The sequence below is a fragment of the Callospermophilus lateralis genome, chromosome 15 (assembly GCF_048772815.1).
Source record: "Callospermophilus lateralis isolate mCalLat2 chromosome 15, mCalLat2.hap1, whole genome shotgun sequence".
Lineage (NCBI taxonomy): Eukaryota > Metazoa > Chordata > Mammalia > Rodentia > Sciuridae > Callospermophilus > Callospermophilus lateralis.
In genome coordinates, this window is record NC_135319.1 from 18,117,619 (window position 1) to 18,261,797 (window position 144,179).

The 144,179-nt window shown below is 38.5% G+C and overlaps 1 protein-coding gene, 3 long non-coding RNA genes and 1 pseudogene across 8 annotated transcripts; 4 read left to right on the forward strand and 1 right to left on the reverse strand.

Moving 5' to 3' along the window:
• Positions 1-5,098: 5,098 nt before the first annotated feature.
• Positions 5,099-26,941, forward strand: LOC143381212 (uncharacterized). 2 transcript variants are annotated; one of them, XR_013088791.1, is made up of 5 exons: positions 5,099-5,291; positions 6,431-6,467; positions 7,202-7,343; positions 23,771-23,831; positions 26,394-26,941. It is a non-coding gene; the product is annotated as an uncharacterized LOC143381212 (long non-coding RNA). The 2 variants fall into 2 exon arrangements; XR_013088792.1 differs by having other exon boundaries at positions 7,279-7,343.
• A 6,269-nt stretch (positions 26,942-33,210) lies between these two features.
• LOC143380937 (uncharacterized) lies at positions 33,211-96,512 on the forward strand. 2 transcript variants are annotated; one of them, XR_013088761.1, is made up of 4 exons: positions 33,211-33,413; positions 34,685-34,731; positions 86,762-86,855; positions 96,193-96,512. It is a non-coding gene; the product is annotated as an uncharacterized LOC143380937 (long non-coding RNA). The 2 variants fall into 2 exon arrangements; XR_013088762.1 differs by lacking the exons at positions 86,762-86,855; positions 96,193-96,512 and adding an exon at positions 35,384-35,560.
• LOC143381449 (FAS-associated factor 2-like) lies at positions 59,906-61,322 on the forward strand (annotated as a pseudogene).
• A 10,479-nt stretch (positions 96,513-106,991) lies between the features above and the next one.
• On the reverse strand, positions 106,992-133,237 carry Znf239 (zinc finger protein 239). 3 transcript variants are annotated; one of them, XM_076834084.1, is made up of 3 exons: positions 133,154-133,237; positions 132,267-132,308; positions 106,992-110,654 (listed from the first exon to the last, which is right to left on the reverse strand). In XM_076834084.1, exon 3 carries the CDS (start codon positions 110,363-110,365, stop codon positions 109,187-109,189), a length of 1,179 nt encoding a protein of 392 aa, XP_076690199.1. In that variant the 5' UTR covers positions 110,366-110,654; positions 132,267-132,308; positions 133,154-133,237; the 3' UTR covers positions 106,992-109,186. The 3 variants fall into 3 exon arrangements, with proteins under 3 accessions (XP_076690199.1, XP_076690200.1, XP_076690201.1); XM_076834085.1 differs by having other exon boundaries at positions 133,133-133,237; XM_076834086.1 differs by lacking the exon at positions 133,154-133,237 and adding an exon at positions 132,446-132,516.
• LOC143380938 (uncharacterized) lies at positions 110,981-122,970 on the forward strand. Its single transcript, XR_013088763.1, has 2 exons — positions 110,981-111,067; positions 122,803-122,970. It is a non-coding gene; the product is annotated as an uncharacterized LOC143380938 (long non-coding RNA).
• Positions 133,238-144,179: the final 10,942 nt, after the last annotated feature.

Below are 144,179 nucleotides of genomic sequence, written 5' to 3' on the forward strand. Positions count from 1 at the left end.
GAAGGCTAATTTCAGAGCACTTTTCAGTTCTTTCAGAGCACTTTACTATGTTTTAAATCTTAGGAATTATGACACCCCCTTGAACTTGCTTCTCACTTGCCTGAATCGGTTTCTTGTCCAATAAAAAACGCTGCTATGGCAGGACCTGGTGGATCACACCTGTAATCCCAGCTACTTAAGAGGTTGAGGCCGAAAGATTGCAAATTTGAAGCCAGTATCAGCAAATTATGAGACAGTACCTCAGAATTCAAAGGTCTGGGGATGTTGCTGAGTGATAGAGTGCCTCTTGGTTCAATCCCCCGTACCATACATACAAAGATGCAGCTGTGCTAGCTGTGGTGGTGCATTCTTGGAATCTTAGCTACTGAAGAGGCTGAGGCAAGAGGATTGAAAATTCAAGACCAGCTTCAGCAATTTGGCAAGACCTAGTCTGAAAATAAAAAATAAAAAGGGCTGGGATGTTGCTTAGTGTTAGAGCTGACTGTCTAGCATGTACACGATTCCCAATTCAATCTCCAGCACTGATAGTGGGCAGTGTTGGTAGAATAGCTGTTCTTATTTTATTTTTTGTTGGGGATATGAGGATACAAATCCCTAGGCCTTCCATATGCTGAGCAAGCAATCTCCTAGTGACCTATGCCCCAGCCCCACAGAGTGACAGCCTTTGTCCATTTCCCCAGCAGGAAGGACTAGCAAATGAAGCTCTGGCTTGGATGTTAGTGAGCTAAATTCTAGCTCGATTTCCATTGGGTTATCAGTTTAAATAGGAAAAAAAAAAAAAAAAAATCCAGGTGGCATGCCTTTAATCCCATTGACTCGAGGCTGAGGCAGGAGGATTGTAAATTCAAGGCCAGACTCAGCAATTTAGACCCTCACTCAAAATAAAAAATAAAATGGGCTGGGAATGTAGCTCAGTGGTAAAGTGTCTATGGGTTCAATATCCAGTACAAAAAAAAAAAAAAAAGTCATCAGTTTTTAAATTTTTTTAATATTTATATTTTAGTTGAACACAATACCTTTATTTTGTTTATTTGTTTTTATGTGGTGCTGAGGATCAAACCCAGGGCCTCACACATGCCAGGCGAGCGCTCTACTGCTTTTTTATTTAGAAGCCATAAACATTTAGAGTCAAAACATAACTGATATAAGATCTGCTGTTGTAATTTGTATAAAAGTCTGAGATAAGGCAGACATACAAAGCTACAACCCCAGGCCAAATTTTTTTTTTTTTTTTTTTAGTTTTTTAATTTGATCATAAATTTTTCTCACCGTATACGTAGATGCCTTCACCTCTGTGGCGTGTCAAGAGAGTCAGAAAACTTCATTTGGATGAGAATTTGTTGGGTCAATTTGCAGCTTCTTTTTTTTTTCTCTGCCCGAATCTCATAACTTCCTTTTTTTTGTTTTGTTTTGTTTTTGTTTCTTCCAGTGCTAGGATTTGAACAAGGGGCACTTTACCACTGAGCTACATCCCCAGCCCCTTTTAAATTTTGAGACAGGATCTTGCTCTATTTCCGAGGCTTGCCTTGAATTTAAAATCATTCTGCTTCAGCCTCCCAAATAGCTGGGATTACAGGCACGCACCACCAGGCCCTACTAGTTATTTCCATTTAAAAACCAAACTATGGCCTGGCGTAATGGTAAACACCTGTAATCCCTGTGATTTAGGAGGTTGAGGCAAGAAGATCAAAGGTTTAATCCTTGGCACTACATACATGCATGCACACACACACACACACACACACACTGGCATTTTTAAAAAATATTTTTTTAGTTGTAGGTGGATGTAATATCTTTATTTCATTTTTATGTGGTGCTGAGGTTTGAACCCAGTGCCTCACATGTGCTAGGCGATCACTCTACCACTGAGCCACAACCCAGCCTCCACAATGGCATATTTTAAACACACAGAAAATACAGATATCATAATAAATTTAAGAGATTGACATTTTGCTCCATCTCGTATTTTTTGGACAAAAGATTACAAATAGGGACTGAGCTTGTAACTGAGGTAGAGCACTTGACTACATGCTTGAGGCCCTGATACAAATCCCCATCACTGCAAACAAACACTAAAAACAAAGATTACAGATAAACCAGTGCTCTACATTGATTTACAACTCTCTTAAATACATTACTGAAGGCCAGGGGTGTAGCTCAGTGGTACAGTACTTGCCAATCATTCACAAAGCCCTGGTTTGATCCCCCATATTGCAAAAATCAGAAAAACCCATCACTGAAGCCAGGCATGGCCAGGTATGGCATTACAGGCCTATAATCACAGCTACTTGGGAGACTGAGACAGGAAGATGACAGGTTTGAGGCCAGCCTGGGCAATTTAACCATACTTTGTCTCAAAAAAAGGGGGTTGAGGACATAACTTTCCTAATGTTCAAACTTTCCTAATGTTCAAGAGTCCTTGGGTTCAATTTCTGGTAATAGAAAATAAATCACAAACAAAACCCATTACAGTAGGAGCCTGGTAGTGGTGGTGGTGGGGTGTCAGATGAAGAGTGAGTATGCATGAGGTCTTTGACTTGAATCTCTAGCACCACAAAGGCATTACTGTAAATACAATTTCCAAAAAGAATTTATTTTCAGACAGGGTCTCAGTAACTATTACACAGTCTGGCCTCAAACTTGTGATCCTCCTGCCTTAGCTTCAAGAGTAGCTGGGATTATTAGGCATTTGCCATTGTATCTGGCTCTAAATAAAATTTCTCAGTGATGAAATATTCAAAATTTCAGAAAGAGTGTGAAGATAATGTCCAGTTAGTGGGGGGAGTATAGAAATTTTAGCATCTGGGAAGTAAGAGAATTTGTTCTCTGTTTACATAAATTTCTTTAAAGAATACTGCTTCCTAGCTGGGCGCAATGGCATACTATAATCCCAGCCACTCAGGAGGCTGAGGTAGGATGATCACAAGTTTGAGGCCAGTCTCAACAATTTAGCCAGACCCTGTCTCAAAAAAAAAGGACTGGGGATACAGGGATATAGTTCAGTGGTAAAGCATCCCTAGGTTCAATCCCCAATACCCAAAACAAAAAACAACTACAAACAAAACAAAACAAAACAAAACAAAAACCCCTGTTTCCTGTAATGTAGTTTTTGTATGGGGGTGTGCAATGCCCTGACCCAGTTTTTAGACCCTGGCTAGAGGCCAGCTAGTTCTTCCTCTTGTGCTGCTGATTAAGTCCACACCCTCAACCATCTCCCTTATCAGGGCTTCTACACTATGGGGCATTATTCACGCACTATAATCATCCAGGGCCATATACCAGACATCAGGTACAGCCCTGTGCCTCAAAGCCCCCTGATGCTACTCAAATTGCCAATCCTCAAGATGTGTGCTCTAACCTTTTCCTTCCTGCAGAAACCACAACCCCTGAATGACCCTGTATGAAATACTGTGCTCTGCGCCAGGAACTGAGCACTGTAGCCTGTCCTTATCCATGGTTTTGCTTTCTGGGTTTCAGTTACCAGTGGCCAATTATGATCCTAAAATATTAAATGAAAAATTCCAGAAAGACTTACAAATTTTAAAATGTGCCGTCTTCTGAGTAGTCTAATGAAATCTGGAACAATCTAGCTCTTTCCTTCCTTAAATCATCTAGTGTATCATCCAGTGTATCTCTTTATATGATAATCCTCCCTCCTCTGATGGCAAATACACAATATAATAAAATATTTGAGAGGGAGACCACATTCATATAATTTATTATATTGTTATGATTTATTATTATTGTCAATCTCTTACTGTGCCTAATTTATAATTAAACTTATTATAGGTATACGTGTAAAAACAGTATATATATATATATATATATATATATATATATATATATCTATATATCTGAGATTTTTCAGAATCCACTGGAGATCTTGGAACATATCTCCTGCAGATAAGGGAAACTCCTATACCAAAATTATAAAATTCTTTCTGGTCTGTATCAGCATTGAGCCTTACCATAGCTCATTCAAGGTGATGTTTGAAACAATTCCTCCCCTCTGCAGCTTCTATTTCATAACCACTGTGGCTGGATGAGTAGGAGGGAGCCTAGCCCTGAGGTCTCTGATGAGCCCCGCATTCCCAATGGAGCACCAGTCATTAGCAGGGTTGGAAGAAAGGAGGGTGGCTGGTGAATAGTTCCTGAGCCTAACTCAACCTAGGAAACAGTGCCAGAGGATAGAAGATGAATCCAAGCCATATAGATTCCAGGCCTTCCTCTGAGAGCTGACTATGTGTTAAGTACTTTGTTACCTAGGCTTTTGTCAGAAAGATATATCTATATCTATATATCTATATCTCCACTTGGCATTTATTAAGCAGAAATTAAGTCCTGCTAACATTTTTGTTTTGGCTACTATATTTATGAAAAAAGTGAATTGTAAATTTTATTCTGGAAAAATGGAACAACCTTGAGATCTTTATAATATTTCCATAATAATTGGTTGATTTTGAAGTTTTCTGACAGTTTGTAACAAAAATGGAAAAAAGGTGGTACATAAACTAAAAGATCAGTTGAATAAAGAGGGTTGACTTGTGGGTGACAATGAGAGAGGGTAAAAAAGAAAGAAGGCATAGGGTTGAATGACGTCTCCTGTGGACAAAGAATAAACCAAAGCTTTCCTCAAAAAACATAACTTGCACCCAGCGCAGTGACGCAGGCTTGTAATCCAGTGATTTGTGTGGCAAGAGGCCAATTTCAAGGCCAGTCTCAAACTTAATGAGACTCTGACTTAAAAAAAAAAAAAAAAGGGCTGGGTCTGTAGCTTGGTGGTAGAGGGACCCTTTGTTCAATGTTCAATTCCCTGTGTGTGTGTGTGTGTGTGTGTGTGTGTGTGTATACAAAACAAAACAAAAAACAAGCAAACAAAAAAACAACTCCAAAAAACAAATAAACATAACTTGCACCCCTGAAATCGGGAGCCACTAACTTGCCTGCACTCCTTCTCTTCTCAGGGCATCCCCAGAAGCAGATCTCAGGTTTGGCACCTTGACCCGGCAAGTGTGGCTGCGCTAAACTACAAGCCCAGAATTCCCTTCCCCGGAGTTTCCGGCTGGGGAGGGGGCTGTCCGAGATTCTGGCCTGAGATTTGAAGGGCGGGACTCGCCTTTCCTTCTCCGTGAACTAACTGCAGCGGCTTTCATGTTCACAACTGCGCCTTCTGCTTTTGGCTTTTCCCTTCATTACGACTCCAAGGCCAGGTGTGAGTGTCGTCTCGTGAAGAAGGCCCCGCCTTTTACAGGATGCCCACATTGTCAAGGTCAGAGGCAACGACAACCCTGGTGAGTTCCAGCTTCTTCCTGCTGTCCCCCACTTCCCTTCCTAATGGTCCCTCAGTTGCCCAACGTCAAATCTCTGTAACAAATCATTGTACACCTTCCCTGATGGATCTTTGCACTCTTTGGACCCTAACAGATATGCAGGATGTCACTACTGATGTTAAGTAATTAAGTGTGTGTGCTTGTGTGTGTATAATATTTATCTATATTATATATATCTATATCATACTTCAACAACTATGGGTTTAATGACATGAGTGAGGGTTTTTTTTGTACTGGGGATTGAACTCGGGTCCTTAACCACTGAGCCACATCCCCAGCCCTTTTTAAAATTTTTTTTTTGTTTAATGTTTAAATTTATTTATTCTAATTTGTTATTCATGACAGCAGGATGCATTTCAATTCATAGTAGACATATGCAGCACAATTTTTCATGTCTCTGGTTGTACACTAAGTAGAGTCACACCATCATCTTTCCTACCCCAATGCAGCACTCTATTTTCTTGCTAGCCCTTTATTTTTCTCCAGTTAAGACAAATTACATGTGTCTTAATATTTCCTTTTGTGCTTGGATTAGGGAGCTGGGAAACAAAGTACAGATCTTATAGGGTAAAGGAGGGTTGCTTCATTGTGCTCTCTCATAAACTGTACTAATGTTGTGGGGGGCATTATTTTATATAACTTTAGCTAAAGGAAAAAGAGAGAGAAATAGAGGTTTTCCATTAAAAGTAAATTTGGGCTAATATTGTGAAGTTTGCAGAGCATTCTATACATATTCTTTACATTGAAAAAGGTTAAAATAATTTCCTCAGTGAACATATTAAATATCAGAGAATGATATCAAAGAACAAAATAAAAAAAAGTCTGCATATGATCCCTCAAAATATCTCATAATATTTGCAGAATTTCTGCAGACTACCAGCAAGAATTAATCCCCCATTCTTTACTAAGGTACATTCAACCTACAGTCTCTGTATTGACTAATAGCAGAAACAAAAGCAAACTTTCAATACAATAATTACATGAATTCTACACTGTTTAAATAGCATATTTTATATAAAAGTGAAAATTTGAATCACATTTTTCAGAAGCCTGATATTGACTTAATTCCTCTAACATTGTTCTTGTTTCAAATGTATTAGGTGAACAAAGAATATGGACAAAGAATAAAATATTGGGGTAAGTCTCCAGCAACTATCATATATTCCTCTGTATTTAAAAAATGTAGCCCATAATTGTTTTAAAATAATACAGTTGAGAATTAATATAAATAGACTTTTTCCTGAATTCTCTCATTTGGGTTTCCTGAGTTTCAGTGTCTTTAATTGTAAAATGATAGTACAAGTTCATATTCACAGAATGGTTTTGAAGATTTAGTATAATAATATTAAAAAGAAAATATAAAGAAGTAAATAGATATCAATATAGTATCTAACCAATGAATACATTATTAATATGTTTTTCTTCCAAGTATTCTATTTTTTGTATTTTTACTTCTATATACACATTAATTCCAAAAGTAAGCTCTGAATAATTTTTCCTGGAGCAGAATACCCTAGAACTGTCATTCAATAATCTTTAAACCAATATTTTTACATTTCTTGGAAAATTTAGCAAATAAAGCATTTTAAAGGCTTCATTATAAATGAGCTTATACATCACACATTTATATATACAATACATGTATATTAATCTGTCTATATGTTTATATATAAAGAGGAATAAAATACAGATTGTGGAATAATTTTAGTATAAAATATTAAAAAACTTTATTTAACATTCTCCTTTCATTCTTCATTTATATTCTTCCAAAATGCCACTATGATATTGTAAACATGAAATATAGACTTCTTGTTTCTCAAGTCTTGTGCCATGTTGTTACCAATATCCACTTGAATCTTGTTTTACTATAGAGATCCAACAGTACCCAGAAGCTTCTCCTATTGGAGAACCATACAGATATCCCACAAAAGATGTTTTTCTTTAAAAGGCTGTCCATGATGGAATGCTGACTTGGTGGGACCTTACATGACATTCAGGGTCTTCTCTTGTATGGTAAGGCCTCCTCCTGAGAATTTTCAACTTATTTGCATATAAGATTGGTTGATTCCGGGCTATTGAATTCTGCTTCAAAGGGAAGCGTTTCAGAGCTCGTTGTCCATAGAAGCTGGCTCCATTCCTCTGAGCTCTAGGTGAGGCAGAACATCACAGCGGAAGGGCGTGGCAGAGGGAAACAGAGACCCCTTTTTTAAAATTTTTGAGACAGGTCTTGCTAAGTTGCTTAGGCCCTCACTAAGTTGCTAAGGCTGGCTTTGAACTTTGGGTCCAACTGTCTCTTGGGATTACAGGTATGTGCCACCACACCTGGCTTATGACTGAGTTCTTGAGGCCATGCTGTTGAACACCCTGGGAAAGATAAATTTACCGATTAGATATGTGGTTAATCCTTGCTGCCTTTCCGGTGATGAGGGAGAGAAAATCTAGACCTTTTACAATAGTCTAGTATTCATTTTCCTGATTGATGTAACATGGTATTGTAAGTATATAATATGTAACTACAGACATTAAAAAGTTCTAGAAGGCTGCACCTAAAAATGTTAACAGTCTACCCTTCCCCTGTTCAGAATATTAGACAACTGACTTCTGTTATTCCAGCTCTTCTTCCTTCACTTTTCCCTTCAAATTCAGGGGCATCATTGCAGCAAACTCATTTGTAGGACATCTGGGTGCCTTCTTGAAATAGATTGTCTTTCTTGGCTCTTATAAGTCTCAGTGGCTCCTTCCCAATGTCAGTTCCCCTCATCATTGGCAGAATCTGAGAAGCAGTGTACTTCTTAAAGAAGCAGTTTTCATGCTTTTCTGTACAACTGTTTTAGAGATAATGGGGAAAAATGATACTAAGGACTATGAGTCATTGACTTTATTATGATTCATCAATTTATCTATACTTCCATGTAGAAAGAACACTATTAGAAAATAACTGGTGTAGAAAACTAAAATCACAAATGTAAAAAAGAAAGGGCCAGGGATATAGCTTAGTGGTAGAGCACCTGTGCAAGGCCCTAGCACTTCAAAAATACATAAATAAGGGCTGAGGTTGTAGTTCAGTGGTAGAGCACTAGCATGTGTGAGGAACTGGGTTCAATCCTCAGCACTAAACATAAATAAATAAAATAAAAGTCCATTGACAATTAGAAAAACTGTTTTAAAATACATAAATAAATATCTGTTACTTGTTCCTGGAACATATGTATTTTTGCACTTGGGAATAGACTGGTTAATGTTCTAGACATTTTTGCAAACCAAATAATGAAACTCACTTTATACCCCTGCTCCACCCTTCTTTCCCTAGAAAGGAGGCAAAGGTCCTCTTAGGTGGTTACACAATATCTAGGTTTAGACAGTCTAATTTCCTTCCCCTGTCCCTCAGAACTAGGCACGGTACCTTTTCTTAAAAGATTTCACGCTGCAAGAAGGTGAACAGCTATGTGCACTTAAAGTATTTCAGGTTTGTTTAATTATATCTGTAGGAATCTAAAGCAATTTGAGAATTGTCTATGGAAAATGTAGATTCTGTTTCTGCTTCCAGAGCATGACTATTTCTACTCACATGCCTGGCAGCCATCTTCCCAGTGCTGTGTGGGACAAGATTTTTTTTTTTTTTTTTTGGTACTGGGGATTGAACCCAGGGGTGCTTTATCACTGAGCTACACCTCCAGTCCTTATTTTTCATTTTTTGTTTTGGGACAGTCTCATGAAGTTCTTTTTTTTTTTTTTTTTTTAAAGAAAGAGTGAGAGAGAGTGAGAATGAGGGAGAGAGAGAGAGAATTTTAATATTTATTTTTTAGTATTTGGCGGACACAACATCTTTGTCTGTATGTGGTGCTGAGGATCGAACCCGGGCCGCATGCATGCCAGGCGAGCGCGCTACTGCTTGAGCCACATCCCCAGCCCCCTCATGAAGTTCTTGAGTATCTTGCTGATTTGGATCTTGGATTGCCAAGGCTGGCCTTCAACTTCTGACCTTCCTGCTTCAGCCTCCTGAATCACTGGGATTATAGGCCTGTATCACCACACCTCATTGGGACAAGATACTTACGTGATCACTAGTTCTTACAGTAAACCTGAGAGATGGGTAGTTTAATCTCAGTTTCACAGGTGAGGGAATTATCTAATGTTATCTAGATAGGAATGGCAGATCTGAATTCCAGCTCTTCTTCTGAAATTTAGGTAAGACTATCAAACCCTCAAGTCTGTGTTCCTCTGTTACTCAGTTCAAAGAACAGAAAAGCATGTGGAGTTGTGTTTCTCATCTCCTAGTAATTAACCCACATAAGACATTTTATATTTGCCAACAAAGATGGAAGTACAGCAAAGAAATGAAAAAATGGTAACAGTTGGAGTGAAATATAAAGGAGTATTAGGAAAAAAAAACCTGTTGGGGACTTGATGCTTCCACTGTTCAAGAACCCCTTATATCTACAGGCTGAGGGATCTGCTGAAGAAAGCTTATCAACTCAAATGAGGAAAATGTTTGGAACAGAAAGGCTGATAGTGTCCTAGGGGAAGAGGTGCTGGCAAAAAGTTTACATTAAAGTATCTCCAAGATTCTTGGAGATATTTCATGACATAAAAAATGCAAAGGGCGGGCTGGGGATGTGGCTCAAGTGGTAGCGTGCTCGCCTGGCATGTGTGCGGCCCGGGGTTCGATCCTCAGCACCACATACAAACAAAGATGTTGTGTTTGCCAAAAACTAAAATAAATAAATAAATAAATATTTAAAAATTCTCTCTCTCTTTAAGAAAAAAAAAAAATGCAAAGGGCTCATGCCTGTAATCCCAGTGATTTTGGAGGCTGAGATAAGAGGATTGCAAATTTGAGGGCAGCCTCAGTAACTTTTGTTTTAGTTTTGTTTTGTACAGGGGAATTGAACCTAGGGGTACTTAACCACTGAGCCATACCCTCAGTCCTTTTTTATATTTTATTTTGAGACAGTGTCTTGCTAAATTGATCAGGGCCTTGATAAATTGCTGAGGCTGGCTTTGAACTCCCTATCCTCCTGCCTCAGCCTCCTGAGCTGCTGGGATTACAGGTGTGTACCACTACACCTGGCTAGCCTCAGTAATTTAGTGAGGTCCTAAGCAATTTAATGAGACCCTGTCTCAAAATTTAAAAATAAAGTATTGGGGATTTGGCTCAGTGGTAAAGTGCCCCTGAGTACAATCCCCAGTACCCCCTCTCTACCATCACCAAGAAAAGGTAAAGGATAAAAATGTTGGAAGTTAATCCAAATTCATAAAGGAGTATAAGTATAGATAAGAATGTTCACTATGTATTATAAATTATATGGTGAAAAGAAGAGGCAAATTTAAACTTTGGTGTATATATATATAAGATATATAACATATCTTATATTATTAATATATTATAATATATAGTTATTATTAATATATTATAATAATGTTATTATTAATATATTAAGATACACAGTACTACAGAAATATTAGTTTACTAATTTTTTCATTTCCTTATACATTTATAACTGACATGGAGGTTTTTATGTTTCAGCAAGTTTTTTTGTGTGTATGCTATCCTGTTGATTTTTTTTTTTTTTTTTTTTAATTTAGGATTTAACCCATGGGCAATTTTTTTCTCTTTTTTTTTTTTTTTTGGTAGATGGACACAAAACCTTTATTATTTATTTATATGTGGTGCTGAATATTGAGACCAGTGCCTCACATGTACTAGGCAAGTGCTCTACAACTAAGCTATAACCCCAGCCCATCATGGACATTTTTACCTACTAAGCTACAACATCCCCATCCCAAGACCTTTTTTTTTTTTTTTTTTTTTTTTTAAAGTTTTGAGACAGGGTTTTACTAAGTTGTTTAGGGCCTTGCTAAGTTGCTGAGGCTGGGTTTGAATTTGTGATCCTCCCGCCTTAGCCTCCTGAGTTGCTGTGTGCCACTGTGCTTGGATGGGTTTTGCGTATGGAACCCAGGACCTCACAAATGCTAGGCAAGTGCTCTATCATAGAGCTACACCCTCAGGCTCTTGGCAAAAATTTTTGAAGGTTACAGAACAATCATAATTTTTCCTATTAATCAACAAGATCACTTTGTATGGTTTCAGTTTACAAGTTTATTTTTACAGTCTTTTGCTAATATGCAAAGCAAGGACATAAACAAACATACACAGGACAAAGAATCAGTTTGCCTTCAGAGAAAAATCATTAGAATTGAACCCAGGCATCCTGGTTTTCTTCTCTTACTTTTTTTTGTGATACCAGGGATTTAAATCAGCAGAATTCTAGAGCTGAGCTACATATCCCTGGCACTCTCGCCAAGTTGATGAGGCTGGCCTTGAACTTGTTATTCTCCTGTTTCAGCTTGAGTCACAGGAATTATAGGCATGTGTATCTAGTTCTATTCTGGTTCTGTGCAGTCATTTACTTCTTGGATTATTGTGGAAAAGTCATTTTAACTTCCATGGCTGAATTTCCTCAAAAGTGAAATAAGAGGTCTTTCTCTTCTGTCCTGGCTAGTCTGACTTCTGCCTTTGTCCTCTAAGATAGGACAAAATCACCTGATTCAATCTACAATATATTAAATATATAAATAAGTCTACTAAAATCTGTAAAAGCACTGAAAAACAATTTGGTATTTCCTGTAAATGTGATCTCTAAACTCATCATTTCCTATGGCGATGTTAGCTGAGTGTCATAAAGTTGGTTTTAGTTTCTCTTGACCACACCTGCCAGCAGCCCCATTTCCCTGACCTAGCTGCTGTCACTTTGGCTCTTTGTGGTGCCAAAATGTACTCTGGGCAACTGTGCCCCTTACAAGTATCTTTATGATTATAAAAAACTGAGCAAGCCAGGTGTGGTGGCGCATGCCTATAATCCCAGCAGCTCCAGAAGCTGAGGCAGGAGGATCATGAATTCAAATTCAGCCTCAACAAAAGTGAGGCTAACAACTCAGTGAGACCCTTTCTCTAAATAAAATACAAAATAGGGCTGAAGATGTGACTCAGTGGTCAGGTGCCCCTGAATTCAATCCCTGGTAACCCTCCCCAAAAAAAACCCAAAATTGAGTGATGTAGAAAGGTTAGTTTTTGCTCTATGTTTTAAGTATATTTATAAGGTCTGAAAATTTTCTCCAAGGACTAATAAATGAAATTAATTAATTATTTTAAAGCAGTTTATTTTAAAAAGTGGTTTATGCTGGGTGCAGTGGTACATATCTATAATCCCAGCAATTTGGGATGCTGAGACAGAAAGATTACAAGTTTGAGGCCAGCCTCAGCAAATTATCAAAGCCCTCAGCAAGTTAATGAGACCCTGTCTCAAAATGAAATTAAATAAAAAAGTAAATAGACTGGGGATGTAGTTCAATGGTGAAGTGCCCCTGGGTTAAATCCCCAGTATCAAAACAATAACAACAACAACAACAAAACCTCCCCCTGGATTTATTTATTAATTCAACATTACTTGAACATCCTGTTAGTTAGGGGACCAAGCTAGCCTCTCTGGATGTAGCAGTAACTAAATTAAATTTGGTCCTTCCCCTTGATTACTGGTGAGCAACAAATTTACCTTTGTTAAATAAAACTGGAAATTTTCATTTAAAGTACATGTAAACCCCTATAGAAGAAAGCATTTCCCCCCGTTACTGGGAACGATCTTAGTGCCTTGCATCAGCGCTCTTAGTACTGAGCTACTATCCCCACCCACCTAGGAAAACATTTCTCTTTTTTTGGTACTGGGGATTGAACCCAGAGGTGCTTTACCACTGAGCTACATCCCCAGCCTTTTAAAATTTTTCTATTTTTATTTATTTTATACTGGGGATTGAACCCAGTGGTGCTTTTACCACTGAGCAACATCCCCAGCACTTTTTATATTTAATATTGAGACAGAATCTTGCTAAGTTGTTTAGGACCTCGCTAAATTTCTAAGGCTGGCTTTGAACTGTGGATCTTCCTGCTTTAACTTCTTGAAGCAGGCGTGCGCCACTCTGCTTGGCTCTATCCTTTTTATTTTTTGAGACGGGGTCTTGCTAAGTAAGCAGAGCCTCACTTATTTGCTGAGGCTGGCCTTGAACTTTCCTCAGCCTGCTGAATTGCTGGGGTTACAGGCGTGTACCACTTTGCTCGCCTTGAAAAAACATTTTTATTAGTGGGCAAATACTGAGAACTTATTGAGCATTTAATGGTATGGAAAATACAGAGAATCAAATTATTCTGCACTTACATTGAGAGGACTTCCCATCAAGCTGAGGGATAAGTCAGATAGTATGCCTTTTAAGTAAAAGAAAAAAAGTTTTAGGAGCCACATATAAGAAATGTTAAAAAAAAAAAAAAGTTCTGTTACATCAGAAGGTAATGAAATGTACAAAGTAATAGAAAAATAATACAACTCCAATCTTTGTCTAAGATAAATGTATATTGAGCACCTGTTGCCCACACTATACTAAGAGTTGTAAGAAAAAACCAACCACACTTAAGCCATCAAGGGAAGAAAAGTCAGAGCTGACCTTCTTGATGCCTGGTAGCTCGCCTTCACCCTTTTGTCCTTGAAACCTGTTCACAAATGAGATATCCTTATAACAAGCTGCTTTTAATTCTTAAGATGTTAGATCAGTGACCTCAATGTGAAATCATTATTTTTGGGTAAAATTTCATGATTGACTAATGGAATTAGAGTAAGTTCTTGAAATTAGATAGATAACATATTAGAAGGCCACATTTCCTTCTGTATATACAAGTAAAACTCCCTAAAGCAATAGGAAGCTTATTATGAAATAATTAGAATGATAAGCAAGACTTATCAGATAAAGGAATTCTAACTCTCCAGAATAAGTTAAGAAAGTCAATGGCTTAGAGCAGAGAGGAAGTCTGGGGCATCCTTTGTACAGTGGCATGTGGAGGATAGAGGGATTTCCAACCTTTTTTCCTTTAAGTCTGAAGTTGCTCTATGTGATACAGGGGGCTTTTAGTCACACAGGCCTGGTGAGCACTTGAAACATGGCTAGTGCCACTGAGTAACTTCGTAGTTACTTTTAAATTTTTCTAGCATTATTATTGGTGCTGGGGATTGAACCCAGGGCCTTGTGTATACTAAGCATGTGCTCTGGCATTGAATTACACCCCCAGGCATGCATATGTGTGTGTATACACACATATACAAACATATGTATGTATACACACACATATACGCCTGGGGATATGGATATACACACACACACACACACACACACACACTTTTATTTGGTACTAGGGATTGAACTCAGGGGCAATTTGTCACTGAGCTATATCCCCAGCCCTTTTGAATTTTTATCTTGAGACAGGTTCTTGCTATGTTGTCCAGGTTGATCTTGAACTTGTGATCCTCCTGTGTCAGTCTCCTGAGTACTTGGTATTTCAGTAGTTGGTATTCTACTGCACCTAGCAAAGTTTACTATTTTAACCATTTTTTTTTTTTTTTTTTTAATTTATTTATTTTTTAGTTTTCGGTGGACACAACATCTTTGTTTGTATGTGGTGCTGAGGATCGAACCCGGGCCTCGCGCATGCCAGTCGAGCGTGCTACCGCTTGAGCCACATCCCCAGCCCCTATTTTAACCATTTTTAATTATACAGTTCAGGCCAGCCTGGAGGCATACATCTGTAATCCCAGTGCCTGCAGCAAGAGGATTGCAAGTTCAAAGCCAGTGTCAACAATTTAGCGATTTAGCAAGGCCCTAAAGCAACTTAGACGCTAGACGCTATCTTTAAATAAAATATAAAAAAGGCCTGGTGAATGGGCAGTTGCCCTGGGTTCAATCCCCAGTCAAAAAAAAAAAAAAAAAAAAAAAAAGTGTACATATCAGGGGTGTAAACTACACACTGTCTTGAACTTTATGTTGTTGTGTAACCAATCACCAGAATGCTTTTTATCTTGTAAAACTGAAACTCCTCACATATTTAACAATGCCATATTTTCTCATCCCCCAACTTCTGGCAACCATTTTATTTTGTCCCTATGAATTTGATTATTCTAGGTACCTCATAGAAGTGGAATCATATAGTATTATTTCTTTTGTGATTGCCTTAGTTCATTTAACATCATACATAGAATTCATGCATGGTGTAACCTGTCAAAATTTCCTTCCTTTTTAAAGTAATATTCTATTTTGTGTATATATCACTTTGGACTTCCATCTTTTGACTATTATGAATAATGCTATTATAAACATAGGCTTATGGGAGAGGAGGGGAGGAATAGGGGGGATAGGAAGGGCAGCAGAATAAAATAGACATTATGATTGATGTATGTATATTCCATGTATGTATTATATGTCAAAATACATTCTGCTGTCATTTATGACTAAGAAAAATAAAAATAAATCATATGGTTAAAAAAAAAAAAACATAGGTTTGCAAATATCTGTTTGAGTCCCCTACTGGATGAATAGTCAGTACTACTATTGCTGGATTATATGTAATTCTATTTTTAAATTTACTTTTTGCAGTGGTAGGGAACTGAATCCAGGATCTTACCCATGCTAGGTAAGCGCTGTACCACTGAGCTACATTCCCAAACTTTTTTTTTTTTTTTTTTTTTTTTGTACTGGGGATTGAACTCAGGGGTACTCAAACATGGCACAAAATCCCTAGTCCTATTTTGTATTTTATTTAGACAGGGTCTCACTGAGTTGCTTAGTGCTTCAAAATAGCCGAGGCTGTTTTGAACTCGGGATCCTCCTGTTTCAGCCTCCCAAGCCGCTGGGATTACAAGTGTGCGCCACTGCGCCTGGCCCAAACTTTTTTTTTTTTTAATCTTTTTTTTAGTTGTAGATGAACACACAATATCTTTATTTATTTATTTAATATTTTAGTTTTAGGTGGACACAATATCTTTATTTATTTTTTAATTTTTATGTGGTGCTGAGGATCGAACCCAGTGGCTCACACATGCGAAGCAGGAGCTTTACCACTGAGCTACATCCCCAGCCCTGGCCCAAATTTTTAAATTTCACTTTGTGAAGGTGTCATCATTAAGTTGCACAGGCTAGCCTCAAACATGCGTCTTCTTCCCTCAGGAGAAGCTGAGAGTACAGGCATGTATTGCCACATCTGGTTTAATTTTAAATTTTTTTTTTTTTTTTTTTTTTTTTGTGGTACTGAGGATCAAACCTAGGGTCTCATGCATACTAGGCATTGATGTACCACTGAACTACACACTCAACTCTACTTTTTACTTTTTGAGGATCCATCATAAGTGTTTTCCATAGTGTCTGCATCATTTTACATATTAAAATACTGAAATTAATTTCACCTGTTAATTTTATAAATGTGGCTAACGAGAAATTTAAAATTATATATATGAAGCTCACATCTTTCTGTTGAACAGCAGTGTTAGATATCCTCTACCCCCCCACAATGTAATGAAAACTACCAAATTCCAGAAGACAAAAACTCCTCTCCCAAATCATACTTGCTACATGTTAAATAAACTCTCTACTTTTCTGATTGAACACAGGGATGCTTAACCACTGAGCTACATCCTCAGCCCCCGCAACTTAAAAAAAATTTTTTTGTAGTTGTAGATGGACAGCAAGTGTTTGTTTTTGTATGAGGTGTTAAGGATTGAACCAAGTGCCTCACACTTGGTAGGCAAGCACTCTGCCACTGAACTACAACCCCAGTTCCCCCAGCCCTTTTTATTTTTTGATTTTGAGACAGGTTCTTGCTGAGTTGCATAGGTCCTCGTTAAATTGATGAGGCCATCTTTGAACTCGCAGTTCTCTTGCCTCAGCTTCCCAAGCTGTTGGGATTAAGGCATGCACCACTGAGCCTGGATTCCCAGTCCTTTTTATTTATTTTGAGACAGGTCTTGCTAAGTTGCCGAAACTGGCCTTGAACTGTGATCCCTGCCTCAGTCCTGTGATTATAGTCTTATGCCACCACGTCTGGCATATCCATCTTTTATTATAGGAAGAAACGTCTGTCTACTGTTACTGCAAAAGGCTGGACTATCCCATAGTGACTGATGTTAATACTTGTGTATCTTATTTTCTATGTTTTGTTGGTATGTCAGAGCCCAATGCCTTCCCTTGCTGTGTTAATTCTCATGTTCCTGAATAGATGTATTTACAAGATTGAGAGAGATCTTTCTACCTAGGTACAGTGGTACAAGACTGTAATCCTAGCAATTCAGGAGGCTGAGGAGGAGGATCACAAGTTCAAGGCCGGCCTGGGCAATGTAGTGAATCCCTGTCTCAAAATAAATAAAAAATAATCCACAAAACAAAAAAGAAAAAAAAAAAGTGACCTTCCTTCCTCTTTGATAATGCTGCCTTGCCACAACTTCTCCTATCCATTGGCATTTTTAATCCACTTACAGCTTGAGTGATTTCTACACTTTGAGTAACTGATGGCTGCATGTCTATTTGAGAGGGTATGGGGAGACTCAGGAGGGATTTCTGAAATGTCAGAGAAGAGTCAGAACCTGGAGATTGGGACTGGAGACCTGTTGTGACTATTTCTGTGATTCACACCAGGGTCATTCATGATGAAATAACCACCACCACTACCCTAGTGAAAAGTAAAAATAAGGCTCCTCCTTGGAGACTAACTTTTGCAAAAGAGTTTTTTCTTTTTTATTACTATTTTTAACAGTGTTGCACTTGACTACATTTAGATGGAAAGGATGTTGGCGTAGGTGTGTTGCTGGAGATCATACTGTGACCTTACACATGCTAGGTAGGCAACTCCACCACTTAGCTACACCCCATCCCCTCAAGTATGATAAATCATGGTCTCTGATACTGTGTGCATTCACTTAACTCCTCAGCAAGGGCTGGGGAACTGTTTGCCTTGTTTAGAGCAAACACACCATGTCTGAAGGTAGCCGAGACTTTAAACACATACAAATGGACGCTTTTCTCCAGGAGCAAAGGTACATCTACTGCCCCTGCATTTGTCCCTGAGAACCAGGCCAGAAGCCAGTCTTGCCTCCCATGGGAACCAGGTGTCACTTTTAGTAACCTAAGGGTACACAGCGAAGACCCAAATGTCTGTCTTCCCAAGACCTATGTTTCTCACTCCTCAACTCAAGTCATGCCCATCCCGTCTCCGGACTTCTCCGTTTCCTTTCTTCCTTCCTAGGAAAGGACGTTCATTTCCTTCTCTCATGAGGGTTTCAAATCAGGAGTCCTTCGGATGGACTCCCATTCACTTCCACAGCGGTGCTCAGCCCGTAGTAAAGGTCTCAGGGGCGCTCTGCAGAGCCAGGTTCTCCTACCCGCGCCTGCGCAGCCACTACCTTCTCTCGGGCCCGCCCGCTTCGAATGCGCTCTAGCCACGTAACAATGGCGCCACCGCAGCCCCACCTCCGGGCGTTGGCCGCTGAGGCCCCGCCTCGCCGTTGTCCTTATGGCTTGAAGGCCAGACTTGGCCGCCTCCTTGAAAAAGGGGGAGATCATGAGGGGGCCAGCTCGCGGTCACGCCTGCAGTAGACAGTTGGATCGGGACGTGGGTCCACCGACTGCTCTTCCAGGTGTTGGGGATGTGGCACTCCGGCAACGCCGGAAGTGGTAAGGTTTCTGGAAGCTTCCCGTCTGGTTCCGCCCCTCAGAAGCCCCGCCTCGCGCGCTGCTGGGGGTTTCCACGGTGATGGTAAACAAGCCTCGACTTCTTAGTCTCTGTCTGCCAAGTCCTTGGAGTTCCGCATTCTAGAAGCTCCAAGGAATCACCTAGGGAACTGGTTTGAGAGCCGACTTGTGGAGACTTAGTGCCCCAGGTGAAGGACATCCAGCGGGAGGTCCGAAGTCCAGGGCCGCACACCTGTGTTCTCCTGGGATTGGACCCAGTTGGAGTGGGACTGCCTGCTGGGATTTGAGGTTAGGGCTGGTCTTGGCAGTAGGATTCCAGAGGATCTTTGGCTTAGTTAGAGCGCCTTCCCCTTAATCCTGCACACACCAGAAAGGACCGGTTCTGAAGAATCTTTTCTCAGAGCCCGCATGTTGCATTCAGGACTGACTGGTGGGCCTGAAGGGATTTGGAGGCACTAGAGAGCTGCTCTCATGTCAGGGTGCCCTTCACGGGTATTGAGTTGTGATGATGAAGGTTTTTTATTTCATCTTATTTTTTAGATAGTGGCGATTGAAATAGGTCACTTAGCCACTGAGCCACATCCCCAGACCTTTTTTGTATTTTATTAGAGACGGAGTCTCGCAGAGTTGCATAGAGCCTCGCTAAATTGTTGAGAGTGGCTTTGAACTTGCGATCCTCTTGCCACAGCCTCTGGAGCCACTGGGATTAGCCACCGTGCCTGGCGTTTAAAGAAAATTTTTGAGGCAATACATTCATATATTGAAAGGTCAGAACTTGCACAAGACTATTTCTCAAAACTTCTTCCCACTTCTTGCTCCATTAGTAAATAGTTTTTCTCCAAAAACTTTATTTCTTTTATAGCATTATCTTTCCCCTGTACTTTTCCTTCATCAGCTTTAGTAAATTAGTGTACAGTATTTTGATTTGAAATATTTCCTCGTGGATTTCCTTTGCCTTCTGGTCTGGAAGCTGGGTGTGTATAGTGCAGTCATCTATTTGCCACCTCCCCTTCCACCCCGAATTATTTTTTTTCCCCCTAGTCATATCTTTAAATGCATTTTGCACTGATTTCTTTTGAAAATTCATTTGGAAAGAACTCGAATTGAGCAGTTTGTGGGTAAGTTCAGGGCTTTGTCTTAGGCTTCAAATATTTTCTTTATGATTCAGACTTTTTTCTCATCCTTAAACTAAGAAATATGCTCTTGTGGACTGTTGGTAGGAATATAAAATGGTACCGCTACTGTGGAAAACTGTATGGCTCTTGCTCAAAAAATAAAAATGTAATTACCATATAATCTAGTAATTCCACTTTTGGGCATATATTCAAGAAAAATGAAAGCATGGATTCAGATTTTTGTTTTTTGTGGGGAGAGGTGCTGGGGATTGAACCCAGGGCCTGTGCATTCAAGGCAAGCACTCTACCAACTGAGCTATATCCCCAGCCCCAAGGATTCAGATTTGTACCAACCCACATTCACAGCAGCATTATTCAAATAGTCAAAAACTGGAAGTAGGATTGGGAGTGTAGCTGAGTAGGAATAACTTGCCTAGCATGCAAGATGCCCTGGGTTTGGTTCCCAGCCTGGCAAAAATAAATGGGAGGAAAAAAGTGGAAGTAACCCAAGTGCCCATTTATAAATGAATAGATAAACAAAATGTGGCATATAATGGAGACCTTGAAAAGAAAGGCAGTTCTATTACCTGCTACAACATGGATGAATTTTGGGGACATTGAAAGAAACCAGTAATGAAATTTGTGGGTTTTTTTTTTGGTGGTGCTGGGGAGGGATGGAACCCAAAGCCTCAGGCATGCTAGGCAAGCACTCTGCTGCTGAGCAACATTCTGAGCCCTCTTGCTGGAATTTTGATAGGAAATATTTTAAACCTGTGTCATTTTGGAGAGAATTGCCAATCTTTACAATGTTGAGTTTTTCACATACTATTACGTAGTGTACTCTTCATTTGCTTAAGATTTTCTTGAGTTTTTCCATAGGCATTTTCAATTATATTTGAAAATATACTTGATTTTTGTGTTGTTTATATATTCTATGTGCTAGTAAAAATATTAGATCTAGGAAGGCTTATTTTTCATATTTCTTGGGATTTGTTTTTATGGAGAATATATGCCATCTCTAAATAGGACACATTTTACTTTTGTTCCATTCTGCCTTTATTTCCTTTTCTTGACTTTTTTTAAATGATTTTATTTATTTATTTTCTAAATGATTTTATTATTTATTTATTTTTTAAACAGTACTCAGGATTGAACTTAAGGGAATTTTACCACTGCGTTACATCCTCAGCCCATTTTTTTCTTTCTTTCTTTCTTTTTTTTTTTCCTGGACTGGAAATTGAACTTTGGGTATCTTTTCCACTGAACTACACCCCCCCCAGTTTTTATTTTTTGTATTGAGACATGGTCTCTTTTAAGTTGCTTAGGGCCTCACTAAATTGTTGAGACTGGCCTTGAATTTGTGATCCTCATGCCACAGCCTCACCAGTTGATGGAATAATGGTTTGTACCTGGCTTTTGCCTATTTTACATACCATGTTGAATAAGAGTGATGAGCCAGCTATGGTGACCCATCCCTGTAATTCCATTGACTCAGAAGGATTGCAAGGGCTGGGGATATAGCAATAAATAAATATTAAAAAATGAGTGGTGACTGTAATTCCAGAAGCCTGGGAGGCTGAGGCAGGAGGATCACAAGTTCAAAGCAACTTAGCAAGACTCTGTCTCTTAATAAAATATAAAAAGGGCTGGGGGGGTATGGATTAGTGGTTAAGTGTTCCTGTGTTCAACCCCTGGTCCCCCAGTGCAAAAAAAAAAAGTGACATCTTTTGACATCTTTTCCTTGTTCCCAAACTTGGGAAAAATCTGCAATTTTTACAATTAAGTGTGATGCTAGCTGTAGTTTTTATAGATACTCTTTATCAAGTTGAAGTGATTCCCCTTATTTCTAATTTGCTGAGAGTTTTTATCATAAATGGATGGTGTTGGATTTTGTCAAATGCCTTTTCTACATCAATTCAAACATTATGCTTCTTTGTCAAATTGAGATACTTTCAGCTGTTTTTTTAATGCTTTTCGCCTCAAACTGTTTTTCCTTTCTTTGGTACTCAGAACATGATTGTTAGATCTTTTGTGATAGTCCTGCAGGTTTCTGAGTTTCAGTTCATTTTTTTCTCTCTGTTCAGATTGAGTAGTTTCTATTCTGTGTTCATGTTCACTGTGGGCTGGGTATTGTAGTTCAGTGGTTGAACACTTAGCTAGTGTGCATCAGGCCCTGGGTTCAATTCCCATTATCTCTCCCCACTGCCAAAAAAAATTCATGTTCACTGATTTTCCCACCTATTTGACGCCATTCTGCTTTTGAGCCCATCCAATGAGTAATTTTTATTTTGGTAATTATATTTCTCCTTCTAGCGTTTCTTCTTGGATCATTCAGTTGTCGTCTGTTTCTTTGCTGAGTCATTCTGTTTTTTTTTTTTTTTTCCAGTCTGTTCAAGCACGAGTTTTGATTGCTCAATGAAGCATTTTTGGATGGATGCTTAAAAATCCTTGTGAGATATGCCAAAATCTTGATGTTGATTTTATATTTCGTTCAGGTGGAAATTTTTCCTCTTTCTTGGTAATGATGCTTAAAAAAAAAAAAAAAGATCCTGGACAGTTTGAGCATTATGAGACTTTGGCTTTTATTTATATCTCCTGTTTTTAGTAGGTTTTCTCTGATACAGCATGCATGGGGAGGGGAGCTGACACCTCATTACTGTCCTTTAGGTTTTTCCTCTTTTGACAATCTGAGATGGGAGTAAGAGGCATGTCTTGTATTAGTGAGAAGGGAAGCTCCCACTTCAGGCTTTCACTAGACCTTCAATAATAGCACCTTGACTGAGAGGGTGAGGTTTGACTTGTTTTGCAGGCCTAGTGAGGGTGGAAGTCTGGGTTCACCTTAGATCTTTTGCTGACATGAGTATACTAGTAGCATCATGTCTGGTCCCCCTGCCCACCCTATGGAGTTTGGCTGAAGCAGGTTTTTTATTTCTAGGAGTTTTCTATCTTGTAAGGCTGCTTTCTCCTGGTTCTTTGGCTAGAAAGAGAAGGGGTTCTTTTAGGCTTCTAAAATCTATAAACTGGGCTGGCAGTATAGCTCAGCAGTGCCATGCTTGCTTGCCTGGCATGTTCAAGGCCTTGGGTTCCATCTGTAGCACCACAAAAAAAAATAAACATAAATTTGCTGCCATTGATATTTTTAGATTGCTGACTTATCTAATGTCTGGCCTAGAATATATGAGGCAAAAAGAAAACTTGGGTGCTGGGTTGCACCATGCCATTATTTGGTCCCAAGATTCTTTGTTTGTCTGCATTTTCTTTCAGCATTTCAGTTGGTAGGGCTTTTTTTTGTTTTGTTTTGTTTTCTTTTTTTGTTGTTGTTGTTGTTGTTGTTTGTTTGATTTGTGTGTGCAGGATGCTGATGATCAAACCCAGCGCCTTGTTTGCTAAACACATGAAACACATGCTCTGCAGGGCACTGTGGTATGTGCCTTTAATCCCAGCAACTCTGTAGGCTAAGGCAGGAGGATTGCAAGTTCAAGACCAGTCTGAGCAACTTAGCTGGACCCTGTGGACCCTGTCTCAAATAAAAAATAGAAAGTGTTGAGGATATGGCTCAGTGATTAAGCACCCTTTGGGTACAATCCCTAGTACCAAAACAAACAAAGAAAAAAAAAAAACCACGAAACAAAACAACTACACATTCTCTACCACTGAGCTGGCTGTGCTATGTTTATTTGCTATAATGTTGAGAGTATTTAGCTGCTCTGGGTGGGAGGAGTATAAAGTAGTATCTGCTGTGTCTTCCTGAATGGGATGTCTTACTTTCAGTTTTTAAACTTCAGCCCGGAGGAATGGAGTTGGCTATCTATGGACTGATACCTCTGAAACTGTAAGTCCCCCAAATAAACTTTTCCTCCTTAAAATTGTTCTTGTCACTTTTTTTGGGGTGCAGCAACACTAAAAAAAGCTAACTAAAACATCTATTATCTTTTTACATGCATTGTTTCCAACAAATTTGTCATCCATAGCTTTGTTTTTTGTACCGGAGATTGACTCAGAGGCACTCAACCTCTGAGCCACATCCCCAGCCCTATTTTATATTTTATTTAGAGACAGGGTCTCACTGAGTTGCTTATTAGCACCTCACCATTGATGAGACTGGCTTTGAACTCACGATCCTTCTGTCTCAGCCTCCTGAGTAGCTGGGATTACTGGCATGCACTGATGCACCCGGCCATCTATATCTGTGTATTATGTAACTTTTTTTTTTTTTTTTTTGGTTCTGGGGATTGAACTTGAGGCCTCCCTGCTAAGTATTTGTTCTGCTGCTGAGCTACACTTCCAGCTGCATTTAAGTTTTTATTTATTTATTTATTTATTTTTAGTTGTTGTTGTCGATACCTTTATTTTATTTATTTATTTTTATGTGGTGCTGAGGATGGAACCCAAGGCCTGGCACCTGCTAGGCAAGTGCTTTACCACTGAGCCACAACCACAGCCCCTTAAGCCCCTTAAACAATTAAATTGTTTTGAGCAATTTAATTATGGTGTTTCTTGGTGTTGTTACTTAATTTTTCTTTTGTTTAGGTTTCATTTGAGCTTTGGTTTTTGTGTTTGTTTTAGTGTGGAAAGTTATAGGCTCTTATTTCTTCGAATATATATTTTTTGCTGCTCCCTCCTAAATAGCTCCCTCCAGTCATTTATATTTTAGGCTGTTTGAAGTCATCACAAAGCTCACTAATGCTCTCAGTTTTCTGGATTTTTTTTTGGAAAAATGAACTTGACTGCTTTCAAGTTAGTGATCTTTTCTTCCGGAATGTCTAATCTGCTTTTCATCACATCCAATCTTTTTGTTTGTTTGTTTTGGGTACCAGGGATTGAATCCAGGGGCACTTAACTATTGAACCACATCCCCAGCCCTTTTTTTGAATTTTATTTAGAAACAGGGTCTCATTAAGTTGCTGATTCTGGCTTTAAATTCCTGCCTCAGCTTCTCGAGCTGCTTGGAATATAGGTGTCTGAAAGCTCACCTGGCTCAACATTCAATGTATTTTTCTTTTAAAAAAATGATTTTTTACTTGTAGTTGGACATAATATCTATTTATTTATTTATATGTGGTGCGGAGGATCAAACCCAGGGCCTCGCACATGCTAGATGAGTACTTTACCACTGAGCCACAACCCCAGCCCCTCAATATATTTTTCATCTCAGCCATTTTCATTATTTCCAGAATTTTGATTTGGCCTTTTTAAATTTTTTGTGCCTACATTTAACTTTTCTGTGTACTTTTTAAGTATTTTTATGGTACTGGGGATTGAATCCAGGAGTGTTTAACTACTCAACCACATCTCCAGCCCTTTTTATGTCTTATTTTGAGACGGGGGTTGGCTAAATTGCTGAGGCTAGTCTTGAATTTGTAATCCTCCTGCCTCAGCCTACCAAGTTGCTGGGATCAGAGGCCTGTGCAACTGTGCCCAGTTTCTTCTGTGTACTCCTAGCATCATTGTCAGTGCTGAGTGGTTTTGCTAATTATCCTTATTACAGGTCATGTTTTCTTGCCTGTTTGCTTACGTGATGATCTTTCACTGAAAGTTATGCATTGTGAATTTTACTTCTTGGATGCTGGATATTTTTATATTCTTATAAATTATTATAAATCTTCCTGAACTTTTTTTTTGGTGGTGCTGGGGATTGAACCCATGGCCTTGTGCATGCAAGGCAAGCACTGTACCAACAGTGCTACGTCTCCAGCCCTTCTTGAGCTTTTAGTTGTTTGAAAATACTATGATTATTTCTGTTCTTCATCTTCTGTTTAGGGTTTGTTTGTTCTGTTTAGGTGGAGAACATTGCTTCATTTAAGTACTAATTATTCCTCACTACTCGGGTAAGGCCTTCCTGAGTATACTACCCAATGGCCCATGACTTATGGTATTTTTCCACTTGGCCTGATAGATTCTTCAGTCTGATGCTCTCCTTACTTTGGCTGCCTTGGCTTGGTAAACCCTGTGTGATCACTGTCACTGTTCTTCTGATCTTTTGGATGGTTCTTTTACCATATATAGTTAATTTCCTTAACTCATGTACTAATTAATAAATACTCTACTGGGAGATGGTAGATGCCAGGCCTTGGATTCAAGAATGTTCAAGGAGGACACTGCAGATATCTAGGGTCTTCTTTCTCTGCTGCTCTCTCTCTGGTTCTGTGAATATAGCTGCCTTGGTCTTCCCAGACTCTCAAATAAATCTGTTTCTTCAATTCAGGGAATTCTTCAGGCTGTGCCTCAGTGTGGTCTAAAACTTCTCAAGTCAGTAAGCAGGGGCACTTATAGGGCTCATCTCATTTCTTTCCTATCTCAAAAGGATTACTCTCTTTTGTTGTCTGGTGTTTGGGGTCTTGGAAACCATTCTTTTCTTGCATTTTTATCAATTCACTTTTTTAAATTATTTCAGGTGGTAAGATTAATCTGGTTCCTGATCCTCAATCCATTTTGCTCAGAAGCGGAAAATTGAAGAAATGAGGTGTACATTTCATCTTTGGTTGAACTCTAAATGGAAGAGTATATGAAATGGCCCTGGTGAGAAAAAAACAAAACAAAAAAGAAAAAACATGGGACACAGGTATATTGACATTCAAGTCACAGAGAACTGAAGTAAATTGGATGTTAACGTATAGCGATGCATGTAGCATTAGTCCATACAGCCCCTGTCTTAAAGCTACTTTTATAGGAAAACTCCACTTATTTCAGTCAAACCACTTAACAATAAAGAACTGATACTAGTAGAACTGTGAGCTTGTGAAGTCTATAATTTTAAAAAATTCTTTTCTGGTATTATGTATGCCTCAAAATATTCCATTTATACTACAGTAGGGTACCTCAGCAACTACATATGTATATTGAAGCAGTATTGTTATGTGAAATATACATTATTACACTGAACACATTTGAAAAGTGTGCTATTTTTGAAAAAATTCAATTAAAGATTTGATCCATAACTTTTAAAAATTGGCTTTTTTCATTTATAATTATTTAAGATTTTATTTATTATTTTTTTTTTTTTGCCATTCTGGGAATCTGCTGGGAGCCATCAGCCAAGTAGGTATGACAAATTCCTTGCCAGCTTACTCCCATGCTGTCTAGTGGAAGGACTTCTGAAAGGTGACCTTGCTCAAGGACCAGGGCAGGATCCGTGTTTAGGGTGTTCCCCCTTTAGAATAGGGCAGTTTAGCATAATAGGAGATTAGGGTGTTCCCCCTTTAGAATAGGGCAGTTTAGCATAATAGGAGATTAGGGTGTTCCCCCTTTAGAATAGGGCGTATCCTGCTGCTGAGTTCCTCTTGAGTACTTAGGGTCAGACAGTATATTTTGGGAGACAGAAGCCCAAGCGGTGTGGATTTGGGCAGAGAACGTGGATTCCCCCAGAGCGTGTTTGTAGACGGCCGGTGTGAGTTCGGGAATAAAGAATTGCTGTTTGAATCTACAAGCTGTGTGGAGACTCGTGATTTGTGCCCAGCCAGAGACTGCGGCAGGAATCAAACCTAAGCCTTATGTCAACCGCGCGACCAGCACACTGGCTTCATACAAGAGGTTTGTAGCATAGAAGTTAACTAGTGAGATCAAAATAAACCCACAAGACTCAATTATCTTTTTCTTTGACCAGGTCTGAGACGGCCCTCCCTCTGTCTCCTGCCTCGAATCACCCGGTGGGGCAGTAAGGCTTACTCAGGACTAGCAGGAGAGAGAGGCAGGGCACGCCAGGGAGTGGCCTTTTATTGGGGAACAAGAAATTCAGGGGAAAATTCCATCCAATGAAGGTCGAGGGGGGCAGCATTCCAAGGTCAGGGTCAGTGATTCCAGGTCAGGGTCATACCCTCACACGGACAGGCTCTCGCACCTGGAGAGGGTGGGGATTAGCTCGGACACAGTTTGGCCAGAACACCTCACACCCAATCAGGGAGGTGCCCAATCACATTCGAGAATGGCTTCCCACACTTAGGCACTTTAGGCAAGGACTGTGCCATTGAGATATGCCCAGTCTCTTGGATCCTTATTGAGAGCTAGCCATGTAGGCATAGAATGCTGGTGTGACTGACAGTAGTCAGTGAGCTTCCAGGCATCTGGAAGGCATGCAGGTGTTCATCATAATGTACACTGTACAATGTAGGCAAGTGAGCTATCTTTATCATTTAGGCAAAGTATGAGCCTCTGTTTACCATTAAGTTCTCAAAGACCAGCCAGGAGCCATCCTTGTAAGCAGGCCTTTCTAAGAGCAGTCTTAAGCTTTCTATTTTAAACTCTTTTAGGAACACAACATAAATGGCATAAACACACCAATTAATGGCAGAAATTGTCAAAATGGATTAAAAAAACCCAAGAAACCCATGACCCAACTTTGTTGTGTACTTAGGGTATATAATTTATAGATGTGCCTTGCAGTTCATTTAGGAAGGATTTCTGTGACAAAAGGCATGGTCAAGAAAGGGGGTAGGAAGCAAGAAAGTCATTATATGTATGACTATAGAGAGAGTTTAAAGATGAGGCGATGGGGATGAGGATATAGCTCAGTTGGTAGAGTGCTTGCCTCATGCTCAAGGCCCTGGGTTCAATCCCCAGCACTGAAAAGGAAAAAAAAAAAAAAAGATGAAAAAGAAATAACATGTAAACAATAAGCAGAAGAAATTTGATATGGCTCTAATAATATTAAACAGAGTAGACATTAGAACAATGAAAATTACCGGGAATAAAGAAGGACAGTATATAATGAAAAAAACACAAAAGGATTGAGTAGCCAGCCACAACCATTTTGAAGAAGACGAATAGTTGGAGGAATCACCAATTTTAAGAAATGAAGTTAGAGTAATCAAGGTAGCATAATATTGGTGAGGAGATAGACCAGTGGGGCAGAATAGAGTTCAGAAATTGACACTTTTTTTTTTTTGTAGTGTGTAGTGCTGGGAATGGAATTTAAGACCTCATGCTTGCCAAGCAGGTGCTGTACCACTGAGCTACATACCCAGACATTATTATTTTATTTTAAGTCCATATCTCCCTAAGTTGCTGAGGCTGGCCTTGAACTTGTGATCTTCTTGCTGTAGCCTTGCAAGTAGCTGGGGTTACAGGATTGTGCCACATGCTGGCTGGTCAATGTGTTTATTTATTTCTGTGCTGGGGATTGAATTCACGGTGCAGTCTCTGAACTGCATCCTAAACTCTTTTTTTTTTTTTTTTTAATATTTTTTTAGTTGTAATTGGACAAAATACCTTTATTTTATTTATTTATTTTTACATGGTGCTGAGGATTGAACCCAGCACCTCCAATGAGCTAGGCGAGCACTCAACCACTGAGCCATAACCCCAGCCCCATCCTAAACTCTTTGTATTTAAAAAAAATTTTTTTTAAAGAGACAGAATTTTTTAATATTTATTTTTTAGTTTTCGGCGGACACAACATCTTTGTTTCTATGTGGTGCTGAGGATCAAACCCGGGCCGCACGCATGCCAGGCGAGCGCGCTACTGCTTGAGCCACATCCCCAGCCCCCTATTTTAAATTTTTTTTAATATTTATTTTTTAGTTGTAGTTGAACCCGATACCTTTATTTATTTATTTTTTTATGTGGTGCTGAGGATTGAACCCAGGGCCTCACATATGCTAGGTGAGCCCTCTACCCTGAGCCACAACCCCAGCCCCTTATTTTCTATTTTGATAAAGGGTCTCACCTGGTTTCCTAGACTGACCTTGAACTTGCATCCTCCTGCCTCAATTTCCTGAGTTGTTGAGAATGCAAATGTGGGTGCCAATTGATTTTTGACAAAGAAGGTAGCAATTCAACTGAAAAGAAGAGTCTTCTAACAAATGATATTGTAACTGGATATTCATATGCAAATACAATGAACTTTAGTTGAAAACTCATATTTGTACATTAACTCAGCATGGGTCACATATCCAAAATATATTTTAAAAAATCATAAAATGTTTTATTAGTTAAACCCTTTAGGATTATGTTGAAGTGATAGTAACTGAAATATATCCTAAAAGTACCTCCCTTATGGTGTATGCAATATTAGTACTATCATCACTACTATTATCATCAGGACCTGGGTTTTGTCCCTATTACTACAAACAACAACAACAAAAACCTAAACCAGGAAAACAGTATCACTTACTCTGAGACATCCTTTTTGTAGCAATCACTTTCCTCATTCATTTATTAGTTTCCTTTCACTTAGTCCCTCTGACAGCAGATGGCAATGTTAGTATTGTCCCCCCTCAGCTATTTCTTCTGTTTCTCCATATATATATTTTGATACTAGGGATTTAACCCAAGGATGTTTTGCCACTGAGCTACATCCCCAGTCCTATTTCTGCTTTTTATAATTTTGAGACAGGGTGTCACTAAGTTGATGAGGGTCTTGCTAAATTGCTGAGGCTGGCCTTGAACTTGTAATCTTCTTGCCTCAACCTCCAGAGTGGCTGGAATTACAGGTATGCAGTTACCGCACCCAGCCCACTTACATTCATTTTGAAATTTGTGTCTTGTGGTATCCCTTTTCTTTCTTTCCAGCAGTGTCATCTTTGTTGGCCAATATTTCCTTTTAATTATTTTATTTTTGTCTAATGCGTTCATGTACTAGAGTATGACTTTGTATTTGACATTTGACAGCTTTGAAGCCCCACCTCTTCCCCTCTCCTTTGCTCTCCACATTGACAGCCTATAGGAAAGCCCAGACACTCCCAGGTTTGGATTTGAAGGGAAGTTAGAGCCACACAAGCCAGCGTGTGCATTGGAGCCCTCATTTTTGCCATACCCATTAACCACAGTAACACCTTGAAGTGAGTCATTTTTCCTGTTATCACTTTATTCTGGAGCCTATTTGGGAGCCATCCTGTTCTCCCAAAAAAATCTCATCATGCAAGTAGTAAACCTTTGTTTACTACTTAAGAAATCCAAATTGCCAAGGCTAGCTTTGGCAGTTTAGGCATGTGAGGATACTGGAGATTTAACCCAGGGATCCTTTACTACTGAGCCACATCCCCAGCCCTACCCTTTTTATTTTTATTTTGAGATAGGTTTTTTTGAAATTTTTTGTTTTGAGATAGCCTAAATTACTGAGGTTGGTCTTTAACTTGTTATCCTCCTGACTTAGCCTCCCAGGTGGCTGGGATTACAGGTGAGCATCACCATGCCTGGCTGGGACTATCATCAGTTTTTAATTTTTTGGAGTGTGTGTGTGTGTGTGTGTGAAGATTCCAGGGATTGAACTCAGGGGCACTTAACCACTGAATTACATCCCCAACCCTTTCTAATTTAAATTTTTGAACAGGGACTTGCTAAATGCTGAGGCTGGCTTTGAACTTGGGATCTTTTTTTTTTTAGCCCAGGTATAGGGTTGACAGGCTGAGGAGTCCAGCCTAGTTAGCCCACATAGCACAGCTCCAGGCCAGGTCTTTATTGAGAGTGGCAGGGTCTTCAACACTCACCCTCACAACACTTAAGGGAACAAGAAATATGGTTTTCTCAAAAACAACACATTTGATGACACAAGAACTCATGAGTAGATAGTATCTGCCCAGTACCCCAGGCAAGTCTAGGGTCACCATGACCCCAAAGATGATGCCCCAGGCTGGGTACCCTGCTACCTCTTCCTATTGGTCGCTCTATTCCATGGTTTGGCTACCCACCCAGGGTTGAGTATGGAGGGCTGCACCAGCTCCAAGGGAAGCCTGAGATGACTGCTGGCTCTCCCATCTCCACAGGTTCTCTTTGCTGGGTGTAGCTTCAGCCAGGCCAGGAGCAGACTGGCTCAGCATGGTTTATTCAGTTCATTTGCAGCTCAGAACAGAAATGAAGCACCTGCTCTCCATGAAGAGCAGGACTGTGCTCAGCCAGTTGAAATTAGGTGGTTCCTGCTAAGGTTGGTCTTGAACTTGTTATCCTCCTGACTTAGCCTCCGAGGTGGCTGGGATTACAGGTGAACCTCTGTACTCGCTCCACCACCAACTTGACGGGGACAAGGACTCCCCAGCCAGCCTGAAAGCACTCTCCAGCATTTCCAGTGCGCCCACACTCTTTTTTTTTTTTTAATTTTTTCTTTTTTTTTTTTTTAAGAGAGAGAGAATTTTAATATTTATTTTTCAGTTTTTCGGCGGACACAACATTTGTTTGTATGTGGTGCTGAGGATCGAACCTGGGCCACACACATGCCAGGTATTTTTTCATAGTATTGGAAAATTTACTAATACAAGATCTATTTTATATATTCAGTGTAGTTGGGCTGGGGATGTGGCTCAAGCGGTAGCGCGCTCGCCTGGCATGCGTGCCGCCCTGATTCGGTATATATATATATATATATATATATATATATATATATATATATATATATATATATTTTTTTTTTTTTTAAATTAATTTTTATTGTTGGAAATATATTGTTTTTTGAAAACATGCCATAGTAATTATGTCGTCGGTCCCCCTTCCCCCCCCCCTCCCCCGCCAGCCCGCACCTCCCCTTCACCCTCTGCCGCCCCCCTAGTACTGGAGATTGAACCCTGGAACTCACTACTACTAAGCTATATTCCCAGGCCTTTTATTTATCTATTTTTATTTATTTATTTTGAGACAAGATCTTCCTAAATTTCTCAGTCTGGTCTTGAATTGCGATCCTCTTTATGCTCTAAATCGCATTTTTTGTAAAAGTTGTTAGGTGAGGTTGGGTGTCACAGTCATTCTACTTACTTTGGTGGTGCTGAAGAGCTCACTAAGGGCCTCCTACTTTTTTTTTTTTTTTTTTTTTTTTAAGTGATGCTGGGGATTAGAACTCAAGCCTTGTGCATGCCAGGAAAGTACGCTACCAACCGTGCTGTATCCCAAGCCCATAGGCGTCTCATGCTGGGCAAGTGCTCTATCACTAAGCTATAATCTCAGCCATTTTCTTTTTAGTTTGCGTGCATTTTTACTGATCTCCCAGGTTTTGTGTATTAAAAATAATTTTGAGGCATTTTACTGTCTTCGTTACTACTAACTACAAAACCACCGGCACCACGCTGCTCTGCTTTCCTGAAAGCAACATTGCTGTTATGGACAGTTTTTCTCCGCGAGGCTTGCGCCGCTGCCGTCCTTTCCGGTGGAGCCAGGTAAACACGGAACTAGCCGAAAACGCCAGGCGCAAAGCCTCCTGGCCCGGCGGACACAGCTCCTCCCTCGGCCGGATGGAGGCGCGGCTATTGCCGCGGAGCCCGACGGGAAACAGCTCCTCCAGATCCCGGGCGCGTACTGCGCGGGAACCAGAGACAGGCACTCATGCGCATGCGCGGCTCAGACCCGGGACACGCATGAGTATCGTGGTCAGGGTGCGACCTGGATCAAAGGCCAGCCGAGCTCGTACAAAGCTCTTGGACGGGTGCGGTGGGTGGCTCCAACTTGGCCCTCTGTCGTGTAGGAGATGGCGGGCAGGCGGAAGGATGACTGTCTGGTGAGCGGTAGTGGCCGCTTTTGCCTCCTGTGCGGAGGATATGCGCGCCCTAGTGGGCATTGCCGGGAACCCTCGCGCTCAAACGACCGGTTGGGTACAACCTGCTAGGTGCAGCACTTGTGGTTTGAACTGCCCAGTCAGCTCAAGATTCAGGTTCCCAAGGTGTAGGTTCCAACTAAAATTATTTTGTCCCCTAGCCCCACATCCTGGTTCTTAGGAACCAAGCAGCTCTCGTTAAGTGAGGAGGAAGCCACCTGTGGAATGGACCATCTGAGTGGAGCAGAAAACCCTGCTGGGAAAGAGCAGATTCTAGGTTTGCATGTCTAGAAACAGGCCACCCAAACTAAGACAATGGGAGGTTTGTGCCAAGTTTCAGAAGAAAGAGGTGAGCTAGGGCTCAGGCTGAAGGCAGTTCTGTCCAGGAATGTCACTTCAATTAAGGATGTGAGAGAACCTGGTGTGTGTGGGGGGAATACCACCTACCATTAAGAAAAACTTAATTCCGCTCCCACTTCCCACCCAACAACCTTTGATTCCTTTCAAGTTTGTCTGCTTTTTACAGATCCTCAAGGGGCTCTCATACTATGACTCTTACCCCTGGTGGCCTTGAGAGATATGGGTGTTTCCTCCATTCTGTCATATAGACAGGGAAGAGCTTCCTGGATTACTGCTTTCTGCCCAATATGAAAGATGAAAGCCACTGAGCTTCAGAGGGTGAAGATCCAGGTTATCACATTCATTAGTGCCTAAGCCATTAGTCAGAATTTCTGACATAGTTAAGTCAAAATCAGTTTCAAGCTGGATGTGGTGGTGCAAGCCTGTAATCCTAAGGCTGGAGGATTTCAATTTAGTAAGGGCCTAAGCAATTCAGTGAGACCCTGTCTCTAAATAAAAATACAACAACAACAACAACAAAAAAGGCTGGAAGGGTGGCTCAGTGGATAATTACCCCTTGTACTTATCCACAGATTGTACAGCAGATAGGTGAAAGTTATATTTTCTGTCAAATGTCTCTTTATTTCTCTTTATGTTTTAAACTGTATAACTTTTGGATCTGCTTAAGGGGGAAAGCAATGACCTCATGGCGAATATCATGAACCTAGTATTGAACCTGGTACCCCCCTCCCCCCCAAAAAAATCAGTTTCAGTTTAAAGACAAAGTATTGTCAAGGTAATTAAGGGCCAAAGGACATTCTCCCACAGGAAGACATTTTATTATCTTGAGCTTTTAAGCAAATCAAACCTTTTGTGATCCATTCTTTCTTCTCCAGCTCACCCTGCCTGTTTCCTGGAGCAGCAGAAAACGAGCAGGTCTGAGGTAAATAGTTTATTTCTTATTTCCTACTTTGTTTATGAGGTCTTAAGTAAGAATGCAAATGTAGAAATAGATGAAAATCAGCTTCAGGGAAAGTAGACAAGATCAATAGTAAGCTGGGTGTGGTGGTGCACACCTGTAACACCAGCAGATCCGGAGTCTGAAACAGAAGGATTTTAAGTTCAAGGCCAGCCTCAGCACCTTAGGGAGGACCTGAACAACTTAGGGAGACCCTGTCCCAAAATAAAAAGGCCTAGGGATGTAGCTTAGTGGTAAATTGCCCCTGAGTTAAATCCCCAGTATAAAAAAAAGGGGTGGTGGTGGCTGGGGTTGTGGCACATGCAAGGCCCTGGGTTCAATCCTCAGCACCATATATATATAAATAAAATAAAGGTGTTGTGTCCAACTACAATTAAAAAATAAATATTAAAAAAAGATCAACATCAATATCAGGACAAAATGTTGCATAGAAATAGGTTCCATGATCTTAAGGCAAATTGATCTGTCTTTCTGAAGTTCGCAGCAATAGTGCAGATATTCTCTGTTATGTGATTTGCATTGGCCATTAAAATAAATTATCAGGAATTTCTCATGGGACCTTAAGAGTTCTTGGGATTGAAGTACAATCAATGTTCTTTTCCTGGTCTTCCTCTAGGTCACTTACGTAATTATTCAGTGATGACTGGAAATCAGTGCAGCATGCTGCCTATAATTGCTACAAAGGAGAACTCTAAGGACTGAAACACCTTGATCCTGTAGACCTCTCTCTGATGGTCTGGTTCTATCCGGGCATAGAACCTGGGTTATTTGCAATAAAGAATGGATTATATCACCTTTAGGTAAAGTTCTTAAATATCATGTGCAGATTGTACAGCAAATAGGTGAAAGTTATATTTTCTGTCAAATTTCTCTTTATTTCTCTTTATGTTTTAAACTGTATAACTTTTGGATCTGTCTTAAGGGGGACATCAGTGATCTTATCATGGCAAATATCAGGAATACTTTAGACCTTACTTTAGTTGAGCATTCTGTCCAGTTGACACTCCTGTTTTATTTATTTACTGTGGTACTAAGGATTGGATCCAGGGGCACTCTACCACTCAGCCACTTCTCCAGCCCTTTTTTAGTTGCTTTTCTTATGTTTTAAATTTTGAGACAGGGTCTTATTAAATTGCCCTGGCTGGCCTCAAACTTGGGATTCTCCTCCCTCAGCCTCCTGAATTGCTGGAATTACAGATGTATGCCACCACACCTGGCTAATTGACATTCATGTGCAGTCTCCCCTGGAATGTCTTCTTGTTTGGTTTCTTTTTTCTGTGGTTTCTTTTTTTGTGTGTCTTCTCCATGGAGTATTCATTCTCTTACTGCTGTCAAGGTGTCCATTTATTTGGAATTGGGGAGTGAACCCAGGAATGCTTAATCACTGAGCCACATCTCCAGCTCTTTATTATGAGACAGGATCTTGCTAAGTTGCTAAGGCTGGCCTTGAACTTGTGATCCTCCTGTCTCAGCCTCATGAAACATTGGGATTCCAGGCATGTGCCCAGTGAAGGTGTCCATTCTTCTTGTTATGTTATTGTCTTCACTTCTTCTTGGTCTTGATAATTGATCTCTTCTATCTGGAAAGTTTGACTCTGGCTCTGTAGTCTGACCTCTGCCCTACTTTAGATCTTAATGGCCAGTTCTCTGCTGGGCATCTCTATATAATCCGGAGGCCTCTCAAACTCCACAGATCCAAAGAGAAGGTTATTATTTACAGATTCCAGACTTCTTTATTTCCAGTAGAATGTTATCCCCAGCCAGCCTGTCATCTAAACAACAAACCCAACATTAATCCTCACCTATGTCCTTTACCTGCCTATCCTTACTTGCTTATTCTTTACCACTCATTTTTTGCCACCTATGCTTATAGTCAGTGATCAAGTTTTGTGGCTTTAAGTTGTTTGCCTGCCTGCATTTCTTCCTTGTATTTGGAATTGAACCCAGGAGAGATCCACTCCTCTGCATCCCTAGTCCTTTCTATTTTTTATTTTGAAACGAGGTCTTATTACTAAGAGGGCCAGTCTTGCCTTGAACTTGCAATCCTCTGGACTTGGCCTCCTAAGTAGCCTGGATTCCAGGTGTGAGCTACCATGCCTTGTCCATATTTCTTTTCTTTTCAAGTAAAGATAAAAGTGCACAAGTCTGGGCTGGGATTGTGGCTCAGTGGTAGAGTGCTCGCCTAGCATGTGCGAGGCCATGGGTTCGATCCTCAGCACCACATAAAAGTAAATAAATAAAATATTGTGTCCAACTACAATTAAAAAATAAAAGTACACAAGTCTTAACTGTAGCTTGATGAATTTTCAGATGCTACACACTTGGATAGTTATTACTCAGATGAAGATGGTGAAGGTTAGGAACATTTTTCACACCACCAAAGGTTTCCTTGTGTCCTCTTTTTAAATTTTTAAAAATTTTTTGTGATGTTGGGGATTGAACCCCAGGGCCTTTTGCATGAGAGGCAATCACTCTACCAACTGAGCTATATCCCCAGCCTTAAATTTTTTATTATTTTATATTTTGGTACTGGGAATTGAACCCAGGGATGCTTTACCAATGAGCTACATCCCCAGTCTTGTTTCTTTTTTCTTTTGAGAAAGGGTCTCACTAAGTTGCTGAGCATGGCCTCAAAGTTGCAATCTTACCTCACCCTCCCAAGTCACTGAGATTACATGTATGTGTCACCACTCCTGGCCCTTGTGTTCCTTTTAAGAACATATTTGCCCACTCTTGTCCAAGGGTAACCAATGTTTGACTGGTATCTATTTAAACCTCAAATAAACAGAATCATGCAGTACATGTTCTTTTGTGTCTATCTGACTGTTTTGAGGTGGAGGTTGCTGGAAATTGAACCAGGGATGTTCTTCTATCACTGAGCTACATTTCCAGCCCTTTTAATTTTTTTTTAATTTTTTTTTTGAGACAGGGTCTCTAAGTTGCTAAGGCCTCCAATTTGCAATTCTCCTGCCTTAGCCTCCTGAGTTTCTGGGAATAAAGCATGCACCACTATGCCTACCTATGTCTGACTTATTTTTTTTATTTTACTTTTCTTAAATTTTTAAGTTTTATTTTTATTGACAGAAAATAATTATATGGGGCTGGAGATGTGGCTCAAGCAGTAGCACGCTCACCTGGCATGTGTGTGGCCTGGGTTCGATCCTCAGCACCACATATAAACAAAGATGTTGTGTCCGCCGAAAACTAAAAAATAAAATTAAAAAAAAAACCTGTCTCAGAAAGTAATTATATGCATTTATGGGGTACAAAATAATATTTCAATACACATACACATTTTGGAATGAACAAATCAGAGCAAATCCATCACCTAACATACTTCTTTGTGGTAAGAACATTTAAAATTCACTCTTTCAGTAATTTTAAATATACATTATTTTAGCTGGGCGAGGTGGTGCACATGGTAATCCCATCAGGTCAAGAGGCTGAGTCAAGAGGATTGCAAGTTCAAAGCCAGCCTCAACAAAAGTGAGGTGCTAAGCAACTCAGTGAGATCCTGTCTCTGAATACAGAATAGGGCTGGGATGTGGCTCAATGGTCGAATGCCCCTGAGTTCAATCCTGCACCCCCACCCCCAAAAAAATATATATATACACACACACACACATTAACTATAGACATCTTGCTGTATACTTGCTATTTTTATTTTTTTATGTAAAATTTTATGTAAATTTATGTAAAAATATGATAGCAGGATGCATTACAATTCTTATTATATATGTAGAGCACAATTTTTCACACCTCTGGTTGTATACATAGTATATTCACACCAATTCATGTCTTCATACATGTACTTTGGTTAGTAATGATCATCACATTCCACCGTCATTAATTACCCCATGCCCCTTCCCTTTCCCTCCAACCCCTCTGCCCTATTTAGAGTTTGTATGTTCCCTCTCATGCTTCCACTCCCTATCCCACTTGAATCTGGCTCCTTATATGTTAAAAAAAAAAAATCAGCATTTTTTTGGGGGGGCTAAAGTCATTATACAGCAATGAATATTATGATAGTTGATTATTTTATTTATTTATTTTTTGGTACCAGGGATTGAACCCAGAGGCACCTACCACTGAGTCACATCATAAGCCCCTTTTTTTGAGAGAGAGAGAATTTTAATATTTATTTTTTAGTTTTTGGCGGACACAACATCTTTGTTTGTATGTGGTGCTGAGGATCGAACCCGGGCTGCACACATGCCAGGGGAGTGCGCTACCGCTTGAGCCATATCCCAGCCCCCATAAGCCCTTTTTTATTTTTAATTTTGAGGCTGGGTCTCACTAAGTTGTCAAGGCTGGCTTTGAACTTGTGATCCTTCTGCCTTAGCCTCTCAATTTGCTGGAATTAAAGGTGTACACCACTGAAATGCATGAATTATTATTTATTTTTATTTTTAAAAATTTTGTTCTTTTTAGTTATACATGACAGTAGGTTGCATTTTGACATACATACAGGGAGTATGACTTTCCATTTTTATGGATGTATATAATGTGGAGTTATACTGGTTGTGTATTCATATACAAGCATAGGAAAGTTATATCCAATTTATTCTACTGTCTTTCCCATTCCCATCCCTCCTCGCTTCCCCCCACTCTGCCCTGTCCAATCTGGTAATTCCCCATTGTGAAGTCAGCATCTGCATATCAGAGAGAACATTTGGCCTTTGGTTTTTGGGGATTGGCTTATTTCACTTAGCATGATATTCTCTAGTTCCATCCATTTACCGGCAAATGCCATAATTTTATTCTTCCTTATAGCTGAGTAATATTCCATTGTGTATATGTACCACATTTTCTTTATCCATTTATCTGTTGAAGGACACCTAGGTTAGTTCCATAGCTGAGCTATTGTGAATTGAGCTAAAAAGCATGAATTATAAAGCATATTACCTACATTTAATGACTGAGAAAAAATTTAATTTCAATAATACAGGGAAGTTTCATTTTACGGAGATTTGAAGGTGTTGTACTACAAAACTAATAATTTGTTAGCACATACACACTCCATTAGAAATTCTGTAAGAAGAATTTTCTTCTGAAAGTTGTTCCATAATATGTAGAAGCTTTTCTCTTAAACTCAGCCTTCTTTTTCACAGCTGCTTCTAATTCTGCTTTCCTTTTAGAAGTATCTTTTTGTTTCAAGGCACTTGTCTCTTTCATACCTGCAGCATTTTGGGAGGCATGGGGTAGCCCAGGTCTTCTGGCAAGCAGAGCGTATCTACCCTTTCAGCCTGGCCTGACTTCTTTAAATCAACCGTTGTATCTGTGAGATCACCTATATTGTTGCATATAGCAGTAATTTACTTTTTTCCACTATGTGAATATGCCACAGTTTATCCATTCTATTGTGCATATTAGGGTTGTTACTCATTATGGCTTTTGTGCATGTCTTTTGGTATGCATATGCATTTGATTCTGAGTGATACACATTTATTAGTGAAATTGATAGGTCAGTGCCTTTATAGATTTTTGTCAAGAGGTTTTACAGGATAGTTGTACCACTTAACATTCCATCAGCTGGGCTGGGGTTTTAGCTCAGCGGTAGAGTGCTCACCTCGCACCTGTGAGACCCTGGGTTTGGACCTCAGCACTACATTAAAAAAAAAAAAAAAAAAAAAAAAAAAAAAAAAAATATATATATATATATATATATATATATATATATATATATATATATATATAAATTAAAGGTATTATGTCCAACTACAACTAAAAAATAAATATTTAAAAAAATTTCATCAGCTGTGTCACCATAGCCTCATCAGCACCTTACATTATTAGCAATGTTTTATTTGGTTTTTCCTTCTTAGTATTAAGTGGGCAAGTGTAGTGGTATTTCATTGTTTTGATTTGTTTTTTTAAATGGGTGCTGGGAGTTGAACTCAAGGGCTCTCAACTACTGAGTCACATCCCCAGCCCTATTTTGTATTTTATTTAGAGACAGGGTCTCACTGAGTTGCTTAGTGCCTCACCATTGCTGAGGCTGGCCTTGAACTGGTGATTCTCCTATCTCAACCTCCTCAGCTGCTGGGATTACAGGTATGCACACCATGCCCGGCTAGTGCCTCACTTTTGCTGAGGCTGGCTTTGAACCCATAATCCTCCTGTCTCAGCCTCCCGAGCCACTGGGATTACAGGTGTGTACCACTGTGTCTGATTCATTGTGGTTTTAATTTGTATTTTTCTACTGACTGATGATATTAAGCATCTTTTCATGTTTTTTGATGACTTATATATATATAATACACACACACATATATATGCATATACATATATTTAAGTGCATGTTTCTGTCTTGTCCATTAAAAAACAATAGACGAGGGGCTGGGGCTGTAGTTCAGTGGTAGACACTTGCCTCGAAGGTGTGAGGGACTGAGTTCGATCCTCTGCACCGCAGAAAAATAAATGAAAAAAAAAATAAAGATATTGAAAAAAACACAATAGGGGAAACTAGGTGTGTAGTTCAGTGGTAGAGAAGGTGTTTAGCACATGTGAGGCTCTGAGTTCAATCCTCCGGAACAAAAAATAGTTTGTTTCTGCTGTATTAATTTGTAGAAATTATTTGTTCTTTTTTTTCTCCCCCCCCCTTTTTTTTTTTGGTACCAGAAATTAAAACTCAGGGGAACTTGACCACTGAGCCTCATCCCCAGCCCATTTTATATTTTATTTAGAGACAGGGTCTTACTGAGTTGCTTAGCGCCTTGCTTTTGCTGAGGCTGGCTTTGAACTCTCCATCCTCCTGCTTCAGGCTCCCCTGCTGCTGGGATTACAGGCTTGTGCAACTGTGCCCGGCTCATGTTTTTTTCAGGTTTTATATCAATTTTATGATGGCCTCCAAACACATATTAAGTATTTCCTCTTTGTTCTTTGGAAGTATTTATATAAGAAGGTGTTATTGCTTATAAAAGCTCTGATTTGTAGAAGTTAGTAATATTTTCTCCAAGAGCAGAGCTAATATAATGATTACTAGTGGAAGTTTGTTGTCAGACAACCCACAAATTTCTGCAGGAAAATGCTGAAGAGGGAAATGCTCCTTAGTGGGAAACAATTTCTTGCTATAGATGTATAGTTACAACAAAATGCAGAGTGCTCACATGATCTGCAATACACCATGCAATGTCAAGAACTCTTGAAATAAGAGAGACTCACCAGAAAGGAAAGAGCCAGTAATATCCTGATAAATTAACAAAATAAAGGAGGTTGGGGTAGGGAAGGATGGAATGAAGTGGATGGATTAAAATTTTCTAATGTCAACTAGGGGTAGAACTCAGGGGTAGAGAGTATGCTTAGCATTCACAAAGCCCTGGTTTTAAATCTCCAGCACCAAAATAAATGAATAAATACATTTTTTAAAAGTCAAATTTGGAGACCAAGGGTGGTTTTGCATGCTTATAATTCCAGCTGCTCAAGAAGCTGAGGCAAGAGAATTGCAAGTTCAAGGCCAGCCTCAGTAAGTTAGTGAGGCCCTAAGTAACTTAGCAAAATCTTGTCTCAAATTTAAAAAATAATAATAATAATAAAAATAAAAAGGGCTGGGGATATGGCTCAGTGGTTGAGCACCCTAGGTTTAATCCCTACAACCAAAAAATGGAAAGAAAACCAAAAACAATTATGGTAAGTGACAATATATATATTTTTTCAAGGACAACTATCAAGTGGAGAGTTCATGTCACTCTCACATTCAGGTAATAAATGATAATGAGATCAGCAATTCAATGGGCACCTCCTATTTAGCAGAGTACTTTTCATAGGTAAATTTTAAATATCATCTCATAATTAGAACAAACCTATAACAGATATTATTTTCCTCATTTAACAATTAAGGAAATTGAGGCAGAAGGCTAAGGATGTAGTTCATTTGGCAGAATGCTGGCCTAGCATGTTCAAGGTCCAGTTGTAGTTGGACACAATATCTTTATTTTATTTATTTTTATGTGGCACTGAGGGTCGAACCCAGAGCCTCGCACATGCTAGGCGAGCGCTCTACTGCTGAGCCACAACCCCAGCCCCTTAATATTTTTTTTTTTAGTTGTAGATGGACACAATATCTTTATTTATTTATTTTTATGTGGTGCTGAGGATCAAAACCAGTGCCTCAAGCATGCAAAGCACATACTCTACCATTAAGCTACAACCCCAGCCCGCACCAAACAGTTTTGTCTGGCCACATTTCCAGTGCTCGGTAATCCTTGTGGTTTATCAGAAATCTGCATCATTTCTTCTGAAGCAAACTTAGACTTGTAATTCTAGTGTTTATTTCATTTCTTTGTTGACTATTATTCGCAACTATGATTTCAACAGTGGGCTTTATGCCCTAAGGAGGTGATCTGAAAGCATGGATTCTAGACCTGTAACATCTTGGGCATCACCTGGGTGCTTATTAGAAATGCAGATTTAGGATGGGCATGGTGATGCACATCTGTAATCCTAGTGGCTTGGGAGGCTGAGGCAGGAAGATCACCAAGTTAAAAGCCAGCCTCAGCAACTTAACAAGGCTCTAAGGAATTTAATGAGACCATTTCTTCAAATAAAATCATAAAAAGGGCTAGGGATGTGGCTCAGTGGTAAAGTGCCCTGGTTCAATGCCCACTATCACACACACACACACACAAAAAAAAAAAAAAAAAAAGAGAAAGAAAGATAGAAAAGAAATACAGATTTAGTTATTCTGTAGGCATTCCTGCTTGTATTTAGGGTTTATTTTTTTTGAGATTAATTTGATATTACTATATTTTTCTTCTGTATTGTCTGTTTTCTAGATTGAGGTCCAGGGAATTATGCCACATAAGTCAGCTCTGATCTTCTGACTTATGTGGCATAATTGCTGGAAAACAGATGAGCCTATGTATTTACATATTATTTAAGACTGATGGCACATTATAATTGAGTACTTGTAGCAGGGACCCAATGGCTTTCAAAGTGTAAAATAATACCATCTAGCTTTTTTTTTTTTTTTTGTAGTTGTAAATGGACATAATGCCTTTATTTACTTTTATATGGTACTAAGGATCAAACCCAGTGCTTCACACATGCTAGGCAAGTGCTCTGCCACTGAACGATAGCCTTAGCCCAATACCATCTGGCTCTTTAATGAAAATTTTCCAAACCCTGCTCTTAGATCATTGATTTTCCAACTTCATTGTTTATTATAGTCACTTGGAGGGCTTGTTAAAACAGCATTTGCTGGACCTTCCTCCAAAAGTGTCTGTTTTATATATATTAGTTAATTAATGCTATGTAAGAAGTTATCTAAAAAATTAGTAGCTTAAGATAACAACAAACATTTGTTATCTTGTATAATTTTTTGAGGGGGGGGGTCAGATATTTGCAAGAGGCTTAGCCAGTGTGGCTCTGACTTGGGATGTCATGGGCTACAGCTATTTGTAGTCTTCATGGGGCTGGAGGAATAGCTTTTGTGATGGCTCACTTACAGGCTAACCATGTTAGTGCTAACATCTGGCAGGAGGCCTCATTTCTTGGCCATGTGGACCTTTCTATACTACTGCTTGAATAGCCTCATGACATGGCAGCTGGCTTTCTCCAGAGAAAGCGATCCAGAAAGGAGCAAGGTTGAAGGAGCAATTGTCTTTTTTGAGTGGGCTTCAGAAGTCACCCTGTTGATTTGGGAGACTGAAGTGGGAGAATTTAAGTTCAAGGCCAGCCTGAGCAACTTAGTGAGACTCTGTCTCAAAAAATATAAAAGGTGAGGGATAACTCAGTTGTAGAGTGCCACTGGGTTTAATCCCTTGTACAGGAAAAGAAAAAAATGACACTATTATCATTTTCACATCTTTTTGGTTACTAAGGTCCAGCTTCATTTAATACAAAAGGAGATTGTATAAAGGAAGGAACAACAGGTGATGAAAGTCATTGGGGTCTTGAGAGCTGACTACTACAGAAGATCTGGGATGAGGCCTGGGAGTTTACATTTCTAACAGGTTTACAGGTGATATTGCTGTTGTTGATCTGGGAATATACTTTGAAAACACTACTATGTGAGTGCCCAAGGAAAGCTTTTGAAATATGGAAAGGAATTATGCATTTTGTATTTGTAGAAAAAAGAGATTGCATAGACATATATGTATAAATAGCTATACTACATGGTGCATGCCTGAAATCTTGGCAACTCAGGAGGTAGGAGGATTGCAAGTCAAGCAATCTAGTGAGATCCTGTCTCAAAATCAAAAATAAAAAGGGCTGGGGATGTAGTTTAGTGGTAAAGTGCCCCTGGTTTAAATCCTCAGTACCAAAAAAAAAAAAAAAATAGATGAATAAATAAATAGCTATGCTAGTTGAAAGCTCAACTTTTTCTTTTTTGAGATCATGTCTTGCTGTGTTGCCTAAACTGTCCTTGAACCCAGAATTCTCCCACCCCAGCCTCCCCAGTGGCTGGGATTATAGGTACAGTATATAGGTGCACACCGTTGTACCTGGCTTGAGTGCTCAGACTTTAATTAAAGGGTAGATGGTCAAATATTTTGGAACCTCCATGTGGTAGGAATATGTTTCCAATTATAATCTTGTTTCTGATTATATGGGGCTTTAACTTAATAGTTTTTTTTTTTTTGTACTGGTGATCAAACCCAGGGGTGCTTAACCACTGAGCCACATCCCCAGCCTCTTTTTTATGTTTTATTTAGAGATAGGGTCTTGCTGAGTTGCGTAGGGCCTCGTGAAGTTGCTGAGCTGACTTTGAACTCACAATCCTCCTGCCTCACCCTCCCGAGCTGCTGGGATTACAGGCGTGTGCTACCACACCTGGCTAACTTTATATATTTCAGCCCTTATGCCTGATTGCCTTTGCTTATGTAGTTGACTCATATCTATGAAGAAAATATGATTTATGTGTCAAGACTTAAAAATTCACTCCTCAATGAAGTTTAGCTTTAACTTTTCTCTTTGTGACTGTTTATCTCTCAGAAACTTACAATATTGCTACTGTAATACTTAGTATAGGTATTTATGTTATAATTTGTTTTATTTTTCGACTTTATAGTTGAAGATTTACAGTGAAAACTTTATGGTGGATGTGAAAACTTTACAGTGAATGTGACAAGGTGTTAGATCCCAAGCATTTCATGTTGTGCAGTTCTGGCTACTGTAGAAAGAACATCTGTGTTCTTTCTACAGTAGCTTTCTAGGTTCTAGGGGTCAGGGTCATTTAGGGATGGGGCTGTGGGCTTCTCCCAGGAGGAGTGGCAGCACCTGGGCCCTCTCAGACGACCTTGTACAGGGATGTGATGCTGGAGAACTACAGCCACCCTGTCTCAGTGGGTAAGGAATGTGTAACTTGTACCTCCAAATGGAATTTATTTCTTTTTTACCTGCCAATTACATGTTTTTTAAAAATTTTTATTTATTTTTTTTAGTCATACATGATAGCAGAATGTATTTTGACATATACATACATGAAATGTACATACATCAATCATAGTCTATTCTATTCTGCTGCCCTTCCTATCTTCCCTGCTCCTCCCCTCCTCTCCCATCCTTTCTCTCTATCCATTCTAATGTGACACACTTTTTAAAAATTTTTCTCATTACAATATCATATATATATTCTGTATAACAATGAGGTTCTCCTTCCATCTTCTGTGTAACTCCCCTTCTCCCTCTTTTTCTCTCCCACCTCTCTTCCCTATGTAGTGGTAGTCTTCTTCTCATGCTCTTCCTCCCTATCCCATTTTGAGTCACCCCCCTTATATCAGAGAAGACATTTGGCATTTGTTTTTTAGGGACTGGCTAACTTCACTTAGCATAATCTGCTCTAATGCCATCCATTTGCCTGCAAATGCCATGATTTTATTATTTTTTAGTGCTGAGTAATATTCCATTGTGTATAAATGCCACATTTTTTTAATCCATTCATCTATTGAAGGGCATCTAGGTTGGTTCCACATTTTAGCTATTTTGAATTATGCTGCTATAAACATTGATGTGGCTGTGTCCCTGTAGTATGCTCTTCTTAGGTCTTTTGGGTATAGTCCGAGAAGGGGAATAGCTGGGTCAAATGGTGGTTCCATTCCCAGCTTTCCAAGAAATCTCCATACTGCTTTCCAAATTGGCTGCACCAATTTGCAGTCCCACCAGCAATGTATGAGTGTACCTTCCCCCTCCCCCCCGCCATGGTGAGCATTTTTTCATGTATTTGTTGATTGATTGTATATCCTCTTCTGAGAAGTTTCTGTTCAAGTTCTTGGCCCATTTGTTGATTGGGTTATTTGCTTTTTTTGTTGTTTAACTTTTTGAGTTCTAATCTAGAGATTTTGTTGTTTAACTTTTTGAGTTCTAATCTAGAGATTAGAGCTCTGTCTGATGTTTGAGGGGTAAAAATTTGTTCCCAGGATGTAGGCTCCCTATTCACCTCACATATTATTTCTCTTGCTGAGAAAAAACTTTTTAGTTTGAATTCGTCCCATTTGTTGATTCTTGGTTTTAACTCTTGTGCTATAGGTGTCTTATTAAGAAATTTGGGGCCTGCCCCCACGTGATGAAAATTAGGGCCAACTTTATCTTCTATTAGATGCAGAGTCTCTGGTCTGATTCCTAGCTCCTTGATCCATTTTGAGTTGACTTTTGTGCATGGCGAGAGAAAGGGATTCAATTTCATTTTGTTGCATATGGATTTCCAGTTCTCCCAGTACCATTTGTTGAAGATGCTATCCTTTCTGCATGGTTTTAGCACCTTTGTCTAATATAAGGTAATTGTAATTTTGTGAATTTGTCTCTGTGTCCTCTATTTTGTACCATTGGTCTACCAGCCTGTTTTGGTGCCAGTACCATGCTGTTTTTGTTACTATTGCTCTGTAGTATAGTTTAAAATCTGGAATTGCGATACCACCAGTTTCACTCTTCCTGCTTAGAATTACTTTAGCTATTCTGGGTCTCTTGTTTTTCCAAATGAATTTCATGATTGCTTTCTCTATTTCTGCAAGGAATGTCATTGGGATTTTGATGGGAATTGCATTGAATCTGTAAAGTGCTTTTGGTAGTATGGCCATCTTAATAATATTAATTCTACCAATCCATGAGCAAGGTAAATCCTTCCATCTTCTAAGGTCTTCTTCTATTTCTTTCTTCAGGGTTCTGTAGTTTTCATTGTATAGCTCTTTCACCTCTTTTGTTAAGTTGATTCCCAGATATTTTAATTTTTTTTGAGGATATTGTGAATGGAGTAGTTGTCCTCATTTCCATTTCAGAGAATTTGTCACTGATATACAGGAATGCCTTTGATTTATTGGTATTGATTTTATATCCTGACACTTTGCTGAATTCATTTACTAGTTCTAGAAGTTTCTTGGTTGAATTTTTTGGGTCTGCTAGGTATAGGATCATGTCATTGGCAAATAGTGGTAATTTAAGTTCTTCTTTTCCTATATTTATGCCTTTAATTTCTTTCGTCTAATTGCTCTGGCTAGTGTTTCAAGAACTATGTTGAATAGAAGTGGTGAGAGAGGGCATCCCTGTCTTGTTCCAGATTTTAAAGGGAATGCCTTCAATTTTTCTCCATTTAGAATGATGCTGGCCTGAGGCTTAGCGTATATAGCTTTTACCATTTTGAGGTAATTTCCTGATATCCCTAATTTTTCTAATTTTTCCAGAGTTTTGAACATAAAGGGATGCTGTATTTTGTTGAATGCTTTTTCAGCATCTATCGAGATGATCATATGGTTCTTTTCTTTAAGTCTATTGATGTGGTGAATTACATTTATTGATTTCCATATATTGAACCAGCCTTGCATCCCAGGGATGAATCCTACTTGATCGTGGTGCACGATCTTTTTGATATGTTTTTGTATCCAATTTGCCAGAATTTTATTGAGGATTTTTGCATCTAAATTCATTAGGGATATTGGTCTGTAGTTTTCTTTCTTTGAGGTGTCTTTATCTGGTTTGGGAATCAGGGTAATATTGGCCTCATAGAATGAATTTGGAAGTTCTCCCTCTTTTTCTATCTCCTGAAATAGATTGTAGAGTATTGGTATTCGTTCTTCTTTAAAGTTCTTGTAAAACTCTGCTGTATATCTGCCCGGTCCTGGGCTTTTCTTGGTTGGTAGTCTTTTTTTTTTTTTTTAATTTTTTTTTATTGGTTGTTCAAAACATTACAAAGCTCTTGACATATCATATTTCATACATTAGATTCAAGTGGGTTATGAACTCCCATTTTTACCCCAAATACAGATTGCAGAATCACATCGGTTACACATCCACAATTTTACATAATGCCCTATTAGTAACTGTTGTATTCTGCTACCTTTCCTATCCTCTACTATCCCCCCTCCCTTCCCCTCCCATCATCTCTCTCTACCCCATCTACTGTAATTCATTTCTCTCCTTGTTTATTTTCCCATTTCCTTCACAACCTCTTATATGTAATTTTGTATAGCAATGAGGGTCTCCCTCCATTTCCATGCAGTTTCCCTTTTCTCTCCCTTTCCCTCCCACCTCATGTCTCTGTTTAATGTTAATCTTTTCTTCCTGCTCTTCCTCCCTGCTCTGTTTTTAGTTGCTCTCATTATATCAAAGAAGACATTTGGTATTTGTTTTTTAAGGATTGGCTAGCTTCACTAAGCATAATCTGCTCTAGTGCCATCCATTTCCCTGCAAATTCCATGATTTTGTCATTTCTTAGTGCTGCATAATACTCCATGGTGTATAAATGCCACATTTTTTTTATCCATTCATCTATTGAAGGGCATCTGGGTTGGTTCCACAGTCTAGCTATTGTGAATTGTGCTGCTATGAACATCAATGTGGCAGTATCCCTGTAGTATGCTCTTTTAAGGTCTTCAGGGAATAGTCCGAGAAGGGCAATAGCTGGGTCAAATGGTGGTTCCATTCCCAGCTTTCCCAGGAATCTCCATACTGCTTTCCAAATTGGCCGCACCAATTTGCAGTCCCACCAGCAATGTACAAGAGTACCCTTTTCCCCACATCCTCACCAGCACTTGTTGTTGTTTGACTTCCTAATGGCTGCCAATCTTACTGGAGTGAGATGGTATCTTAGGGTGGTTTTGATTTGCATTTCTCTGACTGCTAGAGGTGGTGAACATTTTTTCATGTACTTGTTGATTGATTGTATGTCCTCCTCTGAGAAGTGTCTGTTCAGGTCCTTGGCCCATTTGTTGATTGGGTTATTTGTTATCTTATTGTCTATTTTTTTGAGTTCTTTGTATACTCTGGATATTAGGGCTCTATCTGAAGTGTGAGGAGGAAAAATTTGTTCCCATGATGTTGGTTGGTAGTCTTTTGATGGCTTCTTCTGTTTCCTCACATGATATTGGTCTGTTTAGGTTGTTTATATCATCCTGACTCAATCTGGGTAGCTCATATGTCTTAAGGAATTTATCGATGCCTTCACTATCTTCTATTTTATTAGAGTATAGGGTTTCAAAATAATTTCTAATTATCTTTTGTATTTCTGAATTATCTGTTGTGATGTTGCCTTTTTCATCCCGTAAGCTAGTAATTTGGTTTCTCTCTCTTCTTCTCTTTGTTAGTGTGGCTAGTGTGGTCTATCAATCTTATTTATTTTTTCAAAGAACCAACTTTTAGTTTTGTCAATTTTTTCGATTGTTTCTTTTGTTTCAATTCCAATGATTTCAGCTCTGATTTTAATTATTTCTTGCCTTCTACTGTATTTGCTGCTGATTTGTTCTTCTTTTTCTAAGGCTTCGAGGTGTAGTGTGAGGTCATTTATTTGTTGGCTTTTCCTTCTTTTAAGGAATGAACTCCATGAAATGAATTTTCCTCTTAGTACTGCTTTCATAGTGTCCCAGAGATTTCGATATGTTGCCAATTACACGTTTTTTCTAAACAATATGAAGGCATGGGATATAGGTATCAAAGTTGACTGATCCCTTTGGGACACCATAAAGAATATCTGTGTTCTGTTCTCTCTTACATGTTTAAGAGGTCCTATTTTTTTTTTTTTTTTTGGCAGGGCGCGGTACTGTGGATTGAACTCAGGGGCACTCAACCACTCACTGAGCCATATTACCAGCCCTATTTTGTATTTTATTTAGAGACAGGGTCTTTCTGAGTTGCTTAGCGCCTCACTTTTGTTGAGGCTGGCTTTGAACTCATGATCCTGAGCCACTAGAATTATAGGCATGTACCACCATGCCCAGCCCAGTGGACTTATTTTTGTGCAGGCACACTTTTTATTTTAAGGTCCCAAACCTCACATTATCTGGAGTATGACTTGTGTTACTGCCATTTATAGGGTATTGTGTTACCAAACCAGAGGTTATTTCAAATTGGAGCAAGGAGAGGAGCCATGGATGTTAGAGAATGAATCCCCAAACCAGAGTCACCTGGGCGAGTTAGTGAATATATAGGAAACAATAAATATTGAGTAACTGGATCCAGGAATGCATTTACATTACCTTGAAAATTTTCAAGAATATTTTTTTAGAGTTACTAGAATTTTGGAAATGATAGGGTAATTTGCATGAATGCCTCAGATGTATATACATCACACTGGCAGATAACAACTAAATGGGCTTTGTTTTCTTCCAAAAATTCAATCCTTACATATCTGCCTACTCTTTCTGTGTCAATTTCTGCTCTTGTCTTTTCATCATATATTAGTTACTTATTCAGTAAATTGTATTTATATGCTGGAGGTAACAGTATAATGACTCTAGTGGTTAAAAAGAATGAGATGTGGTGCACTGTTTAAGAAAGTGTGATCAGGCAATGGCTTCTTTGAAGTCAGTATAATAGTGAACGCAAATTTGAATGAAGTAAGGCAGTGGATTCTGAACATTCTGACTAGATGATATGCTTTGTGCTATGAACCTTGAGGCCAGAGTGGTGACTATATAGGACAGCAGAGAGATACTCTATATAGGAATCTGAGGGTAACAGGGATCACATCAGAGATGTTGTCAGAGAGAGATATAGGACCAGACTGTGTTGGGCTTTATTGGTCATTGTAAGCTCATTTTATTCTAGTTCAGACAGAGCCATTGGTAGGTGTGTTCATACCTTTTCTTGGCTGTGACCAATGCCTGATGTTCTTAGAGAAGTAAAAGTTTATTTTGGCTCACATTTTCAGAGGGTTCAATTTATGCTTAGCCAACTCCATTTCTCTGGGCTTTAGGTGAGACAGAACATCATGGTGCAAGTGTGTGGCAGAGGAAAGTTGCTAAACTTATGGCAGCCAGAAAGCATAGAGACAGAGACAAGAAGGGGCCAGGGACTGATATAGTCTCTAGGGGCACATCCCAATGACCTAATTTCTCCAGCAATGCCTCACCTGCCTACACTTGCCACCCAGTAGTCCATTCAAATGATCATCAGAGTGAATCTACTGATGAGGTGAATCCACAGCCCTTATGATCTACTCATTTCACTTCCGGACATTGTTTCATTTTCTAACAAATGAATTTATTTTGGGGAGCATCCCAGATCCAAACCATAACCATAAATTTTGAGCAAAGGAGCACATACTCTCCATGTATATATATCTCTGGCAGCTGTATGGTGGAATGCTGACTGAGGGGTGGGGAAGAGGCTTGGTAAAATCAGGGAGGGCAGGCATTTGGCAATAGTCAGTGCAAAGGATAGCAGTAAGTTATACTACTTTAGAAATCCTGAAAGTCAAGTGACATGGTTGGGCTAGGAATATATTTGGAAGTCAGAGCCAAAACAGAATTTTCTGTTAGACTGGATTGAGTACAAGGAAAGAATAATAAGCACAATCTCAAAGATTTTTATATTGGGTTGAGGTTTATCAAAGGTTTTTATCTTGTAGTTTAGTACAGAGCACTTGCCTAGAATGTACAGGGACCTCGGTTCCATCCCCAGCAACACACACACATATACCCACACCCACATACACATATACAGATTTTAAGAAAAAGGAAACTAATTGACATGTTTTATTGTTTACTGTACATTCAAAGGGACTTAAACCCTCTTGTTAAAATACAGATGTTATTAGTTTGGATTTTTAAAAATCTACTTCTGTGGTGTTTGAGAATCACACAAAATATGGATAGGAAATTTAGGAATATGAAAGAATATGAATATGAAATATGAATATGAAATGATACTAATAGAATACTAAACAAAACAGGGAATTAACTTTTGATATAGTATATTATAAGGGTTCCATTGACCCATATTTAGGTGTTTTTTAAATATTTTTTTTAGTTGTCAATGGACCTTTACTTAATTAATTCATTTGTATGCGGTGCTGAGAACTGAACTTGGTGCTTCATACATGCTAGGCAAGAACTTTACCACTGAACTACAACCCCAGTCCCAAGATGTTTTCTTTTTCTTTAGTACTAGGGATTGAATCCAGGGCACATGCATGAAAACATTCTATCAGTGAGTTACATCCCCAGCACTTTTTTCAGATTTTATTTTGAGACAGGATCTCACTAAATTGCCCAGGCTGGCCTTGAATTTGTAATCCTCCTGCCTAAGCTCCCAAATAGCTGGGATTACAGGCATGTTCTCCCATGCCCAGCCCAGTTTTACCTCTTGAATTTGTGTTCAGTGCATTTCTCACTATTTGTAAGCATTGATATTTCATGCCTTTTGTAATTTTTCTTAATTTTTTTGGTGGTACTAGGGAAATGAACCCAGGACCTTATACATGCTAGGCAAACTCTCTACCACTGAGCTACATCCACAGCCCTCATCATTTTTTGTAATTATAAATTATCAAAAATTTAATTTGAATGACAGAGAATATTTACTTACATTTATTAATTGAATAAAAGTCTGTTTATAATTAACCATATGGGTGAATTGGTTCCATTTATAAATCTAAGAAACATTATAGAGGCTATAATGATCTGTTTTTTCCTAAGTTTGAAAGGTTTTGCTGTTTTATCACTGTAGAGTTATTTTAACATTATTCATCAGTTATGTCCCACTATGGTAAAATGAAATGGACCAAAACAGTATGAACATGAAAGATTAATGAAATTGCTTAGAATGATAATGAAATAGAGAAATAAATTACTGCTATTATATTATTCTTCAGCTTTCTTATTGGATTACCTGAAATATTGCTTTTTTTTTTTTTTTTTTTTTTAGTACAAGGGATTGAACCCAGGGGTGCTTAACTACTAAGCCACATCCCCAGCCCTTTTGTATTTTATTTAGAGACAGAGTCTCACTAAGTTGCTTAGGGCCTTGCTAAGTTGCTGAGGTTGGCTTTGAACTTGCAATCCTCCTACCTCAGCCTCCCTAGCTGCTGGTATTATAGGTGCACGCCACTGCTCCTGGTTTATTGCATCCATTTTGATGAAGATATGAAAGAAATATGGAGATACTTAATTTGTAGTTTCTTTGTGTTTTTTTTTCTTTTTTTTTTTTTTGTACTAGGTATTTAACCTGGGTCCTCTGCATATTAAGCAGTGCTGTACTGTACCAGTGAGCTACATCCCTAGCTGGTTTTTTTTTTTTTTTTTTTTAGATTTCATTTGGCATAGGTGAGATTTGAGAATTTGAATTTTCTTTTTTACTTTAGTTACGCAGGGTAGAAAATAGACAGGAGGAATACTTTTTTCATAATTATTAGATAAATTAGAAGAGGCATGTAAAGAGACAGGTAACAACCTGAGTGTGTTGTTACTTTGGACATTAGTACTCCTTATGAATTCCAGCCAGAATATAATTATAGTGCAGGAAATAGTATTTTCCTTTGAACATGTGGAAACTGGTAATTTCTGAAATTTATTTGCTAGTGGTATGTAGAATAGAAAAGAGAAGGATGAGATTGGACATATGCACATATGTAAAGCTCTTGGCTTCAGATAAAGACTATCCTTATCTTATTGTTCTATATTATTAGCAATATTTTACAATATTTGATTGTATTGAATGTAGGAAACCTTTCCATGTGGAGGAGGCCTTCATTATTTATAATAGAGTGTGCTTATGAGAGAAGCCCTGTGGATATAATGAACATGTAAAAGCCCTGATAGACAAACATACATTGCCCACTGAAGAACTCAAACAAGGGAGAATCTCTGTGAATTTGATTGTGGGAGGAGGTGTGTTGGGAAGAGTTTAACCCCAAGTAAACACTGTAGAGTTACCATAGGAAAGAAATACTATGAATTTAATAATGGTGAATAGTATCAGGAAGAAGAATAGTATCAGGAAGAAGACACTGCTCATTCATACTCAGCAAATTTATAAGGGAGAGAAAGCTTTGACTATAATGGAGACGGGGAAGCAAGAAGCTAAATTACACTTGGCATCAAGAAACACATATAGAAAAAAGGCCTGTAGAATCAATCAGCATTCTAGTGCATTTTGCAGTAATCCAAAACTTACTATATATATCAGAAAACAGATACTGGGAGTAAACTCATTTATGAATGTAGCGAATGAAGAAAAATCTTCATCCATAAATCCTCTTTCATCCTACATCAGATGATACACAGAGGGGAGAAACCCTATGAATGCAGTGAATGTGGGAAAACTTGGATATAGGTCAGGACTTGCAGTATATCAGAGAACACACACAGGAGAGAAGCCCTATGAGTGTAAATAATGTCAGAAGCTGGGTGCAGTGGTGCATGCCTGTAATCCTGGTGGCTTGGGAGGCTGAGGCAGGAGGATCACATGCAGTGTTTCTCCCCTGGGTGAGTTCAATGATGTTGTCTGAGTTTTGACTTCACAGAGAAGTATTTTCCACATTCATTACTTTCATAGGGTTTCTCTCCTGTGTAAGTCCTCTGTTGACTGAGGAAGTTTGGCTTCTGGGAGAAGGTTTTTCCACATTCCTTATGCTCATGGGGTTTCTCCCCAGTGTGCATTCTCTGATGTACTGTGAGAGTTGCCCTGTCGCTGAAGGCTTTCTGACATTCTGTTTTTGGTTTTTTGTGGGGTGGTACCAGGGATTGAACTCAGGGGCACTCAATAACTGAGCCATGTCCCCAGCCCTTTTGTATTTTATTTAGAGACAGAGTCTCACTGAGTTGCTTAGCGCCTTGCTATTTGTTGCTGAAGCTGGCTTTGAACTTGTGTAGTGAATGTGAGAAAACATTCTACTACAAGTCATCCCTTATAATATATCAGAGAATTCATACAGGGGAGAAACCCTATGAATGTAGTGAAAGTGAGAAAACTTTCTTCTATAAGTATCCCTCATGGTATGTCAGAGAACATACTGGAGGAAAACCCTATGAATGTAATGAATGTGGGAAAACCTACTAGAAGTTAACTCTCACAACACATCTGAGAACACAGACTTGGAAGCAACCTTCTGACTATAATGAAATCTTTCACCAGTATCCTAACTTCATTAAACAAAGAAACAAGAAGCCCTGTGAACATCCTGAAGGCTCAGAAGTCTTTCTCTTCTTCTTGGACTCATTGCATAGCAGAAAAATTCAGAGGGGGAGTCCAGCAATCAATAAATATGAGAAATCTTCTGCCTAAAAGTGACATTGAAGAACAATTAATATTTGCAAACTTTATTAATGTTTTGAAGATGTAGGGCAGCAACTAAAGTTTATACTGAATGGAACTGTATCTGTATGATATTTGTGGATTTAAAATTTTATTATTAAATATCGATGTACTGTGAAATAGATTTTTTTTTTTGATAGTGGTCCTGGGGATTGAATACAGGGCCTCAAATATGCTTGGCAAGTGCTTTACCACTGAGCTACATCCTCAGCCCTGAAATAGAAATTTTTAAAAAGGCATCAATGAGTTTAATAATCTCTAATATCGAAAAGTATGAAGAAGCCTTTTCTTTTGCAAGTATGCTGTGAAAGATTTATACTTCTAAAATCATCCTTAAAAATTTGTGTTAGGTTTACCAACTAGAACCCAACTTTATAATAGGAAATAACATATTTGTTTAATAACTTTGATATATTTCATAATCTTTAATATGAATATGAAATGTATAAGTTGTCCCATATTTATTATCTGTGTAATGTTTTATATTAGTCAGAATTTTTATTGGGATAATTGTAGATTATAAGATACAGTTGTAAGAAATAATACACAGAGATTCTTTGTACTCTTTAGTCAGTTTTCCCCAGTGGCAAAATCTTGCAAAACTGTAGTACATATTAGTCAGGATTGATGATACAATTCACTAGTAATATTCATATTTCCCCATTTTTGTATGCATTTATGTAGCAGATGAACATTAAGTCCTACATAATTTTATCATTATTGAAGGTTAATATATCTCCCACCACAGTCAAGAATCAGAACAGTTCCATCATCACAATGATTCTCCCTTTTTCATCCTCCTCAAACCTTTCTAATGTCTGGCATCTAGCAATGTATTCTCCATTTTTCAAATTTTATCACTTAAAAATGTTATAATAATGAAATCATAAACTTTTCAAACTCTTTTCTCCCCAGTCGGCATAATTATTTGGAGTTTTATTCATTCACGTTTTTTATTTATCAATAATTTATTTTTATTATTGCTGAATATTATTTCATGATATAGATGTACCACAGTTTTGTTTTACCTGTTGAAGTGATCTGGGCTGATTCTGGTGTTAGGCTGATTCTGGTTTATGAATAAAACTGTTAGGAACATTTGTGTATAGATACTTGGGAGAAAACAAGTTTTCATTTCTCTTGAGAGAAATATCTAAGAGGGCAACTGGCATGGTGGTGTGGTATTTGCATGTTAAAGAAACTGCCAGACTTGCTGAGCATGGTGGCATATACGTGTAATCCCAGCAACTCAAGAGACTGAGGCAGGAGTATTGCAAGTTTAACGCCAGTCTTAGCAACTAAGTGCAGTCCAAAGCAACTTAGTGAGACCCTGTCTCAAAATAATTGGTTCAATTTCCAGTACCAATCTCCCCTACCAAAAAAAAAAAAAAAAAACCTGCCAGGCCTTTCCAGAATGGCCACACCATTTTACTTTCCCCACCAATAATGTATGAATGACCAAGTTCTCAACATTCTCACCATTTGGTTTGCCATTTATTTTTTTTTCCATTTTGATAGGTGAATAGCGATATATCATTGTCATTTTAATTTGAACTTCTTTCCTGATGATTAATGTTAATGTCTTAACATGTTATTTGCCATCTCTATTTTCTTTTTCTTTTTTTTTCTGGTACCAGAGGAACTCAGGGGCACTCAACACTGAATCACATCCCCAGCCCTATTTTGTAATTTATTTAGAGACGGTCTCACTGAGTTGCTTAGCACTTCACTGTTGCTGAGGCTGGCTTTAAACTCACAATCCTCCTGCCTCAGCCTCCTTGAGCCACTGGGATAACAAGCATGTGCCATAGCACCTGGCAGGCATCTCTATTTTCATAGGTGAAATGTCCTTTTCTTCCTTTTGCCCATTTTAAAATTAGATTGTTTTTCACTGTTGAGTTTTTTTAGTGGTGCTGGGGATTGAACTGAGTGCCTTGTGCATGTGAGGCAAGCACTTTACCAACTGGGTTATATCCCCAACCCCAATTCTTTTTATACATATGGATACTAGTCCTTTGTCAGATATGTGGTTTACAAATACAGTTTTCCAGCTTTTCTTTTCATTCTCTGAATTGTCTTTTGTGGAGTGAAAAGTTTTTCTTTCATTTTTACAAAATCCATTTTGTTAATTTTCTTTTTCTTTTGTATATTGTGCTTTTGGTGTTTTTTTTTTTAAGTCCACAATACACTGTTTAAGTGTGTGTGTGTGTGTGTGTGTGTATGTGTGTGTGTGAGAGAGAGAGAGTGATGGTACGGAGATTGAATCCATGGGTACTGTACCAGTGAGCTATATCCCTTAATTCTGTCACCATCAAATTGTGACAATACATGTTTGTTTTTTAATTTTGAGACAGGGTTTTGCTTAATTGCAGAAGCTGACCTTGAATTTGCAGTCCTCCTGCTTCAGCTTCCAGAGTAGCTGAGATTACAGTATATACTCTACTTTGCCTGGATGTTTTAAGTTAATTTTTATATAAAGCATGGGATTTAGGTCAAAGTCCAATCCTGTACTATTTGTTAAAAATGCTGTCCTCACTCTATTAAATTTTGTACTTTTGTTTAAAAGAATCAAATTTATATGTGACTTTCTTTATTCTCTGTTCAACTCATCTTTTTCTTATTTTTCTAATACTACAATGTCCCAAGCTGTGTGTGTGTGTGTGTGTATGTGTATGTATGTGTATATATATATATATATATATATATATATATATGTGTGTGTGTGTGTGTGTATGTTTTTTTTAAAGAGAGAATTTTTTAATATTTATTTTTTCGATGGACATAAAATATTTTATTTGTATGTGGTGCTGAGGATCGAACACAGTGCCCCGCACGTGCCAGGTGAGCACATTACTGCTTGAGCTACATCCCCAGCCCCTATGTATATATATCTTTAATATCAGGTAGAATGATTTTTCTCACTTTATTCTTTGCCAGGGTTATTTTAGGTATTCTAGTTAGGGTGTTTGCTTTTTCCCTGTAATTTATAGAATATGTTTGCCTCAGTGGATTTTGATAGGAATTATATAAAGCCTATAGATATATATAGTTGATATATTGAGTATGTTGAGTCTTCCAAACAATGAACATGATGCATTGTTCCATTTATTAAATCTTTGATATCTTCAGCATTTGCCCTTTTGAGCATATATATCCTGTACATATTTCATTAAGTATGTACCTAAGAATCTGATTTTCTTTGGAGTGGTTATAAATCGTATGTGTTTTTAAAGTTTTGTCTCTCCATGTTTATTGTTAGTTTATAGAAATTTGATTTCTCCTACCTGTGAGTTTTCTGAACTCACCAGTGGTGGGAGTGATGTTGTGGTAGATTCTTGGGAATTTTGTAGGTAGCCCTATGGTCATCTGCAAACAGGGATAATTTTCTTCCTTTCTTTATACTTTACACCTTTTTTTCTTCCTCCCTGTGCTGACTAGAACTGAGACCTTGCTGAATGAATGATGAGAATTCAGTTCAACACTGTATAAATGAGTTATATATCATGACCAAGGGAGACTTAACTCCTCTTTGTAAAGATGGTTAAACATTTGAAAAGCAATAATTTTAGGGTACATTATAAACAGGAAAGTAGAGAAAAATCATGATCATATCAAATGCAGAAAAAAACATTTGATAAAAAGTCAACTTCTGGAGGAGCGTAGAGGCGGCGGCAAAATGGCGGCGCCTGAGGAACGGGATCTAACCCAGGAGCAGACAGAGAAGCTGCTGCAGTTTCAGGGTTTCGCTAAGTTGCCTGGGCTAGCCTCAAACCTTCGGTCCTCCTGCCTCAGCCTCCTGAGTACCTGGATTACAGGCATGTGTCACCTGGCTCAGCTGAAAAGGAAAGATCATTGAAGACCGTGTCCTTCTACCTTTCCAACAAAGGATCTGACTGGCATAGAATCCATGGGTCAATGTCGCCATACTTTGGAACAGCATAACTGGAGCACAGAGGCTGCTGCGCAAGACAGGCTGAACGAGCAAGAGGGTGTACCGAGTGTCTTCAACCCACCTCCATCCCGACCCCTACAGGTTAATACTGCTGACCACAACCAAGGGGGCTGCTTGATGATGCTTCCATGCCGGTTTACCTGTCATACGATACTTGATATATTTAGGTTTGCTCTTGGTTTCATACGGCCTGACCCTCGCAGCCGGGTCACTGACCCCGTTGGGGACCTTGTTTCATTTATGCGCTCTTTTGAAGAGAAATATGGGAGGGCACACCCTGTCTTCTACCAGGGAACGTACAGCCAGGCACTTGATGATGCCAAGCGGGAGCCTCGCTTTCTTTCGGTTTATCTTCATGGAGGTGACCACCAGGACTCCGATGAGTTCTGTCGCAATGCTCTCTGTGCACCCGAAGTTATTTCACTAATAAATACGAGAATGCTCTTCTGGGCATGTTCTACAAGCAAGCCTGAGGGACGCAGAGAGAAGACCTCTCCGTTCCTGGCCATGATCACGTTGAAGGATCCGAGAGCGACTGTGGTGGACGGTTAGAGGGCCTCGTTCAACCCGATGACCCCATTCACCAGCTGACATTTATCAGGGACGCAAACCAGACCTGCCTGTGTCAGAACGCTCAGAAAGCGAGGAAAGGAACCAGACCCAGGTGCTGCGACCACAGCAGGATGAGGCCTACCTGGCCTCTCTCAGGGCTGACCAGGAGAAAGAAAGGAAGACAAGGGAGGAACGGGAGCGGAAGCGGCGGAAGGAGGAGGAGGTGCAACAGCAGAAGCTGGCAGAAGAGAGAAGGCGACAGGACTTACAGGAGGAAAAGGAAAGGAAGTTGGAGTGCCTGCCTCCTGAGCCTCCCCCAGATGACCCTGACAGTGTCAAGATAATTTTCAAATTACCCAATGATTCTCGAGTAGAGAGACGATTCCACTTTTCACAGTCTCTAACAGTAATCCACGACTTCTTATTCTCCTTGAAGGAAAGCCCTGAAAAGTTTCAGATTGAAGCCAATTTTCCCAGGCGGGTACTGCCCCGTGTTCCTTCAGAGGAATGGCCCACCCCTCCTACACTGCAGGAGGCGGGACTCAGCCATACAGAAGTTCTCTTTGTTCAGGACCTAACAGATGAATGACACTTTTTCTTCCTCTCCCCCTCCTACCCTAATCCCTAAAAGAAATGGAGAAAACAAAAAAAAAGAGAGAGAAATTCATATTATTATTATTATAATACAATATTTTTTTTAAAAGACTGCTGCATCCTAAGGAAGGATCAGAAACCATGCTGCCTGCAAGAGTCACAACCTGTGTGTGTGCACGAGGTCAGCAGTGAACGTACCCACTTGGCAAACTCACCCTTCCCCATGGCCTCCATACCATGCATCTTCCAAGTGAATGGAGACTCTTCACCTCCAACCCGTCCATTGTCCCAACTGGGGAAGGGGACATTCCCACTAGTTTCCATTCATTCTTGCTTTTATGGAAAATAAAAGTGAAAAACCTCTATCAACCAGCTATACCAGCAACATCTCCTGAGGACTTGCTTCTTCCACCTCTGGAGAAGAGAGGGAAGAGAAAGCACAGAACAGAGATGTTCCTTGAACTGCCAGTTTATATATAACTTTGTTTCTCTTGCTTTGTAATGACCAAAGGATTGAGGCTGACATAGGTGTATTTCTTTTCCTTAACATTGTTTGATAAAGAACCAATTCTTAAACATGAGTTTATGCCCTGGGCTCCTTTAGCCCATAATAGTGTAATAAAGGTGCCCCAGGCTCGTTTGTGCTTAAAAAAAAAGAAAAAAGTCAACTTCTGGGAAACTTTGTTTCTAATCTTAGGGGAAAAACACTTAGTCTTTAATCATTTAAATGTGATGATTATATTTATATGTTGTCTTTATCAGACTGAGGTAATTTTCTTCTGTGTCAGGCAACTCCATGACCACCCCCAAGTTTGGAGACTTGCTTGATAGACTTAGACCACTCACCATAGTCATACTCATGTCTAAGGTTTATTACAGTGCAATGACACAAAGCAAAATCAGAAAAAGACAATAAGCACATGGGGCAAAGATTAGAGGAAAATGGACAAGATTTCATGAATACTCACCGTGTGACATAGCACAGAATACTCTTAATTCTGTCACCATCAAATTGTGACAATACATGTAAAGTATTGTCTATCAGGAAAACTTGTTAGATTCTGTGTTTAAGATGTTCTGACAAGCATGTACTGAAATTCCAGATTCCCTGTAGGAAGTGGGTCATCAGCCTACATCATTATTTTCAAAACAGTTCAGGCACATCGAACTATTCTTAGTGAATTGTGGGACCTCATCCCAAATCTAAGTTCCTAGGGACCAGCCAGAGGCCAACCACACAAACAGGCTTTTCTAAGGATGTCAGTCTCAGGCTTGGTACATTAACTCTTTTGTATACTGTTTCTAACTAACTGGATGTTTGGGTGTTGAATTTTTGTCACATACTTTTTTTATTTTTATTTTTTTCTTTCCTTTTTTTTTTAAGAGAGAGTGAGAGAGAGAGAGAGAATTTTTAATATTTAATTTTCAGTTTTCGGCGGACACAACATCTTTGTTTGTATGTGGTGTTGAGGATCGAACCTGGGCCGCAACATGCCAGGCGAGCGCGCTACCGCTTGAGCCACATCCCCAGCCCCTGTCACATACTTTTTATGCATCTGATATGATCCTATGATTTTTCTCCATCTTCCTGTTTACATGATAGATTACATTTTTGGTTTTTCAAATGTAAAACCATTCTTACCATTAGGAATAAATCCCTCTTGGTCATGATGTATAACTCTTATATTGTTGAATTTAATCAGTGAATATTTGTTACAGCCTTTTCTGTATAAATTCTTTTTTTTGTGGGGGGGGGGTGCAGGGGGAGGGTACCAAAAATACTGAACTCAGGGGCACTCAGCCACTGAACCACTTTCCCAGTCCTGTTTTGTATTTTATTTAGAGACAGGGTCTCACCGAGTTGCTTAGCGCCTCACCATAGCTGAGGCTGGCTTTGAACTTGTGATCCTCTTGTCTCAGCCTCCAAAGCCTCTAGGATTACAGGCTTGACCAATGCACCTGGTGTGTATAAATTCTATTTATTTATTTATTTATTTTGGCAGTGCTGGAAGTTGAACCCAGGGTTTCATGCATCCTAGACAAGTGTTCTGCCACTTAGCTAAGTTCCAAAACTCTTTTTAGATTTTAAGATAGGGTCTCACTAAGTAGCCCAGACTTTAGTCCAAGGCTAAGTAGATGAGATTCTTTGCCTCAACCTTGTAAGTAACCAGGATTATCCTCATGTGCTACTATGCCTGGCTTAGATTTTTCTCCAAAGTTTTTGAGAATTATTGATCTGTAGCTTTCTTCTTTGGTGCACTTTGATTTGGTATTAGGTTATAACTAGTGTCATAAAATGAGCTGTAAAATGTCCTTCCTCTTCTGTTTCCTGGAAAAGAATGTCTAATTGGTGTTAATTCTTTTTTAAATATTTGGTAGATTCCTCAGTGAATCTAGGTCTGGAGATTTTTGGAAGCTTTTTAAATTTTTTATTGTTCTACATGCTTTTAAAAAATTACTTTTTAAATGGTACACTATAATTTTACATCTACTAGGATTCATTGTGATAGACTCATACATACACATACCATAATTTTGTCTGTTTCACTTCCTGTACCTCCCTTCTCCCTTCCTTCCTCCTTTCCCTGGTCTTTTATTACTCTCCTGGGTCTCTTCTATTTCCATGAAGCCCTTTTCTTTTTTTTTTTTTAACTTTTACATATGTGAGAAAATATACAACCTTTGACTTTCTGAATTTGACTTATTGTACTTAGCATGATGTTCTCTAGTTCCATCTGTTTTCCTGACAATGACATAATTTTGTTCTTTATGGATGAATAGAACTCCATTCTGTATACTTGCCACATTTTCTTTATCCATTTATCTGTCAGCAGGTTCCATAACTTGGCTATTGTATATCATAAATTCAGGGCCATGTGTGTCCTAGGTAAGCTATATATCCCCAAATCTTGGAATCTTTTAAATTATGAATTCAGCTTCTTTAATGGTTACAGGACTAATGCTGTATTCTTTTTCTTTCTTTCTTTCTTTCTTTTTTTTTTTTTTAAGAGATTGAACCCAGGGTACTTCACCACTGAGCTACATCCCTAGCCCTTTTTCATTTAATTGTTTGTTTGAGATAGGGTTTTATTAAGTCGCATAGGGCTTTGCTAAATTTTTGAAGCTGGCCTTAAACTTGTGATCTCCTGCCCCAGCCTCCTGAGTTGCTGGGATTATAGGCAGGTACCTTCATGCCTGGCTCCTACAATAATTTTTTTTTTTTTTTTTTTTTTTTTTTGGTACTAGGGACTGAACCCAGGGGCACTTAACTACTGAGCCACATCCCCAGCCCTTTTTGTTTTTTATTTAGAGATAGGATTTCACTAATTTGTTTAGGGCCTTGCTAAATTGCTGAGACTAGCTTTGAACTTGTGATCCTGTGATCCTTCTGCTTTAGCCTCCCAAGCCAATGAGATTACAGGCTTGTGTCACCATGCCTGGCCCTACAATTAGTTTTTAAAGCATTTTTATTCTAGATGCCTTAAAACTTCAACAACTGATTTGCTTCTATTAATTTCAGTGAATTGTCTTTTCTCATTTCTGTTTTTCCTAATTCTTAGTATGATATATGATTTTCACTTATATTTTTTGCTATCTACTTAAGTCAGCTTTTTCAGCACTGTGACCAAAAAACCTGATGAGAACAATTAGAGGAGGGAAAGTTTACTTAGGGCTCATGATTTCAGAGGTTTTAGTCCATAGACGGAACTCCATTGCTCTGGGTCTGAGGTGAAGCAGAATATCATGGTGGAAGAGTGCGGTGGAGGAAAGCAGCTCAGGTACCAGGAAGCCAAGAGCTATGCTCGTCAAGAACAGTACACCCCAAGACATGCCCCCAGTGACCCACATCCTCTAGCCACACCCTATATGCCTGCAGACACTACTCAGTTAATCCCTATTGGGGGATCAATGTACTGACTAGGTTAAAGATCTCATAATCCAGTCGTTTCAAAACAACTAAACTTTATTGCATTGTCCTCGGATGTTTCATGCTGGTCCTGGTCTACTTAGTGTATATGTGCAAGACCCTTGGTTTGTTTGGTTTCACTGGAGCTCCCACTGGTCCCTGTGGGCCCTGTTTGAGGAGGCAGAAAGCTTTTTGCAGGCTGTAATGCCAGGTATCTCTCAGCATGGGGTCGGGGAGTCTCAGCCCATGGGGATGAAGAGGTTTCTCAGACTAGATGTCTTGCTATGGAAGAGTTCCTTTTGCTGCTGCTATCCAACTTTCCTGATATTTTTCAGTAGGATAGGAGAGTCTCTGGCCTACTAGGAAAAGGAAGCTTCTCACACTGGTGCTTGTTGTGGTGGTGTCTTTTTGTTGATGCTGACCATCTGCCCTGCTGTCTCTGTGTGGGGATCTCAGGCCCATGGAGACAAAATAGTCTTCCAAGGTTGGGCTGATTATGATGGCAGAGTCCCTCTTTCTAGTGCAACCCAGCTGTCCTTGTAACTTTGGCTTTATTATTAGTGGAGAATCAATATTTGCTAGTGGTGTTTGGGCTCACCTGGTGTTAGTCATTCTATTCAGTCTGCGACAGGAATAAGCCCAGCTGTGCTGCCTTTTCTTACCAAGTTGGGAATGGGAAGTGCCAGAACTGTGTTACCTTCTTCTGCATGGTGGGGGGGGGGGATCTAGGACTCCCTGCCGTTGTATTGTTCCTCTAGTCCTGGGTTCCCAAACCAGTTTGCCCTCTTACTAACGGTCAGAATTGTCCTTTCATTACTGTCCCAGGTTTTATAGCTACAGTTAATCTCTGTGCCATCTTGTCTGCATTACAGATAGCTGTGTATTTTGGTACAATGAAAACAAAATGTACTTTAGGTAAAATACTTCTTAGGGTTGAATCATTATATAATTCTATTATGTAATTATTAAGTTTAAAACAACTCCTATGGTCTTGCACTTCTGCCACGAACAATAAGAAATCTAATATATGGAACAATTATAAAACTAGTGGCTATGTGTGTGAAGGTAAAGATCCATTAGATAAGGCAAGGAACACATTGGCAGGGAGAACCAACTACTGGGAAGCTCTAAGATGAATATTCCTGTGATTCATGAAAATTCAGCCAGAGTGGAAAGAACGCTGAATAAAAACAAGCTTGTGGATTTTTCTAGTTACAGAAGAAAAACTCCTATAGATCAACTCTACAGAAGCTTAATAATAAGCTCTGAAGAAAGTAAACTGATCTACAAATAATTATTTAAAACCATTGGCAAAAAACATTTTGGTAAAATCCAGTATTCAGTAATAAAGTCAGTGGCTGGCATGCCACTTACTAGTTTCAAATCTTACTGGATTCAAAGAGAAACTGTAAAATGTAACCAAAACCACATGACTAATCAGACAGTAGAAACTCATAACAGACAGAAAGGGACCTTAAGAAAGGTATTAAATATCTTTTTTTTTCATTTTTTATTCTAATTTGTTATATATGACAGTAGAATCCGTTACAGTTCATATTACACATATAGAGCACAATTTTTCATATCTCTGGTTGTACACAAAGTAGAGTCACACCATTCATGTCTTCATACATGTATTTAAGGTAATGATATCCATCTCATTCTGCTGTCTTTCCTACCCCCACACCCCCTCCCTTCCCCTCCCTCCCCTTTGCTCTATCTAGAGTTCGTCTAATTCACCCATGCTCCACATCCCAACCCCATTATGAATCAGTATCCTTATATCAGAGAAAGCATTTGGGCTTTTGGGATTGCCAACTTCACTTAGTATTATATTCTCCAACTCCATCCATTTATTTACCTGCAAATGCCATGATTTTATTCTCTTTTAATGCTGAATAGTATTCTAGGCATTAAATATCTTATAGATTCAAATTTATAAGAGAAATGACCATAATGAGAGACTAAGATGCTAGAAAAAAAACCCAGTGGAATTTTAGAGAACAATACATTGAATGGAACTTAAAGTAGACGAGACACTGCAGAAAAAAGGATTGGTGAATAGCAATAGAAACTTCCCAAAGTAATGCACCAAAATAACAGGCTCTAAGAAAGAAAAACTGCCTAGTTAACTGTGTTACAGTATAAACTCTGAAGTGGTTTGCTAATGGAGTGCCAGAACAAAAGTAGAGAAAAGGAAAGAAAATATCTTTTCTCTTTTTCTTTTTTTGGTACCAGGGATTGAACCCAGGAGTCCTTAACCACTAAGCCACATTCCCAAACCTTTTTATTTTTTATTTTGAAACAGGGTCTTTCTAAGTTGCTTAGGGATTTGCTAACCTGCTGATACTGGCTTTGAACTGTCAATCCTCCTCCCTCGGCCTCCCAAATTGCTGGGATTACAAGTGTGTGCTACCACATCCGTTGAGAGAAAATATCTTAAGAACTGACGACTAAAATTTTTCTAAATTTTATTTAAACTATTCACGAATGAGCTGAGCTTGGTAGTGTGCTCCTGTAGTTCCAGCTACATGGGGAGTGAGGCAGGAAGATCACTTCAGGCCAGGAGTTCAAGACTAGTCTGGGCAAAATGGTGAGACCCTCTCTCTAGAACAATGTAGAAAACAAAAATGTTTTTTCCCCACACAGAATAAAGCAGAAAAAAAATCTTACCAAGATATATTGTATTAGTCCATTTGTGCTATCACAAAATACCTGAGACTTGGTAATTACAAGTAGAAATTTATTTCTCACAGTCCAAGATCAAGGAAGGAAGTCCAAGATCAAGGGGCACGCATACTCAATGTCTGGTGAGGGAGAGTCTGTTTACTTCTTCCAAAATGGAGTTGGGTATGGTGGCGTACACCTGTAATCCCAGTGGTTTGCGAGGCTGAGGCAAGTTCAAAGATAGCCTCAGCAACTTAGCAAGGCCCTAAGCAACTTAGCAAGATCCTGTCTCAAAATAAAATATAAAAAGGGCTAGGGATGTGGCTCAATGGTTAAGCGCCCCTGCTTTCAATCTCTGGTCCCCCCCCCAAAAAAAAGAACCAAAATGGGACCTTGTAACATTGACATAATGCAGGGCAGAAGGGCAAGAGACAAACCCTGTGTCTTCACATTGGTAGAAGAGATGGAAGCCACAAAACCACTACCTCAGGCTTTACCTCATGATTTAATCTTCATATAGGTCCCACCTATTAATATTATCACACTGACAATTAAGTGTTAACATAAGGAGGACTGGGGATATAGCTCAGTTGGTAGACTGCTTGCCATGCATGCACAAGGCCCTGGGTTCAATCCCCAGGACCACACACACACACACACACACACACACACACACACAAACACACAGTTTTGGAGGACACACGCAAATCATGGCATACATCATGATCATATCGTTGAAAACCAGATGAAAGGAAAAATATTTAAATTTTAAATTAAAACTTTTTTTTTTTTTCACTGTACTGGGGATTGAACCCAGGGCACTGTAGCACAGAGCTACATGCCCAGCCATTTTTATTTTTTACTTTGAGATATCATCTCCCTAAGTTGCTCAGGCTGGCTTTGAATGTGCAATCCTTCCGTCTCATCCTCTGTAGTAGCTGAAACTAGGTGTGTGCCACCATGACCTGCAAGACAAAACATTTTAAAAGCAGTTTGAGAAAATAGATACATCATAGAACAACAGAGTACCACCCCAGCAATTAGATTATGATAGAAAGTCATATTTTAAATACTGAAAGAAAAAATGGTCAATCTGGAATTCTCTATGCAGCAAAAATATCTTCCAAAAAAAAAAAAAAAGCAAAATACTTAATCAGATGAGCAACTTTGGGAGACTTAATTGACAACAAACATGCACTGTATGATATGTGAAAGGAAGTTTTTTAGAAATGAAAAATTATATGAGATGGAAACTTGGATCTTCACAAATAGTTGTTCTATACTGGAAATGTAAATATATAGGTAATCACAAAATTTTTTTTGTGAGTACTAGGGATTGAATCCAGGGCCTTACTCTTGCTAGACAATACTCTACTACTGAACTACATCCCCAGCCTGGTTAAAAATATGAACAATAACAAAAACTTTTTTTCTTTAAAAGGTAATGACTAGAGTTGAGAATGTTTCAGTGGTAAAGTGCTTGTCTCATAAGCACGAAGCCCTGGGGTCAATCACCCAGTACTGTAAAGAACGGGAAAAAAATTTGACTAAAGCAAATCTGGCCTGTGACTTATTTTGACATATAAGCTAAGAATACTTTTAAGTTTTAAAAGTTTTGTTTGTTTAAAAAAAATGTAATAGAAACCACCAAATGGTGCACCAATTATTTAATGAATTCTGTACTGAATGTATTTTCTACTTTGCTATTAAACATTTTTTACTTGAAAGTGTTTTATTTTTCTGTACTAAAATTTATCAGTCAATAACTTTATGATTCCTGATTTCAGTGTTATTCGCCCAAAGTACTTGGTTTGATTTTAAATATTTATTTTTTAGTTGTAGTTTGACAAAATACCTTTATTTTATTTATTTATTTTTATGTGGTGTTGAGGATTGAACCCAGGGCCTTGCACATGCTAGATGAGTGCTCTACTGCTGAGCCACAACCCCAGCCCAGTACTCAGTTTTATTTATTTATTTATTTATAAATAAATAAAAGTACTTGGTTTTATTTAAATAAATAAATACATAATAAATAAATAAAATATTATTTATTTATAAGTAAATAAATAAAAGTGCTTGGTTTTATTTATTTATTTATTTATTTGGTTCTGGGATTGAACTTGGGGGCACTCAACCACTGAGCCACATCCCCAGCCTTATTTTGTGTTTTATTTAGAGACAAGGTCTCACTGAGCTGCTTAGTGCCTTGCTTTTGCTGAGGCTGGCTTTGAGCTAGCGATCCTCCTGCCTCAGCCTCCTGAGCTGCTACGCCCAGCACTTGGTTTTATTTTTAATTTTAATTTTTTACTGCTGGGGATGAACCCGGGCCCTCCTATGTGTTCTGTCACTGAGTTGCAACCCCAGCCCAAAGTACTTGTTTTTTTTTTTCCTTCAGTACCAAGGACTGAACCCAGTGGTACTTAACCACTGAGTCACATTTCCAGTCTCTTTTATTTTTTATTTTGAGACAGGGTCTTGCTAAGTTGCTTAGGCCCTCACTAAGTTTCTGAGACTGGCCTTGAGCTTGTGATCCTCCTGCCTCAGTCTCCAGGGATTCTGGGATTAGAGGTGTGCACACTAACTTGCCTTAAGAATATTATTTAATTTATAGTTTGTTTTTTCTCAACTTTTCTATAGATGAGCATTTCAAACATGGGAAAAAATAGAATAACCCAATGAACACCCAGATATTCTCTACTTAGATCCAGCAACTATTAAAATTTTGCTGTATTTGATTTATTGATTTTTTCCATGTGCAGTTTATTATTATTATATTTGCTAAAACATTTCAGAATAACATGATGTCTGACATTTCATGCGTAAAAATTTCAGTCTTCCGCTGCTAAGAATAAGAACATTTCTTGCGCTGGGGTTGTGGTTTAGCAATAGAGCACTCTCCTAGCATGTGCAAGACCCTGGGTTCAATCCTCAGCACCACATAAAAGTAAATAAAATAAATATATTGTGTCCAACACAACTAAAAAATAAATATTAAAAAAAGAATAAGAACATTTCTTTTTTTTTTTAATATTTATTTTTTTAGTATTTGGTGGACACAACATCTTTGTTTGTATGTGGTGCTGAGGATCGAACCTGGGCCGCACGCATGCCAGGCAAGTGCGCTACTGCTTGAGCCACATCCCCAGCCCAGAACATTCCTTGATATAAACAGAATTCCATTGTCATATGTGAAAAAATAAATAATTCCATGTTACATAATATCCAGTTCAAATTCTAATTTTCCCAATTGTCCAATGAATATCTAGTATCCAACTTTCCATAAAACAGTGTTCTATCAAGCTTAGGTCATTGCTTTTGATTTTTATGTCTATTTTAGTTTGGTTGAGTACTCTTCCATTCACCATTTTTCCCCCTTCACATTGACTTTTTAAGGAGTCCAAGCTACTTGATTATCCATAGTATAGAATAGATTGATTAATTCCTCATTGAATTATTTAACTTAATATTGTTCAAATATTTCCTGCATTGTGTATAAATGGTTACATTATGTGTAAAATGAAGTTACAAGAAGAGTTGATTAAGTTCAGATTGAAAAGATTGGCACCGTGGTCTTGATGTTGCATTGTATTAGGGGTTCATCATGCCTCCTGTCTCCCTCTTTGAGATGATGAGTTTACCACACCCACCTGTGGTAAAATAGTTAATGACTGAAAAATTTTCTGTCTTCCTAGACTAAACCTTTTCTAGTTCTTGGGTGGAAAGAGAAGGCTTGTGTTGGGACATTTGTCTTCTGTTCCTGTTGATATTTCCAGGTTGTCACTTCCTTTTGTTCCAAATATGGAATATTTGAGGCAAAAGCAGGTCATGGTGGCTCATGCTTGTGATCCCAGCAACTCAGGAGGCTGAGGTAGGAGGATTGCAAGTTCACCTCTTCAGCAATATAGTGAGGGCTTAAGAAACTTAGTGAGACCCTGTCTCAAAACAAAACAAAATTAATTAATTAAAAGGGCTGGGTGTGTAGATCAGTGGGAAAGCACCCCTAGGTTCAATCTTTACTACAAAAAGAAAGAAAGAGAAAAAGGGGAACCCAACCAACTGGTACTGTTTTATTCCTTGGATCCTGAGGTCCATTGCTGTTTTCTATTTCTTTTCTAAGTCTTCATATGTTTATTTTATATATAGTTTTCAGGGGTTTTAGCTGAAATTAGCAAATGAAATAGGGAAAGTACATCTACTTTATCTTCCTGGAAAAGGAAGTGTTCCCTCTGTTTTAAATGTTATTCTTTTTTTTTTTTTTAAAGAGAGAGTGAGAGAGGGAGAGTGAGAGAAAGAGAGAATTTTTTAATATTTTATTTTTTAGTTTTCGGCGAACACAACATCTTTGTTTGTATGTGGTGCTGAGGATCGAACCCGGGGTGCAAGCATGCCAGGCAAGCGCGCTTCCGCTTGAGCCACATCCCCAGCCCTTAAATGTTATTCTTTATGGCTGGGGAGGGAGCTCAGTAGAACAGTACTTGCCTAACATGCATGAAGACCTGGGATCAATTCCCAGCAATGAAAAAAAAAAAAAAAAGAAAAAGAAAAAGAAAAAGAAAAAAACCTAAAAAAAATAATAATAACAAAAAACCTTTTAGATACTTTAATTGACTCCCAAATTTTGCTAACAGTAACATCCTCAATCTGGCTCCTATATTATTATTATTTTTTTTGGGGGGGGAAGCTATAGTAACATTTTATTTTTATTTTTAAAATATTTTATTAGTACTTAAAATTCTTTCCATAAGAAAGCATTTTTTTTTTAATTTTTAAAAAATTTTATTTATTTTTTTCATGAGCTCTCATTATTATTATTATTATTATTATTATTATTTGCATTACAATTCTTAATACACCTTTATACCACAATTTATCATATCTCTGTATACAAGATATGTTGACACCAAATTCACATCTTTATACATGTATTTTATATAACCATGCGGGTCTCCTATATTATTATTTTTTACCTCATTGTTTCTCTAGTACAGTGAGATTTCCCAGTTTCATCTTATCTGTTTTCCTGGAAAAGTACATTCAAACACTTTTTCCAAAATTGCTATCTAGTTTTATTTATTTTGGCACTTGGATTGAATCCAGAGGTGCTCTACCACTGAGCCATACCCCGGGTTTTTTTTTATTTTTATTTTAAGGCAGAGTCTTGCTAAGTTGTTTAGGCCCTTACTAAATTGTTGAGTCTGATTTGAACTTGTGAGCCTCCTGCCTCAGCCTCCCAGGTCCCTAGGATTATAGGTGTGGGCCACTGCACCCAGCTAGTTTTAGTAATTTCTGAGTAAAGGACGGGTTAGCACCTCAGGTTCAATCCCCAGTACCAAAAAATAAATAAATAAATAAATAAATAAATAAATAAATAAATAAATAAATAAAAGAAAATAAAAATTAAAAAATCCTTTGCTATATGGTAGGTATTACTTTTTTTAAAAAAATATTTTTCTTGGAGTAAGAATACAAAATAGATAAAAGTGGTTCAGAAACTTGTTGCAATTCGGTTCCGAATATTGTGAAAAATCGAGCTTTCTTTCCGCTGCCTCCTCTTTTTAGTTTTAGTTTTAGTTTAGTTTTAGTTTAGAAACTAAAAAATAAATATTAAAAAAAAAAAAGATTTCAGTCTCTGGTATTTGGAATTTAGGCTGCAGTCCTTATTTAAAATAAAGAAATAAAATAAAATGATTAACAAAAATTGAGCTTTCTTTTTTGAGAAATTTCTAGAAATCACTTCCTATTTAATTTTCAATATATTTTTTTATACTGGGGATTGAATCCAGGGTGCTTAATCACTGAGTCACCATTCCTAGCCTTTTAAAAAATATATTTTATTTTGAGACAGGTTCTTGTTACATTGCTTAGGCCTCACTAAGTTGCTGAGGCTGGCTTTGAACTCATGATCCTTCTGCCTCACCCTCATGAGCTGCTGGGATTCAGGCATGTGCTACCACACCTGAACTGAGGCCCTGTTTAATTCTTTTAAGTGCTATGCTACAAAATGTCATTTTCTTTAGTTTTTCCTCTTTAACTTGAATAAGTATTTTGTACAATTTTTGATACTATTTTTACTCAAAGCTTGGTCCTTGTCCCTAAAGCCAATCCAGTAACTAGGTCACGGTTTTGAGAAACCAGGTTTATTGCTTTGTAGCAAAGGAGAAACACAGGGGACTTCTGTCCCAGAGGCTGTGATTTTGCCCATCATCAGGAACAGAGGGTTTTCAAAGAAGAGATTCAAAGGCTCTATTCCATGTCTTCTCTGTTGGAGTTGTAAGTCACTTATTAATTTGGGAGATTATAATTTCTGAGGTCTTCTGGTGCCATTCCCAAAGTCTGGATTACTTTTTTCCTGTGGTGATTGTGTACTGAAGGACAGATGAATCTGCCTAGGATGGGGAAGAAAGGTAATTCTGTTTCCCCTGAGATTAGGGAGAGGGAAAGATTAGGGAGAGGGAAAGATTAGGGAGAAGCAGAGAGAGGGGAAGAGGAAGAAACATGTCCATTTTAAAAATAGGTTGCAGTGGCAGAGCAGCAAGGGCTATATATATCCAAAGTGGAAAGTAGACCGCTGTCACATTTCCCCACTGTCAATTTCTACATTCCAGTTCTATGGAAGAATGGGTGAGCCCAGGTTCTCCTTGCTGGTTTTTCTACAGTCCAGACAGCTTTCCTGTAATTTTTTTTTTTTTCCCTCAGCCCTGGCTGGTGTCCTCAACCCACAAGGAGATGATCCATGGCTGCCAGGGCAGGGCTGAGAAACAGAGCTGGGAGTGCCAGCACTGGGCTTAAAGGATTTAAAACTTTATTTTTTAAAACCCTTTCTTTCTGGTTTCTTACTATCCTTGCACACCTGAGGCAGTGACTTTTTGGCCCCTTCAACTTAGTTTCTGGCTGTTTGGACTACTTATCATGCAACTGCATAAATGCCTGTATATACAGAATCTCTTTCATATTCTTTACTTCTGAACAAACCAACTTCGACTTCACGATTGTATAATAATCCAGAAAACCATTCAAAGACAGATTGTGTTACAGTAAAACAACCTTTTCTTAGAGAGGTTTATACCTATAGGTGGCCCATTCAGCCAAGATATTTCTGAGAGACTACTGGTAAAATCAATGTGTGGATTAGTGAGGGGGAGAGATTAGGGAGGAACAGAGAGAGGAAGAGAACGAAACATGTCCAAAAATAAGTTGAAAAATAATAATAATAAGTTGCAGGCTGGGGATGTAGTTTAGTGGTAGAATGCTTGCCTAGCACACTTGAGTCACCACATAAAAATAAACACATAGACCAGGCGAGATGGTGCATGCCTATAATCCCAGTGGTTTAGGAGACTGAGGCAGGAGGCTTACAAGTTCAAAGCCAGCCTCAGCAAAAGTGAGGTGCTAAGCAACTCAGTGAGACCCTAAATAAAATACAAAATGGGGCTAGAGATGTGGCTCAGTGGTTGAGTGCCCCTGAGTTCAATACCTGGTGTCAAAATAAATAAATAAATAAATAAAATGAAGGTATTGTGTCCATCTACAACTAAAAAAAAAAAAAAAATCTTAAAGTAAGTTGCAGTGGCAGAGCAGTGAGGACTATATTCAAAGCATAAAGTGGACCACTGTTAAACGATTGTGAACAGAACTTAACTCTAATTTTTGAATTAAAAACTGGTGTTATAGTTTCCAAGAAAATGTTTTATTAAAAAATGGTAATAAGTATTATGTATTTATGTTCACAGTTCTGCAGGGTGTCAGAGGTGGTGATTATAATAGTTAAGAACTTGAATTTCAGGGAGTCAGAGATGAGGCTGTGTCCAATGTGGTGTTTTTGGTGTTGTTCATGTCTATTTTCTGATTTTCACAGGCTGGACTGGAAAATTGTGATAATGAAATATTCAGTATTTTGCTGTGCTGGGGGAGCCCGACAGCTCAGGTGTCTTGCCCTGGCTCTGCCAGGTCCCCAAAGGTGCCTAGTCTCTCAGAGGGGCTGGCCTCTGTGCACTTGTGTGCTGTGCTGCACGGTTGCCTCTCCAGGATAAGCCAGCTGGGCGTCTGGTACCCCTGTGGAGCCACACGTTGGAACTGCAGGGGTTTGTGGAGAGGGGTTCGGTCCAGTCCCGGAGGACGGCTTCCAGCCCCCATCAGGAGAGCTCAGAAGGTGCCCCTGACCCCATGGACCACCCCTCCTCCTCCCGCTAAGGCTCTGACCGCCCCAGCCCCAGCTCCAGGTTCTTGGCCTGTGTCTCTGTGCTCTGAAGGGGCGTTAATATGAAGTATTTGTCTTGTGTCTGGTAGCTAATGATGAAGCAGCAACTGTTTTCGTTTGGCATCTCGGTGGCTTTTCACAGCAATCGGTTTTAGCAAATAAGAACAGATTGGGAAAAGGTGAATGAGTTACCAATTTTGCATGGCAAGTGATGGAGGAGTTGGACTGGAAGATAGATCTATTGTAGTCCAAATCTCACGTTGCTGCTGCTAGGGTATATAGCATACCCAAAGTCGGTCAATTCCCTGGCATAGACATTTTCCTGACTATCCTTAGGAGTTCCCCACAGAAGAGCTAACAGTATTCTAGAGGACAGCGACCTTACAGAGAGTCAGATTGGGGGTCCTTTATGAAATTTCAATGAAATTATTCAGTCATTGGGCCTGGATCCCATCACCCTTGAAACAAAGCAATTCTAGACAGAGAAGAGGGAAAGACCTACATGTACTAGAACCCCAGCTATAAGAAAACGTGAGACCTCAGGCCTCTCTCTCTACAAATTCAGAACAGAAGTGGAAGGAATCCCTCCCCTACCCCAATAGATTCTAGGTTTGCAAGGACAAAAGCAATGTTCAATCCCACCTGTGCTAAATACTTAGCATGACTTGAGACACATCTGATGCCATATGGCTTTGTGACAGGTGGAATGACCAAGCTAGTTTCTGCAGAGAGGTGTGCTGTGCCAGAACTGTGAATGAGGGACAGATTGTGCACGAAATGTCTCTTCCCTGCGGTTGCTTGCTCAGAGGTAAGGGATCCTTCACTAGAACTGAGGAAGTTTAAACCTCTCCCGTCCACAATTTCCTTTGTCTTCTGCTCACAGATTTCAGATAACTGAGTATAAATGTATTTAGCATATGGATATTTTTATTCCCTTTTTATTATGATCTTAGAGTTACAAAATAATAATACAGGTGGACTATACAAAGTTTATCTATTTTGCCTAATTTTAAAGATAAAACTTGGGCCAGTGCAGTGGGGCGCTCCTATAATACCAGTGACTCAGGAAGCTAAGACAGGAGGATCATAAATTTAAGGCCAGCCTCAATCAAACTGTCAGCCTGAGTAACTTGGTGAGACTCTGTCTCAAAACAAAAAATAAAAAAGGGGCAGGGGGGATGTAGCTCAGTGGTAAAGTGCCCCTTTGTTAAATCCCCAGTTTAAAAAAAGAAAAGAAAGAAAAGTTAAAACTTGGACTGTGAGAGGTGTAAATTAATTAATAGACCATTCCTTTGTAACTGATCAAGGCAAGAGATTTTTGGTTTCTGCATACTTTTGCACAGTTAAAACAATTTTTTTAAACCAAAACATTTTGAAGTTGAAATCAAATTAGTGTTACTGTTTTTTAAAAATTGAACACTAAAGATTCATTCTTATTGGGTGTGGTGGTGACTTCTTGTAATCCCAGCAACTCAGGAAGCTGAGGCAGGAGGATGGAAAGTTCAAAGCCAGCCTCAGCAACTTAGGGGGGGCCTAAGCAATTTAGAGAGACTCCCTTCCGCCATCCCCACCCCCCAACAAAAAGGCTGGGATGTAGTTCAGTGATTAAGCGCCCCTATATTCAATCTCAGATACAAAAAAAGAGAAAAATTGGATGTCTAAATTCAACACTGATCATACGTGATCATACATGTGTCTTCACATTGTTTGTACTATCTCTTCTGTGGACTTTTTAGGAAGTTGAATTTAGGAGCTTCAAGACAGGCCAGATTTTTCCTGACTTCATTCTTCCTTATTTTTCCCCACCTTCACACTCTCCATGCTTTCCCAAGACCAATGGAAAATGAAGAGATCCCAGTTGAGTTGTTCCTCACAGCTTTATTTATAATGTCTTGTATGAAATTTTCAAGGGTCACTGGATTAGAATGGAAATACAGAAATATATGCAAAACAATGGAGAAATATCTAGTAGCAGATCAATAACAGGATGATTTATTGTGTAGGTGTGTATAGGCTTTCTGATCTTATAGTGTTATCCAAATTTAACTGCAAATTTTCCTCTGATCTTTCTGGTAGTCATGGTGAAATGCAGATATCTGTTATGGGATTAACATTTTCCATGAGGAAAAATCATATTGTTAATGGAACATAAAGACTCTGGCATTCCTTTTATGCACTTTGTGTGAGTGATGAAGTATATAACCTTCCAATAACTTCAATAAAACAAATGCAGCTTCTTTCATTCAGTAGTTCTTCCATGGGAACAGAGAATTCTAAAACTAAGGAAAACCTCAGTGAATATAAGTTTTCAGAGAATCAAAATATATGTCTGATACTAACCATATGTGGATATTGCAATTTAATTAAATAAAATCAAAATGTATTTTCTAAGTCAGATAACAACACACATAGTTGTCATGAGTGTAACTAGAAGTTACCAAATTGGGCAGTGCTACTCTAGAGCATTTTCTGATGTTGCCACTTCATCTAGGGATAGAGCATAGAATATTTGGAAGAAGAAATTGAGTGCATTTTCAGGTTATTTCAGTAATTTTTTTCTCACCTTTAGGCTGTATTTATGGGGAGGTCCAGATCAGAGTTATGCTGTCTACAATCCTAATTCACATTTCAGACCTCTCTTCCTTCTGCCTTTGCATCTGCATTTGGTAAAGGTCACAGGGACCTAATTATAATCAAATGATGACTGTTCTCTAGTGCCTGCTGTCTCATCAACACTGCCCACTCTTTTGAGGTTTTCTATGACACCACACCAACATCTCAGTGCCTTTGTCTAGATTTTCTTTTTCAGGATGCTTTCTTCAGCCTCCTTCTCTTGAACATTATTTTTCCTAAATGGCTGTCCTGGTCTCCATAGAATGGGTTCCATCCTTTCTGTGGTTATAGCTGGGAAGCACCTGCTGGGAGCATTTTAGAATTTGTCTTTTATTCTGGCTCTCAGCTCTACCTATGGACCCTGATGTGCACCTTAGAGCTTGCTGTTTGTGTATAATTTGTCCTAAGGCATCTCAACGTAGCAGATCTAAGATGAAAGTAGTCATATTCCTTTATTCCCTGTAAGATGTTAACACTGCTTAGCAGTCATCCAAATGACTAAAAGCAGGATTCATTCTAGGCAAATGCTATACCACTGAGCTGCACCCCTAGCCCTAGGATTCATTGTAAACCATTACACGTCTCAGTTTTCCTGTTCATCTGGTCAGTTGTCCGTTCTTTCTTTTTTGTGGTAGCTTCTACTGAGCTACATGCCCAGCCTTTTCTATTTTTAATTTTGAGTCAGGGTCTTGCTAAGTTTCCCATGATGGACTGGAACTTAGATGCTCCTACCTCAACTTCCCAAGAAGCTGGGATTATAGGTGTACACTACTTATTTGGTATATTTTTAAAATTTCATACATTTAAATAATAATAATAATTTTATAGTTTTAAATAATTTGTTCACATTGAATAAGTTAAAAGCACTATATATATATATATATATATATATATATATATATATATATATTGTTTTTCTCCACTTTTTCCCCACAGTCGCCTTATTAGCTTTTTATATATCTTCCTTTTATGTTAACATCTTACAGGGAATAAAGGAATATGACTACTTTCATCTTAGATCTGCTACGTTGAGATGCCTTAGGACAAATTATACACAAACAGCAAGCTCTAAGGTGCACATCAGGGTCCATAGGTAGAGCTGAGAGCCAGAATAAAAGACAAATTCTAAAATGCTCCCAGCAGGTGCTTCCCAGCTATAACCACAGAAAGGATGGAACTGTACTTTGGGGCTTATGGTTTTAGAGATCTCAGTCCACAGACTGCTGGCTCAATCCCTCAGGGACTGAGGTAAGGCAGAACATCATGGCTGAAGAGTGTGGTGGATGAAAGAGGCTCAGGACATGGAACCAGGAAGCAGAGAGAGAAAGAGAGAGAGTGAGTGAGTGAGTGAGAGAGAGAGAGAGAGAGAGAGAGAAAGAATCTCCCCTTACCACAGACAAAATATAAACTCCAAAGGCACATCTTCAATGACCTACCTCCTCCCACCTGCCTAAAGTTACAAACCAGTTAACCTCAATCAGAGGATTAATGCACTGATTATGTTAATGTTCTCACAACCCAATCATTTTATTTCTAAGCTTTCTTGCATTGTATCACACATGAGCAAAACCATAACAATATAGTCCAGTTGTTATTTTATTTGTGACATTTAAATAAAAATTTAAAATGTTTTTTATTAAAAATTATAATTATAGAGAATAGTGGAATTCATTGTTACCTATTCATATATGCACATGATACAACAATATAATTTGGTCAGAATCATTCCGTAGTTAAATAAAATATTTAAGTGATTATTTTTCCTTGCGATTTCCTTTTTCCTGTGGTTTCTTTTTGTGTAAATACTTATTTCATAGGATATATTAAGTGTACTTTCTCAAAACTATATTTATATTTTTGCCTTATTACCCTGTTTTAAAGTTTCTAACATCAACTTTAGATTTTTTTTTTTTTTTTTCAGTTCTAGTTCTAGAGATTGAACTCAGGCGTGCTCTACCACTGAGCCACATCCCTATCCCTTTTTATTTTGAGACTGGGTCATGCTAAATTGTTGAGGCCTACAACTTGTGATCGACCTGCCTCAGCCTTCTGAGTAACTGGAAGTACAGGCTTGGGCCACTGCTCCCGGCTTTCATTTTTAGATTTAATCTCTTTCTTAGGCTAGTTCTCACAAACCGCTTTTAGTTTTATATTTAGCCTCACTCCTTATTTACTTTTGTTTATTTTAATTATAATCATTTATGATTTTATTCTTAACTTATCCTATTTTTTTTTCTAATTTCTCTTTAGAAGTATATAATTCATAATCTATTTTTAGTCTTTTAGTTTTAAAAATAAGTTAAAGGCAAGTATTTTGTAATACCTTTAGTTGTGGCCCTAAAATTGTCATGTAAAGTATCTTCATTACATTTAATGCCAGATAATTAGTAATTTAGATTTTGGTATTTATCTTTGGTCCAAATTTTTCTTATAGAACTATTTCTTTTTTTTTAATGAATTCATATGCTAGGTAAAATAGTCTATGTTTTTTCAATTTTAAAGCTCAAAATTGAGAATGTAGTATCTCAAAATGCCACTTTTAATACATTTCTGCTTTCTAGAATTTTTTTTTTTTTTTTTTTTTTTTTTTTTTTTTTTAAGATGTCAGGCCCAGCAGCACTGGGATTACATCCCAGTGACTTGGGAGGCCAAGGCATGAGGATTGCAAGTTTTTTTTTTTTTTTTTTAATATTTATTTATTTTTTTAGTTGTAGTTGGACACAATACCTCTATTTTGGTTATTTATTTTTACGTGGTGCTGAGGATCGACCCCAGGGCCCTGCACATGCAAGGCAAGCGCTCTACTGCTGAGCCACATCCCCAGCCCTATGCTTTCTAGAATTTATTAAAAATTTTTCTTAATGGCCAGATGTGATGGTGCATGCCCATGATCCCAGCTACTTGAGAAGCTGGAATAGGAGGCTGGCAAGTTTGAGACTAGCCTCAGCAAATTAGTGAGGCCCTTAGCAACTTAGTGAGATCCTGTCTTAAATGAAAAATGAAAAAGCCTGAGGATGTAGTTCAGTGGTAAAAATTTTTTTCTTTCTTAGTGATCAACACATGATCTAATGATGATAAATGAATGCTTTTGTTGTCATAGGACTTCCTTCCCATCCTGGACATGTTAATTATCCTGCTTTTACTCTAGTTTTCTTATATTTTATGTTGCAGATAATAATACCTATATTACATGTTTGTTGAGAATTATTAGGTTATACAAATTTACAGTATTAAATTTTATATTTGAATTTTAAGTGTCATTATCTCATCAAGTTTTGGTAATTTTCCTAGAATAAAAGAGTGAAATATTCTGTTTATAATACCATGTGATGGCTATATTTGCTAATTTTTATCTCCTTGTAAGTTGAAAGAAGTATCTTGCCTCAAGAGTTTGTTTTCTATAACCAAGGTTGCAATTGACTTTGTCTTTGGATATACAAAAACTTGACTTTTATCCTTGACTACTTTTTCTATTTATCACTGGGTGATAACTGTTTTCATACCATTAAGTTAAAGGCAAGACTAAGACTGCAATTTTCACTGTAAAATAAGTAAGGCCACTATTGCTTTCCTTTTAATTGCTTTTACCTGAGGTATTTTGCCCATTTCTTTGCTTTCTTTCATCTCTTTGTTTGAATTTATTTCTTAAACATTATATAACTGAATTTAAAAAAAATTTTTATGACAATATATCTCAGAGAAGAAATTTAACCATTCATATTTTCTGTTTCTATTTTGGTTTTGCTCTGCAACTTGGTTTTTCAATCCTTATATCTGAGTATAATTATAACATGCATTGTAATGTATACAATTAACATACTTAGTTTCTTTTTTCTGTTTTGTTCAGATTTCTTGCTCATTATTCTTTCTGCTAGTTTGGTAGTTTTCTGGTATTCAGTTCTCTTTGTTACTAACCCATAACCTCTTATTATACCCAGCTTATATTAGGATAAATTAATTGCTCTTCTCCTGATCCGTGGTGTACTGATTGCCATTTCTCTAGCCTGTCCTAGATGACTTTAGAAAGCTTTAATTTACCCACCCTATCCTAGACTCCAGCCCAACCCACACCCAACCTCCTTTATTTTTCTAATTTATCAGGATATTACTGGCTCTTTCCTTTCTGGTGGTCTCTTTTATTTCAAAAGTTGTTGACATTTCATGTTACATTGTGGATCGTGTGTGCACTCTGCATGTTGTTGTAACTATATTATTAATAGCAAGACCTTGTTTCCCATTTCTCCCCTCTTCACTTTGCCCCGGCTGGAGACTCGTTTGGTAGTTTGTTAACACTGCCTCAGCATTTTCCTTGCAGAGATTTATGGGTATTTTATTCCCCGAGGCCCTGCCCATTTGAACATGTCTGGTTTTGGACCTATCAAATGAAAGACAATTTGTGTGTATGTGTGTGTGTGTGTGTGTGTGTGTGTGTGTGTATAGCAAGGATTCCTGAAATTCTTCTCTCATAATCTCATTGTATTTTTGCTTCCTCCACAATAGAGGAGAAATCTGAAGCAAGAATCTTTCTTTCCTTTGTATGTCAGCTGTTCTTTCATTTGGAAGGTTCTAAGATTTTATCCTTGTCATTCACAATTATATTAATGTAGGCCTTTTTGGGGGGGGAACATGTCTTTGGGTTTATATTTTGTCTCTGGTGGGTAGACCTCTGTTTCTGCTTCCTGGATGTCATGAACTCATCAGGTTTCCACCACCACTCTTTCTCCAAGATGTTTTTCCTCACCCCAGGCTTAGATCTGTGAAGTTGGCTGACCATGGCCTGAAACCTCTGAAACCATGAGCCAAAATAAACTTTTCCTCCTCTAAGTTGTTGTCATGTCTTTTGGTCACAGTGATGAAAAGCTGACTAAAATACCATACTAAATTAATCATAGTTATTTTAAATTGTCTATATATAATTCCAACATCTGGGTCCTATCTGAGTCTGGTTCTGATTGCTTGTTCTTTGGAGTTTGTTTTATTTTTTAGCCTGTTGGCATGCTTTGTAGTTTGTTGTTCAGAGTGTGGCCTTATACTTGTTAAAGAATCTCTTGAGCTGGTGTGACTTTGTAGAAAGTAGAGGGCAAGTAAGTTTTTTCTTCTAATAAGCTAGAAAATGTTGTTATTTTAGATATTCAGGAAAGAAGGTTTGAATCTCTTATTTATCCATTCTCTTTCCCTCCTTCAATTGGGTGTTTTGATTTTGGTTTTCAAATTCAGTAGTCTAGGATTTTTTTTTTTTTTTTTGTACTGGAGATTGAACTCCGGAGGACTTGACCACTGAGCCATATCCCCAGCCCTATTTTGTATTTTATTTAGAGACAGGGTCTCCCTGAGTAGTATAGTGTTTAGCCATTGTTGAGGCTGGCTTTGAATTTGCCGTCCTCCAGCCTCAGCCTTCTGAGCTGCTGGGATTATAGGCATGTGCCCCTGTCCCTGGCAAGGTTTTAATATATGAGAATTCTTTCCTATTTTTGCAGGCTCCTTGTAATTGAAGTCCATTCTCATTTTAAGCAAATTTCCACTCAAATATATAAGTACAATTTTGAATTAAAAGCAAAAAAAAAAAAAAAAAAAAAAGGAAAGAGGATGTGGCTCAGGAGAGGGAGAGAAATTAGCCAAACATTAAACCTTTTCCAAGAACAATGGGCCCTGAAGGAAAGAGGTGATACTGAAGCCTGGACCCTAAACTTTGAACTTCCGCAATTACCAATTAGTCCTGAACAGAGCACAGTAGATAGTGAGAAACTCTGGGAAACAATGAATCCCACGGGAAGAAAAAATGCAATGAGTAGGATTTGAGTTTTCATCTCTCAGGATCTGAGTTCCTATCTCCTCATTGTTAGAGTTTCAAACATTTTACAACTGCCTTCCTGAGTTAAAATTTCAACCTGGACTACTGTTGTAGGGACAGACTAGGTAAGGCACCGAAGTTGGCAGGAAACAGTTTTATTTGGCTGCAGCCAGGTTCAGAGAGCACAGCTTCTGCTGTAATCAATCAATCTCCTGAACCCCGAGTTCAGGTAGTTTCAGAGTTTTATATCCAGCATATAAAGGGAGGGGATCAGAAGTTCACAGTCTGCAGAAGTTTACATAAAAGCAGCTTTTTCCTCTTACTGTTTTGGGCAAGTTAACACTTCAAGGACAACATCTGAGAATCGGAGAGCTTCTTCTCCCCTCCCCTCTCATTCATCCCCCTGCCAGCTGTTACCATGGAGCCCAATTGGTATCTTCTCTTATCTTAAAAATGTAGACATCTCTGTGAAGCCCAGCTCAATGCTCATTTGTTTTTCACAAATGAGCTCAAGGCTCATTTGTGAAAAACTAGTAAGGGGGTGTCCAGCACCTGGAGTGCTGGTATCTTCCTGGCCAGTGGCCAAGTAAAACAGGGCAACAGGAAAATAGGGAGTTTATCTACATTGAACTCTCCTGCAGAGCGTTTTTTGCTGACAGTCCCCAAATCAGCCATGGTGAAGATTTCTGGAGAAGCCCAGGTAAGACTTTTCTGTGGAGAAAGGGGATTCCACTACACTACTAGTTCCTTGACTATCCAATCAGCATGTCTGCAGTTTCCAATGATTAAACCCACCCTCATTGTAAACTTTAAAACTCATACCCCTTTTGTGACTGAAGGCCATTTTTCTACTCAGAAAAAGAGCCCTTACAATGCCTGATTGATTGATTCCACTGTGGAATATAGGAAAGTTTACTGTTCCATTTGAGGTCTGCTTCCATCCCAGTTATTTGTGTTTTCATAATGGTGTTGAAACCATGTTGGTTATTTTTGCAGTCCCTCCTGATGAATAATACACTGAATAGCCAAAAATTCCCAGAAAGTGAGACAATTGAGGAGCCTCAGATTTTTTTTTTTTCATGAATCAAAGATTAGTATATGGATAGGGTACTTTTTTTTTTTTTTTTTTTTGGTACCAATGATTGAACCCAGGGGCACTTAACTATTGGTCACATCTCTAGTCCTTTTTTAATATATTTTATTTGGAGACAGGGTCTTGCTGAATTGTTTTGGACCTTGCTAAATAGCTGAGGCTGGCTTTGATTCTGCAATCCTCCAACCTGAGCCTCCCAAACAGCTGGGATTAAAGTATCCATTAGTATATGGATAGGTACTTCTATTATTTGTTCTCCCACAACATTAAAATGCCAAAATATTTCCAGATTAGGTGTGTTATGTGTGACATTTTCTCTTCAGGTGTCAATAGTGAACACAACAAGGTTTTGTGCTTCAAACATTGCTTGTTGTCCATTTCAGCTCATCGTAGAAATTAAAAATAATTTTTTGTAGTTGTAGATGGACAGAAAGCCTTTATTTTATTTGTTTATTTTTGTGTGGTGCTAAGGATCAAACCCAGTGCTTCACACATGCTAGGCAAGTGCTCTGTCACTGAGCTACAGCCCCAGCCCCACAAATATACTTTTAAAGGGACCAGAGTCATTCACGGTTGTAGCTGTAGGCTTCTTCCAAGAGGAGTGGGAGCACCTGGACCCTGCTCAAAGGACCTTTTTTAGGGCCGTGATTCTGGAGAACTACAGCCACTTCATCTCAGAGGGTAAGGATTGTGTTTTATGTAATTCCAAATAAAATTTCTTTTTAAAGTATCTGGTACACATCATCCTTTATAGAGATTATTGATTTGGGGGAGTGGGTTACCAGGGATTAAACCCAAGGGGTGTTTTACACTGAGTTACATCCAAATCCTTTTTATTTTTGAGTCAGGGTCTTGCTTAGTTGCTGAGGGTGGCTTTGAACTTGGAATCCTCTTGCCTCAGCCTCCTGAGCCACTGGGATTACAGGCATGTGCCACTATGCCTAGCTAGATTAATGATTTTTAGATTGAAACATAGGATCCAAAGCTAACCAGTGGGCTGAAGGTCTTTTCCCTTTTGATCTAGAAATAACATTTCCCCCCACTTCCAGTGAAAAGTTTAAATGGCCCTATTGTTATATAGATCCTGGAGCTGTACTTTTTTCCTTCAAGAACCTGGAAATCCACAAACCTGGCCCAAGTCTTGTGTTTTTTCTTATTTGTAGGGTATTGTGTCACCAAGACAGAGGCAATCTGCATGTTGGAGCAAGGAAAGGAGCCGAGGACATTAGAAGAATTTCTCAAGCCAGAGCCATCCAGGTATTCTGGTCCCTTCAGGTGTTGACTCTTGAGTTTTTAGAAATTTGGAAATCTTCCTTCCTTCCTTCTTTCCTTTCTTCTTTTGTGGTACTGGGACTTGAACCCTCAGCCTAGAACATATTAGGCAAACACTACATATTTCCAACCCTTTATTTATTTATTCATTTATTTTTATTATTTTGAGATAGGATCTTCCTAAATTGCTTGGGCTGGCCTCCAACGTGCAATCCTGCTGTTTATCCTAAGTAGTAAGGATTACAGGTGTTTGCCACCATACCTGGCAAGATTTTGGTTTTTAGAGCACCACTTTCAAAGTGGCTGAGAATAACTGGCCTGTTGGACCTTTAGATACACATTGCATACAGATAATGTTCTCAGACTTTGGGTTTTCCTTTACAAATACCAGTTCTTTTCTTTTTTTTTTTTTTTTTTTTTTTTTTTGTACTAGGGGTTGAACTCAAGGGCATTTGGCCACTGCCACATCCCCCGCCCAGGGTTTCACCGAGTTGCTTAGTGCCTAGCTTTTGCTGAGGCTGGCTTTGAACTCACAACTCCTGCCTTACCTCCCAAGTCGCTGGGATTATAGGCATGCTCCACTGCACCCGGCTCCAATTATTTTTATATATATACATTTTTTTAGTTGTAGATGGACACAATATCTTTATTAATATTTGTTTATTTTTGGTGCGGGGTGAGGATCAAACCCAGTGCCTCACACATATCACTGTGCCACAACCCCAACCCCCAAATCTAATTCATTTTAGAGCATTTTCTTATTCATTTCCTCCCTATTAGTCATCTTTTAATTATATATCATTTTAGTTGTGTATCATTTATTCATTCAACAAGTTTTAAAATTATTTATTAATTTATGTGCCAGTTATGTCTGTGAACTGAGGCTAGACATGACAGTATAAAAAGCTGTTATGGAATGTATGTTTTTGTTTTGGAGAAGAGTGATATTTTATTTGTTTATTTAGTTTTTAAAATATTTATTTTCTAGTTAAAGGTAGACACAATATCTTTATTGTATTTTATGTGGTGCTGAGGATTGAACCCAGTGCCTCATGCATGCTAGGCAAGCTCTCTACCTCTGAGCCACAACCCCAGCTGTTTTTTTTTTTGTGTGTGTGTAGTGTTGGGGATCGAACTCAGTGTCTCACGCATGCTAGGCAAGTGCTCTACCACTGAACCACAACCCCAGCCGTGAGGGTAATATTTTAGCAATTTTTTTTAGAAAAACCCTTTGAGGTGAAAATCAAAGCACATGTTTTTTTTTTTTTTTTCCCGTGCTGGGGCTTTGACTGCTGAGCTACATCTGCAGCCCCAAGAATGCATTTTTTTAAAAAATATTTTTTAGTTGTTGATAGATCTTTCTTTTTTATTTATTTATACATGGTGCTGATAATCAAACCCAGTGCCTCACACAAGCCAGGCAAGTGCACTACTGCTGAGCCCCAGCCCCATCCCCCAGAGAATTCATTTCTTTTTTAATGATGTGAAGACATATTTATTACTACAGTTCATTACATACTATGTGACAACAGGTATGGTCCTGGTAGTCTTTGTTAAGAGGAGACTCACACCTGCGTGATGTACATTTTGGTACCAGTGAAGGACAAATGATGATCAAATAATAGCTGTAACAATAGAAGCATATAAAGTAAAATCTATGTAATGAAAAAATACCTTACATTGAAAGCATATGATAATAATTATTTTTGAGATGAAATAACTTGGCAAACTTATAAACCTGGTTACTTGTGAAAACAATGGAATATTTGCACGTATCTTCTGAGTAAATGAAAAAAAGTGAACATTTGTTAGTCTACAAGTTGTTTGAAAAGATCATGGACAAAAATCTTGTTTGAAGAAAATAAACATTGAAGAGTAAAAACTTTAAAATCCACATTTTAAAATGATATTTGTTCCATAAAAAAAAGAAAACCAGGTTACACATAAATGTTAAGAATCTGCTACATGCCCCAATAGGAAAATGACACTTAACAAAAATTAATTTTCAATGGCACAGTGACCATAATTATTTAAAAATTACAGTAAAAATTAAGTCTACTGCAGGCTGGGGATATGGCTTAGTGGGTTATTTGCCTAGCATATGTGAGGCCCTGGGTTCAATACCTAGCACTGCCCTGCCACCCCCCACCCCAAAAAAAAAGCCTAGTGGGATACTGGAAAGGCATTCAGTTCACCTTTGAAACCAACACAGTTCACAATGGAAGGAGAAAAAACATTACCTGATTTTATTTCAAATTATAGCAACCACTAACTCAAATGCTATTACATTAACAAGTTATAAAATTATATCATTTTAATACATTTCTTGGGTTTTTTTTTTTTGTCATTTATTTATTGGTACTGAGAATTGAACCCAGAGGGGTTTAATCACTGAACCACATCCCCAACTCACTCTTTTTTCTTTTTTGGTATTGGGGGATTGAACCCATGGGTGCTTTACTACTGAGCCACATTCCCAGCCATTTTTTATTTATTTTTTATTTTGAGGCAGGCACCACACTAAGTTGTTGAGGCAAGCTTTGAACTTGCAATCCTAACTGCCTCAGCCTTCCCAGATGCTGAGATTACAGGCATGTGCCACTGAGCCCAACTCATATTCTGAAACTTTTGACAGAAATACCTACAGAATACCATACTTGACCTCATTTGTTATGAAAATAATTATTTAAAAATATTGTATAAAATTACCATTAAGAGCTGGGCACAGTGGTGCATGCCTACAATCCCAGCTATTCGGGAGGCTGAGGTTAGGTAGGAGGTTTGCAAGTTCAAGGCCAACCTGGGCAACTTTAGAAAGACTGTCTCAGAATAAAATTTCAAAAAAAGGCTGGAGATGTAACTGACTGATAGAGTGCTTTCTTAGAATGCAAAAGACCCTGGGTTCAATACTCAATACTGAAAAAAAAATTAAGGCTATGTATAAGGTATATATGAAGAATAAATTAATTAATTTTGTGTTTAGATTTGGATCCTATCCCCAAGATATCTAAATATGTATATATAAATATTCCCAAATCAGAAACACTTTTGGTCCCATTCATTTTGGATAAGAGATACTCAACTTATTTACAATTCAGCAGTTTCTGATTCACAGTGTTCTTCCAACTATCACCACTATCTAACTGCAGAATATTTTTACCATCCCCAAAAGAAGACCTGTACCCATTAAGCAGACTCCTTATTTTCCTCTCTTCCAGGCTCCTTGCCACCCCTGATGTACTTTCTTTTCCTATGAGTTTACCTATTTTGAACATTTCATATAAATTGATCATATTATATGTGGCTTTGTATCTGCCTTTTTTCACATAGCATAATGTTTGCAAGGTTTGCCTGTGCTATAACATATATTAGTACTTTATTCCTTTTTATGACTGAATAACATTTCATCGTGTGAGTATGTCACATTTTATGCATTCATTGATGGATATTTGGGTTGTTTCATTTTATTTATTTATTTATTGTTTGTATTTCTGCTGTCAATTTAAGAATCTGTTATCCAAGGACTTGAAGATTTACACATATATTTTCTTTTAAATGTTTTTAAATTTTATCTTTTTACTTGGGTCTTTGATAGAAAGGAAAATTTTATGGTTTGAGACTATTACAGGTTCTTTAGAGAACAACTCTGGTAGAAGAAAATGAAGATACAGAGGAGAATAAACTGTGCACCTGATCTTGTTTCCACAGCCTAAGTATATGCTTTCTTTGGATACTGGATTTCTATCCATAAGAACAAATATATATTTTAACTGAATTTTTTATGGAATATAAGTTGACATATCTTTATTTCCACTCTTGCTGTATATGAATAGGTATGGCCATTATTCCTAAATGAACTCCCCAATAAAGAACTCAAACAATGTATTTGGGAGTGGATCCTGGAGATTGAACTCAAGGGCACTTATGCACTGAACCACATCCCCAGCCCTTTAAAATTTTTTTTGATACAGGGTCTCACTAAATTGCTGAGGCTAGCCTTGAACTTGCAATTCTCATCCCTCAGCCAGGAAAGTCACTAGTATTACAGGCACGTGTCACCATATATAGTTCAAACGATGTATTTTAAAACTCAGTCAGTTAAATGGAATAATAATCAGTACAATAGTTAAATACAAAATTATTTAAAGAATGTTTGCTTTCTCCTATAAACTTGAACTTGCTCCAACTTCCTGTCAGGAGGAGATTCTGAAACTATGGCAAAAGTAGAGGTAATTGAAAACATACTCTTGCTCATAAAAAATAGATAATTCAGAGTTCAGGAAGCTCAAAGCAGCTGAATGTGTGGGGAAGCATTCTGAAAAGGGAGCTAGCAGAGAGAGAGAGCTTGAGAAATCTGAGTGCTACTCTACCCAAAGATGAGCTTCTTTAAGGCTTTGCAAAAAAGAGTGGGCTGCTGAAGGTACTATTACTGGGGAACTCTAAGACAAACACTTCCCCGAGCTCATACAGAGTTGAGAATCATCCATGTTTCTACCAAACAAGACCCCTCCTCCTTCAGATCCTAAAATCACAGTCTTTTCCCCGTTAGCATTTTTTTTTTTTTTACATCCCCCCATGAATATATTGGGAGTGGACAAGTTTTAGGCATGTTTTTAATGTTGTGTGAATCTGCTTGGGCTGCCTTAAAAAAAAAAAAAAAAAAAAAAAAAACGGACTTTGTGGCTTAAACAATAGACATTTATTTTCTCTCGGTTCTGAGAATAGAAGTTCATGACCAAGGTGCTGGCAAATTCTACTTCTGGTGAGGTCTTCTTGACTTGCAAACAGCTATCTTTCCTAGTATGTCATTGCATGGCCTTTCCTCAGTACATGCATTCAGATAGGGAGCTGGCTGGTGTCTCTTCTTTTAAAAATATGAATACCATCAGATCAGGGCCCCATCCTTATGGCCTAATTTTACCTTAATTCTTTCAGGGTTGCATCTCGAAATAAGCTTCAAAATAAGTATTTTGATGGTGATCAAGGGACACGAACATTCTGTCCTTATCAGATATTTGAAATGAAGCTTCTAGGTTCTGTATTACTTATTGTTTCCCACTCCCATGAAGCTTCTATTTCTCCATCTCTATGTGGGAGAATTATCCCATTAAGCAAGAAGAGAAATGTCCCTTGAACAATACTCCATTAATCCATTGTCTAAGAAGGTATTCTGTCTGCTACTCAGGGATTCTAGGAGAATGAGCTTAGATGTGATGGCTGCACAATTCCAACTCAGTGAATGAATGCAGTCATGTTCTATAGTTTCAGAGTAACATTCTATTGAAGAGAAAGGAAACTTGGAAGAGTGTAGGAACCATGCTCCATCTTCATAGGGTATTAGGACCCTCCCTCAGCATTAGTAGTTCCTAAGTTTATGGCTCAGAGCTCAGGATCACCAGCTCTGCTAGCACCTCTGATCATACTGGAAAGGAGAGATCAGGTTTCACTGCTGGGGGGAATCTAGGCAACTCATTTCTCATCTCGATGGTTCAAACTCTGTGTATGGTGGTAGGTGCTTAAGAGCACCTTCTTCAGTACCTACTGTGGAATTGTGTCAGAAATGCTTAAATTCATATTTTTCTAAACTGGACATAGTAGATAGTGGGTTCTCTGTGATAATGATGAAACAAATGAGGATTAGAGATTGGGCCTCACTGATATAGACAAGGAGAAAGATTGATTTTGCCTATCTATTTAAAATGGAAATATAAAAATGCATACCTATACCTGAATATGATTATTTTGTTTTTCTAAAGTTAATTTTATTTCACAAGTACTATATAACATATATTCCTAAATGAATTAACAAGTAAAGTCTCCTTTAATACACTGATTCCAATATTAGGACTTGTTACCCAGTAAATCAATATTATTAGATTAGTGCTCACTCTTCCTGATCATTTCCTATGTAAGTACAAATATCCCAGTATTGACAGTTCATTGGAATTTGAGTCATAAAAATTTCAAATCTACCTTAAAAATGAATACTTTCACATTGTATGTAAATTTTAAGATAATTTCAAAATATTTTATAAATATCTGATATCACAAAGGTTAAAATTCACATGCTTGGTGAATTATAAATTGAGTTTATTTCTGCTTGGTGTGGTACTAAGGAGAAAAATTATCATGGCAGTATCCTAAAAATAAATTGTCCTGTTATTTACCTGCTTTTTAGATTTCTAAGATGATTTATTAACTTTGGTTTTTATTTAATATCCAGTGTTGTAATTTAAAATTACATAAGAATTTCACCCAGGTGTTCATAAGGTTAGATATGATACCCAGGAACTGAGAAGAAATGTACTCTGATACATTGTTTCATTGTTTTATTGAAATTAAATGCTTATAAAAATATAAAGCCACATTAAAAATATGTGGGAGTTGTCTAAATTTATGTTGTATAAGAATACATCCTCTGGAGGCTGGGATTGTGGATCAGTGGTAGAATGCTTCACTGGGTTCGATTTTCAGCACTGCTTATAAATAAATAAAAAAACAAAGGTATTTTTTTTTAAAAAAGAATGCATCCTCTTTCATTCAGTTTCTAAAGGAAAATTGTTATGGAATTATTTCATTAAAATTTTTAGCTAAAGACGCTGAACAGACACTTCTCAGAAGAAGATATACAATCGATCCAAAAATATATGAAAAAATGTTCAACATCTCTAGCAATTAGAGAAATGCAAATCGAAACTACTCTAAGATTTTATTTCATTCCAGCCAGAATTTCAATTATTAAGAATACAAGTAATAATAAGTGTTGGCGAGGATGTGGTTTCCCCACTCTAACATTGCTGGTGGGACTGCAAATTGGTGCAACCAATCTGGAAAGCAATATGGAGATTCCTTGGAAAACTTGGAATGGAACCACCATTTGACCCAGCTATCCCACTCTCCAATTTATACCCAAAGGACTTAAAAACAGCATACTACAGTGACACAGACACATCAGTATTTATAGCAGCACAATTCACAATAGCTAAATTGTGGAAATCAACATAGATGGCCTTCAGTAGATGAATGGATAAAGAAACTGTGGTGTATATATACACAATAGAATATTACTAAGAATTAAAAGAGAATAAAATCATGGAATTAACAGGTAAATAGATGGAGTTAGAATATCATGCTAAGTGAAGTAAGCCAATCCCAAAAACCAAAGGCTGAATGTTTTTTCTGATAAGTGGATGCTGATCTATAATGGGGGTTGTGGGGAGCATGGGAGGAATGGAGAAACTTTGGTTAGGGCAAAGGGGAGGGAGGGGACATGGGGGTAGGAAAGAAGGTGGAATGAGATGGAAATCATTACCCTAAGTACATGTATGAAGACACCAATGGTGTGACTCTACTTTGTATACAACCAGAAAAATGAAAAATTGTGCTCCATTTATGTACTATGGACTGAAATGCATTCTACTGTCATGTATAACAAATTAGAATAAATAAATAAATAAAAAATTTTAGCTAGGCATGGTGTTGCACATCTGTAATCCCAGCTACTTAGGGAGCTGAGGCAGGAAGATCATAAATTAGAGGCCAGCCTTGGCAATTTAGTAAGTTCCTGTCTCAAAAATAATTGAAAGGGCTGGGAATGTATGAATATGTGTATAGTATTTAAAAAGAGATCATATCTTACATGTTCTTATGTAATTACATTTTAAATATTATGATAGCAATGAATTCTTATTCAATGTCCCTATTTTATCTTAATGGTGTCCTTAATGGCCAAATAATTTTCCACTTTTCAAAATTGCTTTTCAGTTTACCCATGTCCTAGCTTTGGATATTTAGATAGCCTCTATTTTTTCTCGGTAAGTAGACTTATTCCATTGAGTAAATAAGATAATTTTGACCAACTTATGCACTGAAGGAAATTGCCAGATTTGAACAAATATTTCCAAAAATCTTCCTAACTGCATCAAATAACTAATAAGTCAGTCATTGTTGGGATGTGATACAGAAAGAGCAGAAATTCCAGTATTTCAACACATGTGAGGTTGCTTTTACTGTGATGTCAGAGACACCCAGTAGAGATCCTCTTCAGAGAAGCAGTAGGTTGTGGTTTGCTTCTAAGAGTGTGTAGGGATGATGGGACAAAAAAGATGCATTTGTGGCCCATGGGTCAGATGGGCCACGATAAAACATCACTGTCTTGACTGGGCCTGAAGTGGACTTTCACACATGTAGGATGAACCTGAAGCAAATGGTTATTTTTATCTTAAGCACTTGATATTAGCTATCACAAGTTCTTTTTCTCTATCTACTCTGTCCACAATACTGGCATTTTCCCATGAGGTTATAAAAATAGGGTGACAGTTCTTTCTTGCTCACATCCAGAGGGAGAGATTAACTTCCTTTGAATTTTCCAAGAGGAAGAAGTGCCTTCCTACCAGTCTCCAGCGTCTTTCCTGAAGAATCAACTGACTAAAACAGAGAATTGGAATAGATTAAACAACCCAATGAGATGTACAGATTGTCCAACAGGAAAAAACAAATAAAAATGAACTCTATGCTATCTACAGGTGACACATTTTAGGTTCAAAGATACAAACAGAGTGAAAGTAAAAGTATGGAAAAGATATGCATATAGCCACCACATGCCTGTAATCCCACTAGTAGGGAGGCTGAGTCAGGAGGATTACAAGTTCAAGGCATACTATGCAGCAATTTAGAGAGCCTCTATTTTGAGACCCTGTCTCAAAATTAAAAATACAAAGGGCTAGGAATGTAGCTCAGTGGTAAATTTCCCCTGGGTATCACAAAATAAAATTAAAAAGAAATTAAAAAGTCCTGGGGATGAATCTTAGTGGTAAAGCACAATCCCTAGTATTTAAAAAAAAAAAAAGATATTCATACAGTAACCATATAAAGCTGAATTGGCTATGTATTATTTGACAAAGTAGACTTTAAAACACACAAAAATGTTACTAGAAATAGAGAGGTAAACAGCGATGTTTTACAGTGATAAAAGGGGTACTTTCATCAGGATATAACAAGTGTGTATACTGTGTGTGTATACTGTGTGTGTATATTGCAAAAATACATGAAGTGAAAACTGACAGAAATTGAAGGGAGAAAAAGAAAATTAATTATACTTGAAAATTTCAGTAATCCACTTTCAGTAGTGTATTGTTATGGATTGCATGTATGGGTTCACCTAAAATTCATATGTTGAAACTCTAATCCCCAGAGGGACATTTTCATTAGGAAATGAGGCCTCTGGAGGTAATGATTGTGAAACCATTTTGAGGTGATTAGTGTCTTTATTAGGAGAGACAAAAGAACTAATTTTTTGTCTGCTTTCTGCCTTGTGAGGAAGACAGAGCAAGATGATTATCTGCAAACCAAGAAGAATGTCCTCACCATAATCTGACCATGCAGGCCTCCTGATCTCAAACTTTCCACAAATGTGAGAAATAAATTTCTGTTGGGTATACCATCCAGTCTATGGTAATCTGTTTTAGTTACCCAAACTGACTAAGTTATGTATAGAATAATTATGCAGAAGATTAACAAGGGAAGAGAAAAACCATGAACAATAATGTAACCACTAGACCTAACAGAGTCATTTATAAAGAACACTCCACCTAATAAGGGAAGAATATCATTTTTTACAAATATAAATGAAACATTTTCCAGGGCAGACCATATACTAAACATAAAACAAACTTTGATTAATATAAAATAATTGAAATATAAAGTTTCTTCTCCACCAGAGAAATAATTTAAAATCAGTACCAAATTTGAGGAACTCACAAAAATACAGAGATTAAATAACACTCTTTAATAACCGGTAAGTGACAGAAGAAATAAAAAATAAATCTAGAACATAATTTGAGATGAATGAAATCACATAATATATTAAAATTTATGTGATTAAAGCTAAGGCAGTTCTTAAAGGGAATTTATAGGTATAATGTCTATATCTTAAAAATTCTCAAATTAGTCATCTAACATTCCACCTTAGGAAACCATGAAAAGACAGGGGTTGGAGGAAGATGGAAAGGTTGAGGAGGTTGTTTTCTAAGCTGCCCCATGGCATGAGACCAGGAAAGTAGATAAACAGCTTCTCAGTGAGGTGGTTCGTGAAAAGAGAGATTTAACTGGGATTTAATACTAGACTCTCAGAACAGTTTAAGGAATCAGAAAGTTGGATATGGTAAAATAAAAGAAGAAAACCCATTACTGGTGGGGAGCTGATCCACTGCAGGTAAATCGGGAAGGGGGACTAAGAGAACCTGCATTTCAGGTGGCACCACGTCATGTCTTGGTACAGAGAAATCAGAGATCAAGAACATTGCCAGACTGATCTAGAGGGTAAGCTACACTGTATCCTCCTGTGGGAAAGATGCCACACATCACCTGATTGTCTGTGGAGAGCTGTTCCTAACAGTGACTATGGAACAGTCAGGGAGCTGCTGGAAATCAGTGACAGACTAGGATGTGTTCCTGAAGTGTCTTACACCTCACAGTGTAGGATCGTGGGCATTACAAAGTTGTTTTTTCATGTTTATTATTTTAGTTAGTTCTCATGAATTTTTGAGGATGAACTTTAGAAAAAAATGAGTGATAAGTCCAGCTAAACAACACTAGTAATGTTCTAATATGAGATTAGAAAATAAAGTTTTCTCCTTCTACTGAAGTACCACATTTCCCCCAGGGTTGAGCACATGCTAAAATTGCTTATTGAATGGAAGGTCAGCAGAATAAAAATAGACATTATTATTGTTGTGAGTATATAAGTGACTTCATGACCAATGTAATTCTGCAACCTGTACACTCAGAAAAATGAGAAATTATATCCCATCTGATTCAAATGTATGATATGTCAAGATCATTGTACTGTCATGTGTAACTAAATAAAACAAGTAATAAATAAATAAAATTGCTTATTGGGAGGGTTTTTTATTTTTTTGGTCTTAGAGGATTGCCTCCTTCACCTTTATCTTCCTCCAACATAGGCTCACCATTAAGACAAAGCAGATCTCAGGGTTGATAGGTGAATTCACTACTCCCTCATCTCAACCCATGTGCTTTACACACTCTCCTTCTCTTACCAAGATCCTGGAAAGGACAATTTCCCTAAAAAGTCAGAAGAAAAGTATTGGACCAAAGTTACTGTATCTTGTTATATCTTCCCTGTAAGTAATACATTAATCCACCCTTATGGGTGGCTTTCTATACTTTCAGTTACCTGTGGTCTGCTGTGATCTGAAATTTTTTAATGAAAAATTCCAGGAATAAACAATTCAGAACTTTCAAGTTGCATCCCATTCTGAGGAGGGTGATGAAATTTCATGCTGTCCCATTCCATCTAGCCCAGAACATGATTCGTCCCTTTGTTCAGTGTAGCTTGTTGTTAGTCCCTTGGTAGCCATCTTGGCTATCAGATTGACTGTGGTATTGCCAGGCTTCTGTTCTGGTAAGAAGGCCAGTGGTAGGTAGCCTTACTTCTTCATAATGCCTATATCAGTCACCTCATTTCATCTCATCACATAGGCATTGTGTCTCATGTCCTCATCACAAGAAGTTTGAACACAGTATAAGAAAATATTTTGAAACCACATTTTCATAAATTTTGTTATAGAATAGTGTTATACTTGTTGTTATATTGTTGTTGTTATCCTCTTTCTGTGCCTAATTTATAAATTAATCTTTATCATAGTATGTATAGGAAAGAACAGTATATATAGGGTTTGGTCTTATCTGTTCTTTCAGGCATCCACTGGAGTCTGTGGATAAGGGTATGTGAGTGTCAGGGGTGACTACAATATCTTATTCATGTAGATAGTGACTGCATTTTAGCCTTATGTTTAATTACAAAGGCAAAACTGGGCCTCCTTTTTAGCTACAATGTTCCTGTTATGCTGTACACATGCTGTGTACCTAGTAGATGGTCAGTGGAGGTGGGGAATGCACACAGAGGGGACTGAGGGCATAATAATAACAACTATCATCTCCAAATTTCTTGAGAGAAAGGAAAGATATATGAAATATGGAGGAAGTATCTTATACTCCTCAAATGGGACCCTAGCTGAACATAATTGCTGATTGCTCAGTCCCACTAAAACTGGAGTTTCTCTGCTTCTGCTGGTGGGTAGGATCTGCATAAGTTGCAGGATTCTGCAGCTAAGAAAGCTCATTTTAGTGTTATCAGATAATCAAGGCAGGGGATGCCTGCCAGCAATAGCTGCAGGGGTCACAACTGGCACACCTGGATTCTTCTTCACTACTATTAAGTGACATGTAGCAGCTCTTAATGGCAGGCTATGCCCTTCAGTGTCACGGCAGATTCAATAGTTAACTGCCAATTTCTTTCTGGGTTCTTGTCTCTCAAATCCAAAGAATGAAATTTACAAACAATGGAATGCAAAAGTGAAAGGTGTAGGATTTATTTAAGTATGAGAATAGAAATAGAACTGTTATAAGGCGAGGAGGACCTGATAGCAGGTTGCTGCTTGAGCATGCTGATCTAGGGACTTATATAGCTCTTGGGTCAATGCTGTTGATCCAAATTTATGTTAATCAGGTTTCAGAAAAGTATCAACACTATTAGATAGCTCTTGAGTCTGAACTTTCTTCCATTTGGGTCTGCTCCCACTTCCATTTTCACACTGTTTATCGGATCCAGACTGCCAAGGGGCGACAGCTTGGTGCACCCTGGCTTACCTCAGCCTGCACTCCAGCTGGTGGGGGCCGACACTCCACTGAAGCTTCTCTGTGAGGATTAGCTACGCAGCTTGGTTGCCAGAGAGCCATATTGACTGGGACAAGGGCTTGGATTCTCCATAATTACCAGAAAAACGGAAACATATTTAGGCAAGAGACATGTAGCGAATAAGAAGTGGTAGTGAGCAGTGAGAGAAACCCATTGTCAGCATTTCTGACAATTATTATTATTTCATTATTAAAATAGTTATCTGCTATTGTGTAGCTTCCAATGCTTTCTTTCTCCAATTTCCCAATGTTGCCTCACCATCAAGTATTAGTAAATAATTGTGATTAATTTTGATTTGTTTTTATAATACGGTCTTTCATTTTCTCCTGACTCTTCTGAGCATCTAGTACCGTAGTTTTGAGAACTGAAATGAAGTAACACCTGAAAGGAGGAGAGGTGTACTTATTTTTCCAATATGAGGTGAAGTAATCCTGAATGTTAAAGTAAATGTACACATTTTTTATTGTGGGTGGTTATCAATAGCTATGATTATAATGAAAACTCTATGTCTTTTATATCCTGCTCTCTATTTTATTAAACTTTTTCACCTATAATATTTGATCTTTAGAGAGATACTTAGAGACAGATAGGGTTCTTTTATTTTTATTTTTTAGTTGTAGACAAACACAATACCTTTATTTTGTTTTTTTATTTTTATGTTTTATGTGGTGCTGAGGATTGAACCAGTGCCTCACACATGTTAGGCGAGCGCTCTACCACTGAGCCACAACCCCAGTTCCCAGATAGGGATTTTATGATTCCAGTCTTATTGATGAAGACCCTTGGTCTGTTTCTCAGGTGTTCACCCCAGTTGGGATTCATGCTCAGCCTTTCTCTGAACCAGTCCTTGTCAAAGCATCAGTGATCAATGCATAATGACTTATGGGTGGCCAGATAAAATGGTTAATCCAAGTAACTTAAAGAATAAGCATTATTTGCCAGTGCTGATAATTTCTTCCTTTATCAATCAAATACCTTCATCACTTGGCTCCCAGGACTTCACCCTCTCTGGGTTTCTTACTGTCCTGGCTGTCACTTTCAATTCCTCCTTGTCTTTTCCACATCTATTATTGGAGCTCCCCAGTCCTAAGTCCTTCACCCTCAGTTCAATCTATACTGACTCCCTGGGAATTTCGGCAAGTCTGTCGGTTTAAATATCTATATGCTAATAACACTTAGATTTATATACAGATGATCCCTGACTTGATGATGATTCAACTTATGATCTTTTGACTTTCTGATGGTGCAAAAGAGATGTGCACTCAGTAGAAACCGTACTTTCAGTTTTAAAATTTGATCTATTCTCAGGATAGTGATTTGCGGTATAAGTGTCTCATCATGCTGGGCAGTGCAGTGAGTCACAGCTCAGGAGAGGCAGCAACTAATACTCTACAATAGACTGTGTTACTGAGATAGGGTGTTTAGTAAGTTGCATTAAGTGCATTTTCGATTTATGATATTTTCAACTTACAATGGGTTTATCAGGACATTACTACATCTCAAAGGAAGAACCCTCTTGAGTTAGTTTTCTGTTGCACTGACAAAAATAGCAGAAATAAACAGATTAAAAGGAGAAAAATATTTATTTCAGCTCAAGGTTTCAGAGGTTTTTCAGCCCATGGTCAGTTTGTTCCACTGCTTTGGGTTTGAAGAAAAGCAGAATATCATGGCTATGGGAACATATGGTGAAGGAGGCTGCTCACCTTATGGTGTTCAGGAAGCAGAGAAAAGGGGCCAAGACAAGATATACCCTTCCAGGCATGCCCCAGTAATCTATTTCCTTCAGCTAGGCCTCACTTTCTATAGTTTCCATCACCTCCCAACAGTCCATTCAATTATGAACCCATCAATCGATTAATCCACGAATGGGATCACAGCCTTCATGAGTCAATCATGTCCCAAGAGGCCCACCTCTGAACGTTGCTGCATGGGGGACCAAGTCTTCAAATATGAGCCTTTGGAGGATATTCCAGATCCGAATCATAGCACCTCTCTTGAATTTCAGACTCATAGATCCTGCAGCCAAACCTATATCTTCACTCATATATTTTCCCCTATATTATGTCAAGTCCCTAATTTATGCACCAAGGCTCAGAGAATTGTTATACGTATTATATAAAAACCAAAGAAAGAAAGAAAATCTCACTTGTTCCTACACCAGCTCACATACAGAAACTGCCAACAAAAAGGGTCCCTCAGAACAGCTCTCTCCTGGGATCCATGTGAAAATGGCCTCATTTGATTATATAAATGAAGATCTCCAGAAAGATCTTCACAGTCCACATCCTAATAAAAACTCTGAAAGGACAAAACAGGGAGTTAGATGAATGGTGAACATTAACAGGCAATGGAGTTAGAAAAAGAATTGTGAGTACAAGATACAGCGTGTGGAATCAAATTGAGAAAAGAGCGAGCCCAGAAGGGAAGATTTTCCTTGCTCCTAATGAGGTTTCCTCCTGTGCTTAAAAGAGAGGAAACATAATAAAGAAATTAAGACTAAAAAAGAAGGTGTGCCAAAGATAAAAATCTTCCCTATAATAGAAATAGATAAAAACACTGCCAGATTCAACCTAAAGATAAACTACATGCAGGCAGGAATGTCTTGAAGATTTGGGTCTTCAAGGTGGATGGATATCCTTGCTGCAGGCTCTCAGAAACACAATCTGTGCTCCCTGGTTGAACTCCTCCATTATTTGTGTGCTTGTTTTTAACGTCAACTAAAATGTTTTATTTTCTACTTATCTCTCCACAGTTTTTGAAGGATTAGTTTGTTTAAAAAAATTTTTTTTGTAGTTGTAGATGGACAGCATGCCATTATTTTATTTATTTTTATGTGGTGCTGATGATCAAACCCAGTGCCTCACATGTGCTAGGCAAGCATTCTGCCACTGAACTACAGCTCCAGCCCCATTGAAGGATTACTTTTGAGACACAACCACTGGCCTTCCATTTGAGTTTGGCATGGCCATTTTGTTACATATGTGACTCCTGTATACCTGAATACATACCTATTGAAATGCAATGTGAGCACTTTGGAAGAAAAAATAAACACATCTGTCTCTGTACTTAACCAACAGCAATCATCTTTTCCCATTGCTGCCATGGGGACTGCCCACAAGAGATAACACTGCCTTTCCCTTAGAGAAGGCCACATTACAGTAAAGTGCTTTTTAATCTAAAGTCTTCATAGTATCATATATAGTATCATACAGTTTTCATTTATTCACAAATACTTATTGATTTTTCTACTATGGCAGTGAGTTGGTATGAGAGATTCCGTGGACAAGAGGTATTGTGAGTAGTATTCATTCTTACTCCTGTTTGTTCAGGATCTTGGCTTCAATGAAAAAAGTTATTTGTCAATGGTGGTAGAAATTCTTCATCCTTCTGGGATCCACCAAATACCATATATTCTTTCTCTGCCATATATACTCTACATCTATAAGCTCCACATCCATGGATTTAACCAATTATGGATCAAAACTATTTGAAAAAATCGCATCTGTATTGAATATATACAGACTTTTTATTCTTGTCATTTCCTCCTAAATACACAATGGTACCTACACTGCATTATATATTATAAATTATTTAGATTCAAAGGATACAGAGAACGTACATAGGTTACATTCAAATACTATACACCTTATAAAGGGACTTGACATCTGTGGACTTGGTTATCTTTAGGGGATGGGGAAATCCTGAAACCAATAATCCATGGGTACAGAGGGAAAACAATATACATAAACTCATACACATACATATACTTTCATATAGACACACACAGGGCTTGGCACAAAGCATGTGTTCAATAAATCATTAATATTAAGGTGGTGATAGTGCAATAAGTAAAAACTAATTCATCCCTGTATTCCTAGATAGGATTCAAGTGTAGACATTGTTTGGTTAGGGCTATGTAGGGCTTCTCATGAGGGTCAATCTTCACCCAACCCATACTTTTTTGGAGATATTTTTGATATATATTTGACACTAATGTAGGGGGTTTTCTACTGGCAAGTAGAGGCCAGGAATGCTGCTTAACAGCCTACCCAAACAAAGAATTATCTGATTTTGCCTCCCAACAGTTAAATGTTCTCAGACCCTGACCTGCAGGGTGACATCACATTTCTTCTAATAGTGCAGACCTGATGCTCTCTCAGATCATTCCTTACAGGTTGTATATATGAATCTATCTATCTATATATAAACATTTGCCAATGTTCTATCATCCTTGGGACCTTCTTACTCAGCACACCAAGCATCTTGCATTTGGTTCAGTTGGAAATAACAATGATATTTATATCTCATCTACAATGGAACATGCCTGTTTTAAATCCTTTCTGTTGGCTCAATCCTCACAACACTATGAGGAGAGGAACTATCTATCACAACCTCAGATTACAGATGAAACTAAGAAACGAAAGGTTCAAGCAACTTGTCCAAGGTGACACACAGGGCCAGGGCTTGCTAGTGGTAGTTGGGATCAACCTCCAGCATTCTTGTTCTTAAAATTCCACATTGTATACCTCTCAGTCCACAAATGAGGTTGGGTACCAACAGTCATAAGCTAACAAAGAGTGTTTACATTAAGGAGGAAGCACACACATGCTTACCAAGGTGAAGAAAGTTCTGTCTTTAGATTGGTTATCACCTTATGTATCAAGAGATTACAAAATGTCAGTCCAAAAATCCACTCACACAAAATGGTGGACATGTTACTGAGATACAGCAACAGAAAAGAGTGGCCCAGATGGTGGAATGAGACAGGTACATGTATGATTGCACAGATGATATGACTCTACTTTGTGTAGAACCAGAGAAGTGAAAAATTGTGCTCCATTTGTGTACAATGAATCGAAGAGTATTCTGCTGTCATGTATAACAAGTAAAAATAAAAAAATTAAAAAAAGAGAAACAACAACAAAAAAAATAGTGATCCACTGAAAACTCCCCTGGTGCTAATGAGAATGGGCCACTTGCTAGTGGGAATGGTAGGCAAAGAACAAAAAATAAAATCCTATAAGCCTCAAAGAAGGAAGAGAGGAACATACCAGTTACTTGTATTTCATTTAAAGCATACCCAATGTATGAAAATTCATGTTTACAGACAAGATGAACTAAAATGACCTTATTCCTATTACTAAAGGAATCCATTTTAAAAAGAAGGAGGACATATCAAGGAGCAGAAAGGTGGGGGAGCTAGAGGAGGAGGAGCTCCAAGAGTTGGAGCTCTGGCCTGGATGTCAATGGTGTTTGATGGGTTAGAATTATAACTAGGATCTGTTACTGTTCTTTTCCAATTATTCTAAAAACTTAAAGGTATCTTTAACAACAAAGAAACATGATTCAGTTCAAATGCAAGTTGAGGCCTTAGAAGCCCATCACATACAGACTAGAGGTTCAGTGTGGGTTCTAGAGACAGCCGATTGGAGTAGAATGCCAGGCCTTCCTCTTACCTGTTGTGTGAACTCGAGCAACTTGCTCGCTCTGTGTTTTGGATTCTTCAACTGTTAAACAGAGGATAATCATGGTCCTTCCCTCAGAGGTCATGTCAGTAGTATGATGGCCATCAGTACCTAATTTTCATGAGCACTACATGTGTTAGCTACTGTTTTTACCAGCCATCAACTTTCTCAGGTCACTGATTTGTGGCCATCTCAGTATTTTTAATTCATAAATCTGTATAATGAGAATTTATATTTCACAGGGTAGTTGCTGAGGATTAAATAACACAGAATAACAATGGAAAATTAGAAAACATCATACAAATATAAGTGGGTATAATTTTAGGGAGCCCTGAAGCCACTTATTGCACCACATACATAAAAATTATGCTCCTGAACTGGGTGGAAGCATTTTCTAGTATCTGGAGCCAAAATCAAGTTACAATTTGCTTAAGTGAACTTAAAAAAAAAATTGGGGGGTGCTGGGTATTGAACCCCAACTCCTCCCACATGCTAAACAAGCATCCTAAACAAGCTGTCCTCCCTCAGCCCACTAGTAAACTTTAAAAAAAAAACAAAAACAACTTTTTTGGGTGGTTGACAGGTCAGCAGACTCCCAGATATGGAGAAAAAGATTAAGGCTAAGTCTGCAATGTCTTTTCTGTGTCTCTGCTTCTACTGCCGGCAGCTCAATTTAAACACCTAGAGCCAGCTAAAAGATGGTCAAAAAAGATAAAGAATGCCAGGTGTGGTGGCCCACTCTAAATCCCAGAGATTCAAGAAGCCAAGGCAGGCGTTCTAGGCCATCCTCAGCAACTTAGCAAGGCCTTAATCAACTAAGCGACACCTTGTCTCAAAATAAAAAATAAAAAGGTTGGGGATGTGCCTCAGTGGCTAAGTATGCCTGTGTTCAATCCCTGGTACCCAAACCAAAAACAAACCAAAGGATGTGGGAGGTGGGGCGACAAGAGTCCAGGCACAGTAACACTAAAGTCTTCATAATCTGAATCTAGGATGAGACCACTTTTCTTTTTTATCTCAGTTCTACTTTCTAACAGTTCTGCCATCTCTGTAACCTGAAGGGAATAGAAAGGAGGAATACTGACATTTCTGCTTAGGGAATGTTTAGATAAATGCTGGGAGGAAGAGATGGGACTTATAAGCACCAGTAAGGTTTTTCACCTCACATGACCATGCATGCCTCTTCCTCCTCCCCATCTGAACCCCTACTCCACAATCTAACATGCTCACCCTTCTGTCTGCAGAATTAATATGGTTGATCCCTCTCCTGTAGATGCTCTCAATCTCCTTGCTTCCTTGGAACCTTCTCTTATTTTCCTCCTTCCCCACTTCCCCTTTATCACAGAGGCTTGCCACTGTGTAGGATTTCTGTTCTCCTCACACATTTTAAACAAGGCTAGTATGGTTGAAGTGAAAAGAATGATAGTGTGCCTGAAAATGAGATTAGGGAGAAGGACCCAGAACAAAGACTACAGAAGTTGGATTCTACTTTGTCATGAAAAGCCATTAAAGGAGTTTTGAACAAGTTTTGTACATATTTGGTTTTTAAAAGATAACTCCAGTTTCTTTGTGATTAGTCTAAAGTGGACAAAAGTGGAATCGACAGATGACTGTAGCAAAGGCAGTAACCACAGTGGTGCTAGTAGAGGTGGTGAAAAGGGGTCAGATGTAGAATTTTAAAATGGTAGGAACTGGAGCAACATTTTTTTTCTTGTTGCTGTTTGAAATCTTCTATAGTACAAAGATAAAACAATAATGAAGAAACACAAATTGGACCTTTCTCTGGCTAGAGTGTCTAGGAAAGATGGGTGCTTAATTTTATTTGTGCGGTATGGTTTGAAATGGCTTATCCCCTCCAAAAACCCTATTGTGAGGTATTAAGAGGGTGGAAACTTTTTTTTAAAAAAATATTTATTTATTTTAGTTATCGGCAGACACAACATCTTTGTTGGTATGTGGTGCTGAGGATTGAACCCGGGCGGCACGCATGCCAGACGAGCGTGCTACTGCTTGAGCCACATCCCCAACCAAGAGGGTGGAAACTTAATCCTACTATGGTGATTAGTAGTTGGGCCTTTGAGAATTGATTTGGACTTAGGTAAGGTCATTAGGGTGGAACCCCATCATTGAAGACTGGTGGGCTTATAAGAGGGAGAATATAATGACACGTGCACACTTCCCATGTGATGCCCTCTGCTGCCATCAAGAAAACCTCTCTAGATATAATCCCTAGACCTTGGATCAGAACCATGAGCCAAAGTAAAACTTTTTTCTTTATAACCCAATTAGTAGAATGATTATTAGCAACATAAAACAGACTATGACACTGTGAGTTTGAGCTTCCAGAAAAAAGCTTAAGAATCCCGCAAGGGCTGGGGTTGTGGCTCAGTGTAGAGCGCTTGCCTAGCATGTACGAGGCCCTGGGTTCGATCCTTAGCATCATATGAAAATAAATAAATAAAATAAAAGTACTGTGTCCAACTACAACTAAAAAGTAAATACTAAAAAAAAAAAAAAAAAAGAGAGAATCCTGTGAGAATCACAGCCTTTGGGACAGGAGTTCCCTGTGTTTCTCCTTTGCTAGCAAAGCAATAAAACTTTTTCCTTTTTCTAAAAAAAAAAAAAAAAAAAAAAAAATAGAATCTTGCCACAAAATCTTTTCTCTCTGGAGAAAAGAGAGGACCATCTGTTCAGATTGCCTAAAATGAGGAGCAAGTGGTAAATTTTCAGTATGAAAAGGACCAAAGGACTTTTACAAATAAAGATTCTGAGTCTTTTGAAATCCTGACAATCATGCTGCCTCAGATCTGTGGGAGGAAAATTCATATAAATGAGCCAGTTTTCTCAGGAAATCAGAAATCAGTTGGTGACCCAAGAAAACCTGAACAAAAATTATGTGGGCAGAATTTTTCCCTGAGTTCAAAGAAACCCATGGTTAGTATCTATCTAAAGCAGAGTTTAAAACTCCAGTTTTCAATAGAACAAACTGCCAACGCTGCCTAAGGAGAGATTGTGAAACCAGTGTTTTGATGTCAAGGTGATGTGCACTGGTGTGTTTATGTCAATTAGTTTTATCGAGGTACAATTTATAAACAATAAAATCCACCCATTTATGTGAGCAATTCAGTGAATGCAGTCATGTAGTCAAAACTGATACAGAAAATTTCCATCCCTCAGGCTGGTTCTGAAGGTAGTGAGTTATCTCAATTGAATGATCAGACAGTTACAGAAAATTTCCATCCCTTTTGCCACTTCAGTCACCTCTTACCCCACTAACAACCACTAAACTGCTTTATCTCGTTACAGATTTGCCTTTTCTAGAATTTCCTATACATTATGCGGTAATTTGAGCCTGAATTCTTTCCCTTGGCATAATGCTTTTGCAATTCATCCTTGTTGTTTTCTCAGCAGTTTCTTTTTACTAAGAAAAAAGTATTCATTATATGGATCTCTGGTTTGTTTTGCTTTTTCATCTTCTGATGGATACTTAGGTTATTTTCACTCTATTACACCTGTTATAAACTTGCAATGAACTTTCATGTAAAGGTTATGGGTGAACATTAATTTTCACCATTCTTAAAATAAACTCCTAGAAGTGGAATTGCCATGCCAGGTGATAAGTTTGTCTCACTTTATAGGAACAGCCAAATTGTTTTCCAAAGGGCTATACCATTTTCCATTTCCATTAGTAACTTGATCCCTGCTCTTGAATTTTAGAGAGGGCTACGTAGAACCTAAAGGAAATATGAAAAACATAAGGCACATAATTTGAAGAGAAACAATAAGTCTAATTTCTCAAGAGAATGTGAACAAAGAAAAACATGCCCTGCTTGGATAAACATAAAGTTCTTGCAGTTAAAAATTCTGGATAGGATATATAATTCTAATAACACTGCTAAATTGCCCAGCACAGATGTTTTCACTCTGTCATCAACCAGAATAATAGTCCACTCATTGTATAGCATAACACAGTGCTTGATACTTTAAATGGATGAATGATTTTTCAGTGAGGGAACATATATGAATAACCTTACTATCTATCTCCTTCATGAGATACAGTAAGAGTTATACTAAAAATATTTGAGTCTTTATAGTACAAGTACTCAAAAGCCTGAACAGGTTCATGTCACTTAATGGGGATCTTTCCTGTGAACTCGCTGGTGGATGTGAAGGTTGGAGCTCTGGCTGAAGCCCTTTCCACATTTGCTGCACTCATAGGGCTTCTCTCCAGTATGCACTCTCTGGTGGATGAGGAGTTTGGAACTCTGGCTAAACCCTTTCCCACACTTGCCGCAGTGATAGGGCTTCTCCCCAGTATGGACCCTGAGATGGATGCGAAGGTCTGAGCTCTGGCTGAAGCCCTTCCCACACTCATAGCACTGGTAAGGCTTCTCTCCTGTATGGATGCACCGGTGAATGTGAAGGTTTGAGCTCTGGCTAAAGCCCTTCCCACACTCTCCACACTTGTAGGGCCTCTCTCCTGTGTGGACTCGCTGGTGGATGTGCAGGTTTGAGCGCTGACTGAAGCTCATCCCACATTCCCCACACTCATAGGGTTTCTCCCCAGTATGGACTCGCTGGTGGATGTGCAATTTGGAGCTCTGACTAAAGCCCTTCCCACACTTGTCACATTTATAAGGTTTCTCACCCGTATGGACTGCGTGATGGATAAGCAGACTAGAGCTCCTGGTGAAGCCCTTCCCACACTTGTCACACTTATAAGGTTTCTCATCCGTGTGGACTGCTTGATGGATCAGCAGACTAGAGCTCCTGGTGAAGCCCTTCCCACACTGCTCACATTTGTAGGGTTTTCCTTCTGTGTGGTCTCTCTGATGAAGTGGTATTTCTGAGTTCTGACTGAAGTCCTTGCCACACCCACCACATTTGCATTGTTTGTCTGCAGTATGGATTTTTTCAGAGGGGTGAACATCTGGGCTGGTAATTGGTATTTTCCCACAGTCATTATGGTTACAGGGTTGTTCCTCTGTGTGAGCTCTCTGATGACTACAGCTAACCAACTGTGATCTCCATCTATAAATATCTTTACAGTTACAGTCAAAGGGACCCAAAGAACCCTCCAACTGTCTACTCTGGCAGTTTGCCTCATGACCAAACAATGGTGACTCCAGTTCTGTTTCATCAGACACAAGTTTAACTTGAAGGTTTTCTAAACAATGGTTCATCGAAAGATTTTCCCCTCTTATTACTTTTCTCTCAGTGCTTTCTTCAGTTACAAAGACATCTCTACTCTCCTGAGGATCCTGAAGTTCTTTCTTACAGAATTTCACAGGGGAGTCTTGTGTGGCCATTTGGCTTGGAATTTCAAAGACAAATATATTTCACTTGCAATGTTTCTGAAATCATCACTTTGAAGAGTAACCACACTATTCCTGTTTCTGGAACTATGACAAGATGCTTCTCTCCACTTTTGACACAGGGAAATATCTCAGGATCCCCATGTACTTCTCTTTAAGGATTTATAATGTAATCCAGATTCCAGGTATTATATTGTCATCTCTTTCAAAATTAGCCAGTAGATGCCATAACAGATCCTGAAGTTCTTTCTCTTGGTTTTCCACAGAACTTTCATTCAGTCTCCTAGGGAACAAGAAGAATTTAGTGATAAGAACCAAGGGGAAATTTCAAGATAGCAGAACAGGAGTAGCTAAGGCCTGAAGACTTTGTAACTAGGAGAAAGTTCAGCTTGTCTTTCTAGTCATGTCCTTGGATTAATGTCAAGAGAAAAAGCCTTGAGTTCAGAAGTCAGACATTGCCTTTCTGATCTAAAACAAGGCCAATAATCGTGAAGAGGTTACTGAATCCTATACCCTTCTTTCCCACAAATGACATTTCATTTTACTGTATTTTATTTTTAACAAATTCTTATTTTATTGATACTCTACTTTCAGAGGTGTTGGGGATACAAGAAAATAGAAATCCTTCTGCTTAGCAAGCTAGAGCTTCCTGGGATGAAAGACAAATATATCAATATCAACAACAATAATACCAAGGTAAGTGGTACAGATGTACATACAACATAATACATGCACAACTAGCAATGGGAGCACAAAATAGGGGAAACCAACCCAAATCTTGGAGCCTTGGAAAGATTTCTCAGAGAATATGATGGCCAAAGGGGGGAAAAGTGAAATGTCCCTAGTGGCTTGGGAGGCTGAGGCTCTAACCAAGCAAGACTCTGTCTCAACACTTCACAGAAGAAAAAAAATGATCTGTCAACAAATACATGAAATAATGTTCAACATGTCTAGTAATTATAGAAATGCAAAATAAAACTGCATTGAGATTTCAACTCACTCCAATCGGAATGGCAATTATCAAAAATACAAGTAACAATAAACATTGGTGAGGATGTGGGAGAAAAGGTACACTCATACATTGCTGGTGGGACTGCAAATTGGTGCAATCACTCTGGAAAGCAGTTTAGAGATTTCTCAGAAAACTTGGAATGAAACCACCATCTGACCCAGTTATCCCACTCCTCAGTTATACCCAAAGGACTTAAAAATCAGCATACTACAGTGATACAGCTATACCAATGTTTACAGCAACTCAATTCACAATAGTTAAGCTACGAAACCAACTAGGTGCCCTTCAACAGATGAATGGATAAAGAAAATGTGATACATATACACAATGGAATATTACTCAGCCTTAAAGAATGAAATTATGGCATTTGCCAGTAAATGGATGGAACTAGAAACTATCATGCTAAGTGAAATAAACCAATCCCCCAAAATCAAAGGTTGAATGTTCTCTCTGATATGTGGATGCTGACTCACAATAGGCTGGGGGAGGGGAGGGAAGTTCACTAGACTGGAGGTGGGGGGCAGGGGAGAGGGGAATGGGAAAGACAGTAGAATGAATTGTACATAACTTTCATATATTCATGTATGAATACATGACCAGTAACTCCACATCATGCACAACCACAAAAATGGGAAGTTACACTCCATGTATGTATGATAAGTCAAAATACATTCTATTGTGATATATAACTAAAAAGAATAAAAAATTAAAAAACAAAAGACCCTGTCTCAAAATTAAAAAAAAAAAAAAAAAAGCTGGGGATGTTGCTCAGTGGTTAAGCACCCCTGGCTTCAATCCTTGGTACAAAAAAAAAAAAAAAAAAAGTGAAATATGGAGAGAAAATATGTGTTTGGAAAAACTAAAAGTAGCTTATTGTAAAGCAGACAAAAACAAAGGAAACAGTGTGGAGGGTGTAGCTCAGTGGAAGAGGACATGCCTAGCACATACAAGGTCCCAGAGCTTCATACCCAATTCATTTTTTCTTTCTCTCCTCCCTCCCTCCCTCCATCCCTCCCTCCCTCCCTCCCTCTCTCTCTCTCTCTCTCTCTCTCTCAAACACATACACACACAAAGCAGGAGGCAGAGCAAAGGGCTGGATGTCTGACACTGAGTTCTTCCAGCCAAACCTAGCATTACCTGAAACCTATAAAGGATTTACATTTAGGGTGAAATAACTGTGATTATAAAAACCACTGGAAAGCAAGACTTTAGATAGACAGTTGCTATAGCAATTCATAAGAAAAATGGTAAGGGTGACTGTTGTGGAGAGACAGAGAGAAATGCATTCTAAATCATGTGATAAAAAACAAAACCTAGAAGCCTAGGGCAAAGAGACACTAAGCATGCTCTCCAGGTTCCCTGTCTGAGTGACTGGTGTGTTGGTGCTATAATGGATAGGAAGTGAAAGGGGAAAAGGTTGAAGTGGGGAAGGAGAACAGATAACAAACTTAAAATTTGACTTGTTTAATTTGTGGTGCTGGTGGGGTGTTGTTACAGCTGTCCAGGACCAGAGAGCTACATGGGTCTAGAATCCTAAGAGAATTGCACTCAGAATACACAGTTTACTTACTAGTATGTATGCTAGTTAAAACACAGTTTCGGACTGAGGCTGTAGCTCAGTGGCTGAGTACTTGCCTAGCATGTGGTTCAATCCTTAGCACCACATAAAAGTGAAACAAAATAAAGGGACGCTGTCCATCTATAACTATAAAAAAACATTAAAACACAGTGTAAATATATTAGATTGCTATTAGAATAGAAATGTTGAGGAACTCCTAGATGATGGAAAACAGATTAGGAATGATGGGAAAATTAAAGAAAAAAGTACACAGCTCAAATCATGTATAGAAGAAGAATTTGGAGGTAAGGGATTCTCAAAAAGTCCTAGAAATTTAAAACCAGACTCAGAATCAACAATATAAAGCAAGACAGGCTTATTAATTCAAGTTAAGCATTCCAAATGCACATGTTGTCATTAGTAGCACCACTCTCCCAACTCTCCTCTTGCCCACAAAACCTGAAATTTTGGTGACTAACAGCAGGGACCCCATATAAAGTCTCAAGAAACATGATCAGCCAGCCAGAAGGCTCCTAACAGTATTACTTGGGCTGAAGAGAGAAGCAGAGGTTGGGTTATTGTTGAATCTACACAATGACAGGACCAATTAAGGTACAAAAAGAAGCAACTGACTCCATATGTGCCCAGGATAGCCTTATGGTAACCTTTGAAGAAGACTTCTGGAGAAAGCAAGCTAGCCCAGAGCTTGAGCTGGAGAAGCAGGACTTGCCCAAGTAACTTACTGGAACAAAGGGGTGGCCTTTAAAAATGGCTTCTACCATCCACCATCTAAATTTTCATTAGATTCTCCCAAGCCCAACCAGCAGAGGAATCCCTAAAGTAGAACATACATGTGCCACAGTGGTAGAGCATTGGCTGAGGATGCACAGTATACCATCATACAGGGAATACAAGACTTTTGAAAAAATATATAAGGAGTCAATTAAAAAATATATATAAGTGGACTAAAAAAAAAAACTACTAAGAGGCACAAACTCAAGAAACAGTGAACAGAGGAAATAGGATTTTAAAGGTGCATAATTAAAATACCAGAGAAATCAGAGGATATCATATTTAAACACAACTGAATAATATAAACCTACTGCTATAAAAAATAAATTATAATTCTTCTAAAAACTGATTAATCATAAGTAATACCTGCTGTACCCAACTAAAGCATTCAAGTATTGGCTGCATAATTTTATGTTACAAGAACTACTAGGATACTCATTCTGCACATGAGGAAACTCAGGCTGAAAAAGCTTAAGTGACCTGTATCACAGATAAGTGTCAGGCTATCTTATTTTAAGGCCTACAATCTACATGGGAGGAATGGCAAAAAAGAAAATATGGCTAAGCTGGAAGATTGAGGGATTCTCATAGAAGAAAGATAAAAGTAAAGGCCCATTTCCTACTAGTATTATGAGGGTAGTAATGGCATAATAAAGTCAGAGAAAATTATCAAAGAGATAACAAAAAATTTCTCCCCTCAGAAATCAAGATTCAGAGCCGATGCTAAAATGGTATGTGAAAAGACCCATAATTTTAAGGCACAGCCTTATAAAACCTCAGGAATTCAAGAAAAACAAATCATAACAAGGCCAATCAAGACAACAAAACAACAACAACAAACCCAAAACAAAACAAAAAGCTGGGCATGGTGGCACATGCTTGTAATCCCAGCAACTCAGGAAGCTGAAGCAGGAAGATCACAGGCTTGAGAGCAGCCTAAGCAACTTTAGGGAGACCCTGTCTCAAAATTTAAAAAAATTAAAAGGTCTGGGGATATAGTTCAGTCGTAGAGCACACCTGGGTTCAATCCAAGGATGAGAAACAAAATAATAAAAACCCCATAAAACCCCCAAAATGCTAAAAGCAACCAGATAGGAAAGCCAGACTATGTGCAAAAAATATGAATTATATGAACATTAAACAAAATCTGGAGAAAAAGTGATTGTGCAATAAAAATTCTATGGGCTGGGGTCTTAGCTCAGTGACAGAGCACTTGCCTACATGTCTGAGGCACTGGATTCAATTCTCAGCACCATATATAAATTAATTAATTAATTAATTAAAGGTCCATTGACAACTAAAAAAAAAATTTAAAAACAATTCTATACACAGTCAATCCAATAGAAGGAAAAGAGATATTTTTTTAAAAATATTTATTTATTTAGTTAGTTATAGTTGGACACAATACCTTTATTTAATTTATTTATTTTTATGTGGTGCTGAGGATCTAACCTAGGGCCTTGCACATACTAGGCGAGCGCTCTGCCGCTGAGCCACAACCAGAGCCCAAGAGATAATTTTTCAGATAAGAAATAATTCAATTACTGAAACATTCAGAGATGGACTGCAGTTTTTTTTTTTTTTTTAATTAAGGAAAAGAACAAAATAGAGGACACAGAGACAAATCCACAAAATTACAACTACCTTATATTAGACCAAGGTGCTAAAACCATGCAAAGGAGAAAGAATAGCATCTTCAACAAATGGTGCTGGGAGAACTGGAAATCCATATGCAACAAAATGAAACTGAATCCTTTCTCTCACCATGCACAAATGTCAACTCAAAATGGATCAAGGAGCTAGGAATCAGACCAGAGACTCTGCGTCTAATAGAAGATAAAGTTGGCCCTAATCTCCATCATGTGGGGTTAGGCCCCAAATTTCTTAATAAGACACCTATGGCACAAGAGTTAAAACCAAGAATCAACAAATTGGACGAATTCAAACTAAAAAGTTTTTTCTCAGCAAGAGAAATAATATGTGAGGTGAATAGGGAGCCTACATCCTGGGAACAAATTTTTACCCTTCAAACATCAAATAAAGCTCTAATCTCTAGAGTATACAAAGAACTCAAAAAGTTAAAAAAAAAAAAAAAAAAAAAAGCAAATAACCCAATCAACAAATGGGCCAAGGACTTGAACAGAAACTTCTCAGAAGAGGATATACAATCAATCAACAAATACATGAAAAAAGGCTCACCATCTCTAGCAATCAGAGAAATGCAAATTAAAACTACTCTAAGATACCATCTCACTCCAATAAGAATGGCAGCCATTATGAAGTCAAACAACAATAAGTGCTGGTGAGGATGTGGGGGGTGGGGAAGGTATACTCGTACATTGCTGGTGGGACTGCAAATTGGTGCGACCAATTTGGAAAGCAGTATGGAGATTCCTTGGAAAGCTGGGAATGGAACCACCATTTGACCCAGCTATTCCCCTTCTCAGACTATACCCAAAAGACCTAAAAAGAGTATACTACGGGGACACAGCCACATCAATGTTTATAGCAGCACAATTCACAATAGCTAGAATGTGGAACCAACCTAGATGCCCTTCAATAGATGAATGGATTAAAAAAATGTGGCATTTATACACAATAGAATATTACTCAGTACTAAAAAATAACAAGATCATGGCATCTGCAGGCAAATGGATGGCATTAGAGCAGATTATGCTAAGTGAAGTTAGCCAATCCCTAAAAAACAAATGACGAATGTCTTATCTGATATAAGGGGGGGGGTGACTCAAAATGGAATAGGGAGAAAGAGCATGAGAAGAAGACTACCACTAAATAGGGAAGAGAGGTGGGAGGGAAAAAGAGGGAGAAGGGGAGTTGCACGGAAGATGGAAGGAGAACCTCATTGTTATACAGAATACATATATGATGTTGTGATGAGAAAAAAAAGTGTGTCACATTAGATTGGATAGAGAGAAAGGATGGGAGAGGAGGGGAGGAATAGGGAGGATAGGAAGGGCAGCAGAATAGAATAGACTATGATTGATGTATGTACATTCCATGTATGTATTATATGTCAAAATACATTCTGCTGTCATGTATGACTAAAAAAATAAAAATAAATCATATGGTAAAAAAGAAAAAGGAAAAGAAGATGCATGATAGAATTGCAGCAAGCAAATATGTCAGTAAAATACATAATTAGGTTGCATCTACAGTTAACATATAAAAAAATAACCCAGACTCTACAATAGCAATATGGAATCAAAATCCCCCAAAATAAGATATATATATATATATATATATATATATATATATATATATATATATATATATATATATTTTAATTCAAGTATTATCCACACATGATGGTGCATACCCATAATTCCAGCAGTTTGGGAGGCTAAGGCATCACAATTGCAAGTTTGAGATCAGCTGGGGCAATTTTTTTTTTTTTTTTAAAGAAAGTGAGAGAGAGGAGAGAGAGGGAGAGAGAATTTTAATATTTATTTTTTAGTTCTCGGCGGACACAACATCTTTGTTTGTATGTGGTGCTGAGGATTGAACCCGGGCCGCAGGCATGCCAGGCGAGTGCGCTACTGCTTGAGCCACATCCCCAGCCCCAGCTGGGGCAATTTAATGAGAGCCTGTCTCAAAAATTTTTATAAGGGCTAGGAGTATAGATAGTTCAGTGGCACACTGCTTGCCTGCCTAGCACAAGCAAGGTCCTGAGTTCAAGTCCTAGCACTGGTGGAGGTGGCGGGGCGGGGGGGAAGAGAAGCAAGTATTATTAGCTAGAGTCGTGAAAAAAAAAAAAAAAAAGGAATCATAATCATAATACATACTACTTAACTCTAAAATGACCCATAAGTCCAATGTAAAAAACAATGTAAGCATTATTTACTGAAAGACTAACGTACATTATTGGGAGAATAAGAATGCTAGGGGAGGTAAGATCAAAAAGCTGTATCCTTGGGCTGGGGATGTGGCTCAAGCGGTAGCGTGCTCGCCTGGCATGCCTGGGGCCCGGGTTCGATCCTCAGCACCACATACAAACAAAGAAGTTGTGTCCGCCGAAAACTAAAAAATAAATATTAAAAAAAATCTCTCTCTTAAAAAAAAAAAAAAAAAAAGCTGTATCCTTTAGTAGAACAAAACAGACATTACTTTATGTATATACGTGACTGCATGCCCAGTGTGATTCTACAACACGTACACTCAGAAAAATGAGAAATTATATCTCATCTATGTATATCAAAGTGCATTCTACTGTCATGTATAACTAACTAAAACAAATAAAAATGTTAAATTTAAAAAAGCTATATCCTCATCTCTGATATGAAGAAGTCAATAGAAAATATCAAATAATGATAAACTGGGCAATAGCAGTATGTCACAATACTACAAATTAAAATTAAAATGATACAGAGGTATTATTTCCCAGTTTTTATACCAGCACAAACTCAAAGTCTAAAGGCATACTTCTCAAACTAGTATCACTCATCATACTTCAGTACAAACTATCACTCATCACAAAGGAAGAATATTTTGATAGTTATCTATCAAAATCATAATTGTGTGCACTCATGTTCTAAATTTCCAGGCATTTATATAAGATTAATCACCTTATGTGGCTTGTAAAAGCCAGTGACTAGAATCTGGGTAGACAGTTGTAGGAACACGAAGAAGCTTTTCATTGTGTTCCTTTTCAAACTTCTTTTCTTAACCATGTGAATACATTTATTCTTTAAAAAGAGAGATAACAAACAGCTGTCAAAGCATATGGTTTGGAATGAAGACACACTCAATAATGAACAGCTGAAAGGATCACAACTGAGTGCCCTTAGGAAGCCTCAGTGTGGCTGGAAGAGCAGCAGATAACAAAGAACTGCTTTTATCATAAGCCTTTTGTTATAGTTTGCTTACCTAGTGTAGTGAATATATATCATTGTGTTTACAAATTTTAAGAATAATGAGAAGAGCCAGGCACAGTGGTATACATCTGTGATCCCAACAACTTGGGAGGCTGAGACAGGAGGATCACAAGTTTGAGGACAGCCTCAGCAATTTAGCAAGGCCTTAAGCAACTTAGTGAGACCCTGTCTCAAAATAAAGAGTAAAAATGTTCAGTGGTAAAGAGCCCCTGGGTTACATTCCTAGAACCAAAAGAAAAAGAGTAATGGGAAGAAGAAAAAAAAAAAAGAAGAACACAACAACAAAAAAACCACACTGACACAAACAGAATAAAAAAAGAAAAAAATGACAAAAGAAAAACCACTAATTTGAGGCCAAAATTATCAAATAATGAAAGGATACTATTTCAACATCCTCATTGTTCAATACTTGGGAATGGCTAGTGGCTACAAAAATTACAGGTGTATGAAATCAATGAAGGAGAAATTTTATTGATAGCTTTCACAAGTAGTAATAAAACTTTGTGGTTATCAGACTTTTAAATATTTAAAATAATATGGCTGGGCATGGTGGCATATATCTGTAATTTCAATGGCTCAAGAGGGTGAGGCAGGAGGATAGCAAGTTCAAGGCCAGCCTAAGGCTAGCTGGGGCAACTTGGGAGACCCTGTCTCAAAATAAAAAATAAAAAGTGCTGGGTAGGTAACTCCATGTTAAAGCACCCCTGGATTCAATCCCAGCACTGAAAAAACACAAAGCAAAAAACAACAACAAAACCATAATCACCACCAAAAAACCTGCAATAATACAAAGAATTAATGTATAATAACTTCTCAACGTTGAGGAAAAAAAGTTTCTTCTCTACTAAATTCTGCAGTAGTCAATTATTAAATATTGACCATGTACATACAGCACTGAAAATAGGGTCAGTTTCCCATGTCTGTGGGTTCCACATTCATGGATTCAACCAATTGTGGATGAAAAATATCTAGGGAAAAAAAATGCCTGTAACTGAACATGTGCAAATTTTCTTCTTGTCATTATTCCCTAGATAATATAGCAAAACAACAATTTATCTAGAATTTATATTGTATTAGAAATCATGTAAGGTTTGCAGAAGGATGTACATAGCTTACATGTAGATACTAAGTCATTTCATATGAGTTTTGAGCATCCTCAGATCTTGGTATCTGCAGGGACCCTGGAACAAATCTATGGATACTGACGGATGTCTGTGTTAGATAGCTGGCTCTCTCCAGGAACCTAGCTGGAAACAAGGAAAAAATCAGACTTGAACATCCAATGGTTAAAAGAAGAACATATAAAAGAATATGCTACTGGGTCTGAGACTGTGAGATATAAATAGAAAAATTTGAAAGGTGGGGTCAAGTGGAAGGCTTAGTAAAAGGTTTCATATAGGTTTGAACTTCAAAAAAAAAAAAAAAAAAATCTTAAGGGGCAAAACCAATCAGGAACCAGAGCATGGGATAATCAAAGGATTGAACCCAGGACCTTATGGATGAACTCCACCACAGAGCCACACCCTAGCCACTGATTTTTTGGTTTACTTTAAGCTATTTTAAATTGATTAACACTTAAATTATTATTTTTACCTTGCTTGCATATGCTATGTAAATGTCCTACCACTGAGCTACCTCCTTAGCATTTAAAATTATTTAAATTGTACAAATTTATAGGGTACAGTATGATATTTCAACACATACACACACACACAGAGTATGTACTAAGAAAATGAGGGTAATGTTTCCATCTCTTTATCATTGCTTTGTGTTTGAAGACTTCAAGCTCTTCTCTTCCAGGTATCATAAAGTATATAATTGACTATTGTGAAGTGTAGTCTCCTCACTGTTCTGTAGAATTTAGAATTATTTTTATCTAACTGTGTCTGGGTACTTATTCTCCAACTTCCCACTGTCCTCCTCTACCTCCTACTAGCACACTTAAGTCCCACAGAGTTCAGCTGCACTTAATGTTTGAATTATGGTAAAAATTAGCCAGATTGTTAACTTAAGTTTTCAAGCTCAAATTAGGTATTATACATAGACTTGTCTCCCTTATTTATTTTTGGTACCAAGGATTGAATGCAGGGGTGCTCAACCACTGAACCACGTCCCCAGCCCTTTTAATTTTAATTTTTTATTTTAAGACAGGGTCTTGCTAAATTGCTTAGGGCCTCACTAAATTGCCAAGGCTGGCCTTAAACTTGTGATCCTTCTGCCTCAGTCTCCTGGGTTACAGGGATTACAGGGATTACATGGCCACACTGGCCATGCCCAGTGACTTTTCTCCCTTAAATGTCACTTATCTGCCATTTTTGGATAAAAAGCCAGAATTACCCTAGTTGCTGGTGTGGAGGCTAAGCTCCCTGCCTGACTTTTGAGGTCTTTTGTGTCCTGTGGTCTATGGAGCATTGTTCTCTGCTGCCAAGTTCACCCTTCTTTTCAGCTAAGTCTGTTTTCCTGTGGTCCTTCAAGTGCAAGCACAAGTGCATGCACACACAGTGAAATTTGCAGATACTGAGGATGGGGAGAAAGAAACTTTAATAAAGGCCTATTTCTAAACTAGGGGACTGGAAAAACGAAAGTAAGAATATGAGAAGTTAAAAGGGAAAAGTCTTTAAAATTTTCAACACTCTGAATTTGAAGTAGCCCTGGATATTCAAGTGTATCTATCCATGGCCAAGAAAACACATGGGAGTAGAGTTTAATATGAGGATAGAAAAATAAAGACATTAGGGCTATCAAAATAGAGAGGTAGTTGAAGCCTTTTAAATATATATTATCTCTTTATTCAAATATCTACACACAGTATGCATTCTCAAGAGGGGCAACAGCACCCCCAAAGGGATGAGAATTTGTTCTTAACACATTACACTTGGTTTTTAGTCCTCTAAAGCAATTCTACTTGGCAAAACCTTATTCCTTAGTACTTAATTTCTGTTGGAGAGAATTTAATTCAATTTGTCTCCTTAGGAAGAAATAGTTGTAAATCATTTTCATATAGTGATGGGATGTATAGTGATCAAAAAACAAACAGGGGGCGGGTGCCGTGGTGCACACCTGTAATCCCAGTGGCTTGGGAGGCTGAGACAGGAGGGTCATGAGTTCAAAGCCAGCCTCAGCAAAAGTGAGGCACTAAGCAACTCAGAGAGATCCTGTCTCTAAATTAAAATACAAAATAGGGCTGGGGATGTGGCTCAGTGGTCCAGTACCCCTGAGTTCAATCCCCAGTACCAAACAAACAAACAAAAACAAACAGGGGCTGGGGATATAGCTCAGTTGGTAGAATGCACAAGTCCCTGGGTTCAATCCCAGCACCACACAATAACAACAAAAATAAACAAACAAACAACAACAACAAAAAAGGCAGGCTTGGAGTGTACCTTATGATAGAGCATTTACCCTAGCCATCTGTGAGCTCTGGGTTCAATCTCCAGAACTGTAAAAACAAAACAGCCCTCTGGGATTTCCAAATTCAGAGGAAAGTAAATCTGCAGCAAAAAGAAATATGAAGGAGGCTGGAGGAAACAGGACAACTATGACCTCATACAAGGCAAAGAATTTCAAGAAAAGGTTAACACTGTAAAACCCATTAATAAAACTGATAACAGTAAATACTCTGGAAGAGGGAAAAAAAAAAGAAAGAAAGAAAGAAAAAAGAAAAAGGAAAAACTCTGAAGGGGACAAACAAGCCAGCATAGTGGCACACACCTATAGGTGTGTCCCAGCTACTTGGGAGGCTGAGGCAGGAGGATCTCTTGAGCCCAAAGTCCAAGTCCAGCCTGGGAAACACAGAGATACCCCATTTCAAAATCACAAAGTCAAGTCAGGTGTGGTGGCACATGCCTGAAATCTCAGTGGCCTGGGAGGCTGAGGCAATAGAGAGGATCTTAAGTCCCAAGGCCAGCCTCAGCAATTTAGTGAGACCATCAGCAACTTAGAAAGATGCTGTCTCAAAATAAAAGACAAAAAGGACTAGGGATGTTGCTCAGTGGTAAAGCACCTCTGGGGTCAATCCCCAGTACCAAAACAAAATAAAAAATTAAAATAGTTCCTTATGAAAGTTTTGCTTTATTGCTCCAAGTAAGCAATTTTGGTGCCTATGTAAAGCACAGGCCTAGGACATGAAAATACATGACTCTTACCACTCAGAAGTATTTTTCAACCTCCTCTCTAGGTTTAGCTGGAATAATGAATGAAGAGCCACACTTACCAAGAGAAGAAGAACCAGGAATCTGCCACAGACTGAGGCAGGGAAACCCTAAAGAGCCACCACAACAGTATGATTCTTTTCAGTCATTTTTGTGGTGTCTGTTCTTGACTATAAAATGGTAATTTCACATGACTTAACCTAGTGTCTATTCATCTTCCCAACTAATTAAAAATTCTTTATCAACAGGATGTATTATCTTTTCTGTGATTCGTAATAATTCATCTAACTATTACCCTTGGATACATTTAGTAAGCAACACATTTTTTTTTTCACTACTTTATTTATTTATTTATTTTAGTTTTTGGTACTAGGGATTAAACCCACAGGTATAGACCCCAATCCCTGGTTTATAAAAAAGGAACACGTCTGGGTTCTGAAAAGGATTCAGTGAAGCCACTCACTAGTCTCAATTCTTAATAAAGTTCTTCAACTGTTTAGGATAATTAGAAAATATCCTTTGGTATAAAAAAGAATTAGAAAACAAAGACTCCAATAAGCAATGTTCAGGTTTGTAATGTTCTTACCCACTGAGACCAAGTTCCTGTAATTTTCCACCATCACAACTCTGTACACCTTCCTCTAAGCAAGATCCAGGTAACTGCACTCTTCCTCAGTGAAACCATACACACATCCATGAATGTTACTGGTTCCTAAAATATTAGGAACCAACAACTACTGCCCAAATGCCCTGGAAGAGTGAAATTGGTAGCACTGGAAAAGGTGAGAAGAGGGCTGGGGATGTGGCTCAAGCGGTAACGCACTCGCCTGGCATGCGTGCGGCCCGGGTTCGATCCTCAGCACCACATACAAATAAAGATGTTCTGTCTGCCGAAAACTAAAAAATAAATATTAAAAATTCTAAAAAAAAAAAAAAAAAAAAAAGAGGTGAGGAGAGTTGAGAAGTTTGCAGATCAGGAATCTGAGCAAGCTAAATCAAGTTGTGTTGGAAAAATCTTTCCTTTTCTAGCTACTTTGCTACTTCCATTCAAATTTTCCCCTCTTGCCCACTACCCATCCAAGCTCAAGCTATCAGCTATTCCATTTTTCCTTGTCACTGTCATCTCACGGTCATTGCTATGTTGTCTTTTTTAAAAAAAATGACAGTAGAATGTATTTATGCACTATGATATATCATACATAGATGGAATATAATTTCTCAAATCCCATTCTCACCATTATCCTGACAACCTCAACACTAGCAACAACTGACCCCACATTCTGACCTTCCATTTGTTAAACTTCATTGAGCCAATGATCTCAGCCTCATTTCATTAAATTACAATAACTATAATCAAGAATAGTTTACTCTTTGATTCCTTCACACTTCTTTCCATTTCATCCATCACAAACTCTCACCCCTTCCCTCTAAAATCTGGAACAAGACAGGGATGCCCTCTCTCACCACTTCAATTCAATATAGTTCTCGAAACACTGGCCAGAGCAATTAGACAGATGAAAGAAATTAAAGGCATAAAAATAGGAAAAGAAGAACTTAAATTATCACTATTTGCGGATGATATGATCCTATACCTAGAAGACACAAAAGGGTCTACAAAGAAACTACTAGAGCTAATAAATGAATTCAGCAAAGTGGCAGGATATAAAATCAACACACATAAATCAAAGGCATTCCTGTATATCAGCGACAAAATCTTCTGAACTGGAAATGAGGAAATCCACCCCATTCACAATATCCTCAAAAAAAAATAAAATACTTGGGAATCAACCTAACAAAAGAGGTGAAAGATTTATACAATGAAAACTACAGAACCCTAAAGAGAGAAATAGAAGAAGATCTTAGAAGATGGAAAAATATACCCTGTTCATGGATAGGCAGAACTAACATCATTAAAATGGCGATATTACCAAAAGTTCTCTATAGGTTCAATGCAATGCCGATCAAAATCCCAAAGGCATTTCTTGTAGAAATAGATAAAGCAATCATGAAATTCATATGGAAAATAAAAGACCCAGAATAGCAAAAGCAATTCTAAGCAGGAAGTGTGAATCAGGAGGTGTAGCGATACCAGATTTCAAACTGTACTACAAAGCAATAGTAACAAAAACAGCATGGTACTGGTACCAAAACAGGCGGGTGGACCAATGGTATAGAATAGAGGACACAGAAACCCATCCACAAAATTACAACTATCTTATATTCGATAAAGGGGCTAAAAGCATGCAATGGAGGAAGGATAGCATCTTCAACAAATGGTGCTGGGAAAACTGGAAATCCATATGCAACAAAATGAAACTGAATCCCCTCCTCTCGCCACGCACAAAAGTTAACTCAAAATGGATCAAGGACCTTAATATCAAATCAGAGACTATGCGTCTGATAGATGAAAAGGTTGGCTCCGATCTACATATTGTGGGGTCGGGCTCCAAATTCCTTAATAGGACACCCATAGCACAAGAGTTAATAACAAGAATCAACAAATGGGACTTACTTGAACTAAAAAGTTTTTTCTCAGCAAGAGAAACAAGAGAGGTAAATAGGGAGCCTACATCATGGGAACAAATTTTTACTCCTCACACTTCAGATAGAGCCCTAATATCCAGAGTATACAAAGAACTCAAAAAATTAAACAATAAGAAAACAAATAACCCAATCAACAAATGGGCCAAAGACCTGAACAGACACTTCTCAGAGGAGGACATACAATCAATCAACAAGTACATGAAAAAATGTTCACCATCTTTAGCAGTCAGAGAAATGCAAATCAAAACCACCCTAAGATACCATCTCACTCCAGTAAGATTGGCAGCCAATATGAAGTCAAACAATAACAAATGCTGGCGAGGATGTGGGGAAAAGGATACCTTTGTACATTGCTGGTGGGACTGCAAATTGGTGAGGCCAATATGGAAAGCAGTATGGAGATTCCTGGGAAAGCTGGGAATGGAACCACCATTTGACCCAGCTATTGCCCTTCTCGGACTATTCCCTGAAGACCTCAAAAGAGCGTACTACAGGGATACTGCCACATCGATGTTCATAGCAGCACAATTCACAATAGCTAGACTGTGGAACCAACCCCGATGCCCCTCAATAGATGAATGGATAAAAAAAAAATGTGGCATTTATACACAATGGAGTACTACGCAGCACTAAGAAATGACAAAATCATGGAATTTGCAGGGAAATGGATGGCATTAGAGCAGATTATGCTAAGTGAAGCTAGCCAATCCCTAAAAAACAAATGCCAAATGTCTTCTTTGATATAATGAGAGCAACTAAGAACAGAGCAGGAAGGAAGAGCAGGAGGAAAAGATTAACATTAAACAGAGTCATGAAGTGGGAGGGAAAGGGAGAGAAAAGGGAAATTGCATGGAAATGGAGGGAGACCCTCATTGTTATACAAAATTACATATAAGAGGTTGTGAGGGGAATGGGAAAAAAATAAGGAGAGAAATGAATTACAGTAGATGGGGTAGAGAGAGAAGATGGGAGGGGAGGGGGGATAGTAGAGGATAGGAAAGGTAGCAGAATACAACAGTTACTATTATGGTATTATGTAAAAATGTGGATGTGTAACCGATGTGATTCTGCAATCTTTGTAATGTTTTGAAGAACCAATAAAAAAAAAAAGCAAATATAATAGCAAAAAAAAAAAAAAAAAAAAAAACCTCTCACCCCTACTCACTCTAGAACATATCTGTGTCTCTCCATCCTGTATTGCTTTTTTTTTTTTTAAATTGTTTTGTAATTATAGATGGAAATAATGCCTTTATTTTATTTTGTGCTGAGGATCAAACCTAGTACCTCACAAATGCTAGGCAAGCACTCTGCAAGTGCTCTGCTGCTGAGCTGCAGCTCTAGGGCCACTGCAGTTTTTGCTACAGCCTGAGGGGTGGTTGTCTTCCACATGCACCAAACTTTTAATCATTCTATTTCTACTTTCACTCCTGTGAATGTAAAATTTTGCCATACAGCAGCTATCGTGATTTTTGAAAATCACAAACCAGGAATGAGACCTTCCAAGGCTTTTCAGTGAACATCAAATAAAATTCAGACCCTTCATCTTGGCTTGGAAGCTTCTGCAGAGCCAGTACTAAAGCAATGATTAAGGACAGGCAGTTAGTTAGTTAGTGTAGACAGGTGATGGGGAAAATGAAAGCTGAGTTAGGTCTGGGAAGTTGGAGACTGCTTCTGGTGGACTGAAATGCTAATGCCTCTAGAGACCTTTCTCCATCCATTACCAAGATTACCAATCTATACTGTTCCACCCAAAAGGTTGTTAACAAGCACCTCCTGAGCAGACAGGGAGCTGTTAATTAATGCCTCCTGGGCTACAGCTCCCTTCCTGCCCAGGATCACTCCATCTTTGGCCCTTCTAGCCCATCTGTTTCTCACCTTTTGGCCATCCCACCGGCACCCCACCACCTCCCAACTAATCAAGTCACTAGTCATGTAGGCAGGATGGGAAAATGAAGGAACAAGATAAGAGGGCGGAACAAAGAAAATCTAAAATGTTTAAAAGGTATAGGACACTCCTACTTTGGATATCAGAATACCAGCTATGGCCCTTTATTCCTCCCGAGAGAAGTTTATTATTATTCTTTAAATAAAACTTGCTTTCTACACTTGCTTCAGTGTTTAATCTTTACATCTGGGAAATGGAACTTGGGTCACTGGTAATCAGCAGTTCAGTACCTGTCATGTCCCCAACCTCAGCTGTACACACTCCTTTCTTAATATTATACTTGGTCTCAGCAACTTTGCAGGTTCCTGAACCACATCAAATTCATTCTCAAGGCCTTTGCACTAGCTTCCCTCTTTGTCCCAAATGTGCTTTTTCACACCTTCATTCTAGTTCCTTATCATTTTGGTCTCAGCCCACCTACTGTCTCCTAAGAAAAGCATTTCCTTGACCAGCTAATCATTTTCCCAATTAAATTTCTTCATTCTACTTTTATCTTACCTCATTATCTATTCAAGGGCTTTCTTACTGTCTCTTCCCCTAAGATGTAAGTTTCCTGGGACAGAGAGGTTGTCATTCTTTGCTGCATTCCTAAGGCCTCAAACAGGCTGGGACATAAAAGGAATCCAATTATTCATTTAATTTCAAATGATTGTTTCTCTCCAGGGTTCTGTCTGATAGTGCAACACTTTTCAAACTATCTGCTGTGAAGGACCAGGATTCTGTTTTTTAATAAACAATTTACTTTCTATACTTATGTCTGCATGGTTCATGGGCTGGCATTAGTTAAGAAGGCACACTTTAAAAAGCAAAGAGATAGAATATATTAAAAATAATGAGTCAAATGAAACCTAAATTATGGACCAGGAAGTCCACAATACCTTTGAGAAGGCAACATTACCTCATAAATTTGATTAGCCTAGACAACTTCCACTTGAGGCTGAGGAGACACCACTACTCCCTCCTCAGAAATTGAGGACAGCCGGGCCTGCCATGCAGGAGACATGTGACTTACCCAACTAGTCACCAGTGGACAAAGTAAAAATGAGGAGAGTAGAAGCTTTCTCTCAAGCTCTCCTTTCAATGACTGTGTCTCCACTCTGCCTAAAAGGCTAGGCAACAGAAGTCTGGGCAAAGGTGGGACAAAGAAGAAGTGGAGAATGATGCCTTAGTGCTCTGTCACCATAGCCTCTAGTGAAGCAGGGCCCAGTGAATATCAAGCAAGTGGATTCTTTGGGGTAGAGCTCAGGGGATGGGGGAGAGCACTTAACCTGGCTTTGCATGAGCCTCTGAATTCAATCCCCTGCACTGGGCTGGGGGCAGTGAGGAGGAGAGGAATCAGTCACTCCTCTCAACCAGACGTTTTCTTCCCCACTTCAGAAAGGTTTCTTTCTGTTCAAGCTAATCTCTCTTTGGGTACTCTAGATTGAATCCCTTCCTCTTTCTTCAGATTCAGATCCATCAATTATCTTTTCTTTCAATTTTTATCCCTTTCCACTAGTCACCTGGATTGTTTAAGCATCCTTCTCTACCTCAACAATACTCAAACCACTTCAGATCTTGTCAGTTCTATCCTTTGAATTTCCTTCCAATGAGTTCTCTCTCCTCCATTACCAATGTCTTAGTAAGGTCATCGTTTTTAAAATAAACCTTAGACCACAATAACTTCTTACCAAATTTTCACAGAACAAGTTTTATTGTCTTTCAGTCCATAGTCAGACTTAGTAGTTTTTAAGATCCTGTAAACAAAGTGGCAGGGGAAAATCCATTCCAAGAATGAAAAGAATTCTAAGATGAGAAATATTACAAGAGAGGACCAAGTGAGAGGAAGGGGAGGGCGGAAGGGGAAAAAAATAATGCTTCTTTTACAGCAAGAGAGAGTTCAGACTGAAATAATCTAAATAATAAACAGTCTTCCTTGGTATCAGTGGAGCTAATGAGTCGCCCCCAAGACTGAACTTCTGCATATAGTGGGAAAGTGTTCTCAATATCCTGCAGGCTGGTCAAAGAGGAAGGTCATAGGACCAGTAGTTTCCTATTTTCACCTGACAAAAGTTAAAGTTCTCATTACTCCAGACAGGTTATCCCATGGCTCTCAACTTCCATTCCAGATGCCTCCCAGCTTGATATAACAATTTACTGAGGGGCAGGACACAGTAATGCAGAAGCTGATAAGTGGAGTAGTCACAGTGGATTACTTGGAACCATCTAAACCCAGCATGTTCTAGTCTAGCATAGTTCTTTTCACGTTGCTTCTACCCTGACTTGGATTTCTCACATCCATTTTGGAATTCCTTTGTCTCAGGATAATCAGCAAGCCCCTTCTGAAGCAGGCGGATAAGCCAGGTGCTTCTTTCTTTAAGATCTCAGAACATCTTTCACATCTCTCTGATATAGCTATTAAATCTGTCTCCCAAATTGGCTGTAAGAAGGTGAAGGACAGAGGTCACACTCAACTAATCTTTAAATCCCCAGCAATTAACACTGAACCAACTTGGAATCTAAAAGATAGAAGTTTATAAATTCACATTCAATTCTTTTCTTTTTTGGAACCGAGTAATGAACCCAGGATTGCTTTACCTCTGAGTTACATCCACAGCCCGTTTTATTTTTTAAGACAGGGTTTCACTAAATTGCTTAGGGCCTTGCTAAGTTGCTAAAGCTGGCTTCAAATTTGCAATCCTCCTGCCTTGGCTTCCAAGTTGCTGGGATTACAGGTGTGTCCTACCATGCCTGGCCACCTTCAATTTATATGACTAATGAAATGCAACAAATAAAGAAACTCTAGAGATCATCAAGCTAGACACCCCAATTTTATAGATGAGAAACCAAGGTTCATAATGAAGTGACTTATCCAAGGTTGCAGAGGGAGAAAAGGGTTAAACTGGGACTCCTGCCTTTTGGCACACACAAAGAGGATGTCTGGAATACAGAAAACAATAAGTATATGTGGTAGAATAAAGTCCTTTCTTTAAATTAAAAAAATTATTATTTAACCTAAGTTAACATACTTAACATATTACTTAACATACCAGAATCTCAAAATTTACTATGCCTGCAGTCCCTAACTACATCAACATTGAATAATTATAGGGGAATAGGTAGAAGGGAGAAAAATATACCGAACACAGGGTCTTGTGCATGTTAATCTCTCTTGAAGTCCTTAAACATTTTCAATGCTCTCTGTACCTCCAGGAAGATTACTATCCTCCATATACACAGATTTTTATAAGGCTAATGGTCTCTTTCTGTAAACCAGGACACAAAAAGAGGCTTCTACTGCTGGTGGTGTTAAGAATCAATTCTTAAATTAAAAAAGAGAGAGAGAGAGAACCAATTCTTTTTTTTTTTCTTCTTTTTTTTTTTCCTTAAAATGCAATCTGAGCCCAACATAGAGGCATAGGCCTGTGGTATCAGGCAACATGATCATCTGAACCCAGGAATTTGAGGCCAACCTGGACAAAACAGAGGACCCCATCTCATTGGGAAAAAAAAAATGTAGCCTGATATTTTATTCAAATAACTTCAGATGTGATGACCTATTTAGTTATGGAGAAAGAACAGCTTGGATGTGAAAAACATGGAATTTATTTCTGGCTCTGCTGTTCTTTGCAACAAAGAACAAGGCTTTCTCTTCAGCTTCCTCTGAGTCACAGCTCTCTGCAGCCATAAAACACCAGCACCCTGACAGAGAGTGGGCTGACCATTTCCATCTCAAACACTCATGATTCTGTCAATCTTTAGGTAACTATCTACACATGGTTTTACAGAGACAATTTTTTTTTTTTAATTGCTACTTGGTAAATCTACATTCACTGTATCAATTTAGTAGACATGTTGGTGGAAGGGAACATAGCAACCAGAGCGTAAATTATCTGGTTAGGTAGTCATCTTACCTACCATACTTACTAACATCAAGTATGTAGAGTATTATTATTTCACAATAAATCTTCAGATAACAAAGAGGAATGAAAGTCTCCTTTCAGTAGGTCTGCAGGGGAGGGCTAAGAACCTTAATTCTTGGAAACCTAGATGATTCTGATGCAGCGCCTAGGTGAGGAGCATTTGTAGCAGTGATTTTGTTATCACTGTGCTGACATTTAACTAATGTTCTAATATTTTTCATTCTTTCACAATTATAAATGGTCATCATTAATATGCGTATGTTTTGAGTACACATAATATGCTCATCAAGAAGTGCGCTCCTTGAAGAAAAGCACCATAGTTTATCATTCTATTTGTTTTCTTGAGACCATTTAGCACTGGACTGGACATACAGTAGCTCTGAACAACTTTCAACATGCTATAGTTTACAGTTTGGATCTTGTGTGTCTCCCAAAGGTTCATATGCTAAAAGAACAGCCTGTGAGGCAGTGGAACTTTGAGAAGGTGGGGCCTAGTGGAAGCAAAACTATGTTACTGGGGGCATGCCCTTGGAGGTAGTATTGAAATCTCAGCCCCTTCACCTCTTTGTGACCTGCCTGCCATGAGATGAAGAGAATTCCTCTACCTTGCTCTCCCACCATGATGCACTGTGCTGTCACAGGCCCACAGGCAACTGTGGGATTGAAACCTCTGAAACTGTAAGCCAAAATAAATATTTCTTCCTTATAAATTGATTATATCAGGCATTTTCTCACAGCAACAGAAAGTTAACTAACAGGATGTGAGTGAAAGGTCTGGTAGAAAAGTTTAACTTTGAAAGGACCAGGCAAAGATGCTCTGTGGTCTTTCTGTAGAAGTGCACATGCAGGTACTCTGAAGAGCAGACCAAATGTAAAGAAGTAGGGCAGTATAAAATATAATCAGAAATATATGTTTCTCATACTGAACTTTTTGACAAAGGAAAAAAAAGGTTGAGGGAGAGGAAAATAAATACAGTACAGTACAGACACAGGATCTAACACTAGCCAAGCTCTCATGCACATGTTCTCTTTGTCCCAAGGAAAAAAAAAAGGTTATGTTTAATTTCAGAAAGGGATTTTAGGAAAAACTCCAACTCACCTGGAACTTTGTCATATCTTCCTCTCAGAGAAATGCAGATTCCTGAAAAGGCAGAGAAAAACCCATAAAAACCAAGCCCACATTGTAGGACACAGACTAACCGTTCCAACGCTGGAAAAAGTTTCTCAGCTCTTGCTATCAGTCAATCCTTCCTCTCGCACTCCCTGCAATTCTCTTACCCTTCTCCTCAGGGCTTTGGAACAAACAGGCCAAGTCTCCCATGAAAGCACGTGAGAGAAAGCAAATTCGGTAGCTGTCTGCATCTGAAAGCCTTTTCCCTCAGACTTCCAATTTCTGCCCTAAAGTTCTGGTTAGAGTAGGAGCTCTCAGGTTATATAGATCGCCTCTGAGATGGGATTTTGGATACACAAGACGCCATTCTTTTTCTCTGCAACCTGATTCATTTCTGGGATACAGGGGTTCAGATGTAACATTTTTTCAGCGAGGATGGTGCTGTGGAGCAGAAACCTAAGTCCCATAGGGAGCCCTTCTCGACTGCCTAAAGTCCACAGAACAACTCCTTGGATTAAGGCCATTCACTGGCGTGGAAAAGGCCGATGTAGTCAACCACAAAGCTCCCAGGCAGGCCCAGGCCAGGGCTCAGCCACACGAGAGGAGGGACCCTCAGGGGCCAGGCCTCCTTTGCGGTAGAGGCCTTGCCTCCGTGTGGCCCAGCCCAGGGGGCGCCACTGCTCGGAATGCGGCGCCCAGACACACGTGCGGCCCTGAGTTGCCCTCCACGGGTCGCACTCTCCTATGGCTTCTCGCCCGGCTTCTGATCTCGGTGGCCCAGCACCTCACCAGAGGCCCACGACCCTGATCCGTGACACCTCTGCCAGCCGCGAAAGCAGCCGGCCCGGTCTCACCTCCCACGTGAGATCCCACACCTGGCAACGCAGTAATCCGCAAACTGACCCGTGCCCTCGCCATGGGCCCCCAACTACAAGTACCAGCGAACCGCGCGCGGGACAGCTCACTTCCGGCACCTACTTCCGGCGGCGCCCGGGATGAGTGCGTTTTGCAAGGAGCTGAGCAGTGGTGTGGGCATTTGTCCACGCTGCTGTTCGCCGCTCCTTGCAAAGTGGTATTTAAAGTTATCCTCCAGGCTTTTTCTTACAAACGCCTAAGGATTATTTTAGGAATACCTGTTAGGATTTTTTTTTTATGTTAAAATTCCTCTGGGGGAGAAGGACGTAAATACCACCATTAAAAAAAAATTCTGAAATTAATACTTACCACTCGATATCTTATGTCTCATTTCCGAAGTTCATTCATAGCAGGAGTTCTTCAAGACGTTACTCCCAAATCATTGCCCTTTCAGTGATTCTTGTTAAATTCTAATGGGGGAAACAAGCAATCTAAATAGAAATAAATGACATAGTATGTTATAAGGTGATATGGAAAAAATAGATTGATGAGGGGTGCTTGTATGGTAATGTGTGGTTGATTTTATGTAGGATACAATTGAAAGACTGAGAAGGTGAGGGGATTGGTCATGTGGCATTCAGCAGTCAGAACTCTCCTTAACTACACAGATATGACTGTTTGTACGTATTTTTAAAAACATGCCATGTATGTGGGCCTGCAATTTGCTTTTTACAATTGAATAGTATCAAATATTTACTAAGGGAAGCAGAAATATTGCCTCAGAGACCCTTTTATTTGATATCTTCATAGGGTGGCACTATAATTCTACCAGGCTGCACCTCTCCTTCACCTCTTAGTGAGTGACCCAGAGCTGCCCATTTGGCCTCTTTCAAATCTTTTTCAGATTTATTTGGGAGATCAGAAAGCTGCTTCCTGGGCCTCTCTTCTATACCCTTCTTCTTCTTCAGTCTATCAGTTTCCATTTGTTCCTGTAACAAATTATCACAAATTGGTGTACACCACAACAAATTTATTATTTTTTTAATTTTTGCCAATTTCCAGTGATTCAGTGTATTCTTTGGCCTGTGGCCTCTTCCTGTCTTCCAAGTACTGTAATCCAATTTGTTCTTCCTTCATGATATCACTTTCTCAGACACTGGTGACTCCTACATTTTTCTTACAGTAAGTTGCAATTATATTGGACCCAACTGGATAATGCAGGAAAATCATTCTACATCAAGATGCTTAATTTTGGGGCTGGGGATGTGGCTCAAGCAATAACGTGCTAACCTGGCATGAGCCAGGCGCTGGGTTCGATCCTCAGCACCACATAAAATAAAATAAAGATGTTGTGTCCACCGAAAACTGAAAAATAAATATTGATAAACTCTCTCTTTAAAAAAAAAAAGATGCTTAATTTAATCACATTTTGAAAATCCCTTTTGTCATATAAGTTAACATTCACAACTTCTAGGGATTAGGGCTTGAACACATTTGGGGAACCATTATGTTCAGGTATTGTAGGAGCATGGACCCATTTCCTGTCTGGGCTCCTCTTCAGAACTACTCTCCTACCTTTTGTCTGGGAACACAAAGTTATCTCTTTTTGACTCACCACTATTAATCTCTGATGGAAAACCACAGAGCTCTTCCCTAATCTTTTGATTCTATAACCCTTGCCTCACCCCTCACCCCTACCCCAATGTCCTCATATCCCTCTTTGCTGATATATTTTAGAGACCACTGACCATCAAATGATCAGTCCTTTGTATATACCATTAACTGTCTTGCTCCGTCTCATTTTATTTCATTCTGATAAAACATAAAACCTAGTTGATTCCAACTCCCTGTCTGCTCTCTGCCTGTACTTGCATAGCAGATGTGGCCTGAGAAAAACACACAGCCCCTGATAGTTGTTCTCACTTTCAATTTGTGACCAATAAGTCAAGTGGACCAATCATGCTGCCCAGCTATCCTACTTTTTCTTAGTCCATTTATTTTCCTAAATGACTAATTCACAATTTCTCCTCCTCCTCCAAGTCTCCAACAACTCCTTTCTCCCACTCACTGATAACCGATGAATTTGATTTCTCTGTTACTGAGAAAAGAGAATTTCTGTACCCAAGCACAAGCACATCTGCAGACCTCTCTGCATGGAACCTGTGTGCTCCACTTTGCATTCTGAATGAACTCTCCTTCTGGATCTTATTCCTTTTCTCATGCATGATGACATTCACCTTTTTCTTCTGTCACCAGTTTTTCATTCTGTACGGAATTACCAACATACTAACGAATATGCTGTGCTATCTGCTTTAAAATAAAATGTTTTCCTCCCACCCTATTTCTCTTCAGCTACCACCCAATTTCACTGCTTCCCCTTACAGCAGACCTCCTCAAAGAATTTTCTATAGATATTTCCAATTCCAATTCTCCTCTATTCCCTTAAATCTACTGCAGTTAGGTGTTTTTCCATTACCAGTCCAATGAAAAGTCATCATTAACTTTCAACAGCATAGGTTCAAAATATATGAGTAAAATGTTTTAGCCTGGGGGTATAGATCAGTGGTAGGACACTTGCTTAGTAATCATGAGGCTCTAGGTTCAATCCCTAGCACCAAAACAAAACCCAAACTCAAATCAAAGAAACCACCACTTTTATTAACAGGAAAAATCTTTCCTAATCCCTGAAAGTTGTGAATGTTAATTTATGTTAACTATCATAGTGGAGGATTTTTCTGGAACACACACTCTTACAGAAAAAAAAAAAAAAAGTATCCAGCTGGGTGTGGTAGTACACGCCTGTAATCCCAGCAGTTTGGAAGGCTGAGACAGGAGGATTGTGAGTTCAAGACCAGCCCCAGCAAAAGTGAGGCACTAAGCAATTCAGTGAGACCCTGTCTCTAAATAAAATACAAAATAGGTCGAGGTGTGACTCAGTGGTTGAGTGCCCCAGTGTTCAATCCCAGTACAAAAAAAAAAAAAAAAAAAAAAAATCAACCATAATATGCTTGGAATACAGAAAACCAGAAAAATAGTTAATATACTTGATTTAGAAGATATAGAATAGTGAAGTCCAAAATTTTTTTAAAAAATCAGTATTTTGAACATAAAACAGTCACAAAGATTATTTCCATTAAATCTGGAACAAAATTTCAACAAGTTTTTGGTTGCTATTATACAGTAAAATTTCACTTACCAAAAGAAACTTCAGGCTGGATGTGATGGTGCACACTTGTAATTCTAGCTATTTAGCAGCTCTTGAGGACTCTTAGTGAGTCCCATCATGTCCCAGAATATCTATGGCAGCTGCTTAGTTTGAGGACAGTCTTGAAAATTTAGTGAGACCCCTATCTCAAAATTAAACAAACATACAGGCAGATGAGTTGGGGATGAAGCTCAGAATCCTGGATTCAGGATTCAATCCCCAGTACAGTGGGAGGGGAGAAACTTTAGGAGATTGTGGTAGCTCAGTGGTAAAGCACTTTTCTACCATTTGCAAGCCTACCCACAAAGGTGCCCTCTAGATGCTATTCCATGAATATGCTGCCCACATGGTTTCTGACACCATTCACCAAAGTACTGAACTTTGTTCTGTTGAGCCCAGAGAATCAAATACTACTAACACAGCCCAAACTAGTCTCAGATCCTGGGAAGGACATGGTGGTTTTCTAGGAAAGAACTACAGTTGGAGCAGAATCTATTTGTAATATTTAAACTATATATTGTATTTTTATACCAAAACAAATTAGAGCCTGTAAATTCTTTACATGTGGCTCTAATTCCCATTTTCCAAGAACCCAAGATTTTATGTCATCTGTATTATTTTGCTGTCAGTAATGTACAAATCCACCTAAGGATCTTGTCTTTCCAACTTCGGCTTGGTTTTATAGATGTGGGAAATTAAGGGAAAAATGCAATTCTCTTGAAGTTACTCAACTTATAAGGCCAAAACATTTCCTCTTTGGGGGACAGTCCTTTTTCTTTAAAATCTCTTCACCTAGAATAGAGATGGGGTAGATGGGACAGAGATCCATCCTAAAGGGAGGGAGATAGGGTCAGATGGATAGGATAGGAAGAGAAACTGGTATTCACACCCTGAATAACAGGGTAATGGCATTTTTGATTCTTCTGCCTGCTATGAAACAGCTGATTATTTGCAACAGGAAAAGGCCCATATGTTCTTCCCATATTATAAGTGGAAAAAACAAGTCTTATGAGGAATAACCAGATAAAGCAAGAAAGTAGTAGAATCAATTATGAAGAACATGTGCTTTGGGATTTAATACACACACACACACACACACACATGAGCACGCATGCCAGGTATGATTGTACCTACCTATAATCCCAGTTATTCCAGATATTGAGTCATAAGGATTGCAAGTTTAAGGCCAGCTTCAGCAATTTAGCAAAACCTTGTCTCAAAAAATAAAAAAGACTGGGGAAGAAGGAATACTATACTTTAGTACCATGTAATCATTATAGACACCCCAACAAGGTAGGCAGTGTCATCCCAGTTCATAGCTTATAGTTTTTAAAAATTTTTTGTGGAGAGGATGCTGGGAATTAAATCCAGATTTTTTTTTTTAGAGAATTTTTTTAATGTTTATTTTTTCGGCAGACACAACGTCTTTGTTTTTTTTGTATGTGGTGCTGAGGATTGAACCTGGGCCGCACGCATGCCAGGCAAGCGCGCTACCGCTTGAGCCACATCCCCAGCCCAAATCCAGATCTTTACACATACTCTACCACTGAACTACAACTCCATCCTCTATAATTTTTACTTTTTAAAAGCCTCAAGATTTGATCCTGATCTTCAGGGCACACATGTGTGCTCGTAAGCGCACACACACACACACACAGCCTTGAGAAGCATAGCCAGGCAGGTGCAGTGGCACAGGCCTGTCATTCCAGCGACAAGGGAGGCTGAGGCAGAAGGATTGCAAACTTCAGATCAGCCGAAGTGTAATAAGCAGCTGCCATAGATATTCTGGGACATGATGGGGACCCACTAAGTTGCTGGCCATAAGGAACAGCAGCTGTTGAAGTGCTTAGTCATGTCTGCTTGCAACTGATAAGGTCTGGAAGGGGCACTAGCCATAGGCATGCTTAGCAATGACCAATTACAATTGATAGGGGGCACAGCTCCATGTACATGAGCAAAGAACATGCCCAATCTCAATTACATCACTTCACTGGACGTAAACAATAGACATTGGGTATAACCAATCAACAGCATACACAACCAACTTGGAACTGTATTTTTAAATTGCTTGTTTTGTCCTGCCATATTGAAGAGTTTTTCTCTAAGGACATTGGTGAGATTGGCTGCCTTACTGTCCATTCTTGAACCACCTCCACCATTCCCTGACATCCAGCCATTGGCTGGAGAGAACCACTAGACAAGGACAATGTCTGCTCTTTGACTTAGAGAAGTTACATGGCATTGGAGGTATTTTGGGGCTCGTGGTTACCCTAGCATTGTTTGATTTGTTTATAATGTTGAATTAATGTGCATTAAATGGTAGTTTGGTGCTCTGGCACACCCAACACTTTTTGCATTAATTGTTTATATTTGATGATTGGAATGACTGAATATATGCTTCCATTTAAAGACAATATGCCTCTGAGTAATTATTAATAGCACCGTTCATGACACTAAGAAATTTAGCAAGGGGCTGGGAGTGTGGCTCAAGTGGTAGCGCGCTCGCCTGGCATGCGCGGGGTGCTAGGTTCAATCCTCAGCACCACATAAAAATAAAATAAAATTTAAAAAAAAAGATGTTATGTCCACCAAAAACTAAAAAATATTAAAAAAAAAAAAAAAAAAAAGAAATTTAGCAAGGCCCTAAGCTACTTAGTAAAGTGCTGGGGTAGCTCAGTGGTAAAGTGCCCTTGGTTTCAATCCACAGTATCAAAAACAAGAACAAAAAACAACAACAAAAGCAAACAAGCAAGAAAGAAAATAGTATATACAGTGTCTCATAATTAATAAAGGCCAGAGTATAGAAGCAAACCCAGTTTATATGATTGTGTGTGTGTGTGTTATTATGTTTATTTATTTAGTACTGGGGATTGAACACAGGGATGCCCTACCACTGAGCTACACTCCCAGTCTTTTTTATTTTTTATTTTGAGAAAGGTCTTGCTAAATTGCTGAAGCTGGCCTTAAACTTGCAATCCTCCTGATTCAATACCTGGAATACCTGGGATTATAGGTAGGTACCACCATGCCTGGCATGTGTGTATGTATTAAACCCCAAAGCACATGTTCTTCATAATTGGTTCTATTACTTTCTTGCTTTATCTGGTTATTCCTCGTAAGACTTTTTTTTTTTTTTTTTTCATTTATAATGTTTCGGGAATTAGACCTGTCAAGAAGTGGGAGAACTCAAACTTTATTTTTCCATCAGCAGGCCCAGAGATGATCAAACTCCAGATTCTGAGCCCCTATCCGTTTGACACATCTTTCATAGGCTATATAGTGCCCTAAAATTTCTAATCTACAAGATAGTAGGAGTTTCCAGCTCCAGTGGGAAGTGTGTTTACAGAAGCAGAATGTGATAAGGGGGAAAACTGACTTTTCTCACAGGCCTCTGATAAATCTTTAGCCTTGAGCCCAAGCCTCAACAAGGGCTTCATTTACACTTCAAACGGGAGTAGTTAAATTACAATCCAAAAGGCATGGGCCTAGGATTAATTAGGTTTTCCTGAAGAAGGGCTGACAGAAAGAGGAAGGGAACTCACTCTTTCCCCAGGCACTAGTTTTTCACAATATTGTTCATATAATTTCATTTTACAACCAGGCCTGTTTTTGCCATCCATCACGGTAAAAGGGAACTGATAATCATAGACCCTTTCTTTGAAGCTTCCAGGAAGGCAAAGGATATTAAATTGTTAGGAACTTTTTAGAGATCTATAGAATTGGAGATTATTCTCATTCCTTCAAATGTGGGATGATAGTTCCAGGTATTTGTGAGGAAGTTGAGGGGTCTCAGCAGGGGACATAATAGAGACAAGACATTCACATTGTGTTATGTGCAATTTGGTGTCCCTGGAGAATGATGACATTTCTTTGTTTATGTTGAGTGATAATGGGACACAGGATGCATGCTGAATGGCATTGTGTTGTCAGCGACCAAGCTGCCACAAACATATAGCTCATATTCATCACACAAACTATATTCTTAAATACAATTTGTAATCTTCTCACATAACCCCCCCATACAACCATATTTGTTCACAGCATGTATTCACATATATATTCACATTTCACCCATTATTATGTGTGGTAGATTGCATTATTATTCCTTAGTTTTCTAGTCCAGGTTTTTGTAAAACTTTTTATTTTATCCCCAGCACTTCCCCCAAAACTTTTTATTTTAAAGTAATTATAGATTTATAAGAAATCAGAAAAATGTAAAAGGAATCCCTATACTTTCAGTTTCTACTGATAGTACATCTTGAATAACTAAATTTTGTTTTTTTAAGATATGGATCCTATACATGTTTCATTAAACTTCTTAAGTACTTAATTTTCTTTGGAGAGATTGCAGATCATATTGTTTTGTTTCGTTTTTGGCCCTGGGGATTGAACTCAAGCCCTTATACATGATAAACATGTGCTCTTCAACTGAGCTATTCCTTCAGTCCTGGTACTGTGTTTTATATATATATATATAAAACATACACACTCATATATATATATAAATATAATAAATATATATATATATATATATATATGTATATAAAATAAATCTCTATTTTATTTATTTATTTGTATGCAGTGCTGAGAATCAAACCCAGTGCCTCACACATGCCAGGCAAGTGTGTTACTGCTGAGTCCCAGCCCCAAACCCTGGTACTGTGTTTTAAATCATAATTTCCACATTTGTTTTTTACTGTGTAGAAAAGCTGTTGATTTTGAGTGTTGATCTTGGATCCTGTGATCTCTCTAATATTATTCCAGTAGGGAAATTGGAATCAATCATCTGCTTCTGTTTAGCAGAGGATGCAAGTCTGCTCCTTGCTCAGCATTGTCTACATCTCCTGGGGAGAGATCAGTGCCCTGTTTGCTGTAAGAAGAGCTCCCTACTCAGCTCTGCTACCATTAGTGGGATGGGATAAGGTGGAACATTACTGACTACTTTTCCAGGGCATGTGTGTGTGTGTGTGTGTGTGTGTGTGGTTCAGAATGGCAGGTGGAAAATCAGCCATTCACTTTTCTTGGCTAAAACTGGTGGGGGTGGGGAGGGATGGAGCAGAGAAATTTCCTATTGGAGCCTAGTAGCCTACACTAGCCTAAGCATTGTCAAAAAATACTGTCAAGCTTCTTTTCCCAGGCTTTTGTCCTAAGGGACTAGGTTTTTGTTGAAGCTTTTTATTTTTCAGTCTGTGTTATTGGTGGTCCTGGGCTATGGTTTTCCCCAGGGCACAGTCAGGGGTATTTGGAAAGCACAAAAGAAAACCTGACAATTAGGCCAGGGGTGTAGCTCAGTGCTAGTACTCTTGCCTAGCATTCATGAGGCCCTGGGTTTTATCCTCAGCACTGGAAAAAAAAAAAAGTAAAACAATTTTTAGGGCTACAGGTGTAGCTTTGTTGTAGATCACTTGCCTAGCATTGTGTGAGACCCTGGGTTTGATCCAAGGTGGTGGAGTTGGAGGGTAAGAAAACCTGGAAACTCACTGTTGTTCTTCCAGTCCCAAGGCACCTAGGCATCCTTCTTTTTCTATTTTTAAGTGATCTCTTGGGCCTGTGTTATGTTCAAGATGTTTTAGTTATAGGAGAGAAAATTTGGAGAAATGGAACAATTTCTTCTTGGCTGAAATGAGAAACTCCTATTTTAAATTATTTTTAACCTATTCACATTCTTTTCTATATGAATTTGCATGCCTTTTACTAGAGAGAGAAAATAATGACAGGCCCATTGGTGTTTGGCTCTGTAGTGTCACTTGCTTTGGCTAGTAGCATGTTGGTGAATGGGATTTGAAAACATGCATTAAGAATAATTGTAAATCATTCATGGTGACACTCACCTGTAATTCCATGGACTTTGATGTCCGATATAGGAGGATCACAAGTTCAAAGTCAGCCTCACAATTTAGCAAGGTCCTAAGCAACTTAATGAGGCCCTGTCTCAAAATAAAAAATTAAAAAGGGCTGGGGATGTGTCTCTGTGGTTAAATACCTGTGGGTTTGACCCCCGGTACCCCCCCTCAAAAAAAAAGGAGTGGTGATATAGCTTGCCTGCACTTGCATAACATGTGAAAGGCCCCGGGTTTGATCCCCAGCACTAAAAAAAAAAAACCCAAAAAACAAAAAACAGGCATAAGAAAGGTCAAGTTGCTAGATTTAGCAAATAAATATACATTATTCCCATATTAATTTTGTTTTTTAGAAGGAATGTTTCAGGCAATGTTTGCCTGTCTGAAATTCAAAGTAACTGAGCATCCTATATTTTATTGGCAACCCATGGAGGGTTTATACTTCCAAGAACTCCTGAAAAGACTTGCCTGTAAGTTTACCTAAAAAATTCTGCCTTCTGTGAGGGGAAAGGGGGGGGGGAAGGGAGAGAACGGAACAACAACAGATGAGGTAGAGAGGGAAGATGAGAGGGGAGGGGAGGGGGGATAGTAGGGGATAGGAAAGTCAGCAGAATACAACAGTCACTAATATGGTATTATGTAAACATTGTGAATGTGTAACTGATGTGATCCTGCAATCTGTATTTGGGGTAAAAATGGAAATGCATAACTCATTTGAATCAAATGTATGAAAGATGAAAAATAAATAAATAAATAAAAATATTGAGGTAGTACTAAGATGGGAATAAACCATGACAAAAAGAAAAAAAAAAAAAATTCTGCCTTCAACTCAAGTCATCTCCCACAGAGAAGGAGGACACTGAGGATAGCACTTGTGTCATACTGGATAGTGGCCAAAGCTTCTCAAAAGAAAAGTCCTAACCAGGCCCTCCTTCTACTCTCTTCTCTGTTTTTCCTGAATCTTTGGTGAAAACTTCCTCAGCTCCAGGAGGCAAACATAACAGCTAAAGGCGGGGTTTGTGGAGTCAGATCCATCATTTGGGGTTAAAAACAGGCTCTGCCACCAGGAAACTGTGAGTCTGAGTAGGTTTATCAATTGTGTCTAAACCTCCGTCAAATAAGGCTCATAGTCTCTATTCCTTCATTTTGTACACTCCCTACCTTCCCAGGGAAGAGTACATGAAATAATGGGAGGTGCTTATCACAGGAATTGGCAGAAGTTGGCTGCTATCTGACCTTCAGATGACTCCCTTAGAGGTATAACCTTGGAGACAGGGGGCTGGGATGTAGCTCAGTGGCAAAGCATCTGCCTTGCATTCACAAAGTCCTGGGTTCCACCCCCAGTTCCAAAAAAGACAAAAAAAGAACTCCACCAAGGGAAAAAAAAAAAAAAAAACAACTGGAGACAGGAAGGCATGATGGATGGAATGTTTTACTCCTGCTCCTGATGTGTCTGTTCCCTGTAGTAACCCTCTTCTTGAGGCTCTTGAGTTTTCCATTTCTTTTATCTCAAGCAGTTATCACAATGGTCCTAGGAAATAGATGAGCAGAAGGTATTAACTGTTTTGAAGATGAGCAAATTGATACCATGTTATTTCGTCTCTATCTTCCTTATGTGTTTTAAAAAAATAAAATTCAGGGTGAGATCCTGATCGCATTAGCATTTTAGAATCACCTGAAATAACTCGTAAGAATCGACAGAGTAACTAGGATAACAGAAGAAACACCTTGGACTGGGGATGTGGCTCAAACGGTAGCGCACTCGCCTGGCATGCATGCGGTCCGGGTTCGATCCTCAGCACCACATACAAACAAAGATGTTGTGTCGGCTGAGAACTAAAAAATAAATATTAAAAAAGAAGAAACATCTCTCTGGACAACATTTTGTTGCCAACAAATAGAAGTTACCAACAAGTAGCACAGTCCCAAAGAAGAAAGCCCTATTGTGAGTGGAATTATCAGCACACAGTTCTGTGAATACCACTGAAATCAGGCTAAGGT

Coding starts and splice junctions, on each gene's coding strand:
- Znf239 (XM_076834084.1), bottom strand. CDS start 110,365: ATGGCCACACAAGACTCCCCTGTGAAATTCTGTAAGAAAGAACTTCAG.